This window comes from Ochlerotatus camptorhynchus, unplaced genomic scaffold (genome assembly GCF_037179485.1).
Source record: "Ochlerotatus camptorhynchus isolate MF236.1 unplaced genomic scaffold, CSIRO-AGI_Acam_v1.1 ptg000327l, whole genome shotgun sequence".
In the NCBI taxonomy this organism is placed as follows: Eukaryota; Metazoa; Arthropoda; class Insecta; order Diptera; family Culicidae; genus Ochlerotatus; species Ochlerotatus camptorhynchus.
The window spans coordinates 152,785-296,963 of NW_027040815.1; the positions used below are offsets into that span (position 1 = coordinate 152,785).

General features: G+C 39.6%; 4 protein-coding genes across 4 annotated transcripts; 2 read left to right on the top strand and 2 right to left on the bottom strand.

The window, feature by feature from the left end:
• Positions 1-2,622: 2,622 nt before the first annotated feature.
• On the top strand, positions 2,623-42,889 carry Acf (ATP-dependent chromatin assembly factor large subunit). The gene is made up of 5 exons (XM_065230052.1): positions 2,623-3,137; positions 3,549-3,866; positions 37,799-39,227; positions 39,627-42,241; positions 42,308-42,889. The coding sequence occupies exons 1-5, from the start codon at positions 3,025-3,027 to the stop codon at positions 42,510-42,512; spliced, it is 4,680 nt and encodes a 1,559-aa protein (XP_065086124.1). The 5' UTR covers positions 2,623-3,024; the 3' UTR covers positions 42,513-42,889.
• A 4,828-nt stretch (positions 42,890-47,717) lies between these two features.
• Positions 47,718-110,441, bottom strand: LOC135708102 (uncharacterized). Its single transcript, XM_065230044.1, has 6 exons — positions 110,332-110,441; positions 110,082-110,274; positions 109,680-109,830; positions 57,619-61,047; positions 57,336-57,452; positions 47,718-47,773 (listed from the first exon to the last, which is right to left on the bottom strand). Exons 1-6 carry the CDS (start codon positions 110,439-110,441, stop codon positions 47,718-47,720), a joined length of 4,056 nt encoding a protein of 1,351 aa, XP_065086116.1.
• Positions 110,442-118,057: 7,616 nt separating this feature from the next.
• roh (reduction of Rh1) lies at positions 118,058-118,583 on the bottom strand. Its single transcript, XM_065230062.1, has 3 exons — positions 118,504-118,583; positions 118,210-118,422; positions 118,058-118,128 (listed from the first exon to the last, which is right to left on the bottom strand). Exons 2-3 carry the CDS (start codon positions 118,370-118,372, stop codon positions 118,061-118,063), a joined length of 231 nt encoding a protein of 76 aa, XP_065086134.1. The 5' UTR covers positions 118,373-118,422; positions 118,504-118,583; the 3' UTR covers positions 118,058-118,060.
• Positions 118,584-132,670: 14,087 nt separating this feature from the next.
• Positions 132,671-134,095, top strand: LOC135708116 (WD repeat-containing protein 18). Its single transcript, XM_065230063.1, has one exon. The coding sequence runs from the start codon at positions 132,786-132,788 to the stop codon at positions 134,049-134,051; it is 1,266 nt and encodes a 421-aa protein (XP_065086135.1). The 5' UTR covers positions 132,671-132,785; the 3' UTR covers positions 134,052-134,095.
• Positions 134,096-144,179: the final 10,084 nt, after the last annotated feature.

The window sequence follows — 144,179 nt, forward strand, 5'->3', positions numbered from 1 at the left end:
TCAATGTTGTTCAAAACCCCTGCAATGTTCGTTTGGCTACATTATACTTTGCCTCCGCTTATCTATGGAATCTATAATATCTCAAGAGCAAATTTTCATTACGTCGAATGTAACAAAGGTAAACAAACTCGAGCTATCAGTGTCAATCGATGCTCCTGCTATTACACTATATACTGTCCGAATATGGGATCACATCCCATTTTTAAATTTATTTACCAGTCGAATTGCTTTTTGACGTAATCACCTTCCGATCAAAATAGTTTTCGATGTTACTTAACAGCACTGAGAAACCCGTGAAAAGTGTACTTTCGTCGTTTCGCTTTCTCATTATTAAAGTGAATAAATCGAACTGTTGCTAAGATGATTTCGGTGGTCCTAAAATGATGAATGGGCTGCACGTAAGGAGACGTAATTGAGTAATTGATAATTCTCCCGAATATCCTGGTAAATACACTTTGACTTAAGTAACAATAGGGGCCACCAAACGACGTATAATAACTTTTGACTCAAAAACCAGTATTTTTTTGCATGAAAGCTAGCGATTTGCATTTGTATGATTAAAACCCTGCTAAATATGTTAAACATTGCTATCACTATGAGATTATATGTGTTTACTTGGAAATAGGAATAACTTTTCGGTCATCAAAACAAAACTTTATTTTTCTCGGATTGGTGCGAATGTTACACACAAACAACAAAAATTGTATCAATAAAAATAATGCATTTTTTACTTAAAAGTGTCCCTAAATTCCTTGTTTCAACAATGAAAATATTCGAAATAAAAGTCAGTTTTTCAAATTGAAAGTTTTTCTTTCACTTTTGACCCGTGATTTTAAAAGTGCATAGTTTTAAAACAAAAATTTTACAACTGTCAAAAATACCCCTTCATCGATGTTTTTACTGGCTGCACTGAAATCTCTTGCCGCCTTTTCCGTTAGTCTGGCTGCTGTGAATATGACATCCAGCTCAGAAGTAGCAACTCTAGTGATTCTTCCCATTCAGCATCTTTTCTTCAATGGATATTCCAGCATGATTTGCTGGATCTACGAAGTGATCCAAGTGCAATTGACATTCCAAATGGTAAGTTCGATATTTTCAATGTTATAGTTTCGGATTTTTAGATTTTTTTTTTCTAGCAGACTACACAGCAAAAAAAAATGTAATATCGATCAACGTAATTCAAGCTGATGTATGAAATAATGATGTAATAGCAAAAAGTAGATACAATATTACATCAATGGATGTAATTTTGTTCGCAAAATCGATGTACATCGTACAATGTGATATTACACAACCGATGGATTGACCTGGTTGCATCAGTTTCGATGTAATATTCAACAACTTTTTTTGCTGTGTACGCAATTTGCCAGGACGACCTGTTGAAGTATCAAGCCATTTGGAAGCGCTACGGTACCTCTGCCTTCATTGTAAAAGTTGGCCTCCTAGCAGCAGGAGCAATTTTTATATCTTTCGTTGCATAACGTTAAATTAATGTTGTAAACCAGAATAAAAATAAATAAATAAGTAAATAATTTTTGAGAATTTTTGCTTGAAATCCAAACGATTGTTTTGAATATAAAATGAAAAATTAAGTAATTTTGTTAAAAATCTTCGTTATCAATTTCAAAATATTGTGTTCTTCTATTCAAAATAGCACTTATTGTTTTAATAATATCTCATGTTCAATCCAAAAGTTTGTTTTGAAATAACATGAATCTGTTTTTATTTCCAACACTGCCAAACTTTTGATTTGACAGTAGTACAATTAATTTTGATAGTTTCAACTTTTAAAAGCAGTGAGCAGGCAACTTTTGATTTGACGGTTGGCTGATTTTCGTATTGAAAGCTTACCGCTTTCTACCAAAAAGACCCTAATAAAAAATAACCATAAACGAACGATAACCCAAACCATTGAACTATTCCACAAATGGTTTGGATGATACCCAGAACACGTCGTTAAGCAAATTAACCATACAATTTTTATTAGGGGAACCAACGCAAACTTTTAATTCTACCAACGGATTTTTTAATTTTAGCAATGATTATTTTTTGTGTGTACTTACGACATAATGAAAATTTGCTCTGTAATTTAAATACGGCCCGTCTGACGTATACATGAAAGAAAGGGACGCAAAATCGTGTTGTAAGCAGAAAGACAAATGAACAACGTCGATCAGATTTATGTCAATGTTTTTCATTTGTCAACTTGTCACTCCCAACACAGTTTACCCATTTTTGGGTAGGTTCAGTTTTGACCGATCTGGGTGGATTCTACCCAAATTTGGGGAGTTTTGAAAAAGCGTGTACACTTTGATTCGCCATGCGTGAGTTACCACTATCTGATGTCAATAGCTGTCATTTCTATCTTGGCTTTTTTTCCAGTGCGTAGCGGTGCTTTATCGTAATATTGTCGTTCAAGTTGGACTCCGGAAAACCCACACGCGACATTCGATTTTACCCTCGTTCTGTACGTTAAACATAACGTCGGACATAGTGCGCTGAATAGCGCATCATTGTGCGAATTCAGCGCACTATGTCCGACGTTATGTTTAACATACAGAACGAGAGTAAATTCAATTGGCGCGTGTGGGATTTTCCGGTTTTCAACTGAAACGATAATACTGTTCTTACATCGTGTCAAAGACAACTTTTTGATTTAAGTGGAAAGCTATTTACTGGGGAATATACTTCTCCCATTGAAATGATGTTATTCCATTGATTTATTCGCATTTCGATTTTGAAATTTTCGTTTATAATTTTCCCGCCACCCGCTCAGTGATGTAGCGCGTAAACAAATTCAACCGAGCGTTCCGAATCGTGAGCGCAATTTTGACTTTGCTCCCTTCACACGTCGTTCATTGGTGCTGTATTTGTGTTGGTGACGGCACTCACCATTGGTTTGACAAGCAGTTGAGAGGGAAGAAAGAAAAAAAGCTAGTAAAGCAAGCCAGCCATTGAAGTCTCGAAGAGCACGGAACATCAAAGGAGCAGCAGAAAAGTGTCTGGGAAGTTGCAGGAGGAAAAATGCCTCTGTTACGGCAAAAGCTCTTCCAGAAGGTGTCTGGACAGGAAAAACTCCGTGATAGTGATGAAGTGTTTTACTGTGAAACTACAAATGAAATCTTCAGCAATTACGAGTAAGTCGAAAACATTATTGAACGTTGTAATAATCCCCAGCGTCCGAAAATGTAGAACGAATTATTGCAAGCTGATTTTTGTCGGTCCGAAGATGGGGCGGAGTACTAAATTCAACCTGCTACGGTTCGCTAAATTTAGGATTAAATCAGAATTTTCTGGGTTATTTCCTGAAAGAAAACTCCGGACAAAAGATTGCACCAGAAAACAATTAGGTTTTGCAGGAAATCTGTTGGAATTTCACCCGCACAAAGTATGTTGAGAATCAGCTGGCCTCCTTTTCATCATTACTTTTATGAAATTTTGCTTTGACTCATGCCATGGCTTCCTCCATTTCTTGTAGCATTATCCACTTTGTTCATCGTATCACAAGCGATTCATGTTCTTATGTTTCGCCTCTCTTTTTTAACTAGGGACTATTTTCATCATGTTGTGCTCATCTCATCGATTGTGTGGACCTGTGAGATCACGGGAAAACCGAATCTCACCTATGCGGAAGCGCTGGACTCGGAAAAACAGGCACGCAAGTTGCTCAGAACATTTCCACCTACTGTGAAAGGCCCATTCCTATTGGTAGCGTCGCATACTAAACGGTGCTCCTTTAACGAAATGCTCGATGATGTGTTCGGTTTCGTCAAAGACCATTACTTCAAGGGAGAAACGGTAGACGCAAAAGATCCAAATAAAACCGTTTACCGAGAGGCTACGATTCTTGAAGTGGTTCCACCGAGGTAAGTAGCGAACAATAAATATTATTGCATAATGATGTGTGATAAGTATTCATCTAGAAGGAAAAGAGAGATTTTGAGTTGAGTATTTCGTAAATATTTGTTTTATATTGGTGGTTATTTCTCAATTTCAAATATTCATTTTACAACAGATTGTGTATACTATATTTTTATAGGGCACTAAATTTAAAAAAATTTACAAAATGTTTGTAAAATTTTAAAAAATAAAAAAAAGTTTAGTGTAAATTTATCACAATTTTTGTTAGAGTAGCAAGTTCCAAAAATATAATTTCAAAACATTGCCCAACTGCCGTAAAAAATTATCAAAAATGAGCGGGTTGTCGAAACGGTTATAACTATAAATTTGTTTTATGTCAATGTACACCTAGGTACGTCAAGTCTGCTCAAACTAAACTAGTCTAACTTTTATGGGACTGTCCATTACTGCCCATAAAAGCATAACTGTCCCATATGAATAGGAAATCAAGCAAAGATTGGACAATTATGCGAGTATCGGCAGATTAGATTGCTGCAAAATTTTAAATTTTGGCTCCACAGTACTCAAACGTTTCCAAGTCGGGTCCTGATTAGCCTCCCAAAATGTGAACTTGTTTGTTTAGAAATTGACTGTGCAAAAACCATTTGAAATGTGGATTACCATGCTACCGGTGGACGCATAAATGTCCCATGTGATTTTGCGGCAATTTTGAGATTTTAATGCTCAACGCCATACGTTTGATACAGTGAACTCTCTAAAACTCGATATTGTAGGGACCATCAAGGAGTTATAGAATTGTCAGGAGTTGTAGGATTGTCAAATTCTCGAGACTTTTTCAAAAGGACCAATGTAACACTTTTGTCATATTGAGAAAAACTAAGTTGAAGTTCAACAGATTATTTTTTGAACTTGTTTTGAAACAATACGTTTAACAAAACTGCCGTAGCCAGTGAAAAAAAAACTGAACATTCAGCACATCTTTTACATTCATTAGATAGAAGAAAAAATTTCTTCGACAAAGTTGCTTGCAATTAACTTAGCTACAATTTTTTTAAACAACGCATGTTTTTATTTTGTAAAACAAAAAAGTTACTTTTAAAAATTCCCTAATTTGAGAACCACCCTGAAGTTTGCAAACACCAAAAGAAGGGAATTTTCAAGATCAAAAACTTCTTCGACGACACTAAATGTCCAAATATTGAAACAAATGTACTAGCACATTTTATTTAAATTTGTCATTAGAGTGGTCCTATGAAATCCATCTTTTGCCAATAACTTTTTTATTTGAAATTTATTTTGAAAGTCATCTTCTAGAGACTTTTAAAACTCTTTAAGAGGCAACTAACAGTCAGCCTCAGAAGGTGTCATCAATGATGATCATCAAAAAGTGGGAACGAGTTAATGAAAATAACCACCCACAACTTCTGAAGCTTTTTCCAGCCTAAACACACGAAATACATCAACAACAAGTATTTCGAAGTTTGCTCTGATTCATTATCTTAATGCATTCACCTTTTATTCAAGCAATATCTCATTTTGTTGGGTAGATATCTGCTTTTCAATAACATCGAATTTATTGTTTGGCCTAGCACTACGACACACAAAAAATCATCACAATAAAAAAAAAATCCCAGCCCCAAATTGAACACCGCTTATTTTACTCACTTCCAGAAGGGATACCGTATTTGCATTGTCTTCACTACATCTGCACATATATCTACTTTCACAATCTAATAAGTTAAACCCGATTTATAATGAAAATTAGTAGAAAAACTGTATTTTTATTCACGATTTACCGGTAAACAACGAAAGATCACAACAAGACTGACACATGCGCACATTATGAATGTATGCGTTAAGCCACGCATCCAATGTTTTATCCTAGCAGCAATCATTGGCCAATGTTGCCAAAACAGTTTCATGAAACTATTACATAAGATTCAGTAAAATAAATTCTATGATTGATAGAAGCATCTTTGTGCATAGCAACTCAATTATTTTCTATTCAGGAATATTTTATTTATTGAAAAGATAAAATCATCGCCCTTAGATGACACTTTTCTATCGAAATTTTGTTTTAATAAAATTACATATTTTCTCTTTTGGGTAAACCGGCAACCCGACTAACCAAAATAACATATGTTCGACCATATGATTATGCTGATGTTTACAAACAAACAACACAGTGTAGCTGTGCGTGACTTCCGTATAATATACCTAGTCAATATTTGAACGATGTCGCGGAAATCGAAAGCACAAATAGCTGCACATAAACGAGAAGCACTTAAGAAAATCATTAGAGCTGGTGATACAGCCGAAAATGATAGTGAAGACAAGGAGTTTCCCGTGCGTGTCTTACCCGAAGACAGAGAAAATTAATATCGCTCCAATCAGTCAGTTGATGAATGATAAATTTCAGTACGGCCTCAGTGGCCGCAAAATGTTTATTGACAAATGTCATAATTTTATTTGTTGCATTCCTGATGGTCATTTATCAACATATAATACACTTGCGTCCTTACTTCACTGATATCAACATTTAACAAAATATATTTTCAGGCGTTTCCGCTGACGGGAGAACTATTTTAATAATAAAAAAGCGATAAAGGGCTCTGTTCTTGACAGTTCGGTTAAGATGGGATGTAAGAGTAAGTGTCACATTGGATAAAAAAAAACTCTACTTCCAGGTGAGAGTTGAAGATAAAGTAATGGATTTCTTCGAAATTATGTTCCTTTAAAAAATAATAGAAAATGAGGTTGCAATTAAAAGTTAGTGCATTGGCAAACACAAATCATATATCAAGAGCAAATTCTCATTACGTCGAATGTAACAAAGGTAAACAAAGTCGAGCTATCAGTGTCAATCGATTCTCCTGCTATTACACTATATACTGTCCGAATATAGGATCAAATCCCATTTTTAAATTTATTTGCCAGCCAAATTGCTTTTTGACGTAATCACCTTCCGATCAAAATAGTTTTCGATGTTACTTAACAGCACTGAGAAACCCGTGAAAAGTGTACTTTCGTCGTTTCGCTTTCTCATTATTAAAGTGAATAAATCGAACTGTTGCTAAGATGATTTCGGTGGTCCTAAAATGATGAATGGGCTGCACGTAAGGAGACGTAATTGAGTAATTGATAATTCTCCCGAATATCCTGGTAAATACACTTTGACTTAAGTAACAATAGGGGCCACCAAACGACGTATGATAACTTTTGACTCAAAAACCAGTATTTTTTAGCACGAAAGCTAGCGATTTGCATTTGTATGATTAAAACCCTGCTAAATATGTTAAACATTGCTATCACTATGAGATTATATGTGTTTACTTGGAAATAGGAATAACTTTTCGGTCATCAAAACAAAACTTTATTTGTCTCGGATTGGTGCGAATGTTACTTACGACATAATGAAAATTTGCTCTTGATATGTAGATTGAATATCCGGATTCTATGACATTTTTTTCATTGGGGTCGTTTCACCATTTGATCGTCAGATCACAAGTCGTTTTTGGTACTTGGGTATTTTATTGTATTCTTACTATTAGGGTAAACGCTCCTATAGTAGCGGTACGTTAGAAGCGTTAGGTTCCTATAGTTGTGTATGGAGACTCAATACACAACTATAGGAACGCCTAACGCTTCTAACGTACCGCAACTATAGGAGCGTTTTCCCTACCATAAATAAATTGGCAGAATGGGGTGCATCATTCGAGTACTTTTGGGACAAACTCCTACCTGAGATTTTAAGAAAATGTAATAAATATACTAAGCAGCATGATTTCAATACTACCCATCTATCAAATCTCATAAAATACGTAAGATGTAGCTGTATTAGTTTTTCATGATTTGTGATATTCTCGATAACACCAATACCACCAAAATGGAAAACAAATACAAACAAGTGATTGATTGATTGACATTTGAGTCGACGAATGTTTTATAGCTGGATTTGCTGCCTGCATCTCTTCTAATAAAAAAGATATACCCAAATATAGTAAAAATTATGAATAAATTCAAATTAATTTTATTCGAGTTTAAAAAATAACATAGCTCCATTTTTTCATATTATTGAGAATAACATACGCCCTTTCAAATGCCGTAGAAAAACTTTTTTTGTTTGCCCCAACCAGAGATATTAACATTTGAAAAGTGCATATTTTTAGTATAAAAACGTCAATAACTCTTGATCGGCGAAAGATATTGACAAGCTTTGTGCATCAAAAATTTGCGCCTTCTTAAGATCTAAAAGTTATTTGAAGACACCTTTGCTGAGAAATTCGGAATAAGATAACTAGAGCAAAACAACTGTTTTTTTAAGAACCACCCTAACTCAATTCAAGAAAATAGCTCTAAATCGGCCAATTTAAGAGATACAAAAAAGTTATAGCCAACAAAGTTGCTTGAAATCTATAAGCTCAGCTATAACTTTGCCGAAGAGTGTATACCTTAATTTATTCAAACAAAAAAGTTAGATTTTTTATTTTAATGATAATAGGAACCACCCTAGAATTCATCGTCATAAAAATAAGGCCCTAACTATAAGAAACAACTTTGTAGAAGAGACTTTTAGTCTAAAGTTTCAATTTCAGACTCAAAACATATCATTCCACCTTTTTTAACTCTTTATTTGTTCAAAATAAATTACATTTCATTTTAACCTAGGTGCCCCAGTTACAACAGTAACTTACCTGCCTTAATTGTTATGATATATAGCTAAGTGTTTTTACATTGTTCCTGTCTTGGCAATTCAGTATTTTAAACAGGTTTACTCCTTTGAAGTGCTTTTTTCCTGGTAGTGCAACAACTAGACCATATTGGCTCAGCGTAAAGCATGGCCAGTCTAAAAACTTGTTTAAATATTAGAAGTTTATTCGTCAGGCAAAGTTTGGATTTCCTGTTTATAAGAGAATACAAACATTTTATATATTTGTTACATTTGGCTTGAATGCCCTCAATGTGATCTTTAAAAGTTAATTTTTGGTCAAGTATTAACCCAAGATATTTCACTTAGTTTGACCAGGAAATTGGAACTCCGTTCATAATGAATATGTGACTACTACTAGGTTTCAAAAAGGAAGCTCTAGGCTTATGTGGAAATATTATAAGTTGAGTTTTGGAAGCGTTGGGAGAAATCTTCCATTTTTGTAAATATGAAGAGAAAATACCTAAACTTTTCTGCAGTCTGCTGCAAATAACACGAAGACTTCTTCCTTTAGCGGAAATGCCAAAGATTTGTGGCAACCCTGAGGCAAATCAGGGAGATCCGAAGTGAAAATGTTATACAATATAGGCCCAAGAACACTACCCTGAGAAACTCCTGCTCTAACAGGTAGTCTATTAGCACAGACAAACAGACATAACACTCGCAAGTTGTTCATTGAACAAGCATTTAACGGTCAATTTATAAGTATCGTAGTTTGTAGTACCACCACCTGTAACACGCATAGTCAATTCCCTTGCGTTTGACGTTTAAACACTACCGCCATCTGTTCAGCGTACTGCCCACCACAGTATACTCAACAGATGGCGGTAATGTTTTAGCGACGATGTTTTACAGTAAGAAATATTCAATGAGTTATGTCTGTTTGTCTGTGCTATTAGGTTTGGAATTTTGATAATTTACCTGCAAAGTTCTGTCAGTTAAATAATTTCATAATATAAAGTGGAAAATTAAACTTTTTCAATTTAGCAATCAAACCTTCATGCAAAACACTGTCGAATGCTTTTTCTACGTCTAGAAGAGCAACTCCAGTTGAGTGGCCTTCAGATTTGTTTGAACGAATTAAATGGTAACTCTTAAGAGTTGATGAGTACTTGAATGCCCATGGCGAAATCCAAACTGCTGATCTGCAAAAATTGAGTTCGTATTGATGTGAAGCATCATTCTATTTAAAATTATCTTTTCAAAAAGTTTAAAGTTAAAAAAAAAGGAAACTTATTGGACGGTAGGATTTTTATCCGGCTTCAAAATTGGAACAACTTTTGCTTTTTTCCATTTATCAGGAAAGTATGCCAAATGGAAACATCGGTTAAATAATTTTACCAAGAAAGACAAGGTACTCTCTGGGAGTTTTTTTGATGAGGACATAGAAAATTCCATCATCACCTGGAGCTTTCCTATTTTGCAACTTTTTAGTTATAGACCTTACTTCGTCCAAATCAGTCCCCCAGGAATCATCAAAAATATTTTCCCGAGAGAAAATATTCAGATAATCCCGAGCAACCAGATTATCAATAGGATTAGTAAGACCCAAACTGAAATTATATGAACTCTCGAATTGCTTAGCAAGTTTCTGAGTTTTTTTTCCAAATTTGTGATCAAAATTTTACCACTTTCTTTAAGCGTTGGAATAGGCTTTTGAGGTTTTTTTCAAAAATTTTGTGAGTTTCCAAAAGGGTTGGGAACTGGGGTCTAATTTAGAAACATTATTTTCAAAAGTTTTGTTCCTCAGGGCAGAGAATCGCTTTTTAATTTGTTTTTGCAAATCCCGCCAGATAACTTTCATGGCAGGATCGCGTGTTCTTTGATATTGTCTCCTACGGACATTTTTAAGACGGATCAAGAGCTGAAGATCGTCGTCTATTATAATTGAATCGAATTTAACCTCGCATTTTGGTACTGAGGCAGCTCTTGCTTCAAGTATAGAAGTAGTCAGAGATTCAAGAGCATAATTAATTTCATCTTTGGTTTGCAAAGGAATGTTTGGATCGAAGTTATATTCCATAAATGTTCGATATTGCTCTCAATCAGCTCTATGGTAATTGAAAGTAGAGTTGTTGGGATTACAAATTATTTCTTGGGATATTTCAAAATTTCTTGCTGAAGAAAAGCATGTTGGACTGTTTGGATATTGAATAGTGTAATAACCTGCAGAACAATCATCAAACAAAATATTACCATTGGAATTACTTTGAGCATTATTCCATGAGCGGTGTTTTGCATTAAAATCACCAACAACGAAGAATTTAGACTTATGACGGGTAAGTTTCTGAAGGTCACCCTTGAGAAAATTCTTTTGCTGGCCTACGCATTGGAATGGCAAATAGGCAGCTATATACGTAAGTTGTCCAAATTTTGTTTCAACAGAAACTCCCAAAGTTTCAAAAACTTTGGTTTCAAATGAAGAATGAATTTTATGTTTGATTCGTCTATGAACAATGATGGCAACGTCACCACAGGGTCTATCAAGACGATCATTTCTATAAATGAAATAATTTGAGTCCTTCTTAACCTTATGGTCAGGTTTAAGGAACGTTTCAGTTATAACGGCAATATGCACGTTATGAACTCTCAAAAAGTTAAATAGCTCGTCTTCATTATCTTTAAGAGATCGAAGCATTTGAATTAAAAATATTTAATGCTTTAAAATCCATTACTGAATTTCCAAATCATGACAATATTATTTGCAAATTCTACTCCAGTTTGCATAGCGTCAAACATGGAGTTAGATTTAAGCATATCAGAAATCATGTCAATTAATGATTTCTGTAAAAAATCCATTTTAGGGGCAGTAATGCTTCCTAAGTCAAAATTGTCAACATTTCCGTTAGAATTACGTTGGTTAGTATTTTGATTTCTACAATAGCAGCATAGGTAGCTCCATTTACTCGCTGAACATTGTTAGCAGCGAGGGGAGTAGGTATAGATGAAAAATTTGAATCAGGGGTGATATTTGTACCTACGGGTACGAATGTAGAATTTGTTCCTCGCTGACTGTTGTTAACAGCAGAGGAATTTGTACCTGGTCGGAAACGAGATTGTAGGATCGCTTTGCGAGTCTTACATTCCCAAAAATTGGATTTGTGGTTTTCACCACAATTTGAACATATAAATTTCTTAGGATCTTCCTTCACAGGACAGTCGTCCTTTGCGTGAGAGGAATCACCACAATTCATGCATTTAGCTGGCATGTAGCAATTTTTAGTTCCGTGACCCCATCCCTGGCACTTACGGCACTGGGTGAGGTTTTGGAAATTTCCTCCAGTCTTCCTGAAGTGTTCCCACTTCACTCGGACATGGAGCATAAGGCTAGCTTTTTTCAAGGCCTTAAGGTTGTTTAGTTCACTAGACTTGAAGTGAACTAAATAAAAATCATTAGAAATCCCGTTGCGTGAATCGCCAGGACGGGATTTCATTTTCATTTTGATTACTAGGAGTGGCACAACTCCAAGTAATTTTGCCAGTTCATCTTTGATCTGATCCAGGGATTCTCCACTGGGCAGTCCTTTCATGACAACCTTGAACACACGTTCAGTTTTGGTGTCGTAAGTAAAAAATTTGTGCTGCTTCTCAGTAAGATACTTGAGAAGACATTTAAATTCGTCCAAGGTTTCAGCCAATACACGGCATTCACCCCGACGTCCAATTTGTAGTGAAAAAATAACTTTCACGAAGTTCAAAAGTTCCATGCTTCCTTTTTGGCATTAAGCCGGGAAAGTTTACTAGAATTTTTCTTGGATGATGGATCATTCTCATCATCCGTGAGTAAATCAAATCGATTACTCAAATTAATTTCATCAGAAGGGAGATCAAGAGTGTGCCCCTTTCTTTTGCGTTTAGACGCCATGGCGCAGTAAATTTTCATCCAAATCGACTTCCAAGCAGATTATTATAAGAATCTGAAGGATCGAAGAGGAATTTTCCAAATCGATATCCAAGAAGGATTACCTCGGGTAGGGTCCAAACAAGGATCGAAGAGGAATAAGAGTTGAACAAGGTAGAAATTTTACTACAATGAAAAGTGCTGTTTAAATTTGTTGTAGCTTTAGGTAGTAGTGACACTTCCTTCAGCAAAAAGTAAATAAATCCGCACGGCAAGAGAGCACGATGCGGACTCGAACACACGTGTATCATCTTCGGCTTTACTTCGTACAATTTGCTCGTTTCCTTCTACCGCCCCAAGTGAGTTGTGTCGCACGGGCTGCTTGTCATGAAAAAGAAGGAAGAAGATTTTATCATTATTATTTTCCACTACTGACATAGCGTTATTATTCGGTTCGTTGATCGCTTGCCATTTTGTCATTTGGAGATATTTTTGATTCCTTGGTCCCATCTCATTGCTCGATTCCGGACAATGAGAAGGTGGGCGATATGGAAGGTGATATTTACGAGCGTCAAATCGCCTACAATGAATTTTTCTTCATTTATCGTCAACAGTCGCTCCCCAGCTGGCAAAATAAATGGAGTGAAGGGAGTTTGGGACGATGGTTATACTCGATCATCCTTAAGGTGTCCTTGGTTCAAGGGGTTGGAGGTGGGTCGAGACTTCATACGTCTGATGTCTCGCCTCATGTCCAATCACTATTCGTTAAACGCTCACTAGTTCCGTGTTGGGCTGGAGGATAGCAGTCTCTGTGAATGTGGACAAGGTTACCAAGACGCCGATCACATTATTTGGTATTGAGCATCGTGGAGTCAGATCTATGCTGTACGATTCCCTTCGGGCTCGAGGTAGACAACCTAATGTTCCAGTTCGGGATATTTTGGTTAGACGCGATCTGGAGTTTATGAAACTCATGTATGTTTACTTTAAGAATATTAACCTTAGATTGTAAAGGTCGGCGCACAATAGATACGTTTTCGGGTTTTTTGACAGATAATGCATGGACTAACTGTCCAAAAACCTGAAAACGTATCTATTGTGCGCCGGCCTTAAGTTTGATAAACCTTGTGTTTAGTTTGTAGTATGTACGTGTGGGGTTTTTTTAATGTTTGTTTTCAAGATGAATAGAAATAAGATTAAAGTGTTTTTATGTTACTTCATACGCGAAGTTAGCGTTTTTTAGAGTTGGTTGGAAATGCTAACATGAAGCTTTAGTGTGATAATTTATTAGCTAGAGAATGATCTTTTAGAAGAGGGTAGGTGGATAGTTCCGTTAGTGTACGGCAGTATGACAGGCTGTGAAATGAGCAAAGGCCCATAAATGCGACAGTTTTTAAAGTCAAAAGCACATCTTTTGCCTAACCCGTACGATGTACGCGGAGACTTGAAGTATGTCTTCAAGCCTACAGGCAAAATATGTGTATCCTCCTTTTGCTCATTAACTGACTGCGGTTGTGGTATAGTTCTAGCGACGTTTCCTCAATACCTAAAGCCCCACGTTTTGCGAGAGCATTTCCAGTTGATGGTGTGTTATAATGCAATTCTTCTTTACCCAACTATTGTGTTGTTCTTCTCGTCATGACCAACTTGGTCATCTCAGAGAGAAAGCAGTAGGGTGGTTGTTGCGTGCTGTACCATACCAACTCTGAATAAGTTCATGTTTTAGGATTAATTTAATATTTGTATCCTAAACCGCATTTCAAACCTGGTTTACCATTTGGTTGTACACCGTTCTGCTTGAACCTGAAAAGATATAAAACAGCGCTGCTGTCATGCCTCTGCTCATTACCGCTTCGGACGGGGTAGCACTTGGTCCTGCACCAAAAAAAGAAAGTCGTTTTTGGTTTTACTGCTTGCTGCAGGATCAAGTGCCACGCCGTCCGATGCGCTAATGAGCAGAGGCACAACAGCAGCGCTGTTTTATATCTTTTCAGGTTCAAGCAGAACGATGTGCAAGATTATTTTTTTCATTATCGGTACATTCTCAAGGCTTTTATCGGTAGGCCGTCTTAACTTAAAACCTAGGAGGAGGGGGAGGGGGGTTGATGAAAACAAATCACGCGTAATTTCGAACTTTTGAACCGAGGTATACGATTTCCTAGGTGTCCGACATTCTATTACACGAGGTAAACAGAGAGAGATCCGTCCTACAGTCATCAGTTCAATGATATGATGGCCAGTTCACTTTTACATACTTTTGACTAGTTTGTCTCCTAGTCTTCTTCTAATGTTGTCAAAAACGGAGGAGCAAAACCACCCCACAGGGGTAGTAAAGTGTGCGAACCCAACGTTGATTATAATTATATTTACCTACTTTTGGGTACAACTAACTTACTTTTGATGTGATGTGATATGAATGGAACCCACCATCAGTGCAAGGATTACCAATGTCTGCAGATACTTTACCGGTTATAAATTTCTGCCTGATGGTTTGTTGCAGCAGGGTGAATCAGCTTCATTGAAGACCTTTAAAAGACAAAACGACCAGATGGCCATCTGTAATCACGTGACAACAACTAACTTACTTTTGGGTAGAAAGCTAGTGGAAAATTTCATACGAATTCCACACAAGTTACTGAAAACTACTTTGACCCGCTTTACCTATTTTTTTTAGATACCAGTATTTTACGATCGCTTATGGCCTCCACAATCTGGTTGAGTTTCTGGTAGGAAACATAAGATTTGATGTTTGGACTGTGTCGTTTGACGTGTAAACGATCAAGTTTGAACGTTTACACGTCAAACGACACAACCTGTTCGGATAGATTTTCGGGCAGACGTAAACACGTTTTGATAGCAGCATAAGCAGCTTCAAAGCTGTAATTGTATATTTGTTTTAGTTTTAATGGATTTTAAGTAAAGTTTTTCACTTACATTTTCGTGTTGTTCTTCCTGTTCAAACCCGAAACTCTATGTGAACGTGAATTATCGCTAGCAACCAATTGCCCTAGGTTTTATAAATTTTGATTAGGTTTTACAAATTTCGCATGTTAGGATAAGTTTAATTGAGTACTTACTCTTAGGTTTGTAATTTTAAGCAATTGGTATAAATCCAGCCGTACTAATAGTAGAACTAGTTATCTATAATAAATTTAGGGTTAGGATTTTCTTTGCGCGTAAATAGGCAATAAATGTATATAATTTTACCTAGGTTGATAATTTCATTAAATTTACTTGACACTAGCTCACCAAATCTAGATTAACAAGCTTTAGGTAGGATTTACTTATTATTATATTCAATTTTGTTGACTTTTAATCTATTCTCGAATTTACTCCACTTTCACGATCACATTGTTGTTTTTTGCTGAAGTGACGTTTGAGTGACACGTCACCGGCTATGCTCCGTTTGACGTTTGCTGGTTGCCAGATCTTGGGTGGTACGGAACTCACCTCGCTACCAATGAGCCTGCCCTGTGGTATCGTAACACAACCCAAACGTCAAATTTATGTTCCCTACCAAAAACTTATTTCTGACCGCTCAGGAATCAATCTTGACAAATACCTTCTCAAAAATCGGACGAGCAACAACAGAGGGATTTTCGAACACTATAATCTATTTTCAAAGTGTAAAGTCTAAGTGAAAATTCACCAAATAGAACACAGTCTTAAAATCTGTGATTCTCGGTAGGAAAAGTGAAAAATCGGTAGTTTTGAACCTTTCGTCTGTGAATCGGTAGGCATCCCAAAAATCGGTAGCTGAAGTGACGTTTGAGTGACACGTCACCGGCTATGCTCCGTTTGACGTTTGCTGGTTGCCAGATCTTGGGTGGTACGGAACTCACCTCGCTACCAATGAGCCTGCCCTGTGGTATCGTAACATCCCCCCGCCCGTGTAGTTCCGGACCGTCCAGATTTCTGAAGGTCCAGGAGGGCTAACTTCACTGCAGGTCGGGTCACCAGTCCATTTTTGGTTTGTACGACTGCTCGCCGAACTTGTCCATCCGCTGCTTTGGTCACGTCCATGATTCATCCTCTTAACCAACCGTTCCGCTTGCCTTCGTCGACGACCAGAACGAGATCCCCTGGTTCTAGAGGCTTGACTGGTTCGAACCACTTGGTGCGTCTCGTAATAGTGGGCAAGTACTCGCGTATCCATCGACACCAGAACTGGTCCACCAGGTACTGTGCAAGGCGCCAACTGTCCCTCAAGCTGCTCCCGACTGAGTTCACCGAAGTTGCTGGTTGAACGACTCCCTTGGTACCGAACAGCAAGAAATGATTCGGCGTTAGAGCCTCTTGTTCCGTAGACTCCAGCGGAATGTAGGTGAGCGGCCTGGAATTTACGGACGCCTCCGCTTCTATGGCTACCGTCTGTAGTACTTCGTCGCTAGGGTGATGAGGATGATCTGCAATTGCTGACATCGCTACCTTCATTGAGCGCACCATGCGCTCCCACGATCCGCCCATATGGGGCGCCGATGGTGGGTTGAACTCCCAGCTGGTCGTAGAATTTGTAAACGTTACCGCGCAGTCTTCGTGGATATCCTGGATCTCCTTGGTCAACATGTTGCTGGCCCCCAGGAAGTTTGTTCCGTTGTCACTGTGGAAAGACTCCGGGGAACCTCGACGAGCCACGAATCGTCTAACCGCCATGATGCAGGACTGAGTTGACAGACTATGCACCAAATCTACATGTATGGCGCGAACCGTGAGGCACGTGAATAGCGCCACCCACCTCTTCACCAAACTGCGTCCTTGCTTAACCTGTATCGGTCCGAAATAGTCCACTCCAGTGTGCGTGAAGGGACGAACTAGTCCCGTGACTCGCACCTCGAGTAGGGGCGCCATCATGGGTGGTTGTGGAACAGCCTTCCTAACACGACAGGTCACACATTGTTTCGATACCTGGCGTATCACATTTCGCAATCCTGGTATGTAGAACTGTTGACGCATCTCGTTGTGAACAGTCTCTCCGTTGCCGTGCAGGAATCGCCGATGATAGTCCTCCACCAGAAGATGGACCGCAGCGTGCTTCTTCGGTAACAGGATCGGGTACTTCATATCTGTCGAGACGGCTCGCGCCGCGGTGAGCCTACTATTCATCCGAATGACGCCGCTCTCATCTACGAACGGTGACAGCCGGTATAGCTGACTGGACTTCGGAATTGACACTGGATTGCTGGGATTCGTCTGGTTACGTCGCAAAATTGCGTACTCGTCAGGATACATTTCCGATTGAACCTGCCGCCAAAGCAAGTTTTCTGCATCACGCAGCTCCTTCTGCGTCAAGAGATCCGGTTTGGACCCCTTTTCTCCTCTCAATCTGCGCACTGCACGTAGAACGTAGGCTGTTGTCCTCAGGAGTCGATTCCAGTTCGAGAATCTGGATACGTCGATCAACGGTTGAGGCGTGGTTCCATGGAACAAGAATTCAGCTCGCAACTCGATGTCCGTTTCCTTCTCCTTCTGAGATGGTTCCTTTGACCACTGCTCCTTTGGCTTATACAGAAACTCCGGTGCACTATACTAAGGGTTCTTCGGATCGAAGCTGGGTCCGTCTTTCCATTTCGTGGCCGCGTCAGCAATGTTCAGTTTGGAAGGCACGTGGTGCCACTCATCCGCGCTAGTAGATGTAAGAATCTCTCCCACTCGAAAGGCCACAAATTGGTGATACCGTCGGCTATCGGATCGTAACCAACACAGGACAGTTGATGAATCCGACCAAAGGAAGCGCTTGTTAACCTGGATATCCAGCGAAGTCAACACTGAGTCGAGCAGTCTTGTTCCAATCATCGCCGCTTGTAGCTCCAGACGTGGCACGGAAAGGGGTTTCAGCGGAGCAACTTTTGTTTTAGCCGCCACCAGCGCGCATCGAGGAGAACCGTTGTCCACGAAGCGAAGATACAAAACTGCTGCGCAAGCCACTTCGCTCGCATCTACGAATAGATGTGCCTCGACGTTCTCGAGAGCGGAGCTGTTCACTCCTTTGAAGAAGCATCGCGGTACTGCCACCTCTTCCAAGCGCTGCATGTACTCACACCAACACCGCCACTTATCCTGCAATTCCTCCGGAATAGGTTCGTCCCAATCGGTACCGGATCTCCAGATCTGCTGCATTAAGATTTTTCCGTGCACGACGAAATGCGAAACCAGTCCCAGCGGATCAAATAACGACATGACAGTGCGCAGAACCTGCCGTTTGGTTGGGACCGTTGAGCCGCTGATCAACGTTTTGATCTCTTCCTTGAGACTGCTCATATCGAAGGTGAAGACGTCCTCTTTTGGCCTCCACACCAGACCCAGTATACGCTCCGAGTCTGTCGATTTCTCCAAGTTCATGGATACTTCCTGTGGTGTTCTGCATTCCCCGATGCTTGCCAGTACTTCGGCCGAATTGGAGCAGAAGTTTCGGATTTCAAACCCTGCTTGAGAGTGGATGTATTTCACCTCGTTGATCAACGCCACAGCTTCCTCTTCCGTGTCTACACTATCCAAGAAATCGTCAACGTAGTGGTTATGAATTATTGCATTCACCGCCCTGGGAAATGTCTCGGCAAATTCCTTTGCGTTCACGTTCTTCACGAACTGTGCCAGACTAGGCGAGCAGGTCGCACCGAAAGTGGCGACATCCATTATGTAGATCTGTGGATTCGATCCTGGTTCAAGGCAGAAAAGGAAACGCTGTGATTGTTTTTCTTCGTCCCGGATGCGAAGCTGGTGAAACATCTCCTTTATGTCACCGACAATAGCAATGTCCCTCTGCCTGAAACGCAACAGTACTGCTACCAGCGCCACCAAAAGATCCGGACCCTTCATCAACATATCGTTGAAAGACACTCCTCCAGCTCGAGCCTTGGCATCCCAGATCAGCCGTAACTTGGCCGGTTTCTTCGGGTAGGTAGATACCAGACCTTGCTGGGATCCGTAGACTGCAGCTCGTCTGCCGTGATACGATGTGCATACCCTTTCGCTTCATACTCTGCAATCTGCTCCCTCACCTTCGCTTCGAGGATTGGGTCCTTTCGCAATCGATTGTCCAGTGCGTTCAGCCGACGTAGCGCCATTGGGTAGCTATCAGGGAAGCAGATGTGATCGTACTTTCATAAAAGTCCCGTCTCGAAAGCGCCATTCACCCTTCGGGTCGTAGCTTCCATTATCTTCCGCGCTCGCTTATCTTCTTCAGCTTCCGGTTTTATGGTGACGCTGGACTCTTCTACTGTGAAGAACTCATGGGTATTTTAACCTGTTGACTGTAACAAACTACAAATAAATAAATAGAACTGTTTCATCAACAGATGTAGTTCTCGATTATCGGGATCACCATCAAGGTGCAGATTCAATTGTTCCAGCACGGAATCATTGCCGGAGTTCTTTCCGAAAATGCACCATCCGAGGCGCGTCTTCGTCGCCACAGGTTCGTTGTTTTTACCTTCTCGTACTCGCAACGAAGTTAGAAGTCGAACGTGTTCTAGTCCGATAATGATCCCCGGCGTAGCTTCCGTATAACTGTGAACTGGCAGACCCTTCAGGTGCGGGTAGGTCTGCTGCAACTCTTCATACTGCATTGTTTGACTTGGAAGTTGAAGCTCTTGCACTGTCCGAACGTTGCTGAGTTTGAACTTCTCTCTAACGCCAGAAATAACCACGGTTACACGTTGAGATCCTTTCTCCTCCCTCGAAATATTTCCGGTCCAACTCAAACAAAAGTTGTCGGTTGGCCCCGTGATACCCAGCGCCGATGCAATACTGGATTCAAGGAGGGTAGACGACGAACCATCATCCAGAAAGGCATAGGTGTTGATTTGCTGACCGTTACCATGGATAGTCACGGGTAAATATCGAAACAAAGAGTATGCAACCGAAGAGTGGAGATTTTGGTGCACAACGTTATTCGTAGACCGCGACGAGCTTCCTGCTTCCACTCTGTTTTGCGAGGGATTCCTAGTTGAATGCAGTAGCTTGTGATGATGAACTCTGCATCCATCGACGCCGCACTCCTTGTTGGAACGGCAGGGCCACTTCCGATGTGGTATGAGACAGCTTCTGCACAAATTCTTTTGTTTGATCGCCTTCCATCTCCCATCCAGATCGAGTCCCTTGAACTGTACGCAGTTCACGATTTCATGATTCGCACAGGCACAGTACGTGCAGGTCTTCTTCATCGACTCCACTGACGGCTTCTTGTCGTAGTCCACTACTTGTCCAGTTTTCGTTTCCTCGGAGTGTACGTACAGCTTCGGTTTTTCCTTCCCCGGTTTGATGGATCTCGCGTTCATGGTGAGACCGTCTATTGGAAGCGTAACGTCCGAAGCCATCACCACTAGTTCGGACATGAAAGCGCTGAAGGTCGCCAGGTTGACATAAGCGCATCTGCTCTTGTAATAGGACCACTGCATTTTGAGCTGAGATGGCAGTTTCTCTATTAGCTCATGAAGCAGTGTCGGATTCCACAGATGGTCATGAAGATTGGCGATAGACATATGGTCCACAACGTTTTGCACCGCGAGACCGAAAGTTATCTGTGACTGCAAGTTATCGGTCTTCGTAGAGGGAACTGAACGCAATTTTTGGAGGAGAGAATGTATCAGAATTTCCGGTCGACCATACAACCTCCGTAATATATCAATTACAGAGGACACCGACTGTGGCATCAGCAATCGGCTTTTAACTGCTTCCAATGCATTCCCCTTCAAACAGCGCTGCAATCACGCCAAGTTTTCGGAGTCAGTGTACACTGTACCCGCATGTTTCCGTAGAGTTATAAAACGAGCTATAGAACAGCGGCCAATCTTGAGGATCTCCTGAAAAGTTCGGCAACTCTCGTGGCATCACCTGTCTCGCTGCCAGTTGTCCACTAGATGGCCTACTTCTAGCTGGATAGACAGGATGCTGATGTTGTGAATGTTGCGGTTGAGATGGTGGTTGTTGGCTAAACCAGGGAATGCGGGAATCTCTTGAGCCCGCCGCTGATTGCGTCACCGGAATCTCGAACTGAAGTGGATCAACGATGTATGCAGGTGGCACCGTCCCATTAGAAGTTACTGGCCCCCCCCCCATTGTTGACAAACGTTCTTTCACGCTGCGATGGAACTGGGATGTGACTTACATTTCCCGATTGTATCCCACCGACATCCGTACTGGCCAGATTGTTATTGATCCACGTTGATTGACAACCGGAACTTAACACTGGTCGGGAGTGTACCAGTGGTACTGATGAGACGGGATTCTGGGATGACCCTTGACCCCCGGTGACTAATGACGTTCTTGGATTAGTACCAACGTTTTGAAAGGCGACGCTACTACTATAGTTTTGTGCCGGAATGCTTGTAGCGAACGGTTGACTCTGCCCTGATACTGCGGTCGGAAATGCGGAATTGTAGCTAACAATTGGCGTACACCCATAGTTTATGGAAGAGACTTGTGGTACGCTTGTAATTACTATGCTATCCTGCAATATTGGCCTACTACTTGAGGGAAATGTGACGGTATAATCACCACATCCCGATGCCCTACTCCCACTAATTGGTACTTTATTAACTCGTGGGTAATGACTACTGGACATAGGGTGAATTTCTATATTCGGAGGCGGAGCACTACTGTTGACTTTCCGCGGACCATCCATCGTAGCTGAAGTGTCGATCCCGACAGTAGAATTGCATCTCGTAAGCAAGGAGGAACTTACCAGAGGCCGTTGGGGAACGTCGAATGTGATTTCGGTGCGTGATACGAAGCTGCCGTCTGACCTCACTGGAATCGGAATTTGAGGTACCATCGTTGCCAATGAACGCTTCACACTTATGGAACCATCCACTGAATTTGGCGTGGAAGTTGACGCTGGATCCGAAGTTACTATGGCGGGAACGTTTGACGTGATCGGACTTGATGTGATGGGAGCTGGAATTGTAGATTGTTGAACTGCTTCTGTGGCTACGACCGTTGACTTCATGCTACTGGGGGGCACTACTGTCACTTGCTGTGCTGTGCTGTCTTCCTGTCTGCTAAGCCACGACCGAACCTTCTCTCGACTAGTTCGACTGCTCAGTCTTGATTTCCTACTGGCTCCTTCTTCCGCATCATCCGCTTCGGTCATGAGCAGATCGTACTTCTGCCCCAAAAACCGCTCCTCCTCTTCGGCTAGCTTGTTTCGCGCTACTACTTGAGCCGCCTGTTCCTCTAGGATTCTCCTCATCCGCAACGCTTTCTGCTCTTCAATCATCTGCAGGCTTAGCTATACTCAGGTCGAGCGTTTACTCATAGACGAGCGACTGACGGACGTCCTCGAATGGGAAACAACATCATCTTCCAGCGATCGGCATCGATCACACTTCCAAGTGCGATCCGGATCGGCGATGGAGTCCGTAACACCCGCGCAGTCGAAGTGCACCCACGTCTCACACATATCGCATCCAACGAGATGGTTTGCTGTGTCCAGCCGATCGCATTTGGCACAGTGTTTTGCATTACTGTCGCTCATTCTTCGGTTCGACTAGAACCTCCAGAAAATCTTTGAAGATTGTTCGGATAGATTTTCGGGCAGACGTAAACACGTTTTGATAGCAGCATAAGCAGCTTCAAAGCTGTAATCGTATATTTGTTTTAGTTTTAATGGATTTTAAGTAAAGTTTTTCACTTACATTTTCGTGTTGTTCTTCCTGTTCAAACCCGAAACTCTATGTGAACGTGAATTATCGCTAGCAACCAATTGCCCTAGGTTTTATAAATTTTGATTAGGTTTTACAAATTTCGCATGTTAGGATAAGTTTAATTGAGTACTTACTCTTAGGTTTGTAATTTTAAGCAATTGGTATAAATCCAGCCGTACTAATAGTAGAACTAGTTATCTATAATAAATTTAGGGTTAGGATTTTCTTTGCGCGTAAATAGGCAATAAATGTATATAATTTTACCTAGGTTGATAATTTCATTAAATTTACTTGACACTAGCTCACCAAATCTAGATTAACAAGCTTTAGGTAGGATTTACTTATTATTATATTCAATTTTGTTGACTTTTAATCTATTCTCGAATTTACTCCACTTCACGATCACATTGTTGTTTTTTGCTGAAGTGACGTTTGAGTGACACGTCACCGGCTATGCTCCGTTTGACGTTTGCTGGTTGCCAGATCTTGGGTGGTACGGAACTCACCTCGCTACCAATGAGCCTGCCCTGTGGTATCGTAACACAACCCAAACGTCAAATTTATGTTCCCTACCAAAAACTTATTTCTGACCGCTCAGGAATCAATCTTGACAAATACCTTCTCAAAAATCGGACGAGCAACAACAGAGGGATTTTCGAACACTATAATCTATTTTCAAAGTGTAAAGTCTAAGTGAAAATTCACCAAATAGAACACAGTCTTGAAATCTGTGATTCTCGGTAGGAAAAGTGAAAAATCGGTAGTTTTGAACCTTTCGTCTGTGAATCGGTAGGCATCCCAAAAATCGGTAGGGCTACCGATGAAACGGTAGGTCTGGCCACCCTGGTGCAACCGCACCTGACAGGATTTCCAGCCGTTTTTTTTTATGAATGGGACGGGGCAGAAAGTTTCTTTTGTGCAGAATGTGTAAAAAGGATGGACTTTGGATGTTGATCTAATTGCATATATAGAGGTACCAGATATGTTTTACAGTCAGTTGTTGGTAATTCATCGTTAAGCAATTTTTTTTTCAGGTTGACGGCATCACGTCTCAAATTTTTTAGCCTAAAGCATTTTCGTGACTTCTGTTGTATGGCTTCCCACCTAACCTACTCTCATTGAGGCACTTGTCCAAATTCACGGTTTGCAACCGTATATGTGGTCAACAATTTGTTCAAAGCCTGACCACCAGCAATGTGTACACCCAATGTTCTGGCATTTGCCCCAGCCATTTCCCAAGTAGTGATAATTTTCTCAGCTACTTTTAGGGTCAAGTTTTCTTCATTCAGCAGTCTCTGTTGTAATGAAACTTCCTTAATCCCTGCAATTATACGGTCCCTGATTGCCAACTCCTTAAAATCACCAAATGAACAAAATTCAGCTTGCAATTTAACCGACAACACAAAGTCTTCTAGAGACTCATCCGACAGTTGAACACGGTTATTAAATTTGAAACGCTGAATCAAATCTGATTCAGTTTTGTCTAATCTTGTCTTAAGCTTGACAATCATTTCCTTATAATCAACTTCAGCAATATTGGTGTTTGGGTACAGTAGTTTTAGCTCTTTATAAACTACTGGCCCTCTAAGAGTTATAAAATGGGGTTTTCGCAAATTATCTTGGATGTTATTAGCTTTAAAAAATCGAGTCTTTCAATCCATTCCGCAAAGGAAATTCCTCTACGGTAAGGCTCAATAGTCGTAGCCATGCCTATCGAAGCCATATTAAATTCCACAGGTATGCAGATAACAACAACAACAAAAAGCTGTAACCTCGCGTTCTTTAAATAGATAAAAAAAAAATGAGGACTCACCCGAACTTTCCAAATGTATCGCAGGTGGTGTCTGACCTTTGCCGACTTTGGTAATCCTCACCAGTTTCTTTGGTCCTCTATTTGCTTCTTTTTGGCGCACTCGACTGATCACGTCGTTTCCGCTACTCCTTCGACAAAGAGGAATCTCCCGTGGCACCCGCTTGTAGCGAGATCTACGCGAGCGGTTGAGTCAACTGAAATTCTGTCTTCCACTGGTACTGATCGCGTGCCACCACGATGACTAGAAGCAAACCAAGTGGACTGTAAGGGTCGCTTACCACTGGTACCCGGATGCCTAGTTTCTACGTAGGACTACGTCTTTAATTTCTATACTGGGGTACACTTTGTGAAAACCGAAAATGGAACATGAAACAAAATTATGGAAGATTTTGAACATTAATAACTAAGCTGCCCCTGGATCAATTTCAATAATTTTATCACCAATTGATAAGAAATATGTATACGCAATGCTACGCAAGAAACTATTGAAAAAGTGGTAATGTCAAGCATTATCCAAAGTACAAATAAAAAGTGATTTTTTTTACTGTTTTCATGAAATAAACGTTGTTCCCAAACGCAGTCGTCATAATCGAGTACCACTTGGTTGCACATCATTCTGCTTTAACCTAAAAAGATTTTTTTTTTTTTTTTTTACCTTTATTATAGAGATTTTTAGCCATAGGCTAGTTCATCTCTTAACCTAAAAAGATATCCATATTTGTATCATCTGGCGTATCCATATTTGTATCATCTGGCTTGAGAAGCCAATTAGTTCTAACTAGATGTGAAAATGAATGCAACTACTTAATGGTATAGTTAATCGATTATAATGTTAAAATTCTTGGAATTTATACTCCGGGAAGGAATCCCTTATTATTTATTAATGAATTAGAGCACATTATATCAAATCATAAAAAGTTATGCATTTGTGGTGATTTTAATATTAACCCATTAGACACTTGTAATCCAATCGTTGAAAACTATATTGAAAGTATCCAAAGCATTGGATTTATAATACTAAATAGCTTGGATCCACTTTATGCTACTAGGCGGTCGAACACTATTGCAACAACTATAGATCATTTTCTTACAAATATGTTTAATTACAAAATGGAACTAGTGGTAATGGATACAGAATGCCATTTATCAGATCATAAAACTACTGTGTTGTCGTTTAAACTGCGGCCGGCAAAGGTCGATAGAAATTTCCAAAGAACAGTAATTAGGTATGATAATATACAAAACTCAGTATTAGCAATGCTTTTGGATACATCGGAAAGCTTTAATGATTTAAGTATGAAACTAAAAAGTGTAATTGATGATAATAAACATACAGTTAGTTATAAAAGTAAAACTGATATTCGTAAGCCGTATATTTCTCCTCAACTTTTAATTGCCATTAATCATAAAAATGAATTGTTCAAAAAATATAAGAGCGCCCCAAATGGGTCAATACTGAAAATTAATGCGTTCAGAGATTATGTAACGGAAAGAAACAGATTAAGTAATCGAATAAAATTGGCTAAAGAAAAATAAAAATACTACTTGAACAAAATCAATGAAAATCAAGCTAATTACAAAAAAAAACATGGAATATTTTAAGAGAAATAATTTTTCAAAAACCATCCAACGAAAAAAGTAATCAGAAAATCTCATTAAAGGAAAATGGTGTAGTATTATCAAATGATAAAGATGTGGCAAATTGTTTGAATAATTATTTTGTAAATGTTGGTTTAACTAGTCTCCCTATTCTTGATTCTGTGAATAATTTCGAAAGATATATGTCTCACTATTCAGCACATTCATTTTCATTTTCACCTATTGATGATGGTGTGATAAAGGTTGTACTCAACTCTTTGAACTCGTCTGCTGCCGTTGGAATTGATAAAATATCTGTAAGGTTTTTAAAGAATTATAGAGATGTGATAGCTCCAAAATTGTCAGAATTAACTAACTATATTATTGAAACGTCCAGTTTTGATGATTGTTTAAAAGCAGCAAAAATTATACCCTTGTATACTGCCCATAATCGCAAGTCAGTCCCATCTGTAAAAAACTGGAAATGAGAAAACGGCGTTCAAAGATTTTTCAAGTTTTCTGATTTGACACCTATTTTGGAGGGATAAATTTAAAAATAAACGTACAATGTGATAGAATGCATCTATGTTTACCCAAAAATATTGGAAAAATATCGTAAAATTTTTATTTTATGGCCAAAATCTGAGTGGGACTGACTTGCGATTACATTTAACGTCAATGAGGAAAATAACCGCAAGTCAGTCACAATTCCATGCCGATGCTGCATTAGTTTAAGCACAGTATTGAACAGTAGAAAGATACTATGGTCCCATAGAACGTTATTGAATGTTTTTGGATTTGTTCCGCTGGTTCCAGAGCAATGGCCGGAACATATTCCGGTGAGTATGGGTCTTCATCAGACCAGAGCCAAACGTGCCAAACTCTCCATGCGATAAATCAATTCACATGAGAATTCAAAAATAAGATCAATAAGGGTCATGATGAGTGACCAGCACCATGTTGGCCACACCCGGACATGTTCCGGGGAAGTGGTAAATCCTTTTAAATTAAAATCCATCAAGCGATACATCAAATCACATGATAATTCAAAGCCATATCCATTGGCGGTCAAATTGAGTATCGTAAGAACTATATTGGCCACATAACGGCGCCGGTGGTGTAGTGGTAAGCGTGATTACCTCTCACCCCAGCAGGCCTGGGTTCAATCCTAGTCGGTGCCGCCGGGATGTTCTGAGGCATAACATCTCTGATCACGCCTTCCTTCGGATGGGAAGTAAAGCCGTTGGTCCCCGGTTCATGAGTTGATGGGTCGATAGGTAGGGTCCAGGTGTGGGAGCTGCCTTCCTGGCACGTCGGTAGCATTGGTGCTCAGCACGGAAAACAAGATCAACGGAAAAAACAAACCAAAGGAAAAAAAAAAAAATATTGGCCACATCCAGACATGTTCCAGATACCCTAGGGGAAGTGGACAAAAGCTATATTGAGACAAATCTCATGATGCGATGTGTTGTCTAACATTTCTGATAAATTTTTTTCTAATGGGACTGACTTGCGGTTACTTTTCGCTGTGGGACAATTTGACTTGGTTTTTTTCAGTTTTCTTGAACAAACCACATTTTTTCAATAGCACATCTCAAAAAACATAGAATGATAAACTGAATAATGATGCTAACTCAAAATTGATAAAAATGCAGATGGGACTGACTTGCGATTACCGGCAGTATAAGTCAGGAGATAAATTGTCAAAAAATAACTATAGACCTATTTCAATTCTACCAGCATTATCAAAAATTCCAGAAAAAATACTCAACCAACAATTGAAATCGTTCATGATCCAAAACCAATTAATAAGCAATAGACAATTTGGTTTCATGCCAAAATGTAGTACAGAATCAGCATCATTAGAGCTTGTAAACTACGTCTAGATGAAGGTGATTATGTGGCTTGTATCTTTATTGACCTGTCTAAGGCTTTCGATTGTATTCCACATAAAATTCTTCAGAAAAAGTTGAGTTTTTACGGTATTTCAGCTTCAGCAGTAATTTTAATAAAATCGTACTTGTCTAATCGTCAGCAGTCGTGCAATATTGGTGAAATATTAAGTGATTCAGCTGTCATACGTGCTGGTGTACCACAAGGATCAATTTTGGGACCTCTTTTGTTTAATATTTTTCTAAATGATATTTTTAACCTGCCACTCAAAGGTGAGCTTCAATGTTATGCAGATGATGCAGTCTGGAAATATAGAGCAAACAATATCCCTGCATTGCAAATCATGATACAAAAAGACTTGGAAATTATTCCCAAATGGTTTTCTGTAAATATGATGAAAATCAATACCGAAAAATCAAACTTTATTATTTTTTCAAGAGGGAACGTAACCCCTAGATTTAATTTGTCAATTGATGAAAGAGACAACAAGTTTTGGAAGTTGATTATTTGGGACTCAGAATCGATAATAATCTGAAATGGAAACTGCACATTCAAAAAATAAAAAAAATAAATTTTGCTCTGAAAAAAGCCAGAAAATGCCTAAACATTAAATGTTGTTGGAACCTCTATAATTCATTTATTGTTCCACATTTAAATTATATGAATTGTTTATGGGGTACAGCTGGCGTATTGCAATTAAATGGACTAAGAGTACTTCAAAATAAAGCAATTAAAGCTATTAAAAAACTTCCCACATTGTTTCCAACTATAAATTTATACTCTGAATCCCTGCTTTCGCTAAATGATTTGTGTAAATATAACGTACTTCTATTAATTTATAAAATAAAAAATGGTCACATAAGATGCAATATTCCTCTTATACAGGCACAGAGTATACACTCTTTTGAAACAAGAAATAGAGAAAATTATATAGTAGGAAGAGCTAGAACTGAATTAGCTGCTAGGAATGTATTTTTTTCTGGAATTGTGAAATTTAATGCGTTACCCTCTGAACTCAAATTAGAAACCAACATTATTACATATAAGAAAAAATGCGTGAATTTGTTTATAGAGAAAATGTTTGAATTCAACTTAGTTTTAAGAAAATATATGTAATATAATTAGTTTTAAGGTGCTTGCTCACCAGAAGATTTCTCCAGCTAATTGGCTGGCCACAGTTTGTATAAACTTTACAGCCAAAATTATAAATAAAGAAAAAAAAAAAGAGATAAAAAACAACGCTGCTGTCTAGCCTCAACTCATTTTCGCTTCGGACGCCGTGGTGAGCAGACAGCAGAAGCAGCAAAAGCAGTCGTCTGGCTCGCCGTGGCGGTGTCAAACGTGTCTCCGGTCTGATCTACGAGGTGTGCTGAAGGTGTTCTTGGAAAATGAGATCCGTGATGCTGCCACCTACACTGAACACGCCAAGCGTAAGCGGCCATGGATTTGTCGTCTACGCTTTGAAGCGACAGACGCACCCGGTACGGTTTCGGAGGTTAAATCATCGCCAACTTTGGCAACAAAACGGCCCTTCTCAGGGCCAACAAGCTTATTACAGTAAAGATTAGGAATAGAATTTATCTGCCTGTTTGTCCATATTCAGTACCACACGCCCCCAACGACCGCACAAAATGCTCTTGTAACCAAATTTGAAAGCAGGGGTGCAAATGATTTTGATCGATTCTCTTCATCAACTTTTAATCGCCACGGCCGGATATTTCCTACACACAGTTCGATGCAAGAAGCAACAATCTAGCATCTAATTCGACGAAGACGGCAGGAAACATTTTTGAAGCCGAGTTATTTACGAAAGAGAGAGTCGATGAGAATCGATCAATGTAGTTAGGACCTATTGAAAAGTGACGCGAGATTTGTTTTCAGTCGATCTTGTTTTCAGTGCTGAGCACCAATGCTACCGACGCCAGGGAGGCAGCGCCCACACCTGGATCCTACCTATCGATCCATCAATTCATGAACCGGGGACCAACGGATATCAACGGCGCTATCAGAGATGTTATGCCTCAGAACATGCTGACTGAGATTGAACCCAGGCCTGCTGGGGTGAGAGGTATCCACGCTTACCACTACACCACCGGCGCCGCTAACTTTCCAGGTGTTGACATTGGCAAACTACGCAAAATTAAAGGAGCCAGTGTCGCTACTTTAAGATAGCAAACTACTCATGATGGGAGGAGTCTTTGCAGCTTACCGGTGTCGTCATAATCGAGTACCACTTGCTTACACATCATTCTGCTTTAACCTGAAAAGATATAAAAGAGCGCTGCTGTCTAGCCTTAACCCGAGCAGAGAATGAAAACAAAATGAAAACTAAGTTTGATATTTTGATATAAGCGTTCGTGATAACATATTTTGCCTACCGTGTGGTCGAGTTAACAGTAATCATAACAAAAATGAGATCTAAATGGTATATGAAGGATATTAAAAAGATAACAAATTATGTTTTCTTGATAAAAAATCCATGTATGCGTTTTGCTATTAGTAGTTTCGTTAATAATAAACAAAATAAGTAAACAAAATATTAGAATAACTATGGTAGGAAAACAAAAAAAAAAATAAAAAAACTAAATTAGTTATTATTTTGATATCATGATATCAAATTTAGTAATCTGAATGTTTTGAAATCTTTTGGTTGATATCAAGATTCAAAATCAAATAATGTTGTCAATAAAGTGCGAATGGTGCCATATTCCCTCCCCTTGGCAAGTTTTTTAACCTGGACGTTGGTGGGCGGGCCTAATCTTATGCTTCATAGTGGAGCGTTGGAGACGGTTGGTTTAGGTCCGGCATCGTTGGCTCATGCCGTGACAGAATAGCGTCATGAGCATGCGATGAGGATTACTGAGCTTCCCCTCTCTGATGAACCATTGCATAAGAGAACCAAAGTTCTAGCCTGAAGTGATAGTATCACACTTGTTACTCCTTTGATTGAGAGCCGCGTCGTAGTACGCTTACGTATAGGCACTGACGTTGGGTGCGATACTGGCGGGTTTTTCCGCAAATCACACTTATTATTTTTTTTTACGCAGATAGATTTATTTGGGTTTGCAAGGGAATTATATTATTCAAATATTTCAGAAAGTGCCCAACAGTGCTCCTTCTACTTGCGTGACAAGCTTTCATTGTTGTTTTAATTGAGGTATTACTCAGGGAACAATGTTAAACATCATTTTTGTACATGGTATTGCAACTAATCTTATATGTGCTTCATTTTGATTTGGGATAAGTGTTTGAACTATGGCTCGGGATTTCCACTGTGGCGTGCTTCTATTGTGACATAACCATATGTATTTTTGTGGTGCGACATAGTGGAAACGTGTGAGCGTAGTTGAAGCATATACCCTATGCAATTTACAAATCAGCTAGGAAACTATCTTCAAAGTGAAGCATTTTAGTCACTTGAAGCTGTCACCTGGGACGAACTTATAAATATTAAATATAGGTCAAAGTCAAAAACAACTTGAAACACGTTAAATTTTAGATTACATTCACATGTGCAGGTACTTAATAAAGCATGGTAGGTAGATTAGAGATTTCAATTATTTATTAATTAGACTAGAGATATCATAATCATCAAACGAACTTAAATAAGAAAATTTAGACAGCCTAGTAGCATTAAGTAGGGGCCTCATAGCCTAGTCAGTAAAGGCACGGTATTATCAAGCCGGAGGCGGCGGGTTCGATTCCCGGTCCGGTCGACGGAATCTTTCGGGTTGGAAATTTTCTCGACTTCCCTGGGCATAGAGTATCATTGTGCTTGCCACACAATATACAAATTCATGCATTGGTATTGGCATCGAAAGTTCTCAATTAATAACTGTGGAAGTGCATTTAGAACACTAAGTTGAGAGCACGCAATAAGCTAATATGCGCTAAGCAATAAGCTTGAAATGCGAACAAGAAGAAGAAGAAGTAGCATTAAGTGGATTAACAGAAGAGTTAGGATGCGGAGGGTCCGCTTAGGGAGGCAACTAGCCTTTAAAGCAACTGGCAACTAGCCTTTTCATGTATTGTCTGTTTATTTTGATTATTGCTTTAAAATATCAATTTGGTATATATGTGAAAGGATGAATCAGTGGGAGATGGATTTTCGGTTTCTTTACATTTAGCATCACTATGTGTCATTTCTTCAAAACCCCCCAATAACCGGTCTCTTCAATCCCTTCCTTTTCCCATGGCGTTCAAGTGGTCCGCATAGACTATTCAGCCATTACCCGTCCTTTATCCTCGGCTTTGGATTGACTTGCGCTCCCGTTGCCCCACCAAACGCTGCAAAATGAAAATTAAAATTAAATAAAGTGCGAATGGTGCCATATTAAAGTACAGAACTGGAAATAATCATCCAGTAGTACACATTACAAGAAAGTATATAATGAATCGCTTTTGTCATTATACACAAATAACAAAAGTTCAAATATGACGAACGATTGAAGTTTATTGGATCCAATAGCATAGAAATAGACGATGTGAAGTTTTTAAGTTTAGAATTTCGTTTTCATGACAAATTCTAGTGGAATTATATTCAATATAGGAATAGGACACACGAATTGTGTAAAAAATTAGTCTACGATGACTCTTATAATATTATGAATCATAAATTCCTTCGCATCGAACATATTTTAACAGACAATGACGATATTTATTTTATTGGGAGAGAACTGATAATTAATAAAAATTTATGACAACATATTTAAGCTATTTAAGCAAAGAAACCGACTAAGTCTACGAAAGTTAAATTGCAATATTCGACAACAATGTATTAGTATAAGTATTACAGACGAACTGGACGCAATCAATTTTATATCGATTTGTAAATTCAATTCACAGGCAGATTAATGTCAATAAATGTTGTAAAACAACACTGTAAGAATCATAATTGTCTTTATGATGTTCATAAAGAAACCTGATTGACTCGTAAGAAGAAAAAATAAAAATAAATGTAGATTTCAGTGATAAGTGTGGATGCGTTTTTTTTTTTATATAAAATATCAAATTTTGTTCTAAATAATATTTTTAGAAATATCAAAGCAATATCAAAATATGAATTCAACCGAAATTTAAAAAATAGCATATCAAAATATGTTATCAACATGATTTAAAAAAGAAGAAGGGTCTGTGCCTAGGGGCACGAATGGAAGCTTGACGTAGGACCGCTAGTGGACGGAATAAATGTGTAGCGCATTTAGTTCTTTTAATTGATCAATTATCTATTATCTCAACTCTTTCCGTTTTTGAATTGTATGCGTACCAAATTTGTAGTAATCTTTCTCAAAGAGAAAGTTGATTAAGAGAATCAATCAAAATCACATGCACCCCTGCTTCCAAGTTTGGTTACAAGATTACAACTCTGGAGAGCATTTTGTGTGGTCGTTGGGGGCTTGTGGTTCTGAATATGGACAAACAAGCACAGATAAATTCTATTCCAGCTCTTTACTGATGTAAGCTTGTTGGCCCTGAAAAGGGCCGTTTTATTGAAGAGGACATCCATGGCCACTTGCGCTTGACGTGTTTAGTGTAGGTGACAGCATCACGGACTTCATTTTCCAGGAACACCTTCAGCACACCTCGTAGATCAGACCGGAGATACGTTTGACACCGCCTCGGCGAGCCAGACGACGGATGGTGGTTATCTTGAAGAACTTTGCGACGACGCTTGGCGCCTCCTTTACCAGACCTTTTCCTCTTTTGCCACGACCAGCCAATTGTTGCTTGTTAGGTGTGAAGGAGTGTACTAGCCACCACCTTCCTTCTGCTGCTTTTGTTGTTCGGCGTGGTCCGAAGCGAAAATGAGCTAATGTCATACCGCAGCGCTCTTTTATATCTTTTCAGGTTAAAGCAGAATGATGTGCAACCAAGTGGTATAAAAGCTACAAAGACTCCTCCCCAAGGTGGCTACATATAGATGTTCTAATGTGTCAAATTCGTGATTCAGCCATGTTGGATTTTTGTATGGGACAGCGACCGAGTTTGTTTACAATTTGCTCTAAAACCCTCCCCCCCGCGACCTCCTCGCCTATATAGTGACGAAGCTGTATCACCATTTATATACCCACCATGCTCCTCCCATTATGAGTAGTTTGCTATCAAGTAGTGACCGTAGCGACACTGGCTCTTTTCTTTTTGCGTACACGGCGAATGAGAACGACTCAAATTTGAGTTTAGTTCACTCATAATCGCCAAAAGTGCAAGAACTCAGCGATGAGTAAATTTCTCATGGTTTCCTGTAGAAAACCTAAAAAATCTGTGTGATTGTGTGATCGTTGGTTCTGAATATGGACAAACAGGTAGATGAATTCTATTCGTACTCTTTACTGTAATAAGCTTGGTGGCCCTGAAAAGAGCCGTTTTGTTGCCAAAGTTTGTGATGATTTAACCTCCGAAACCAAACAGAGTGCGTCTCTGTCACTTCAAAACGTAGATTACATCCATGGCCGCTTACGCTTGGCGTGTTTAGTGTAGGTGACAGCATCACGGATCTCATTTTTCAGGAACACCTTCAGCACACCTCGTAGATCAGACCGGAGATACGTCAGACACCGGCACGGCGAGCCAGACGACGGATGGTGGTTATCTCGAAGAATTTGCGTTTGGTTCTGAATATGGCGATGAGTCCGCAAAATTTTACGCAATTCCATCCTCCATATTCGCACGCGCCCGAGGATCGAAGGCGAATGCCACTTCGACTTGTTTCGTCTACTTACTACTCTCTGACGACTGTGCTGGGGAAGCAGCATATGCATGTAGGTAATTGGTGGATTTGTTTGTTAATTCGACGCTTTTGGACAATGCCGGACATTTACCATTTTTTCAATAGTTTCTTGTTGAAAATCAACATTCGGATTGTTATCGATGCGTAGCCATATTTCTGATCGATTGGTGATAAAATTATTGAAATTGGACCAGGGGCAGCTGAGTTATGAACGCTCAAAATCTTTCTTAATTTGTTACATGTTCCATTTTCGGTTTTCACAAAGTGTACCCCCATATAGAAATCAAAGACGTAGTCCTACGTCAAAACAAAATTAGATATCATTTTGATAGTATTTTGATATCCGACTTTGCTCGGGAACTCATACCAAAACAATCCCATAAAAGATATCCTGTAAAACGCAATCATCACATTATAACAACCAATTAACTAGAACAAAGATGAAGAGCCAAAGGCTAACCAATTGAAATGTTAAACCAAATGTTGAAACATAAAAAAAAAACCAGAAAATAAACGCAAATTTTACTAAAAAAAAAGCCTCAACTCATTTTCGCTTCGGACACCGTGGTGAGCAGGCAGCAGAAGCAGCAAAAGTAGTCGTCGGGCTCGCCGTGGCGGTATCAAACGTGTCCCCGGTCTGATCTACGAGAAAACACGAGGTGTGCTGAAGGTGTTCTTGGAAAATGTGATCCGTGATGCTGTCACCTATACTTAACACGCCAATCGTATGCTACCATCGATGTCGTCTACGCTTTGAAGCGACAGACAAACTCAGTACAGTTTCGGAGGTTAAATCACAGACAAACAGACATAACGCATTGAATATTTCTCACTGTAAAATATCGTCACTAAAACATTACCGCCATCTGTTGAGTACACTGTGGTGGGCACTACACTGAACAGATGGTGGTAGTGTGTAAACGTCAAACGCAAGGGAATTGACTATGCGCGCCTCAGGTGGTGGTACTACCAACTACGATACTTTTAAATTGTCCGTTAAATGCTTGTTCGATGAACAACTTGCGAGTGTTATGTCTGTTTGTCTGTGGTTAAATCATCACCAACTTTAGCAACAAAACGGCCCTTTTCTGGGCCAACAAGCTTATTACAGTAAAGAGTAGGAATAGAATTTATCTGCCTGTTGGTCCATATTCAGAACCACATGCCCCCAACGACCACACAAAATGCTCTCCAGAGTTGTAATCTTGTAACCAAACTTGGAAGCAGGGGTGCAAGTGATTTTGATCGGTTCTCTTCATCATCTTTCTCTTTGAAAAAAATACTACAAATTTTGTACGGCTACAAATCAAAAACGGAAAGAGTTAAGATAATAGATGATTTTCTTCACATTTGTTCCGTGCCCTAGCGGTCCTACGTCAAGCTCCCGTTCGTGCCCCTAGGCACAGACCCTTCTACTTTTTTAAGAGAAAAAAGCACACTCTTAGCATGTAATATGAAAACAAAATCCAATTGTCTTCAAGCCGCAATCGCTTTATCAGAAGAACAAATGGTTATTGTCTGTCACCACGAAAATGGTCTGGACGCAAAAATGGCGTCCTTGAAAAAAAAGTAAAATAGCTTCTCATGACACAAAGGTTACTCCACTGCAACTGCCAGCTTCACAACTGAATAGCCGATAAATCAATCCTATGCTATCGCAATCCTGACGGTGCGGTTCGTGAGGTGATGAGGTAAAACCTCGGATAAAACTACACCTAGCTCCGGTAGCCGAAATTCCGATACTTACACTCGCGTAGCTCTACACTGAAAAAAGTTTTCATATAGTTTCCATTGGGATCGCACATGATATTTTTCCTATAACAAAATTAATGATTTTTATCTGAAATTCACATAACATTCATATGATTACATGAATTCTATGTGATAAATCACATAAACTTCATTGCACACATAAGGTTCATGTGATTTCGTGGAGCAACTCCCAATTATGAGATCACATGAAAGTTATGTGAAATTCTAATGGATATTTTCCATCGGAAATGTGATTTATTTTTTGAATGTACCACACTTCTTAAAATTGCTTTCAAGGGATTTTTACCTAACTCAAATGCACTGCAATTCTTTTTCGTCGTCGCCACTTTTGTGTTCCTGAATCGAGTCAGGAATACTTACTGTTTTTTTTTTACTTTTCCCCTTGTTACCGTGATACAGGTTCTTGTTCCTGGAGAGAATAAAAAAAGGTAGTTAACGAGTTCAGCGTCAAAACGAAAGTGATCCGACGTCTCTGTATTTCGCTTCAGTACAGCTCCGACTGTTATATACATTTTTAATCGTTCGAAGCCACAGTATATTCAATTTGTACAGAACGATCCTCCTGATCCGTTACAGAGAGAAATGATTTTTAAATTCAAATGGATATATTTTTGGCTCATTGCCTAATATATTTTTGGTATTGATTCAAATATATTATTCGGTTAATTCAAAGAAAAATATTTTTGAATCAACAAACCGGTTGTAGAGTCTATAATCTGTTTGTTGATTCTAAAAACCATTTTGTTGATTCAAAAATATGTTTCGTTGAAATGGTGATACAATATGTTTGAATCAATAACAAAATACATTAGCCCCTGAAACAAAAATCCATTTTTCTGCGTGTATACAATAATTTAGTCAAGTGTGTTGAGCTGATCCTTAAGTGAAATTTCCTGCTGAATGAAAGCCTGCCGAAACTATTATTTACCGTAATCTAATTTGTATCATTATTTTGTTTCAGTAATAAAAACAGCCCCACGAAGGCAGACAAGTTCAAGTATCGCGTTCACTCTGATGATGGGCGTACGCCAAAGGAATGGACTTCAATTGCGGAAAATATGAGACGAGAACGCAGCTCAACAACTCGTGACAAATGTAAACTGTTCCTGAAGCAGCACGTAGAGCAAGTTGGTGGAGTGCTTAAGATTAAGGAAGCTTCCTTCAAAAAGTTTGTCTCTGATGAGAAAATGACCGATGACATGATATTCTTTGGGAATCCACCAGATTTTGGAAAATCAAAGCGTTTTCAAATCGCCGAGGAAAAGAAGCTTCGCATGGAGCAGGATAAGCAAAATTTACCTCCAAAAACTAAAAAGAAACCTGGTCCGAAGCCAGGTTTCAAGAAGGACGATGGAAAACAGCAGAGCATTTCTAAATACTTAAATAAATCCTCCGAAGAAGGCGGCAGCAGTAAGTTCAAGACAGTTGACGATCAGAAATCAGACAAGAACCTCAAAGAAGAAATGGAACGGATACGAAAAGAGAAAGCAGAGAAGGAGGCTTTGGAAAAGAAACGCTTGGAGGAGCAGAAAGCCATCCTTGCTGAGCAAGTGGCGATAGCCATGAAAAAGTTCAATCGCGTCCAGGAAGACCAGGAACTGTCCGATCAGAAGGTTATTCCGGAACCGAAACCAGTGAGCACTATAATCGATTCAAAGCACTTCAGTGAGTTTATGTACATCCTGGAGTTTATGACTTCGTTTGCGGAACTATTGTCGATTAAAGATAAATTCGCTAACGGTCTTTCTATGGATCTGCTGGAAAGGGCACTGCTATTGAAGGAGGTAAATGGTCCTTTGAGTGACATTTTCCAAGTGCTATTGAGCACAATTTTCTCACACCAAGTCGAAGAAGAAAACGAGGTATACGTTAGATACGATACGGCAGCTGACTTCGGAAACCGAAAAAATGGGTTCCCTTTCTTAAAGAAAGCCACTAAAGCTGCTATATGGTGTGAGACACATTATAGCACTAAATTGAATGAGCTACCGATGGATTCTACTACCGTATCGGAAATCTTAAGACTACATTTCCTTTCCTCCGGTGCTTTGATTGAAGAAAAAGGTGCTAAATGGCGATTCTCTATGCGTGGAGGTTACCACAGCTACGATGATCCAGGAGTTCAGCTAGTGCTCGACTATCCGCATATTTTGAGGGCGCTCAAGTCCTTTACGGTGTTTCAGCTTCCAATTGGCGACGTTTTGAAGATTTTAAAATGTCTCATCGACCAGTTGCTAACGTACGGAAGTGTACGGGAACTGATCGAGGAACGTCTAGAGAAGGCTAAAATTGCAAAGCAGCAGTACCTCACGGCAAACGCAGCGAGAAGAAAGCGTGAGGCACGAAACGCTTCCGAAAAGTGGGACATGAAGAATGAGTTGAAAAGGAAGGTACGTATACAACTAGACTTGTTGCAGTTTTTTACAAAAAATCCATATCCCACCGGTCAACCGAAATTGTTGTTTTCAGCAAAATCAGTTATGATTTAGGTATTCAAGGTATTTTTATGATTTTCATGTAATTTATAGCGGCGCCGGTGGTGTAGTGGTAAGCGTGATTACCTCTCACCCCAGCAGGCCTGGGTGCAATCCTAGTCGGGAAAGTACACAGTTTTGAAGGAAAATGGAACTACCCATATACAATGACTAAAATTTTACGCATTTATTAGTAATTTCTGGTTAAAAAATTGAGTTTCCGTAAGCCATGATATAGGAACACATTGCACTAACGTACCTCCACTATTGCTGCGTTTACCCTAATACAATAGTTATGTTCCTTATTCTTTCCAGATCGTAGCCCACGAAGGAACTATTGAAGAAAAGGCAGCCTTACGCAAGGAGTCAGAAGAAAAGATGGTCCAAGAGTTTGTGAAATTGGACGCTGATACAGAACGTGATGTCAAAGTTCTGCAAAAAGACATCGACAAGTGCAAGGAAGACTTCTTCGATTACCAGATCTACTTGGGCTCGGATCGTGCTCATAGAAGTTACTGGTTATTCGAGTCTCTTCCGGGTTTATTTGTCGAGTATGATCGAACATATTCCGGCAAATGTCAGGATAAACCAACACCACACATTCCTGGATTGGCTTCTTGCCCTGCAGATTTGAGAAAGAAGTTCATCACACAAACAATTATGAACAACAAACTGAGCGAAGACGATAAAGAAAATCAAGTCAAAAAAGAGGACTTAGTAATTGAAAAACTCATGTTGACTGGGAGTGCCAAAATTAAAGGGTTGATTGATCAAAACAAAGCGACCCCTAACGGAGCTCCCGACGAGAGTTCAACAGACACGAAGAAGGAACTTGTGAAAACGCCTACAAATGCTGAACTGTTGATGTGTACAGCCAATTCAAAATCCTGCCCGGTGCACAGTGATGTTCATTCAGGTGCAAGGTGGAGTTTTTATCATACGGAGGAAGAAATAAACGCATTGATAGAAAGCCTCAATCCCAGAGGTATACGCGAGAAGACACTTCGCGAAAATCTAGAAAACGAAAAAGAGCTCATTTTGACCCATGTCAAGGATTGCCCGGTTGAAAAAATTACTGCCAGTGTAGTGGATCGGGATGCAGTGCTTGCAGCCATTAATGCCAAGTATATTAAAAAGTACGATTCACCTGATTTCAACCATGAACCAGGAACGGATCCAAATGTAATTTTTGAAACCACTTTGCGTGAGAATCTGCTAGAACTTGAGGCTAAAATTTCTATTGGTTATTTGGGTAATATGAAGGTGAGGAATCGAGAGGAATGGCGCGATGCATTGGAGCAGTTCGATTATAAACAACTTTCCGAACCGCTCCGATGGGGTCGTAATAGAGTGATGGCCATAAAAGAGAAAAAAGAAGACACAGAAGATCAAGATGAAGGTATGGAAAATGACGAATCGGATGATGACAATGAAAAGCAGCTCTCACATGATAATGATCCAGGTTATGATTTGCCAGATACGATGATTATTGAATCTGAGGACTCTAGTGATGAGTCAAAGCTGTTAGAGGAATCGAACACTTTGAAAGAGAAAGTTCATTCGTTAGCAAAAGCTTTGCTTCAAATCGAGCAGTGCATTGATTCTAAATTCCTGAGTCATCCACTTGGAGTGAAGAAAAAAATAAAGGACAAGGCTGCGATAACAAAATCACTGATTATAGGTCAAAAGAATCTGGCACGTTGGGAAGAATCCCTTATGCGTGCATCGAACTACTCTCAAATCTTTTTGCATTACAACGTACTATACGACACAATACAGTGGTCTAGATCTGCTGAGCGCATCGCTTGCATGATTTGCCGCCGAAAAGGTGATCCGGAAATGACGCTATTATGCGATGAATGTAACCGTGCTTGTCATATGTACTGCCTCAAACCTAAGCTGAAACAAGTCCCAGAAGGAGACTGGTACTGCCCGAAATGCCGACCGGAAGACTATAAAAAGAAGAGACAAACCAGAAAACGCAAGGTCTTCGTAGAAGAGGAACGTGTCGAGGAAGAAGAATTCGAAGAACAGATAGATGAAACGGCCGATGATGAAAATGAAGAGGTGCTCAGCGAGTCGGAAGAGGAAGTCAATTGCAAAAGGTGTAAGATAGCAGGTGCAACCGTACTATGTTCCACGTGTAGTACGGCATACCATCCGGAGTGTACAAAGTCTCTCACAAGCACACAGAAAAAGCGTTGGAACTGTGACAAATGCTGTAAAAAGAAAACAGGTTCCAGCAGTTCTAAGAAGAAATCAAAAGATAATAAAAAAAAATCTAAGAAAATATCCGCCTGGCTTGCTTCAGCTCCGGTGAAGGCCGAAAGCATAGACGATTACGACGAATATGAAGAGGAACAAGAGTTCGAAGAGGAACCAGAATGCGAAGAAGCTGAAGAACGAACAAAGGTTAACACCTCGAAGAAACGAAATTCCAAACGCAAGACATCTCATGACGAGGATTCAAGTGATGATGAAACTTTAGCAGTTAAAGCGAAGCGTAGTCGTCGATCAACTTCGAAACGGTCCTTGACAAATGGATATCACGAAGAAAACGAAGACGAAGATGATGAAACACCCTCTCCACCCAGTAAATCACGACGTTCTGCTGCGAATGATGACCTGGATTCATCAAATTCCCGCAGAGGTAGACGCACCGGCGACGACCTGCCACTGAACAACGTAGTTTTATACACTTTGCTCGATGATATTCTAAAACATGCGGACTCATGGCCTTTCGACAGACCGGTTTCTGTAAAGGAAGTGCCAGATTATTACACCATTATAAAAAATCCGATGGATTTTGCCAAAATCAAATCAAAACTGAATATGGGCGAATACACGATCAATGAACAAATGATGAATGACGTACAACTGGTGTTCCGTAACTGCGATCTATACAATACCGACGAAACAGAAATCTATAGGTAAGTGTACCCATTAACTGGCATTATATTACGTTTTTATTCAAACTCAATTTCTTTTTGTTTTAGAACCGGCCAAACCTTGGAGCGATTTATACTGCAGCGTTCAAAGGAGTTATCACTTCCATTCAAACCGAGTGACATGCTGAAACACGATTCGGCCCTGAAAAATGGAACCTCGACTCCATCTACCCCCGTGTCCAACGGAGGGAATTCCCCAAAATCGTCACACAAAGATAGCAGTAGTGGGAAACGGAGGTCTGCGAAAAAGTAAGCGAATGCTTTTCTTAACTTTAACGTACATACCTACATAGCTTTTTGGAGCAAGCTAAGTATTGATAAGTTTTAAGAGTAGGACCGATTTTATCATCATTCTCTTGCAGCGATTACTCGTGATGACAAACAGATTATTTTAATATTAGCATGTAGCGTTTAGAAGAAAATCATTACAACATCTGTCTAAGTGTATAACAAAATAATATGACCAATAACTTTGGCTGCACTTATATAGCTTACAAGGTAATAGACGAGCAAATTCGATCACCCGACGAGCTAGACTTTGGTCACTGTAAATCACGATTATGTTTCCATGTGTCTAGAATTTCTTATTTTTCTATTTATAATAAAATGACGTACATTAGGATGCCACAATACCAACATCTGAAACGTAGAAAATTTGAGAAATCCAGTAAAGTCGCAGCTACAAATCGTACCATGGAGACGACGGTTCGATTCCCTCTATAAAATCTGAAACAATGAATTCGAGGGGTTTCTATCAACATTCATTATCGGTCAGTGCTTATTAAATTACCACGAATTACACGCAATTCTCAAATGTTCTCAAATTGCAACCAAAGTTAATGCATTTTCTTTAAAAAAACCCGAATTTATCCACCTATGGTGTGATCAGACCCTTCTTACTTATTCAAGTTTATTTATTTTATTGTCATCAGTGACCAAGCCCCCCACCCCCGTGTCATCCAGTGACGCTACGCCACTGCCTGGGGGTACCCGGAATATATCCGGATGTAGTCTATTTGGTGAGGCTACCAATCACCTTATCATCGTATTTTAATGTGATTTAATGGGTTTTAATTCAATTCATATTCAAGCAACTTCCCCGGGGTATCCGGAACATGTCCAAGTGTGTCCAATGTGTCTGGAACACTTAACACGACTTGCATTGATCTTATTTTTGAATTCTGTAGGTTTTGATACGTTTTCCGTTAAATCCAGCGTGAAGCCCATATTCACCGGATCTTATTCCGGCCATATCTCCGGAACCGGTTCACCGATTCTAAAACCGTTCAATAGCGTTCAATGGGACCCCAAGACCTATCATTTGGCGCCGAGTTTGTTCAAATCGGTTGAGCGGTTGCTGAGAAACGTGAGCGCATTCATTTCGTTACATACACACACACATACACACGTACACACACACACACACACAGACATGTTCCGATCTCGTCGAGCCGAGTCGAATGGTATATGTCGATAGTCGGTTTTTCAAGTGATATCTATACCCTTCTTTGTAAGAAGGGTAAAAACACAAAAAAGCCATGAAAAATATGGTGGTACTGAAAATGCTGCATGTACTTACCCTGTATGAGCGCAAAATTAAGACCTGTCTTGTAAACGGTCACCGTAGTCGACACATTTTCTGTGATAATCGACTGCCTTTGCTTCCGAAACTTGCAAAACAAGCTATCAAATTATTTGTTTATTTGTTTATTTGTTATGGTTGCATCAACAGACTAGAAATAGTCCCAATGATGTGTTGTAAAAAAGTACAGATTATACAGACGACATACATATACTACAGTTACTACAGTTACAAACGAAAATAACTTGGAAAGCATTGTCAAGTTATTAAAAATTTATAAGTCTTAAATTTTACACTTAGCTGTTGGGTATCAAGCGCCTTCGGTCAGCAAAAAAGGCAGAGAATCTTCGGCGAAGCATATTCCGTGTCAAGTGGAAATCGAACATCGACGCTACTCGGTTGAACACTAGCTGCAAGCCGTAAATAGCGCTCCCTATGCTATAATTAGTTCGAAGAAGTGGAAGTCTCAGCATAAGACTGTTGCGTAGTGATCGAGGTTGAACATTAATGTTCACTTGTTGCAGAATTGCTTCGCAGTCAATTCTTCCTTGCAGAGTATCGGCGACGGTTAAGGCTCTGAAAACATCTCTTCGGATACGTAAGGGCTCGATATTGATCAATTGGCAGCGATTCTCGTAGCTACAGTACCAAACTAAAGTGTCGTATGACAGGCTATATTAGTTGTATATTAGTTTTTCGCATAATAAGAGCTGCTGATGTTGTGCTTGTGTTAATTCTGAAAATAGCAAGCAACGATGTCCTAGTAATAAGATTTCTAATCAGAAATGGTTTAATTTACATCAAATTGAGGAATTAGAACGAAATCACACATGTCATATGATAGTTATTTGATAATTTTCTTTTTGCTCGAATGTTGTCCTACCGTTTGCGTTGTGTAAGAGAGACGACGGTAGAGCATAAGCGTATGAATACAAACAAACTGCCGCACACACGGAAACTGCCAAATACGCAAAAATGCCTATAAAGGGCTCAATTTTGACTATAAAGTCTGGATCAACTTTTCTATTGTTGTAGTCCCGTTGTAGCCGAATATGCATACTTCTGGATCATCGATAGAAAAGGGCCCATCAGCATTTCTAAACAAACCGTTCCAAAGCCCTTTACTCACAAAGCGAAGGCCACCCACGCAAACCAACACCATCATCGGATAGGGGAAACTTCTACCTACACGATGATGGTGTTGGTTTGTGTGGGCGTCCTTCGATTTGTGAGGAATGGGTTTTGAAACGGTTTGATTACAAATGCTGATGGGCCTTTTTCTATTGTTGATCCAGAAGTATGCATATTCGGCTAAAACGGGACTACACCTAAAATGTGTGTATTTTTACACCTATGGTCACATCAGTATTCTGTTACTCATAAATGCATAAATTTTATTCATTTTTGTACTAGCAATTACTCATTTATTACTTTGTGATACAAAAACATCCATCCAAATTTACTTTCATTTATTTAAGATAATCATAGGTCAAAAATGGTCTAATGTACAGATTGAAATGATGGATACATGATTGTTACTTCGGTCATTTGGACTGCCTAACATGATTGGTGCTCATTTTCTAAAGGCGGGGCCAATCTCTGAAATTTGTGAAAGGGAATCTAGTATCATGTAGAATAAAACGTCCAATGTTAAACACGGAACCAAATTTTGTTCATTTAAATCAAAAATATATATGTTCATTAGGCCGGAACAAATCACAAGTTTTTCTTTTGTCACTCGATGCTCGCACCAGTCGAGGGGGGGGATAAAAAATAAAACATTTAAAATTCGTTTTACATTATATCCAAACCGTATATTTAAAAGGCTAACATTTTTTCTTAGCCGCCGCTTTAGCCTTATACTTCTTTGAAGCCGTGATTTTTTACACTAATGCCACAAATGTTGACTTTATTATGTGTAACACTCGAGTTATCAACAAGACATTTCGCGCATAAGTTTTTGTATTCTTTCAAGGAAGAACATTCATTCCGTCTCGCACGCTGAGCCGGTCAAGTCGCATCGGTCTCGTTGTACAACACTAGTATTTGAGTTTTTGAGTTTTTCCACAGGGTTTTTTCTCGCCAAAGTTAGTTGGCATAGTGTTAAGACAACTAGTGCGCGAGTGAGGAAGCCGTTTATCATACGCCGAGCGCTTTGATTACGGTCCAGCTTTAACATCAACATCTGTAAAATCATCACCACTATCGGCCCATTGATAGCAACAACGAAAGCACGTTAAATTGCCTACCGAGGCGAAAGAGGCATACCAGCTGCAAGGTTATCGACCCAACAGCCGTTGGGGAATACAATAGCATCGCACCAGTCATCTGCCGCCTCAGTGCAATAGGTATACCGTGTCGCTTTGTTTTCACCAGTATCGCATCTCCCCGCATGGTCCAGTATTAGATTAGGTTGGGTCATAATTAGGGTGATCCATATCTATAATTTTTTTTTCTTGATTTTTTTTTCTCGTACTATTTTTAAGTAGAGTATAGTTAGGGTGATCCATTTTTTTTCAGTATAGGGTAGAGAACTACTTCGGCCTAATCGCCCATTTTGGGCCTATCGAGCAGAAAACTTCAAATAAATCCATGATTACAGAGTTACCAAATCAATTATGCGTTTGGTACTATACTTTAATTAATAAGCTTCCGAGCGAAGTCAATGAGAACGCGTGATTTGAAGGTTTGCACCCATTATTCCCAAAAACAAAAGAAGCGCTCCGACCGAATCATTTTTTATCTTCATCCGATAGGCCGAAGTGAATTCTTTGGCGTTTCAATTGCGTTTCAATGCGTTAGGCCGAGTTTAGAATCCGTAGGCCGAGTTTGGCGTCAAGAAGCAGTGTTAGACTTTTGACAATATCTCAACGATTGGATTCTCTTTACCAAATATAACGGTACATACGGAAAGGTAAATAAATTTGGAAGCCATCAGTAATAATAACATTCCGTTTGGTGCTAAACTGCGCTAGATTAAGAAAGATTAAGTGCGGGTTGTGCTTAATAGGCCGGAAATGGGGTATTTAACCCTATATATATTTTTTCTATTTTTTTTCTTGGTTTTTTTCTTTCTTTCGTATTACTCTTTAGTAGAATAAAACTATATCAATTTTTTTTTAGCATTTTTTTTTACTATTTTTGATATTATTTGAAATTACTGTAATTATTTGTACAGTATTTACCAAAAACACCATTGCGGCGATCTTTAACCGCAATGGATGAAAATGATAAAGGCGGGGGATGGTCGCTTTCCATCTCAGACGACGAAACTCTTAATTCCACCTCACACGAAAGTCTCGAGGAAGTTGTGGAAATGGAAACCCTTGACGTTCCAGTTGACTCGCTCTCCAGCAAAAATACTGGAGCATATCCCAAGAAAAGGTATCGCCCACAACCCTCTCCCCCACCATCTCCTCCTCGTCCACCTGCACCCCCCACACCATTGCCCCCGAAAACCTCTGCGCTCCCCCGCCTAAAGGCTTACCCAGAAGCCTCGAAAGGCCCATGGGTTGTTTTTTTCCGGCCCAAACAAAAACCTTTGAACATTCCGAGGATCTCTAAGGATCTAAGAACACATTTTTCGGCCGTTACCGATATTTTCAAGGTAACACCAATAAAACTGCGCGTTACCGTTGATGACCGGAAGCAGGCTAACCAAATTGTTGCGTGCGAGCTTTTTTCATTGGAATACCGAGTCTACATACCCAGTAGTGAGGTAGAAATTGAAGGAGTGGTCACCGAAGCGAGTTTGACTAGTGATGATTTCTTGGGTCCCGATTCCTTCGGAATCTTTAAAAACCGTGCCCTGCCGAAGGTGAAGATATTGGACTGCCTTCAAATGCAGTCAGTATCCGTAGTAGGCTCCAAAAAAACTTATTCCTTGTCAAACTCGTTTCGTGTGACCTTTTCGGGTTCAGCGTTGTTCGGGACTGTAACGGAAAAACGAGGTTCATTGGCGGGACTGTAATCTCTTTGACAAGATTGCACTGCAGCCACACACTGTGACTCTGTGACCAAACGGACATAAAGGCAATACGGTTCCACACACTGTGGCACTATACAATCGGAAACGGCGGAACACGACGGTCACCCACTGTGACACTTCGGATCTTGGGAACGGAACCAACTAAAACTCAGTGCTACTATCTACTACTTTATTCTCTTCCGTCTAAATGACAACTATCTCTTCTGCAGTAGAATGCTAAAAGTAAAACTTCGCTGCTGTTCGTCGTCGTTCTCTCTTCGTAGCTTTTTTACCCATCGCAGCAACCGAGGGGCGTTTGAATGACAGTTAGAACATACACCCCCCGTTGGAATGAAGATTTCAACATTTTTCTCTAGGCTCCGCATCTGGGACATTGTCCTCGATCGGTAAAATCGAGATCTTTGTAATGGGACGGCGATACGTAGATCCATCGGAGAACACATCAACTACCCGCACTAAATCGTCGTTTCCTGGGTACACTGCAGAAATTCGTCCCAACTTCCAGCTAAGAGGCAGTTGCGTTTTTTCGTGGAGCAACACAACCATTCCCACTCGGATATTCGACGCTGTCTTCAAGTACTTCTTACGAGGCTGCAAAGTGTTGAGATAATCACGACTCCAAGCTTTCCAGAAATGATCTCTCAATTATTGCAGGTGCTGCCAGCGATCCAAACGGTTCACGTTGAGGTCTTCCAGTGATGATTCGGCAGGGGCAATAAGTGGACGACCGATCAGATAATGAGCTGGAGTTATTACATTGCAATCAGCTGGGTCGTTTGAGATGGCGAACAAAGGACGTGAGTTTAATACTGCTTCAATTTCTGCCAAAACGGTCGCAAACTCCTCGAACGTCAATTTGGAATTTCCAATGATTCTCTTCAAAGGGTTTTTGCTGATTTTACCGCCGACTCCCAAAGTCCACCGAACTCAGGAGCGTCCGGCGGAATGAAGTGCCATTCTATCTCACGCGTTTGGCAGAACTGGTGGATTCCCTGGACCATTTTCTGATTCGTGAACTGTACAAAGAGTTCGTTCATTTCATGATGCGCTCCCTTAAAGTTTGTGGCGTTATCGGAATAAAGCCGCTGTACTAAACCTCGACGACTGACGAATCTTTTCAATGATGCCAGGAATGCATTTGTGCTCAGATCAGAAACCGCTTCTAAATGGATGGCCTTTGTAGCCATGCAAACATATACCGCCACGTAAGCTTTAACTAGTTTGGCACGGCACGTGCCCTGTTTAACCCACATAGGGCCCGCATAATCAACACCTGTAGCAGCGAACGGTGGCGATGGACGTACTCTTGATTGTGGCAAATTTCCCATGAGCTGCGTAGTGTCTTTCGGATTGGTACGGAAACACCTCACACAGCTGCGTGTTACCTGCCTGATGGTAGAACGTGAGTTGAGCAGCCAGTATCTTTGCCGGATGGCATTGATCAAACCGGTCTCTCCAACATGGAGGAGCTCCCTGTGCATGGTTCGGACAAACATTCTTACCACTGGATCCTTATCGGGCAGGATAATAGCACAAACGAAGTGACAGACGACTTACTGGCGAAGAAATCCATTTAAATAATGTGGTTCACTGTAATAGAATTTTCTTGGAAGCTTGTGCCATCATCCACCAGATGGGTTAGTTTTTTTGTTTTGATTTGAACAAAGCTGATTTTGTGTACAATGATTCTTTGACAGCGTGCAAAGAGTGCGTATCATTTTGTCATTTTTTTTATGCATTTCAGTTTTGAGTAGAGTGAAAGAGATAGAACCAAAATATTCTAGTACATTTGGTGAAAATGCTATTTCAATCCAATAGTAGTGTTGCCATGTGGTACAATCCAGTAGTAGTGGTGTTGCCATGTGGTACACTGAAAAATTGCAATAGCAGGTTAGTCACCAAAGTTTTCGAGCCGCTCCGTCTGTCACTTCGTTTGTGATAATAGGATGCTTAGATTCAAAGGGCAATGCTGACTTATCCCGACGTCCACCAACACGAAGTAAACCGTCCATGTATACTGGACGTAGGTTACCAATTCTCTTACATGATTCGCCTGACGAAGCTAGCTTGATCTCGTCGCTCAAATGAGTATGCTGAACAAATCTAAAGATTTCATCGCTTGGTTGGCGTAATTAGCAGACGGTTAAGTACGATTTCTTCACTCGTTGACACGGATCTTTCTTGCGACAGTTATCTAAAAACCTCCAAACATACGCCATGATTCGCTGAACCTTGCGGAAATCGCTGTAGAGATGCAAGAACTGGAACATAGAGGTGTCCACTTTGGCTAGTGCTGTCACAACGATCTTCATTTCGGGAAGTGGCTCAGGCGTAATGCTCTCTGCTATCTCCTTTTCATAGTTTGGATGTGTTAGAAATTCTGGGCCGTGTTTCCAAAGACGGTTCTGGCTAAGAGCTTCAGGTAACTGCCCCCTCGAGACGATGTCAGCTGGATTATTCTTCGAACTTACGTACTTCCATTGATAATCCGCCGTGATACTACAGATCTCCGCTACACGGTTTCGCACGAAAATCTGGAGCTGGTCTAACGGTTTTTTTCAACCACGCAAGAACGATGGTGCTGTCGGACCATAACACGACTTCACCGAATGCCATTTTCATCGCTGAAATCACCTTTTGCATCAGACGAGTCAAAAGTAATGCTGCACACAGTTCCTTCCTGGGAATCGATAGGTCATGGACCTTTGATTTGCTGTGCAGATCCATTCGGGAAAACACTTCGTACATAACAACAAGCACCTTAGGCAACTGCAGACGCATCTGCGAATCCGTGCAACTCGAAGGATACTGCGTTATCACTTGTTACTCTTCTCGGAACTTGGATAAGGGCTAGTTGCGGTAGTGCTTGCCGGAATTCGTTCCAGTTTTGCTGACACTCCTTTTCCACTGGATCATCCCATCCTAACTTCGATTTCCACAGTTGCTGTATTTGGAGTTTGGCAGTTACGATCACCGGAGAAAAAAGACCTAGGGGATCATAAAGCTTTGCCACTTCAGAGTAGATGGTTCTCTTGGTGGCACAATTGGCGTTGGATAACGATGAGGCAGGTGGGATTGCAATTTTGAAAGTATCAGCCTTCGGATCCCAAATGAGTCCCAAAAGCTTGATCAACTCGTTTGCTCCATATACTGGAATCGATTGCTGCTTCTCTTGGTCTTCCGGTGGGACGTGCTGGAGAAATTCCCTTGAGTTAGAGCACCACTTGGTCAATGGAAAGCCTCCTGCAGCCAGTGATGATTTCCACTGCTTATAGTATTCGACGGCTTTATCGATGGTATCTGCACCTGAAAGCACATCATCCACATAAAAGTCCTCCTTAATAATCCGAACTACTTCGGGAAGAATACTAGAATCGTCTTCGGCAAGTTGGATAAGGCATCGAGTAGCTTGGAACGGCGCTGAAGCTGTACCATACGTAACCGTATTGAGCTCCAGTACTCGTAATGGCAGCGATGAGTCTTCTCTCCAAAAAAATCCGCAGAAAACACGTGTCCTCCAACACCTGTCGGTACATTTTCGATACGTCGGCAGAAAATACGAACTTATACTTCCGAAAACGAATCGTTATGGTAAACGAATCACTTTGGACAACTGGCCCCATATGTAGAACATCATTTAATGACAATGCTGACGATGAAGGTTTTGCACTAGCGTCAAAAACGACACGGCATTTAGTACTGGAACTTTCAGGCCGCAGTACTGCGTGATGGGGCAAATAGAATTTTTGTTTATCCGGATGGTCGTCGGCTTCATTTATCTGGTGGCAATGTTTCAGTGACTCGTACTCACGAATGAATTCAACGTACTGCGCCTTGAGAGCATGATCTCGCAGAAAACGCTTTTCCAACAGCAAAAACCGCTTCAGCGCGATTTCTCGGCAATCGGTCAATTGACCCACGTTATCCTTGAATGGAAGCTTCACCACATACCTTTCGGTATGATCACGACGATGAGTCGACAGGAAATGTGCCTCACAGTATTGTTCTTCAGCTGAATGCTTGGCAACGTTGGGAACCTCTTCAATCTGCCAAAACTGGTACATCATTTTTTCAATATCGCTGACTGACACCGTATTGGAGTGTACTGCTGTCCTGGTTGGAGCATCTCTGTCGTTTATTACGCCAGCCACAACCCAGCCGAGGTGGCTATCACGTAGCTGCGGCAGATGAGGAGCGAGCTGAATTTGGCCAGGCTTTAGCAGATCAAAGAAATGTTGTCAGCATATCTACCTGGGACGGCTTGTGAAAATCTACATCGGCCGAAACAATTTCACTGGGCAGCTTCCAATCTCGCACATCAATCTTGAAAGCTGGCAAGGTTCCGGTTACCTTTGGAGTAATTAGGCACTCCATCCTAGCATGAAACGCATTATCTCGAGAGTGAAGTTGTACGTTGATCTTCTCGCGTGCAAGCGTTCGGATTGCACTAATTCCGGTGATTTGGACGTTTGCCGGTTGTTTCGGTAGGCCAAGCAAATTAGCCATCTTTTCTGAAATAAAATTGACTTGGGAGCCACTATCGAGTAATACTCGACACGGATGAAGCTAGTTCGCTGAGTCCGCCAAGTGTACTACCGCAGTGAGCAAATAAGCAGTCTTCGTTGGTTGGGAATAATTGCAAGAGCAAGATGTTGAAACCGTCGAATTTTCCACTGATACCGGTTCTTGGGCTGACGTTGAAGGTTCTTCGGCTTTTTGCGGGATCGACACGTTCGTTGTTGCATCCTGTTTCATGCTTCCTTCCTTGTCTCCATGTAGCAACGTGTGGTGGTGCTTCTGACACTTCTTACAGGTCTTCGACGATGGACACTCTTTCGACTGATGCCCTTTCCTGAGGCAGTTGAAACACACACCTGCTGTACGAATTTTTTCAAGTCTCTCCGCTACTGGAAGACTGCCTAGGACATCGCACTGGAAGTTTTTGTGCTGATTACCGCAAAATACACATCGATCGGCGTTGGCCATTTGTGGCTTGATGAGGGTCGTAGCGTTCGTGTAGCACTTCTGAACTTGAGGCTTGCTCGACGCAAAAGCAGGCTTGGTCGGTTGCGATGACAGTGGTTATATCGCTGTTTCGCAATTCTCCAATATCTGACATCTAGTCTTCAAAAACTGGACGGTCGGTTCGTATTTCGGCAACTCTCCTTTTTTCAATGTTGATTCCCAAACTTTACGGGTGGATTTGTCAAGGGCTTTGGAAATAAGGAAGACAACCATGTACTCGGATACACCCAAAAGTTCTTGCTTCAGAAAGCGAAGGTTTTCTACATGCCGCGTAGCTTCATCAACTAACGCACGAAGATCTTTAGAAGACTCTGACGTCATTCGTTTCAGGGAAAACAATCCTCGGATATGGGACTCGACGATCACTCTTTCGTTTTCATACCGATCGGTCAGAATTCGCCATGCTTGATTGTAATTTCCTTCGTTGATTGTTCTTGCATCCAACATTCCAGAAGCAGACCCAATCAGCGCCTTGTCCAAGTGATAAAGTTTCAAGGCGTCACTATCTCTAGACTTGGACATTAGGTCATTGAATATGGCTTTGAACTTTGGCCATGCAGCATAACTACCATCAAAGGTAGGAATTGGTGCTTTTAATGGCTGTTGTTGGATAATGATTTGCTTTTCGGTGGGAATAGTGGCAGCTGCACCTTTGGCTTCCAAAATAAGCTCCTCGACAACTTCGGAGACGAAATTGTACAGTTCTTCAAACATCGCGTATTCATCCTCCTGTTCATTGAGGTCTTCATCCGGAATTAACGATAACACCTGGCTATGGAACGTACTGAACTCCGTGTAAGCTGCTGTCAGATTCCGAGACATGACGTTGAGTTGCGCCAAACTCATTATTTTACGATCCGAAAATACTTTTTCCATCTTCACCACCTTTTGATAGATTTTGTTGCGCTGCCGGAAAACTGCTTTCAACTGCTTTATGGTTTCTGGATCCCCATTAAGCTCCCAGTAACTATATCCATGGAATGATTTGCTCGTCGATGTCAAAAACAGAGGCCTTGGCACTTGCACGGACCCCTTCGCTTTTGGAGTCTGATGATCCAGTTCGCTTGTGTCCTGATCCATTTTGTTTTTATCACTACGCGATAACGCGACTTACCGCGAAACTGATCGATAAACGAATATTTTTGTCAACAAGACAGATAGAAGAAACTGACAAAAGTTTTGTTTCACATACACGCGCCCGGGCGACACTCTTCGAAACGTTCGGAGCTTTCGACGAAGCTATATTCACGACGTAGTAGTTGTCGAACGGCATCAAACAGGTTACAAAGTTTGTGAAATGTTTCAGACACACATGGATACTTGTTGGCTGAGCAAGATTCAAGGTTCGCCGGAAATGCACTTTTTTACGTTGGGAAGGCGGAACCCACTTTTACACGTAGCACAAAGCTGGATAGGGCAGCTTTTGGGAAAGGTCCACTGCTATCCGGTTCGTAGGACCAAATTTTGTTCGGGACTGTAACGGAAAAACGAGGTTCATTGGCGGGACTGTAATCTCTTTGACAAGATTGCACTGCAGCCACACACTGTGACTCTGTGACCAAACGGACATAAAGGCAATACGGTTCCACACACTGTGGCACTATACAATCGGAAACGGCGGAACACGACGGTCACCCACTGTGACACTTCGGATCTTGGGAACGGAACCAACTAAAACTCAGTGCTACTATCTACTACTTTATTCTCTTCCGTCTAAATGACAACTATCTCTTCTGCAGTAGAATGCTAAAAGTAAAACTTCGCTGCTGTTCGTCGTCGTTCTCTCTTCGTAGCTTTTTTACCCATCGCAGCAACCGAGGGGCGTTTGAATGACAGTTAGAACAAGCGTTACCTCACTACGTCGCTATTGGCAAGGTTCGGCTGCCTGTACGTCTGTTTGTACCTCGGGTAATGAACTGCTCGAAATGTAAACAACTTGGTCACACATCTGACTACTGCTCGAATAAACCACGCTGCGATCAGTGTGACGAGCAACATCAAGAGGACCCTTGCGGTGCTCCACCAAAATGCGTGTACTGCAAGGAGAGCCTGCATACCCTGACTGACTGCCCGAGGTATAAACAGCAGGGAGACAAAATTAAGCGGTCTCTGCAAGCTCGCTCCAAGAGAACTATAGCAGAACTCTTGAAGAATACCGCTCCATCTTCTCAGACCACACCAAAAAGCATTAACACGTTCTCCATTTTGCCATTTGATGATCTAGACTCTGACTCAGAGGCCGGTGAGGGTAGTCCGTTTGTCTTTAAAGGCAATACGAGAAAACGAGCAAAAAAACACACCACCGAAAAGCCTCGTAAGGCCACTCGTAGGGACCACCCTTCCACCTTGGAAAAATAGAGGTGAAAGAGGTAACGGAAATGCACCCAAGCCCATTCCACCGGGTTTTCAACCTTGCAATTATGACAAGAACTTTCCGTCACTTGCAGGATCATCTAAAACCCCAGATGTCCCAGTTTTTCGACCAGAAAAGCAGCTGAATAATCAGCAAGAACATGCCCCCATGTTCACGTTTTCTGGTATTGTGGATAGCTTCTTCAGTATATTTAATATCTCTGACTCAACGAGGAGCATTATTAATTTAGTGCTGCTGTTGTACCTGGGGTCTGGTTCTTCCTCCTTGGGTGGAATTGGAGGATCCTTCCTATACGGTCAGAGAACCGTTTCCTTGGGATTTCTTCCGGCGTGGTGAATTTTTTAATTCCGGTTCCTTTTCACGACACAATTCACTTTTTATTAAGTACATTTATTAAACATCAAACAGTTTATTTAAAACACTACACTATACATCTAACATTTATTTTAAAACTTATTAGCTACATCACAAATTCGGTCCCGTGACCATCTATCGACCTGGCTATCTGAAGTCTTTTTTTCTTCTCTATCTAATTAATATTTTATTTACCCTTAGACTATTGACCTATATAAAGTGCATATTTTCTCCCTTTTTACATTCTCTTCGGCTCGGTGGCTGTAGTTGTGCTCTCTCGCTGGCATTTCTGGTGGTTGATAGATCTCGCATACAGTGGCAGCACAACATGTTCCACAATCCTTGCTGCATCGATCAAGGGGACAGCCGATGGTATTTTCCGTGCGTAGTACACTCCTAGACATACTCCCCACCCTGAAATTCCGGAATTTCTGAAAAGAAAGAAATGGACCTCTTCGAACACAGGATGGGTGGCTGCTGATCGTTTGACGTATTAAGAAATGTGGTTGTCGCGAAGTTGGTAACATACAAATCTTCTCTACGGGTCTCTTCAGCAATCCAGTGGCGGTTTTTAATGTGACGACTCTAACTACATCGTCTGCTCCTGGGTGAGTATCCTGTATGCGACCCATTCTCCAACGAAGCGGCGGTGTATTTTCCTCCTTTATCACCACGAGCCTTCCTACAGATATTGGAATGGCAGGTTTCCATCTTTTGACCCTTCCTTGTAATTGCGATAAATATTCGCTTTTCCAACGTTTCCAAAATAACTGGAGTTTTTGCTGAATGAGTTGCCAACTATGCAGGCTGTTCATTGGTACATCGGTATAATCTGGATCTGGATGCTGATGCAAAGGTCCGCCCACAAGGAAATGACCGGGTGTTAGAGGTTCTAGATCGGTTGGATCATCTGACATAGGTGTCAGAGGTCTAGAATTCAGACATGATTCCACCTGGGTTAAGAGCGTAGAAAGGTCTTCGAAAGAAACAACGGTCTCGCCTAGAACCTTCAGCAGATGAATCTTTGCGGATCGCACTGCCGCTTCGCAGAGCCCACCGAAATGTGGTGCACTAGGCGGATTGAAGTGCCAATTTATGCCTTCCTTTGCGCATTCGTCCACCATTTTCTTCTGATGATCCTTGCTGTTCAATAGCTCAAATAGTTGTTTGAGTTTGTTACGGGCCCCTACAAAGTTGGTTCCGTTATCGGAATATACATCCGTACAGCGCCCTCGCCTGACAATAAACCTCCTAAATGCCTGCAGGAATCGGTCCGTCGATAGGTCAGTCACTAACTCCAAATGAACTGCCTTGGTGCACATACAAACAAATAGTGCCACGTATGCCTTCACCGCTGTCCTCCGAGGGCCCGGCCGGAAATAGACGGGTCCGAAGTAATCGACTCCTGTCCTTGAGAATGGTCGAGCTACCGTCACACGAGCGGCTGGCAGTTCCCCCATAAACTGCTCAATTGCGTTAGGTTTAGTACGGAAGCATCGTAAGCAATCATGTACAACTTCACGTGCTACGTTTCGACCTCCCAACGGCCAGTACCGTAGCCTTAAGTTTGCTATAAGCAGCTGTGGTCCAGCGTGCATGAGTTTGTGGTGGTAATGTTGGAAGAACAATCTGGTCAGAGGATGCCTTGCTGGAAGTATGATTGGATGCTTGGTTTCATCAGATTCTTGGGAATGCTCTAGTCTTCCTCCAACTCGTATCACGTTGTCCCTTGACAATTGTGGATTGAACCAACGAAGTGATGAGCTCCTTGCTACCGGTTCCTTCTTGGTTAGCGCCTTCCATTCCTTCTCGAACTCCTCACGTTGTACACATCGTATGACAGCTATTTCCGCCTTACGACGTTCCTCTGCTGTTGGAAATTCGGGAAATGTCAAACTATTCCTTGGTTTCCTCAGTATTTCCATGAAACGTAATATATATACGACAGACCATATCGGCGAATGACGAGAACCTTCTAACATACGTGGTTCCAAATCCCTCTGGTTTCGATGTAGCAAAGTGCACAGTAGATTTACGGATCTCTTCTTCAACTTCATCGGAAACTATCTCTGCCGATTGGTTCGGCCAGCAGTCCTGCTTTTGTTTCAGCCAAGACGGGCCTTCCCACCATAACTGGTTATCTCCAATTTCCTCTGGTAACAATCCTCTTGAAATCAGATCCGCTGGATTCTCCACTCCTTGGACGTGATTCCACATGCAGTTTTCTGTTGCGTGTTGAATTTTGGCTACTCGATTGGCGACGAAAATAGTCCACGTTGAGGGAATCGCCTTCAACCATTGTAGCACACAGGTAGAATCTACCCAGAAGAATGTTTCTGTCTCGATCTTCAATGAACTCAGCAACTTCTCCTTCAGTTGTGCTGCTAGCAGAGCTCCACATAGCTCTAACCTAGGGATCGACTGCAATTTCAATGGAGCGACCTTAGATTTCGATGTGAGTAGTGCCACAAGGCAGTTTCCCAAGGCGTCAATGCTTCTCACGTACGCACACGCTCCATATGCTAATTTGGAAGCGTCGGAGAAGAAATGCAGTTGAACGGATGTTGCCTTCGGCAGTACAATGCAACGCTGAATCGCTATCTCGTTCAATAGCGGAATTTGTCGGTGAAACCTCAGCCATTCCTCACATTCCTTGGACGCCAACTGTTGATCCCAGCCCAGTTTCCTTCCTTCTTCATCCATCAAGCACCATAGACGCTGCATGAAGATTTTTGCTTTTACTATCACTGCTCCTATTAATCCCAGTGGATCGAATAGAGTTGCGATCATTGATAATAATTTTCGTTTCGACAACTGCTCATTAGGACCGACCTCTGGGATTTTGAATTCGAATTTGAAGACGTCACTTGTTGGTAGCCATAACAGTCCCAAAGTCTTCACAGCTGGATCTGGATCAAGCTGTATCCCTTCCTTCGACAACGCCAGATTGTCCTCCGGTATGCCTTCCAGCACAGCAGCTGAGTTAGAGGCCCATTTCCTCAGACGAAATCCTCCGCTCTCCATCATCTGATCGAGCTGAATTCGTAGCTGCTTCGCGGTATCCTCATCATCCTCACCCGTCAAAACGTCATCCATGTAGACGTCTTGCATGGCTGCCCTTGCTGCCATGGGGAACCGCGTTTTTTCATCCATCGCCAGCTGTTTGAGAGTTCGTGTTGCTAAATACGGTGCTGGCTTCGTACCGTATGTAACCGTGCAGAGTTCGTAGGTTTCGGCTCTTTCGTTGAAATCCTTGCGCCACAGTATGTATTGGAATACTATGTCGAACCAGTCTACCCAAATCTGACGGAACATCTTTTCCGCATCAGCTACCATCAGAATTTGCCTGATCCGAGATCGCAGAATTATAGAACGTAGATCGTCCTGGATTACTGGCCCTGCCAGCAACGCATCGTTGAGAGACACTCCTGAACTGGTCTTACAAGACGCATCAAATACTACTCTGACCTTGGTGGTGGTGCTGCTCTCCTTAACTACTGGATGATGTGGTAGATAACATCGGCTTGCATCTCCTTCTGCGGTCGCGTCCACCTTGCGCATGTGTCCTAACTCCAAGTATTCCTCCATGAATTTGTCGTACTGTTTTCGTAGCCTTGGTTCCCGAAGCAATCGTCGTTCTATCCCTTGAAGACGGCGGAATGCGATATCCCTTGATTCGCCCATCCTTGTTAGCACGGTTTCGTCCTTTGGGAGTGAGACTGTATACCGACCATCTGTACCACGTCGTACCGTACGACTATAGTGCTCCTCGCACCTTGCCTCTGTTGGTGAATAATTGTTCGGAGACTCGATTTCTTCGCAGGCCCAAAACCGAGTTAATATTTCCTCCAGACCCTCTGTAACTGCCATGTTACAGGAAAACCTTGGATTTGGATTATCAGTATTTACCAAACCAGATACCACCCAGCCAAATACTGATTCCGTTAGTGTGGGAAATCCATTTCCCAATTGGATTTCATTGCCTGTATTGAAGAAGGCGAAGAAGTACTGGATTCCGAGAATCATATCCACTGCCTTGGAATTGAAGAATGCTGGATCTGCCAATTCCACACCTTCTGGAAATTCCCAACCTGTCGCCTGCACGTCTGTTGTTGGAAGGTTCACTGTTACCCTCGGTAGGATGAGGAATTCCATATCACGAGAGAATCCGGAAACTCGTGACTTAACCTTCGCCGTGATCTTGTGCCTTACCCGCGTATTGGATTGTCCTATCCCCAGAACGGATATATCCGAACGCCTTCGTTGGATATTCAAACGCTGACACAATCCTTCGGTCATGAAATTGCACTCTGACCCTGAATCCAACAAGGTCCGTGCAGGAAAACTGATCCCTTGATCATTTTCCACCAAGACGACAGCTGTAGCAAGCAGTACAGATGAAGATTGACGGCGTGCCATATTGGATGACACTGCTCCCATAGCCGAAGAAGTAGTTGGTTTTGGATTTTGCTCCGCCGTAACTGCATTGCTATTATCTGCTTGGGTAGATTTTTGTGCCGCATTCCCTTTTGTTCCATCGCTCCTTTCAGATCGGAAACAGACCATTGTATGATGCTTCGCCTTGCAGTTTCGACAAACAAAGCGAGATGAACATTCGGAAGCCTGATGCCCACGTCTGAAACAGTTGCGACAAAGCGAGTGATTTCGAAGTAGCTTATCTCGAGCGGACACCGTTAAACGTTGGAAGGACGGACATTGGTATAGGAGGTGAACTTCTGAACAAGCCACACATCGACCACCAGATGCTTGTACTACGTTATGACTTGTTCGTGCGACGGGGAACTTCTTCTTGGAAAATGCTGCCGAATCTCCCTTAAGTTCGACAGGTTTGGATGGAAGCGAACTCAAAACCCGAATCCGTTTTTGGAGAAATTCCGTTAGATCCTTAACGGAATCTTGATCCTTGGAAGCTGAATACTCTTCCCATCCTCGGCGCGTCACAGGATCTAGTCGAGAACCAAGAATGTCCAATAACAGCAAATCCTTGTAGTCCTGCGGTTGAACAAGCTGATCCAGGTTCTGAATAATACGCTCGAATCCTTCCAACAAGGACTGAAGCTCGGACACTGACTCCTTAGCCAACGAAGGTAGCTTGAATAACGCTTGGACCTGGCGGCGCTTAAGTAACTTGCTGTCGTTGTAACGTTTTGTTAGTGTTTCCCAAGCCACTTGATAATTCGCCTTTGTAATGGACAGCGGATCTACCAAAGCCTTGGCTTCACCACTGAGGCATCCTTTCAGGTAGTGAAACTTCTCGACATCGGGTAAATCAGGTTTCCAGTGAATCAACGAGGTATACAAATCCCTGAAGCTCAACCACTCATCGATGTTGCCGTCAAAGGTTTGCAACTTGATTTGTGGGAGCCGAACGTGTTCTAACGTAGACTGCGTTACGTCCAAAACGCGAGATTGATTTAAGGCGGGGACCTCTTCTAATTCCTTTGCTTTCTCCAACAATGAAGATTTTACGTCAAAGTAGTGCTGAATGAACTCTGACCTCTCCTTAGCGCATTTACCATCTTCACCGGAATAATCTTCATGCGATTCTATGTCAACTATAGCCTCATTGACATCCTCCCATAATTCTTCTAACTTTTCCAACCTAACTGACACCTGAAAAGCTGAAGTTTGCTCATCCATTGACTCAGCGAACTTATAGATTTGCTTGAACATGTTTCCAACGGCCTGAGGGATTGCTCCTTCTTCGCTGTAGTCGTCCTCGGCATCGTGCAGCAGAATTTGTTGCAAGATTCAATGAAAAACGAAAGCAGTTGTAGTATTCCGTATTGACGTCTAGCCTCGGCTAGACATACACTGTAGAGCTAATTACCTTCACAACAGAAGACTGTGTCCCCTCTACAAGTATGTACAACCAACAATCAATACGAAACTAACGATTTCAAATTGGCTTACTACTTAACTAGCCTATTGGTCCCAAGCAAATCGATTAACGTACCCCATTCTAGTATAAATTCCAGTACTACACTATGTTTGTTTTGATTCGCTATGAAAGTTTGACAGATAAAATGAGGGGTTAGTGGATTTTCCTAAGTTTCGAGGGGTGAATCGATTAGCTTGGGACCGAAGATAGTACCAGAGCTGAGCCAAAAAGTTGAGCTCGTTTCTTCGGGACCTTCTGGTCAATTGCCAGTATCAAGGTTCGCGAGGGAGAAATAACCATGTAGTAAGCAACCAAATCCCATGCCTCGGCTGGGCATATACTGCTACATTAATTTTACCTGGGAGAAAAATTCACGATAGTGGTATTGCAATAAAACAGAGTGCCGGCTATTCACGGGATCACAACTGTTGTTCCTTAATGCGTAGAACGTGCTGAGAATGCTTCGGTGCGCCCCTCGAAGACACGTCCCACAAAATCAAATGTTCGATATCGCCCACGCATACACAACCATACATCAGTGTTCAAAGAGGAATAGAAAGTGCCAAATGTAGTTTCGGTAATGGTCCAGCATCGGCTGGTCATATACTAATTAGTGCGATAAGTGTTATTTTTTAACTGACCTGTGCAACTAATTCCGTCGCGTGATGACCAGAGGTGCAATGCGATGCATTCGCGAGTGTTGTTGGTGGTGTTGAATCTCGTGATGATGGTGAAAGTGATTGAAGATTGAAATGCAATCGTTTACCCAAACGATGACGTCACGCGCTTGCGGATGGTGATCGATTCAACAGCAATAGTAGTGGTAAGTGACGATACTGCTGTTCGTGATGAATTGATGCAGCAGTTTGTTTTGGTTTGCTCCAGTGATGATTCAGGTGCATTCATGGAAATGAAAACGATGTTGTGTGTAGAATGTCCGCAAATTAAGGCAACGGCTGGACATACAACTGTGCTTTTATTTACCTGGGCAAACCAGGGCGGCCTGCCCGTTGGTTGAATAGACGATTTGGTTGACGGATGATCCGTAGTGCAGATTGTTGGTGAACAGAATTGATTCCCTTGGCTTGCCGTTGATGTTGGTCGATAGTGCAATATGTGTAGTGCTCGTACGGAGAAGAGTAGTGTTAGCAAATAATTTAATCCAAGCTCCGGCTGGACATATTACTAATGTGTACCCACCTGTGGGACCAATCAGTGAATCCTTATCCAGCTTTCTCCTTTGTCCTCAAAGTGCAGAATGGTTGGCTGATAGTGTCTTTGTGATCCTTTCACGATGGCGATCGGTCACCAAGAATAGCGAGCGAGATGGCGAATTGTGTCGATGGCGCAATTTAGCGATCCTAATTGCTTTCCAATGGCGGATGTCCACTGTGATCGTATCAGGTATTGGCGAATTGGGATGATCTTTCCTTGGTGATCCGGTTCGAAGGACCAAATGTTGTACCTGGGGTCTGGTTCTTCCTCCTTGGGTGGAATTGGAGGATCCTTCCTATACGGTCAGAGAACCGTTTCCTTGGGATTTCTTCCGGCGTGGTGAATTTTTTAATTCCGGTTCCTTTTCACGACACAATTCACTTTTTATTAAGTACATTTATTAAACATCAAACAGTTTATTTAAAACACTACACTATACATCTAACATTTATTTTAAAACTTATTAGCTACATCACAAATTCGGTCCCGTGACCATCTATCGACCTGGCTATCTGAAGTCTTTTTTTCTTCTCTATCTAATTAATATTTTATTTACCCTTAGACTATTGACCTATATAAAGTGCATATTTTCTCCCTTTTTACATTCTCTTCGGCTCGGTGGCTGTAGTTGTGCTCTCTCGCTGGCATTTCTGGTGGTTGATAGATCTCGCATACAGTGGCAGCACAACATGTTCCACAATCCTTGCTGCATCGATCAAGGGGACAGCCGATGGTATTTTCCGTGCGTAGTACACTCCTAGACAGCTGCCAATGGTGAAAAATCTTTTGAAGCAACCAGGGCTCTACATTTTCGAAGCTCTAAAATGAACTCGTGTTTTTTTTCTCTCATACATACGTGTGACGCTTCATTTCTATAACGCCTACCCGCATAAGCGCGAACCATAAATTGACCTTACCTAAAATGGTTAAAATTGTTTATAATCCCTGCTAAACTTCAACTGAAATGGTTATGGAACTTTACACGAACGTTTAATGATAAAGTTTTAACCTTAAGTATTATAGTTTTTTGGAAGTGGACCTTACAAATAATGGGTTGTTAAGAACCATTACCATTCAAAATTCTTGTTTTCTCCATACATTTTCGGAAAAAAAAACTATACTAAAACCTTTTAACTTATGGTTTGAGAACATTAATGGTAATGGATATGGTAACCAGTAAGGTCCATGAATGGTTTTGTAACATCGATCAACTTTATGTGGAATATATCGCGAATTGGTTGCCTGTAAATTACTGATTACCAATTCACGATATATTTCACGTAAAGTTGAGCGATAATACAAAACCATTAATGGACCTTACTGACTACCATAACCATAACCATTAATGTTCTCAAACCATAAGTAAAAACGTTCTAATATAGTTCTCTTTCCGAAAATCTATTGAGAAAACAAGAATTTGGAATGGTAATGGTTCTTAACAACCCATTATTTGTAAAGTCCGCTTCCAAAAAACCATAATACATAAGGTTAAAACTTTATCACACAAACGTTCATGTAAAGTACCATAACCATTTCAGTTAAAGTTTAGCAGGGATTATAACCATTATCGGTAAGGTCATGTGATGGTTCGCGTTTATGCGGGTAGCTAGACTATCAGCAAGAAATGATAGTGAAAAAGAAGCACGCTTAGAAGTAAACGCTGGCTGTGGAATTTCCCGTCGTTGCTTTGCTCATCGCTTTCAATGTAACTAAAGTCGATTTTCTAGTTAAACGAACCTCATTATGGCTTTCAATCCCCTTTCACGAACACTCTATCACCGATCTTTCAATTTGTTTAAAATGCGTTATGTCCCGTTTTTGATCATTTTTTTTAGATAAATATATGGATGGAAGATAAATTAAAAATATTACGTGTAATCTTCACGTGTTTTCACGTGAGAAATGCTTTAAATGTGTTATTTCATTTTCCGTCATATACGTCATGAAACCTCTGTTGATGTGTTTCATGAAAGAAAAAACTATCAAAGTCGAGCGCTCTTTCGCGCATCCGTTACACCGAAGCTTGAAAGGAAGACCAATGGAGCGACGGGAGAAAGAGAGACAAGCGATTGAACATTTGTTTGTGCACGCCGACTGAGGTTCTAGAATGCTGCGAAGCTGTTCGACTTTAACAGAAAAAGAAAGCCAGCAGTCTCTTCGTCGCATCGATTTGGTTGATTGAAGCTGATATTGTGACGCCCTGGAAGCAACTAGCTTCTAGGTGATCCTTCCTTGCATCGATCATATCCTTTGATGGATAATTCTCCGAATGAGGTCGGGATATGATCTCTGTTCTTCAGTGGAACTGTAGAAGTCTTATGCCAAAACTTGACACATTTAAATTTTTAGTTAACAACTCACTTTCTGATGCATTTGCCCTTTGTGAAACATGGCTCTCTTCAGACAACGATCTTGCTTTCCACGATTTCAACATTATTCGCCTTGACCGCGCGGATTCGTATGGAGGGGTGCTTCTGGGGATCAACAAGCTCCATTTCTTCTACAGAATCGATCTGCCTTCGGTGACAGGCATTGAAGAAGTTGCATGTCAGGTTAACATTCGAGGTAAATGCCTCAGTATTGCCTCAGTATATCTTCCACCGAGAACTGCGATTTCTCGTCAAAGTTTCTCTGATATCTGAACGGCTATGTCGGAGCCACGGTTGATCTTGGGAGATTTTAACTCTCACGGTACAGGCTGGGGGGAACTGTACGACGACAACCGCTCAACCTTGATATACGACATGTGCGACTTCTTCAAAATGACAATTCTGAACACCAGGGAAACAACACGAGTAGCCAAACCTCCAGCAAAAATAAGCAGATTAGACCTCTCACTTTGTTCGAGTTCACTATCGTTGGATTGCTCGTGGAAAGTAATTCAAGATCCCTACGGTAGTGACCATTTTCCAATCAAAATTTCTATTACCAATGGTTCATCTTCTACTCGCTCGGTAGACATCGCGTACGATCTTACGAAAAACATTGACTGGCGAAAATTCGCGACCGCGGTTCTTGATGCCAGTCAATCGGCTGACGTACTTCATCCGCTGGACGAGTACTCCTTTCTCGCGCGTGTCATCATCGATTGTGCGCTGCGAGCACAGACGAAACGTGTTCCGGGTGTTTCCGTCCGCAAGCGACCTCCCACCCCGTGGTGGGATAAGGATTGCACCGACGCGAACAGCGAGAAGTCCGCCACGTTCAAACGCTTCCGCAAACACGGTAAGGTCGGGGATTTCGAGCGGTACACCGACCTCGAGAAAACCTTTAAGGACTTAATTAAAGCAAAAAAATGCGGATACTGGCATCGGTTCGTCGATGGTTTGTTGCGAGAGACTTCCATGAGAACACTCTGGAATGTCGGCAGGAGAATGCGAAACGCGTCATCACCTATTAATGAAGACAAGGAGTACTCGGACAGATGGATTTTCAGCTTCGCGCGGAAAGTTTGCCCGGATTCGGTACCGGTTCAAACCAACGTTCGTGATCGTCCGTCGGGTAATAACGAAATAGATTCCCCGTTTTCGATGGTGGAAATCTCACTTGCTCTCCTTTCATGTAACAACTCAGCTCCAGGAATGGATAGAATCAAGTTCAACTTGCTCAAAAATCTCCCAGACGTCACGAAGAGACGCTTGTTGAACTTATTCAATCAATTTCTGGAGCACAACATTGTTCCGGATGATTGGAGGCAAGTAAGAGTTATCGCCATTCGAAAACCCGGTAAACCCGCGTCGGATTATAACTCGTACCGTCCCATCGCGATGCTGTCCTGTATACGGAAATTGTTGGAGAAAATGATTCTTTTTCGTCTAGACAAATGGGTCGAGTCGAATGGTTTACTTTCAGATACGCGATTTGGATTTCGGAGAGGCAAATGAACGAGCGACTGTCTTGCGTTGCTTTCAACTGAAATTCAACTGGCCTATGCGCAAAAACAGCAAATGGGTTCAGTTTTCTTGGACATTAAGGGGGCTTTTGATTCTGTTTGTATCGATGTCCTTTCGGATAAACTCCAAGATAGTGGGCTTTCACCAATTATGAACAACTATTTGAGCAACTTGTTGTCTGAGAAATATATGAGCTTTTCTCATGGAAACTCGACAACTTCACGAATTAGTTACGTGGGTGTCGCTGACAGACCACATGTAGATCGTCCAGTCTGGAAAATCCTGTGTTTATTATGTCTAGACTTTTCGAATGACGTGGCAGACAGGGAAATAAAATCAGGCAACAGAAACATGTGAAATAAATCGGCCTTTGTTATTTTTCAAAATACACCATGAGCGGGTAGCTCGGATAGAGAATAAGCATAGACGAGATAATAAAACCCAGCCGTTGTTCCCGATGAGGACGCCGTAAGATAATCGTAGGTAGAAAATTTGTATTGTTTAGCTTTAAGAAAATCTAGGGGAATTTACGTATTCTCGGCAACCTAAGCAGCGACCTTCTTTCTATACCCTTTTTCTCTAAGGAACACACACATGCAGTATTGGTTTGTTTACAATCTTTTGCTGCCAGCTGCTCTAACAATTTTAGTCGAAAGAATTGTTAAAAACTGTTTTGAAACGCTTTTACAAAGCTCCAATCTTCTCTAGTGAGAGCGAGTATTGTCGGCAACCAGTTTTTCTTCGGCAACCGTTCCATTTGAAGTGCATGTAAATCTGCTGTTCTATTATCGGCAACTCGAAATCAGCTACAATTTGTAGTGCGTGTGTTTCATTTCAAGAAAACCTTGCTGGATTGCTTTTTCTCAGTGGTAAAAATATAGTCAAATTGAAGCTGAAGTGTTTTAATTTGGGTTGCCAAAAATAGTCTGGCATGCCGAAGCCGTCATTTCCCCTATATAAACCTATATTTTTTAAGAAATATATAAGTACATTAGAGAAGTTCACGGTGAGAGGTTGATTAAGGAACTAAAAGAACTCCTTTATTTTGTTTAATCAGTTTGGTGTCGACTGACACATTTTAATGGTGGCTCCAGAGAGGAGTTTGAAAAATAGTTCTTTGGTGTGAAGTGAAGTAGTCCTAGTTACGGACTTGAAAATAACCGTGAACTAAAGTGATAATCCTAGTTACGGATTTGTAACTACGTGATTTGTGAGCAAAAAGTCCTAGTTACGGACTTGGAAGTGAATTGTAACAAATAGTCCTAGTTAAGGACGAAAGCGATTTGAACTTTTGAGAGTGTGCACAGTCCTAGTTACGGACTAAAACACCTAGACAGAAGATTTTGGTGTATCAACAATCAAGGATCGAAAGCCCTAGGACGCGACGGACGGTCAAACTAGGCATTATCAACAAACAAGGATCGAAAGCCCTAGGACGCGACGGACGGTCGAACTAGGCATTATCAACAAACCAGGATCGAAACCCAAGGACGCAACGGACGGTGGAGTTAGGCGTTTAGCATAAAAATATATATATATTTTTCTACTTATAAGGTAAGGAAAATTGTATATTAATCATGGCATCAAAGATAAAATACGTTCAAAATAAAAATGGCCATTGTCAATTATGTGACAAGGCTAACATGGATACCATGGTCTGTTGCGATGAATGCGACAGATGGTTCTACATTCCTTGTGTGAGGCGGCTCGATCATACTCCAACTAAAACAGAGTTTTGGTCGTGCCCAAAATGCACACAATCGTTGAAACACATTCAGGAACTGGAAAAGGAGATTCAAGCCTTTAAGCGAACCTCTGAAAATACTCAAACTAAACAAAATTTGGAAATGATGAATTCTCATCAATCTTTTATGAAAGAGCTAGTTGACAGCCTCAAGTCGACAACATTCAGTCAGGATTCTGCTAGTGGATGCTCATCTGACAAATCGGATAAAATGTTAAAAATTATTGCAAGGCAATCTCTGATGGATTTGCCTTATTTTGATGGATCATTCAAAATGTGGTCGAAATTTGAAACTTCATTTTCTGAAACTACAAAAGAAGGAGGATTTTCTAATTTAGAAAATTTGACTCGTCTTCAGAAACATCTGAAAGGAGATGCTCTGAAAATTGTTGAACCACTGTTATTGGACAGCAAAAATGTTGACAAAATAATGGAAACGTTAAAGACAAACTTTGGAAACACACAAAAAATCTATAAACTTCTCAGGAAAGAAGTCGTAAATTTAAAGAATCCAAGAATCGATAATCCCAAAACGATGATAGAATTTGTTACTGCTATAGATAATCTAGTAACCAATATTCAACTAATGGAAACAGATGGATATTTATATGATCAAAGCTTCATAGACGAACTTTTAGACAAATTACCATTCAATCTACGACAAGATTGGGTAAAGAAGGAGCTGGAGCGTAAAGATAAAGCAACAGTATTAAATCCTTATCAACCACCAACATTAGAAGATCTGAAGAAGTGGTTGCAACCTCAACAAAGAATAGCACAAGAATTGTCATCAATTGTTGTGAAAGAAGAAAAACAGATTAAACATAAAGATCGCATCAATACGCACATGAATTTTGAACATAAAAAAAATACGTACCTTGTTTTGCATGCAATAAACAGCACAAAACAACAGAATGTCCTTTATTCTTGAAGTTGAATGTGGGCAAAAGAAGGGAAATAATTGCTAAGCAAAGGGCTTGTTTTGCTTGTTGTAATTTTTCAAATCATCAAGCAAAGAACTGTTTTAGTTCAAAAGGATGTAATGTAAATCGATGTAAGATAAAGCATCATCCATTGTTACATGAAAATGTACAAAAGTTTTCATTGGTTCCTGAAATTAAGGAATCAACAGGAAGTCAATCTTCAAAAATGCCTGAAGTCAAACAATTAAACTTCCACGAAAAGAAAAAAGGAAAAATATATTATCAGACTATACTTGTAACGTTGCAGAATGGTGATAAGCATATAAATGTTTTGGCATTCTTAGATCAAGGATCGTCAGTATCCTTAATTTTAGAAGACGTAAAACAAGAACTCGGTATACAGGGCGAAAATAAACCATTAAGGTTCAATTTACTTTGATGTTGTTTGGAAAATTTCAAAAGCAGTTTTTTCCGACGCATTATTTTAGATTGCAAAAAGCTCGCGTCATTTTGTGTAAAATATCAAAAGAAATCGAATAGTGCGAGCTTTTTGCAATCTGAAATAATGCGTCGGAAAAAACTGCTTTTGAAATTTTCCAAAAAGCATCAAAGTAAATTGAACCTTAACATTGTCTTGGACAAATGGTACAGAGCAAGAGGACACAGATAGCGAAGAAATATCTGTACGAATTAAAGGATTAGGAGGCAAAACATATCTTCCAAATAATGTACGGACGATTAAGAGGATGTCTCTACCTACACAATCTATCAATAAGAATGAATTGATCAGTCGATATTCATATCTTAATGATATTGAGTTCAGCGATTACAAGAATGAATCGCCAAAACTTCTTTAGGTTTGCCACATGCTTATTTAATACAAGCTTTAGATTCACGTGCAGGAAAATTCAATGAACCAATTGCTAATAAAACTAGAATTGGTTGGGTTATACATGGATCTGAAAAACTTAAGAATAAACAAGCGGAATTCGTTATGATAATCAAAAGTGACGATGGCAGTGAAGAAAGGTCGTTCAAAGAATTGATGTATAATTACTTTTATACCGAAGAATTTGGAGTCAAAGCTCCAGTTGCACCACTAATCTCAAAACAAGATAAAAGAGCAAAAGAAATTATGGAGAACACCCTTAAATATGAAAATGGGCAATATGAAATTGGACTGTTATGGAAGGAAGATGAAATTTCTTTTCCATACAGTTATCAAAATGCTCTCAGTAGACTGAAGGGTCAAGAGAAAAAGATGAGGGAAAATCCTGCTCTTAGAACATGGTATAATAATAAAATTATTGAATATGAAACAAAGGAATACATTCGTAAGCTATCCGACAAGGATATTTCTGAAATGTCTAAAAATGTTTATTTTATTCCACACTTTACAGTAATAAACCCAAATAAAATTCCACTTAAACCACGCTTAGTGTTCGATGCTGCTGCCAAAGTCAAAGGAGAATCTTTAAATTCTAAATTGCTATCAGGACCAGATGCAACAGCTTTATTGTTAGGAATTCTAATGCGTTTTCGAGAAGGAATATTTGCTATCAGTGGTGACATTAAAGAAATGTTCCACCAGATGAAAATTAGAAAAGCAGATCAACCATTTCAACTTTTTCTATTTAGATTTTCTGACGATGAGAATGTTATTATATATGTAATGCAAGTGATGACTTTTGGAGCTACGTGCTCTCCATCATGTGCACAATATGTTAAAAATCAAAACGCCTTAAAATTTGAGACCCAATATCCAACAGCAGTTACAGCAATAATAGATAATCATTACGTAGATGATTATCTCGATAGTTTTAATACCATTGAAGAAGCTGTTGAAACTATAACAAATGTTATAAAAATACACGAACATGGTCATTTTGATATTAGAAATGTTGTGTCAAATTCTAGTGAAATAAAAAAATCACTTCCAAACTCAAAACTAATGCACAGTAATGAAGTTGATTTAGGAAACAATGACCAAAATTTTGAAAAAGTTTTAGGAGTTTACTGGGATACCGAAAATGATACCTTGAAATATAGAGTGAAGAACGAAAATCTTTTTGAATGGCCAACAAAAAGACAGTTACTATCCGCTAGTATGAGCGTTTATGATCCGTTAGGATTAATATCAAATATAACAATAAGAAGTAGAATTTTGATGCAAGATCTATGGAAACATGGAATAGATTGGGATGACAAGATTCCAGAGCCCTTATACAATGATTGGGTGAAATGGGTTGAAAAATTAAAACAACTTAAAGATATTAGTTTTCACAGATGTTATTCGTATTTGTCAAAACCAATAAGACGTGAAATTCATAGTTTTGTGGATGCGTCAGACAGAGCATTTGCAGCAGTTGTCTACATGAGGACAATTACTGAAAATGAGATTGATGTAAACATAATAACAGCAAAGGCTAGAGTAGCTCCAACAAAACTTTTGTCAATTCCAAGACTCGAGCTACAGGCTGCAGTCTTAGGAACTAGACTAACTGATACTATTTTAAAAGAAATTCGTTTGAAAATAGATAAAGTCGTATATTGGACTGATTCAACAGTAGTTTTATCATGGACACAATCAGATCCAAGAACTTATAAGCAATTTGTTGGCCTCAGAATAAGCGAAATTCTAGATAGCACTACAATTTCACAATGGAGATGGGTAAACTCCAAATGCAACCCTGCAGATGAAGCAACAAAAGCAGTTGATAACCATTCTATTTGGCAGAATGGCCCCACATTCTTGAAACACGATGAAAATGTTTGGCCAATTAAACCAACCAGACTAGAAACGAAAGAAGATCTTAAATTTGTTAATCTTATGAAAGAAGAAATTTTTTTTAAATTTGAATTCATAAATATTGAATGGTGTTCAAACTGGAAACGTGCAAAGCGTGCAGTGGGAAGAGTATTAATTTATCTTGAAACTTTAAAGGCGAAAATTGGAAACTATTCGTATGAAAAATTCTTTCTAAATCAATTCTAGATAAAGCAGAACGAATTTTGATATCAAAAACTCAATGGGAAGCTTACCCAGAAGAAATGAAAAGATTACATTTGCAAGATACAGTTCATCGATCCAGTTCAATCAGAAAACTTACACCTTTTTTTGATGAAGATGGATTAATGAAGTCAAAATCAAGGATTGAGAACGCATTGATACTTCCTTATGGAACGAGATATCCTATTATCCTTCCAAAGAAACATCATGTAACAAATTTAATTTTGAAATTTTATCATAGAAAATTAGACGCTACAATCGTAGCAGTGAGACAAAAATATTGGGTCATAGACATTCGAGCTTCCATAAAACGAATTAAAAATGCATGCCAAAAATGCAAAAATGACTACGCTAAGCCGAATTGTCCACAAATGGCCGCTTTACCAGAATGTCGACTAAATCCCTTTGTGGAACCAATCACATATACAGGTGTCGACTATTTTGGACCAATCAATGTGTCAATTGGAAGAAGAGTGGAAAAAAGATGGGGAGCAATATTTACCTGCTTATCGACAAGGGCTGTACATATTGAGATTTCTAAAAATCTTACTACAGATGCATTTTTTGTCTGTTTAAAAAATATGATTCACAGAAGAGGAAAGATATCCCAACTTTTTAGCGACAACGGTACCAATTTTATTGGTGCAAATAATGAACTTTAAAGAATTTAATCTCGATTGGCAGATGATGGTATAGAATGGTTCTTCAATCCTCCATCCTCGCCCCATTTTGGCGGAGTTTGGGAAAGGATGGTAAAATAAATTAAGAGTATAATGCCATTTGTGCAATCAACTATTCCAGAAGATACACTGCGAGGATTGATGATAGAAATTCAGTTTATTATAAACAGTAGACCATTAACACATATTCCATTGGAATCTGAAGATGATGAGGTTTTGACACCTAATCATTTTTTATTAGGCTGTTCAGGAGATGCCGAGCCATCTTTAAATGATGTGTCTAAGGCAGAAGCTACACGAGAGCAGTGGAAACATGTTCAAAAGATTGCAACAATGTATTGGGAACGCTGGATAAATGAGTATTTACCAACGTTGGGAAAAAGATCGAAGTGGCATGAACCTACGAAACCCGTTGAACTGGGAGATGTTGTAATATTCCCAGATGAAGAAAGAAAAGGAAAGTGGATTAAAGGATTGGTTGTTCAAGTTAGACGTGCCAAAGATGGAATAATTCGATCCGTCGTTATCAAAACTCAAAAAGGAAACATAATTAAACCAGTTGTAAAACTATCAGTTTTAGACGTAAGGTCCCCTACGAAAGAAGACAAAGTAGTTAAAAGGTGTGACAAAGACATTTCCAATTCCTTCCTGAATGCTATAACTATTGTGCAAGAAAGTAATTCCAAGGATTTAAACGATCCATTACCCCAATCAAGCTTCGAAGATTATAAATATTGTAAACAAAAAACACGTGACCGTAGACAGCATAAGTCAAGAAACACTTTGAATTTAACAACTCTAGCAATAATGATGCTAATAATATTAATATGTCCAGTATTTGGGTTAATATCACCTGGTTTGATTGCGTACGATTGCACAAACCCAGAGGTGAAATTCCTTGTTAGATGTAGCTTCATGCTCACCACCAACCAATAATTTAACGACATCAGAAATTCCAATACAAGTATTACAAAAGAATTCAAGAGGGACAACTCAAGCATTTCAGTGCAAAGTTATATTAAAACGAAGCATAAGACACTGTGGTATGCACTCGCATACGTCCGACTATCAAAATAGTTATTCTCATTCAGTTAAAGAATTTACAGCCGAAGAGTGCAGATTGACTCATATGTTGAACACTCTACATATAACGAACGAACATAGGATTAGCGAACTGAAACGCAACACTACAACATTTGGAGAAATACTTGTCGTTGGTTACGTAAGAGGAAGTACTTGCCAAGGTGGAACTTACAGTACGCCGCAATATACTTGGGTTGACGCGTTGGTCTATTTCGAATATGAGATAGCGTTGTACGACTATACAAGTTCAATTGATTTTGAAAATGATCAAATAACCTTACGGAACGGAATAACTTGCATATATTCTCAAGGAAAATGTTTAGATGCAGAACAAGGTTATACAACATGGGACATAAGTTATGAAAAACTTTGCGAACAAAATGACTTTGAAATTATGTACGAAGGAGTCGTGAATAAAACTGTTGATGTTGGAAGAAAAATCAAATCTCAAGCTGTTTACAGTGCTATATCTGATACCCATTTATTTTCTATTAGAACTAAAGGGATTACAAAAATTTGTGGATACAATGGCTATAGTACTGATCACCCTAGAATCTTAATAATCGAAGAGTCAGAATTTAAATCACCTTTCAAACATCGCCCGAGCGGAAAAAAACTATGATTTATTTACATATATATTTTTTTTTTTAGCTCTTTATTTGTTCCAAATTCAAAATAAATTACATTTCATTTTCAACCTAGGTGCTCCAGTTAGTGCAGTAACGTACCAGCCTTAATTGTTATGATATATATCTAAGAGTTTTTTTACATTGTTCATGTCTTGGCAATTAAGTATTTTAAACAGGTTTTTTTTTATACCTGCATGTCAGTATAACAATTGATATCTTAAAACTAAAAACTAAAACTAAATCTTATCTAAGTATAAAGGGAATTAATCGTTGCAATTGAGGATTGTAACGATTTTTGCCTGAAATTATTCATTATTTTGTTGGACATTTGTTCTAAAGTCTCAACATTCGAAATTCTATGTACCTCGGTAGTACTGTACCAGGGAGGCAACTTCAAAATCATCTTCAGAATTTTGTTCTGAATCCTTTGAAGTGCTTTTTTCCTGGTAGTGCAACAACTAGACCATATTGGCACAGCGTAAAGCATGGCCGGTCTAAAAACTTGTTTAAATATTAGAAGTTTATTCGTCAGGCAAAGTATGGATTTCCTGTTTATAAGAGGATACAAACATTTAATATATTTGTTACATTTAGCTTGAATGCCCTCAATGTGATCTTTAAAAGTTAATTTTTGGTCAAGTATTAATCCAAGATATTTCACTTGGTTTGACCAGGAAATTGGAACTCCGTTCATAGTGACTATGTGACTACTACTAGGTTTCAAAAACGAAGCTCTAGGCTTGTGTGGAAATATTATAAGTTGAGTTTTGGAAGCGTTGGGAGAAATCTTCCATTTTTGTAAATAAGAAGAGAAAATATCTAAACTTTTCTGCAGTCTGCTGCAAATAACACGAAGACTTCTTCCTTTCGCGGAAATGCCTGTGTCATCAGCGAACAAAGATTTGTGGCAACCCTGAGGCAAATCAGGGAGGTCCGAAGTGAAAATGTTATACAATATAGGCCCAAGAATGCTACCCTGAGGAACTCCTGCTCTAACAGGTAGTCGATTAGATTTGGAATTTTGATAATTTACCTGCAGAGTTCTGTCAGTTAAATAATTTTGAACTAATTTTATAATATAAAGTGGAAAATTAAACTTTTTCAATTTAGCAATCAAACCTTCATGCCAAACACTGTCGAATGCTTTTTCTATGTCTAGAAGAGCAACTCCAGTTGAGTGGCCTTCCGATTTGTTTGAACGAATTAAGGGGGTATTCCCGATCTTTTTTTTCAAAAAATCAAATTTTTTTTTTTCACGTTTTTTTGTACTTTAGACTATATACTTTCATCCCCCCAAGCCGTTTTCCGATCAGCGAATTCGGTGTCCAGGCATAGCTGACTAATGGTAAGAATCCCCAAATGGTTTTAACTAAAGTCAAAACTTTAAACGCGTTTTTCTCGAAACCACATTTTTTTTATCGGGCGAAGATTTTTCTCAGAAACTATAAGAGATATTGACTTGAATCTTTGCGCATTTTGTTCCTTATTAAATTCTTTGGAGCTTCTCCCCCTTTCAGCCAAAAATATTAACATTTAACATTGTTTGAAGCACCTTAAAGCTGCAAAAAAGCGGGCTAAAAATCGCCTTTTTTTTTCATATGGCCGCCATTTTGTTAATTTTCAAGATTTTTTGCTGCCAACGGGAGAAGCTCCAGAGAATCTTATCAGATTATTAATTTCATCACGAAATCTGTTTCAGATGAAGCCGTTCCAGAGAAAAGTCTTCGCCCGTCCAGGCGTTTGCGGCGAACAGGGGTCTGTTTGCCGCCATTTTGTGACGTCAATAATGTCTTTTTTTATGTCGAAAAAAATTTATTTGTAAACTTTAATGTTCAATAAACAAGAATCCCAAAGAGTTAGGCGCATTACTATTCATTTTCCTTGAAAAAAAATTAATTGAAAAACAGGCCGAAAAAAGGCAAAAGATTGGGAATACCCCCTTAAATTGGTAACTCTTAAGAGTTGATGAGTAGTTGAATGCCCATGGCGAAATCCAAACTGCTCATCTGCAAAAATTGAGTTCGTATTGATGTGAAGCATCATTCTATTCAAAATTATCTTTTCAAAAAGTTTACTTATTGAAGAAAGCAAACTTATTGGGCGGTAGCTAGAAGCTTCAGCTGGATTTTTATCCGGCTTCAAAATTGGAACAACTTTTGCATTTTTCCATTTATCAGGAAAGTATGCCAAATGGAAACATCTGTTAAATAATTTTACCAAGAAAGACAAGGTACTCTCTGGGAGTTTTTTGATGAGGATATAGAAAATTCCATCATCACCTGGAGCTTTCATATTTTGAAACTTTTTAGTTATAGACCTTACTTCGTCCAAATCAGTCCCCCAGGAATCATCAAAAATATTTTCCCGAGAGAAAATATTCAGAAAATCCCGAGCAACCTGATTCTCAATAGGACTAGTAAGACCTAAACTGAAATTATGGGAACTCTCGAATTGCTTAGCAAGTTTCTGAGCTTTTTCCAAATTTGTGATCAAAATTTTACCACCTTCTTTAAGCGCTGGAATAGGCTTTTGAGGTTTTTTCAAAATTTTTGTGAGTTTCCAAAAGGGTTTGGAACTCGGGTCTAATTTAGAAATATTATTTTCAAAAGTTTTGTTCCTCAGGGCAGAGAATCGCTTTTTAATTTGTTTTTGCAAATCCCGCCAGATAACCTTCATGGCAGGATCGCGTGTTCTTTGATATTGTCTCCTACGGACATTTTTAAGACGGATCAAGAGCTGAAGATCGTCGTCTAAAGGGTGTCCACGATGAAATTGCCACACACAAAATTGATTCGCAAAATTCGAGTTTTCATCCGATTGCCATCAAATTTTCAGGGATTGAGAAATAACTATTAAACTTCATTTTACCATTTTACTCGTATGCATGTAAACCCATACTTTCTTCAGTTCCTCGACTGTCTTCACTACCTTAGGTCGTTTAAGAAGGTGCTGCTTCATAATCGCCCAGTACTTATCGATGGGGCGGAGCTCCGGAGTGTTGGGAGGGTTGAACATTTTCGGCACGAAATTGACCTTATTGTCCGCATACCACTTCAGCACGTCCTTGGAGTAGTGGCATGAGGCCAAATCCGGCCAGAAGATTGTTGGGACGTTGTGGGCCTTCAGGAGAGGAAGCAGCCGCTTCTGGAGGCACTCTTTTATGTACACCTGTCCGTTCATCGTGTCCTGGGTCACGAAAGGTGCACTCCGCTTCCCGCACGTGCAGATGGCTTGCCAAACCAGGAATTTCTTCGCAAATTTGGACATCTTCTGAGTGCGGACATGCTCCGGAACGCTGAACTTATCCTTGGCCGTGAAAAACAGGTTGCCGGGGATCTGTTTGAAGTCGGCCTTCACATATGTTTCGTCGTCCATGATGCAGCATTCAACTTTCGTCAGCATGTTGAGGTACAACTTCCTGACACGGGTTTTGGCGGACTTGTTCTGCTTCTCGTCGCGATTAGGGGCCTTTTGTACCTTGAACGTTCGAAGCCCAGCCTTAGTTTTGGCCTTCTGGACAAAACTTCGGCTTAGGTGCAGCTTCTTAGCCACATCCCTAACGGAGGCGTTCGGATTTCGGTTGAAGGCCCCAACTACGCGGTTGTGATTTTTGGTGTTGTACGGAATACTTTTTCCTTCACTTCTGGGCTTCCGATCGGTGGTCAACCGTTCCTCGAACCGCTTAATCACTCGCGACACCGTGGAATTCGCGATTCCCAACGTTTTAGCGATGGAACGATGCGACTCCATTTCCGCGAGTTTTGATCACAGGACTTTAAAACTTGCAGGATGTAAATAATGCACTATGAACTAAATCCACCCAAATTTTCATTAAATTCTACCCAACGGTTAAAATTTAGAGCAATTTCATAGTGTGGCAATTTCATCGTGGACACCCTTTATTATAATTGAATCGAATTTAACCTCGCATTTTGGTACTGAGGCAGCTCTTGCTGCAACTATAGAAGTAGTCAGAGATTCAAGAGCATAATTAATTTCATCTTTGGTTTGCAAAGGGATGTTTGGGTCGAAGTTATATTCCATAAATGTTCGATACTGCTCCCAATCAGCTCTATGGTAATTGAAAGTAGAGCTGTTGGGATTACAAATTATTTCTTGGGATATTTCAAAAGTTACTGGAAGGTGATCAGAACCGAAGTCAGCATGGGTAACCAATTGGCTACAAAATTGACATGAATCAGTTAAGACCAAATCAATAGTGGAGGGATTTCTTGCAGAAGAAAAGCATGTTGGGCTGTTTGGATATTGAATAGTGTAATAACCTGCAGAACAATCATCAAACAGAATATTACCATTGGAATTGCTTTGAGCATTATTCCATGAGCGGTGTTTTGCATTAAAATCACCAATAATGAAGAATTTAGACCTATGACGGGTAAGTTTCTGGAGGTCACCCTTGAGAAAATTCTTTTTCTTTTTCTTTATTTATTTAGGAGATTTTCAGCCGTAGGCCTACGCATTGGAATGGCAAATAGGCAGCTATAAACGTAAGTTGTCCAAATTTTGTTTCAACAGAAACTCCCAAAGTTTCAAAAACTTTGGTTTCAAATGAAGAAAGAATTTTATGTTTGATTCGTCTATGAATAATGATGGCAACGCCACCACAGGGTCCATCAAGACGATCATTTCTATAAATCAAGTAATTTGCGTCCTTCTTAACCTTATGGTCAGGTTTAAGGAACGTTTCAGTTATAACGGCAATATGCACGTTATGAACTCTCAAAAAGTTAAATAGCTCGTCTTCATTATCTTTAAGAGATCGAGCATTCCAATTTACAATATTTAATGCTTTAAAATCCATTACTGAATTTTAAAGTCATGACAATATTATTTGCAAATTTTACTCCAGTTTGAATAGCATCAAACATGGAGTTAGATTTAAGCATATCAGAAATCATGTCAATTAATGATTTCTGTAAAAATTCCATTTTAGGGGCAGTAATGCTTCCTAAGTCAAAATTGTCAAAATTTCCGTTAGAATTACTTTGGTTAGTATTTTGATTTCTACCCGCTGCAATAGCAGCATAGGTAGCTCCATTAACTCGCTGAACATTGTTAGCAGCGAGGGGAGTAGGTACAGATGAAAAATTTGAAGCAGGGGTGATATTTGTACCTACGGGTACGAATGTAGAATTTGTTCCTCGCTGACCGTTGTTAACAGCAGAGGAATTTGTACCTGGTCGGAAACGTGGAGCGTTTCTTACCTGTCGGTTAGAACGAGATTGTAGGATCGCTTTGCGAGCATTCCCAAAAATTGGATTTGTGGTTTTCACCGCAATTTGAACATTTAAATTTCTTAGGGTCTTCCTTCACAGGACAGTCGTCCTTTGCGTGAGAGGAATCACCACAATTCATGCATTTAGCTGGCATGTAGCAATTTTTAGTTCCGTGACCCCATCCCTGGCACTTACGGCACTGAGTGAGGTTTTGGAAATTTCCTCCAGTCTTCCTGAAGTGTTCCCACTTCACTCGGACATGGAGCATAAGGCTAGCTTTTTCTAAGGCCTTAAGGTTGTTTAGTTCACTAGACTTAAAGTGAACTAAATAAAAATCATTAGAAATCCCGTTGCGCGAATCGCCAGGACGGGATTTCATTTTCATTTTGATAACTTGGAGTGGCACAACTCCAAGTAATTTTGCCAGTTCATCTTTGATCTGATCCAGGGATTCACCACTGGGCAGTCCTTTCATGACAACCTTGAACACACGTTCAGTTTTGGTGTCGTAAGTAAAAAAATTGTGCTTCTTCTCAGTAAGATACTTGAGAAGACATTTAAATCCGTCCAAGGTTTCAGCCAATACACGGCATTCACACCGACGTCCAATTTGTAGTGAAAACTTAACTTTCACGAAATTCAAAAGTTCCATGCGAAGAGCATGGAAATCGGAAGTGGTTATCACAATAGGGGGAATCTTTTCCTTTTTGGCATTAAGCCGGGAAAGTTTACTAGAATTTTTCTTGGATGATGGATCATTCTCATCAACCGTGAGCAAATCAAATTGATTACTCAAATTAATTTCTTCAGAAGGGGGGTCAAGAGTTTGCCCCTTTCTTTTGCGTTTAGGCGCCATGGCGGCAGTAAATTTTTATCCAAATCGACTTCCAAGCAGATTACTATAAGAATCTGAAGGATCGAAGAGGAATTTTCCAAATCGATATGCAAGAAGGATTACCTCGGGTAGGGTCCAAGCAAGGATCGAAGAGGAATAAGAGTTGAACAAGGTAGAAATTTTACAGGTTGAGCACTGAAAAGTGCTGTTTAAATTTGTTGTAGCTTTAGGTAGTAGTAACACTTCCTTCAGCAAAAAGCAAATAGATCCGCACGGCAAGACTGTATTTACATATGCGGACTGTATTTACATATTTTAATTCTAAAATCACGCTTGTGGAAAGTTACATTGGGCAAAAGCTTGATGAAATATATAATACTATAATGACGGAGATGTGCAAAGTAGACAAAACGATTATGGAGACTAAGCTAATATTAGCGAGGCTCAATCCCACCGAGTTTGTATCAGGAATAATCAAACGCACTGGTTACACGGCTGTTGTAGCAGGAGAAGTATTACACATTCTTGAGTGTAAGCCTGTTTACGTAACACCTCGAAAATCCAATCGATGTTTTCAGGAAATACCCATAACATATAACAATACACCAATGTTCTTGGCACCAGTTACTCGTATACTGCAAATTAGAGGAACTGAAATAGAATGTACGCCAATTCTACCAGCAAAATATATGTTTGGGGGACGGTGGTTTACTACAGATGGACGATTAAGAGAAACGATTCCTCCGAATAAATTAGCTACTGATATTATAACAACATGGACATATACTCCCTTACCTAGTTTGATGCAAAGCGGAGTTTATGATGCCGACAGTATCGAAAAAATGCGTAGTATGATCTACGATCAAGGTGACAAAAGAGTTGAGTCAAAATTCCTGAAGTGGACCACTGATTTTTCACAAATCATTGGATTCCATTCAAAATACGTCTATATATTGCTCTTACCACGACAAACAATAACCCAAAATATTTCGGCAAAATTCTCATTTAAACAAAAGTTATAAACAATTAAGTTTTTTGGACCCTTTTTCGAAAAAAAATCTTATCTCTAGATCGGGCCAATGAATTTTTCTCCAGTTTTGATATAGTCACAAGAAGACATGTTTCTTCCAAAATCACTAAAATTTATTCATCAAAAATGTAATTTGTTTATAATAATTACAATTTTTATAAACAAATGCAATTTTTTTGGTGTTCCCCGCGCGATACAAGATTGCTTTTTTTTAGAATTGTTCCCTGACTTTTTCCCCATACAGAACCGTTTCAACATTTTTGTCACCAGTATTGGGAGCCGAGTTATAGCAATTTTTGTAACGCGCTGCACCAAGCGCACGGCGCCGCGTCGCGCCGCTCGCACGTTCACGCATCCGGAAAGACACGGGAAAGACGAAACGAGGAAACGAGTTCGGACCCGTAGCGCGTAGCGACTCGTCAGGGAACAATTCTAAAACAAAAGCAATCTTGTATCGCGCAGGGAACACCAAAAAATTGCATTTGTTTATAAAAAATTGTAATTATTATAAACAAATTACATTTTTGATGAATAAATTTTAGTGATTTTGGAAGAAACATGTCTTCTTGTGATTATATCAAAACTGGAGATAAATTCATTGGCCCGATCTAGAGATAAGATTTTTTTTCGAAAAAGGGTCCAAAAAACTTAATTGTTTATAACTTTTGTTTAAATGCGCATTTTGCCGAAATATTTTGGGTTATTGTTTGTCGTGGTAAGAGCAATATATAGACGTATTTTGAACGGAATCCAATGATTTGTGAAAAATCAGTGGTCCACTTCAGGAATTTTGACTCAGTTGCTTCTAATATGTTGCATAAAATACTTTCGGTTCAACAACCGAATGTCCAAGGGTTCCATTTTGATGCCCTAATTTCTGAAAAGATTATCGCAAATGCCTTGGAAAAATATTGGAAAGGATTTGTATCATGGACAACTAAGCTGGGAAATATTACTTCAACATTTATTGGAATTCATATGTTAGGAAGAATACTGAAATTCATCGTCGATACAATTATGCATGGGCGCATTTTGTATGATATATACGGATTAGGCTGGCAGTTGCTAGCATCGTTTTGGGATTCTCTAACTACCTTCCTTTCACATAGGAATGCAATGCAAGAACACAGAAATAGAACAGATATTTTAGAAAATCGACATAATATCCAAGGTAAAAAAGAAGAGGAGGAAAAAGAGCAAAATAATGAAAGACAACCAGTGCCTTTATATCCTCATTTGAGTAGAGAAGAAAGAGTTTGATTATGAAATAAATAACCTAACTGTTGTAAATCTACGTGGTGGATTTACGGGGGTTGGAATGTCGCTGACAGACCACATGTAGATCGTCCAGTCTGGAAAATCCTGTGTTTATTATGTCTAGACTTTTCGAATTACGTGGCAGACAGGGAAATAAAATCAGGCAGCAGAAACATGTGAAATAAATCGGCCTTTGTTATTTTTCAAAATACACCACCCTAGCAGCACACTTGTCACTTAACAGTTGTGGTTACTTGTATGCACCTTATTTCAGTCACAATCAAGTTTCAGCAACGTATTTTAATGGATGTGTGTTGCTTGGGCATGAGCGGGTAGCTCGGATAGAGAATAAGCATAGACGAGAAGATAATAAAACCCATCTGTTGTTCCGAAGAGGACGCCGTAAGATAATCGTAGGTAGAAAATTTGTATTGTTTAGCTTTAAGAAAATCTATATAAACCTATATTTTTTAAGAAATATATAAGTACATTAGAGAAGTTCACGGTGAGAGGTTGATTAAGGAACTAAAAGAACTCCTTTATTTTGTTTAACCAGTTTGGTGTCGACTGACACAGTAGGTCTCCCCCAGGGCTCATGTTTAAGCCCTCTTCTTTATAATTTTTATGTAAAAGACATTGATGGTTGTCTTGATGAAAATTGCTCGCTAAGACAGCTTGCAGATGACGGGGTTGTGTCCGTTATAGGGCCAAGTGCACCGGACCTGCAAGGACCATTGCAAGATACCTTAGACAATTTGTCTACTTGGGCTATGAAGCTGGGTATCGAATTCTCTCCGGAGAAAACTGAGTTGGTTGTTTTTTCTAGGAAGCATCATCCTGCACAGTTACAGCTTCAACTAAAGGGTAGAACAATCACTCAAAGTATATCTTTCAAGTATTTAGGTGTCTGGTTCGATTCCAAAAGCACGTGGGGAAAACATATTGCGTATGTGAAACAAAAATGCCAACAAAGAATCAATTTTCTTCGTACAATTACTGGAACTTGGTGGGGAGCACACCCGGAAGATCTGATCAGGTTGTATCGAACAACCATCTTGTCGGTTCTAGAGTACGGTAGCTTCTGCTTTCAATCCGCGGCGAAAACACATATCTTGAAGCTGCAACGAGTTCAATACCGTTGCCTCCGAATCGCGCTTGGCTGTATGCACTCGACGCATACAATGAGCCTCGAAGTACTCGCGGGTGTTCTCCCACTGACAGATCGTTTCGCGGAACTGTCCTTTCGGTTTCTTATCCGTTGTGAAGTAATGAACCCATTGGTAATAGAAAACTTTGAGAAGCTGCTCGACAGAAATCATCAAACAAGATTCATGAGTCTCTATTACGAGTACATGATGCTGGAGATTGGCCCTTCTTCATTCAATTCCTCTCGTGTTTGCCTCCAAGACTTTTATAGTTCCCCTGTAAATTTTGATCTGACCATGTTGCAAGAAATCCGTGGAATACCAGATCACCATCGCTCGATGGTTGTTCCCTTAATTTTTGCAAACAAGTACTACCATGTTAGTAACAATAAGAGTTTTTTCACAGATGGGTCAACTATAAACGCTTCCACTGGATTTGGAGTATTCAACGAATTTCATAGCGGCTCATATCAACTGCAAAAACCCTGTTCCGTATACGTTGCGGAACTAGCAGCCATATTTTACGCAGTAGAGCAAATTGCCTCACTACCATCTGATCACTATTTTATTTTTACTGATAGCCTTAGCTCGTTGGAGGCTATTTGATCAATGAGGCCGATGAAGCACTCCTCGTATTTCCTGAACGAAATCCGAGCTAAATTGAGTACTTAATCTAGCTGCTCCTATACTATCACCTTAGTTTGGGTCCCATCTCATTGCTCAATTCCGGGTAATGAGAAAGCGGACTCGCTAGCTAAGGTGGGCGCTATGGAAGGCGATATTTTTGATCGACAAATCGCCTTTGTGGAATTTTTTTCAATTACCCGTCAGCACGTCCTCACCAACTGGCAACAAAAATGGAATGAAAGTGATCTGGGAAGATGGTTACATTCTATTCTCCCACAGGTATCGAACAAGCCATGGTTCAAAGGATTGGACATGAGCCGTGACTTTATACATGTCATGTCAAGGCTCATGTCTAATCACTACTCGTTAGACTCGCATTTCTTCCGAATCGGGCTCGCAGGCAGCAATTTGTGCGCTTGTGGTAGTGGCTATCACGATATCGACCACGTGCTTTGGTCATGCACCCTACATTGTGTTGCTAGATCCGAGTTATCCGCATCCCTCAGGGCCCGAGGAAAACAACCTATGCGGCCCGTTAGAGACATCTTGGCGAGCCGAGATCTCGAATATTTTAATTTAATTTATGTGTTTTTAAAACGGATCGATCTGTGGATTTAGTAGTTAGTGTCATCTTGTGTTCTCTCAAGTTGCTAGGTCTCCATCGGTGTACCCCCATGTTTGTCTTTTTCTCCAGTATGTCGCTTAGTTCTAGATCAAGAGCACATTGCTCTAAAAAACCTTGTGTTCTCAATCCCTACCCTGCCACCCGTTTGTTACAATTTGTTACCCCTAACCTCGAGAAAGCCGCGAGTAATCGGCCCCCGCTTTACTACTGTTAGTTTTAAGTAATTTTGTACCCAAACGATGAATATCGGCTCCGCAAAGCTACGGCAAATGAGCCTGGAAAAATAAACGCATTAAAAAAAAATAAGGAAGAACATTGGTAATAATGTAGATGAATAGGATCCAAGCAATTGATTTTTGGGTATTGATAAATTCCGGATAAACCATCAAGCGGAATACCATAAACGTAACAGTTCTTATGAAAAAAAAAACCTTCTGTTTTCGATACTTCTTCCTTATCCAAATATAACTCAGTTTTCTCAACAATTGTTCGTGCTTCAAAAAATCTAACTAGTCGTATAAATTCAGGAAGGTCTATTCAACAAAATCCAAGCGTAATATTCAAAGAAAGGAGCAAAAATTCATCTTGGCTGAACATAAAAACCAAATTTTAACAAAAAATACGTAGTTTTGTCAATTTAAACCTGGATTTGGGTGTGCTTAAATAAATAATTATCACATATGAATTCAGCATGGTCAGTTCTATAAAATCTAAGTATAACTTTCAAAGGACTGTATCAAAATCCAACTTAGAAGAAAAGGAAAACAAAAAAAAACCTTTTTGAATTACAAACCCGGTTCAACCTTCACGTGTGGATTCAGCAAGGTCCATTAAAAAAAAATACAAGCCTATTTTTAAAAGATATGAGCCAAAATGCAATTTGGCAGAACCGAAAAACCAAATTTCTATGAAAATACGGATGAATTCAGCAATTCGGTAAAATCCATTCCTATTTTTCAAAGGAAGGAGCCGAAATTCAACTTGGCTGAACAAGAAACCCAAATTTCTATAAAAATACGTACTTTTGAGAATTCAAACCCAGTTATCTAAAAAATTGTGCATGCTTCAAAAAATTTACCATCACGTATGGATTCAGCAAAGTCCATTCTATAAAATTCAAGTCTATTTTCAAATATGGGAGCCGAAATTCAACTTGGCAGAACAGAAAATCAAAGTGTTTATGAAAATACGTACTTTTGTGAATTTAAACTCGGTATCCTCAAAAATTGAAGGAATGCAACCCTCACGTATGGATTCAGCAACTTCTATTAAAATACAAGCATATTTTTCCAAGATAGAAGCCAAAATTCAGTTCGGAAAACAGAAAAATTAATTTACTATAAAAATACCTTCTTTTGTGAATATTAACCAGGTTCGTCCTTCCGGTATTCAGCAAGTTCCATTCTATAAAATTCAAGCACAAATTTCAAAAGATTGAACTGAAATCCAACCTAGCTTTAAAAAAATCTACCATCACGTATGAACTCACAAAGATCTATTCCATAACATCCAAGGTTGTTTTTCAAAGGACGGAGCCAAAATCCAACGTGGCTGATCAAGAAACCCAAATTTCTATAAAAATGCGTACTTTTGTGGATGCAAACCCAGTTTTCTCAACAATTGAACTTGCTTAAAAAAAAAATCTACCATCAGGTATGAACACACGAAGGTCCATTCTTTAAAATCTCAGCCTAATTTTCAAAGGATGTGAATCTCACAAAAACGAGGAAGGGATCTAAGGGAGCGGAATCTACGTTAAAAGCTAGTTAAATCACTTCAGGAAAGCTCAGACTAACATTCAATATAATTCAATCACTTAACAGAACATTTTGGACTCCCTAAGGAAGGTTTTGAACCACTTCAGAAAAGGTTGGAGACCATTTGGAAAATTTAAGCTCAAAAAATTAAAGGGTTGTCTAGGCCACGACCGCAGTATGACGTAGAACCAGCTTATCTATCTATTTTGCACCAGATATGCATTTAGGTTAACATCCGACGTCCCTCCATTTTTACATATTTTGCACAAAAAAAAACATCCGAAATCCCTCCTTTTTTAATTTTTTTTTTTAATTTATGTATTTAATCTTCGATATATAAAAAACATCGTACAGACAAAAATAACTTATCTACTAATTCTAAGCTTAAACACAGTTTTAGTCATACCAAAATCAAACATATTGGAAACCTCGTTGAAACGATTACAGCAGACATCCAGAGGGTTGTTCATTCCATAGTCAGTACGGTGATTCGATCGGCGGAAGAACTCCGGTTGCCGCGTCACCCGAAACGGTGTGTTAAAGCGGAGTTTCTCAAGTATGTCTGCACAGTCGATATGGTCTGTCAGGACATCAAAGATGAGCATGCGTTGAAGGAATACTCGTCTGCTTGATAGTGTTGGTAGATCAATCAACATGCAACGGCTTTCATATGATGGCAGGTTCGTTCTATCTCTCCAGTGAAGGCCTCGAAGAGCATATCGAACAAAGTTCTTTTGAATTCGTTCAATCCGATTGATGTGAACTGCATGGTACGGGGCCCAGACTTGCACCCCATATTCTAAAACACTGCGTACAAGTGAGCAATACAGCGTCTTAAGACTGTACACATCTTCAAAGAATTTCGTGTTACGCTTCAAAAATCCCAGCAGAGAATACGCTTTGGCTGTTACTGAAGCGATGTGTTCGACAAACCTTAGTTTGCTGTCAACGAGAATCCCCAAATCCTTAACGGTGCTCGTACGTTTCAAGCAACAAGTTTCCATTCTGTACTCGAAAGCAATCGGTGTACGTGAACGACTGAATGTAATCACGCAACATTTCTTGATATTGGCTTCCATTCCATTCAAACTGCACCATTCCAGAAGTCCGTCGATATCCGTTTGAAGCGCACAGCAGTCTACCAGCGACGTGATTACTCGGTAAAACTTGAGGTCGTCAGCATACAAGAATTTTGGAGATTTTATCTTCATGCAGAGGTCGTTAATGAACAAAACAAACAGCAAAGGTCCCAAGATACTGCCTTGAGGCACTCCGGAATGAACCTGGAATGGAACAGAGTAGGACTCACCGACTTTCACCGAAGAACTGCGCCCTGTGAGATAAGACAGAATCCATTGTGTCAGCCACTCAGGAAGTCCTATCCTTTTGAACTTTTCAACTGCAAGGATGTGTGGCACCTTATCAAAAGCTTTGGCAAAGTCCACGTATACAGCGTCGACTTGCTGTCGTTTTTCCATCCTATTCACAAGAGTCGATACATAGCTTAGCAGGTTCGTTGTGGTCGAGCGCTTTTTCATGAAACCGTGTTGTTCAGTAGAGATAATACATTTGGTAGACTGGTACAGCACATCATGCACCAAGCTTTCGAAGATCTTCGGCAGACAGCTGAGAATGGAGATCCCACGATAATTCTCTACATCGTTGAGCGAACCAGATTTATGAATTGGTGTGATTGAAGCAGATTTCCAAATCGTAGGAAAGCACTTCTCGTTAAGTGAACGGTTGAACAAAATGCTTGCAGGTAACGCTAGAGAATTCGCACAATGTTTAACGACAAATGGAGGCAATTGGTCAGGCCCAGCGCCTTTTGAACCGTCGATTGATTGCAACTTGAGCAGTACATCGTTTGGTGAAAAATTCATCCGTGGCACGTTTACATCATACTGCGGAATACTGTCCAGGTACGTTACAGACAAAGGTGGTGAGTTATTACTTGACACACTTTGAAAGTAACACGAGAACATATTCGCTGATTCCTGCTGCGTAGTGGTAGTCATTCCTTGGTAGCGCATGTTCTGAGGAATCCCTTTCGTCGATTTTCGGTCGTTAACGTAATTCCAGAATGATTTCGGGTCCGCTTTCACGTTGTCCTCGATGCGATGAATGTAGTCGCGAAAACATCTTGCGTTTAAAGAGTTGTATTGAGCCTCTGTATCACGCATTTCAGTTTTTCGTGACTCACTTCTGCGTTTAAAGTATCGTTTCCTAGATTTACGAAGACGATTCCGAAGGTGCCGAAGGTCCGCGTTCCACCATGGCTGGTTTTTGTGAAGTTTCCGTCTGCGTTTTCTCATCGGTACACTAGTTCGGATGATTCCAAAAAGCTCACCGTAAAAACGAACAGCTGCTTCGTCCACTGAATCTGTTCTTAATAATTGTTCCCAGTCAACTTGTTGAATTTTCCCATTCAACACAGTGAAGTCAAAGCGATGAAAATCAAAGCATTCAGACTCCTCTTCGACAAAATTGTTCTCAACAACCAGTTTTAAAACGATCGGTTTGTGATGTCTGTCCACTTGCAACAGCGGTAAGGGTGGTTCAAACATATCTGCACAAGCTGAACTGTTGGTAAAAACCAAGTCGAGTAGCCTATCGTTGTCATTAACGAAATGGTTCTGCTGCTGCAGTCCTGTAGGCAACATAGATTCAACCAATGCTAATTCAGACTCCGTGGACGCATTTATCGGCAAGAAGCAGTTCATGTCCTCGTCATATTGCCAGCATAAGCCTGGCAGATTGTAATCACCCAACACAATCATCTTATCACATGCTCTAGCAAGCGATGTCAGTTGCTGAACACAAGTGGAGTGTGTTTCGTAAAGCGCAGGGTCAGAATTAGGAGGCAGGTATACTGTACAGAGAAAAATCTTTTCGTCCTTCAACTCAAGGCAAACAGCTGTTTGTTCCAGTATAGCGTCTTCCGAGAAAGTAACAGATGTGCTCATCAGCCCGGTTTTGACACCTATCAATACACCACCACCTCGACGAAATTGGCTAGTGGCAGAATTACGATCACAACGATAGAGTTTGTAGCAGTCTGTAAGCTCCGAGTCGAGAATATCATTACATATTCTGCACAATGCATACTTTCTAAGCCCCGCAACTGACAGGATTTCCCGCCATTTTTTTATGAATGGGGCGGGGCAGAAAGTTTCTTTTGTGCAGAATATGTAAAAAAGGATGGACTTTGGATGTTGATCTAATTGCATTTATAGAGGCACTAGATATGTTTTACAGTCAGTTGTGTGTAATTCACCAACATTATATCATCGAATATGCCTTGAATTATTATTTTGCTGAAATTTGAAAGTTTTGGTGCGGGAATTAACGGAAAAACTTTTGTTTATATTAATAATTGTGGTTTTGCTTAAAATTTATTTCGGGGAAAAAGTGATCGTCAAAGACCATGTCCGGGTTGTTGTTGATAAGGGGGGAGATGTTAGGGGGGAGGCTACATACATAATTTCCCATTTGGTGGTCACGCCGTGATCCACCTTCTTATGCGTTGACTTGTGCTGCTTGCTGCAGGACCAAGTGCCACGCCGTTCGAATCGGTAATGAGCAGAGGCACGACAGCAACGCTGTTTTATATCTTTTTAGGTTCAAGCAGAATGATGCGCAACCAATTGGTATTCGTTTATGATGACTGCCCGAAAAAAAAATAACAACAAAAATACAATAAAAAACAATGTAACAATAAGACGAAAATTATTGTCTTAACATTGATTTATATTGTTACGTCTACAATAAATCTACGTTGATTATGTTGTACAAAACAGCAAATTTCATGGTAAATGAAAAATTTACAATAAAAAAGGGGGGTTGTTAAGTATCTTAACAATGAAATTTTCGTGATTTCCCCATATAATTTTTTTTCAATAACATTATATATTATTGTTATTTTACTGTTGGTTGGCGAATTTATTGATTAAAAAAACAGTGTACTTTAGAGTGTATGTGTTGGCTTGACAGATCTACTTTATCGACTTTAAAAATAAATCGAAAAAATAAAACATCGCCCCGGGAAGGGAAGGGGGTGGTATGTCTGTTACGGGTGAGTCCTTTTTTACTGGCTATGGATTGAGAAATCCAACATAAACTCCTCCGCGCCTGGTGGCAGGAATAAGCACTAATCGACAGTGATAAGTCTGTGACAGCCCTTGACAATTTCATTGATTGTTTGCAAAATTGATTAATTTCAATGTAATTTCATGTAAATTTCTTGTTAGAATGGATTAATCTTGTACAAAATGCATAAAACTATTTTGTAATGCATTGTTCCTAAATAAAAAACTACTTCAAGACTTATAAATTTCAGAAAATATGTTAAGGTTTGAAATCATCTGCCGATTAAACAGAAGACGAAGTCAGCCGACTAAATCCATCGACGAAAATCTATTAAATAGGCTGATTGCTCGGTGTATCACCAGACGAAAAACGATTAAATCTGCAGATTAATACACCAACTGAAATTAATTACAAGTGGCAATAGATTTAGTCGGTAGACGAATCGGGTGATTTGGATGATGTTTGTTTATTTTGAAGATATTTTCGAAACAAAGCACTTTAAAATTCAGCATTTCATACCATTATTAAGAGCACTACTTTTTTGCTCGTATCATGTTTTGACTTCCACAGAAACTCGCTAGAATAAATAAAAAATAATAGTTTTCGGTCGCAATTTCAAAAATGTATTCCATTTGACACATTATTTCAGAGTTATCACCGCTGCGATTGCAGCGCCCCAGTGGCCGATTCAAACTTGGATTTGTCAATTGAGATTCGATCCGGAACTTGTGAGAAATGGAGGTCAACTCCCCTGCACTCGATCTCTCTAGGTCACGTCTCCTTGGTGGTTGAGCGTCGTTGATAAGTTAATGCATTCAACTGGAGAGAATCGCCCATGAAATATGCTTCCTGAGAGTTATTTCCTGACATCTTCAAGTGGTGGATTTTTTTTATTATTATTGTATGATTATTGACTGCACAGAAAAGGTCTGCATTAAGCGGGATTCAGATGAGGCAGCAGAGTTGAGTTCAACTCAAACCGATCTGGTCGTAGGCGTTCAATTGACTTGGCAACGAATAGAGCCAAACGAACTGTCAAAGCAAGAGCCATACGAGCAGCGCCTATCTTGATTACATTGGCAGTGTTGCTGACCCTCTCATAGTCACAAAACACACCAATATTTAATGTAACAACAATTTTTATTGTAATAGAGTTGTTCATTATTGTTCGTGATCGAATCATGGTAACAATAAAATAAATGAAAAATACAATAAAAATCATTGTAACAACATTTTATTATGTACATTCATTGTACAGCTAGGTAGCAGTTTTGCCGTTTTCGGAAGGGTACAACATTATAACAATCATTTTTATTGTCGACAATAAATATTAATGTTAGAGCATTGTTTCCACTGAAAATTTCACTGTAATTTTTTTTTTCGGGAACATCTAAAGAAAAATGCAACCTTTCAATGGACAGACAAATGCCAATTTTCATTTGATCTTTTGAGACAACAACTAATGTCACCAAGACTACTTCAATACCCAGACTTTACCCGAAAATTCGTAGTAACGACAGATGCTTCTGATATTGGATGCGGAGTAGTCTTGTCGCAAGGTACGGAGGCAGGTGATCAACCTGTGGCTTTTGCGAGTAAAACCTTTACTCCAGCAGAGCGAAACAAACCGGTAATACTAAAAGAACTAACAGCCATACATTGGGCCATAAATTACGCTTTACAATACTAACAGATCACAGACCACTTGTCTATCTGTTCAACACGCAGAAAAATTTATTGTTGAAACAAAAATATTTTAGGTAAATTTAAACGTAAACTCAGTTTGTTCTGGCCACAAAAATAAAAAAGGTTTATTTCAAACGTATTCCATGTTTGAAGTCATGTGATATTAATGTTTAAAATAAAAATAATGTTACGTTTATTTTAAAAATATTCGTGTTGAAAATAAACGTGAATATTTTTGTTTGGTTTAAAAACTATGCGAACAAAAATAAATATTTTTATTTTGAACATGCTTCAAATGTTTGAAAGAAACATACTTAATTTTAAATTATATTAGCATTATGTAGGATAAAGCAAAAAAAAAATGGATTGCAATGAGACGAAAAAAACGATCTGCAGACAGGGCATCTAAACTCCTGCTCTTTTTCGGGTGCGATTAAGGGTGGCCTGTGGTTGTTGGGGTCCTGGTCCGACATGCGGGGACCCGTCGGGATGAGTGTCCGGAGATTCCAGGTCAGTAAAACCAGTGAAACTTTGTGATATTAGCGTCACTTTGTCGTTTGTAACGCTGGTCCTCATACCGGCCTCTTTCTACGTTCGGTGTTGGAGGATCCGGAATAGATTCAAAATCCATTTCGGATTTTCGTTTTTCTTGTGAAGTTGTGAAGGAGGATGATACAGGGATCGGCATCAGAAACGACAGAGTGACGTCGATACTGTGGGGTTCCTCCGGTTTTATCGAGCTTGAACTTTGTTCAGACACTTACCTAGGTGGGTTTCCGGATCCATGATTTTGGTTTTGTTGCGGGCCATTTTCATAGTTGATTGGCAAAGCCGGGGCAATTTTTTTTCCGAATGTAAACAAGAAGGAAAAAAGACAGGGCACGCTAAAAATCGTTTACCCAAATCATATATTGTTGAAATAAACATGCTTTTGACTTTAATTCAAACATATATATATTTGTTGCAAACATGTTTTTAATTTATTTTGAATTATTCGTATGTTTATAGAATGAACATTTATATTTTTGATTTAAATGAACAAAATTCGGTTCCGTGAATATCAAAAACCCAACTTCAAAACTAACTAGAATGCGTATCGATCTTGAAGGATTCGACTACGACGTTGTATATATTAAAGGTAAGGAAAATGTAGCAGCTGACGCTTTATCGCGTATTGTTACTACATCAGAAAAATTAAAGCAACCAAATATATTATTAGTAAATACCAGGGCAATGACCCGTAGAAACGCGCAAATAAGAAATAAAAAAGAAGAAAATATTCATGATAAAAAAGAGATTGATCACCTCTCAGTATATGAAACTGAAAGTCCTACGGAAACGAAAAAAATGATAAAACTGTCGACAGTCGTAGTGAACAATACTTTGAAATTTATGATACTAAAGAAAAACACACTTGTCGCATTCGTGCATCAAGATGTAAGAAATGGAAGTCAAGCCTTAGAGTTTGCTCTTCCAGAAATCGAAAAATATGCAAAAAGAAATAATACAAAGAAAATAGCGCTTTCTGCAGCAGATTTTATATTCCAATTGGTACCAATGAACTATTTTAAAATGATTGCAAATAAAGTATTAAACTATTTGCAAATAATTATTTATAATGAACCAACATTCATTAATAACATGAAAGACATACAAACCATTTTACATAACCATCATAATACACCAACAGGAGGACATGTAGGACAACACCGCTTGTATCTACGTCTCCGAGAAATATACAAATGGCATGATATGAAAGGATCGATCTATTGCTCAATTCGTTAAGGCCTGCGAGTTGTGCAGAAGAAACAAGATTATCAAACACACTAGACAACCAATGACAATCACAACAACACCTTCAAGAGCATTTGAGCCGACGCCGGTGGTGTAGTGGTAAGCGTGACTGCTTTCTAACACCCCAATGGGTCTGGGTTCAATCCCAGCCGAGGTCGGTGGGATTTTTCTGAGGCATAAAAATCTCTGGTCACGTCTTCCTTCGGAAGGGAAGTAAAGCCGTTGATCCCGGCCCATGTGTGTTGTGAATGGGTGCGATATCCTACGCAGGTGTGGAAGCTGCCTTCCTACACATTCGGTTGCCGTCAATGGATGGCAATCGATGTCCGTCGGTGATTGGCACTAGATTGCGGAACAGAGACCGACGTTAAATAAAGGAAAAAAAAAAGAGCATTTGCAGTTATTTCCATAGATACGGTGGGACCACTACCTAGAACCATTAATAACAATCGTTACTGTATTACTATTCAATGCGATTTAACAAAATACATAGTTATTATCCCAATACAGAATAAAGAAGCTAATACAATTGCGAAAGCTTTAGTAGAACGCTTTATCTTAATTTACGGTAATTTTCTAGAAATGCGATCTGATCAAGGAACCGAATACAAAAATTAGATTCTTGAACAAATTTGCAATCTACTTCAAATCAAGCAAATATTTTCAACTCCTTATCACCCTGAATCAATTGGATCATTGGAGAGAAATCACAGGTGTCTTAACGAATACGTACGATCATTCACCAACGAACACCAATCAGATTGGGATGATTGGATAAAATACTATGAATTTTCTTACAACACAACCCCACACCCCGATCATAATTATACACCGTTTGAATTAATTTTTGGAAGAAAAGCCAATCTTCCACAAGAAAAGAATGCATCAAAAACAACAAAGAACCAATATATAATTTTGGAATCTACAAGAATGAATTACAATACAAACTAAAATTAGCCACGAAATCGCAACACAAAAACTATTAGAACATAAATCTCAAAGAAAAAACAGCAGCAGTACGTATGCTGGTGTAGTGGTGGAAGGTGCGTCGCTAGTCATTAGCGACCAGGAAACGGACACGGGTTTGGAGATGTTGGATGAAAATAATGAAATGGACGTGACAACCTCGACGGCCGACGAGAGTAGCGGAAAGCATGCAACGGGAAACGACGTTCAGAAGCAGCAGCAGCGATCACGATTCGGGTTCAATGAAATTGAGGAACAAATTCGGGAAAGAAAGAAGTTGCGTGCACGGGAGATGATCGCTTTGTCGCCGCTTCGATCGCCACCCAGAAAAATCCTATAATAAAATGCATTTTTATATATTTTTTTTTTGTATTTTGATTACCAAAATTGGTATTCCATGTTACTCGGTTCCGCTAAGTTATTTTTATAACATTTGAGCCTGCCAAATTGTAACCAGTGGTGTGTCTATCTGTCTAAGATTGTTGAGATTGTCGCGAATTTAGTGTTTCGATTTAAATGTTATGAATGCCAGGAAAGGATTCAAATATTAGTGCCAACACCGCCCACCACCCACTGGACAGCACGCAACCACTCCACGAAGTTCCTCTACTCACAGCCAGATGCCGCTGACAGCAGGATTGGGAGGCCATCGGGAGGTGGTGTAAAAGGGGCCATGATGGGGCGAAATTGGGCTGAAGGAAAATGGATCAACGATCGAGAGCGCAAGGAAATCACTCGCCATCGTTACTAGCGAATTTGCCTGGCAAAAGTCAAAAGTGGTAGTCGAAAACCAAGCTAGACAAACCCAAATCGAATGTGATATACATCAAAGTGAAAGATTGTTATTCGAGTTAAAGTTATTAGTCTGCACGAGTCTTGAGGCGCGAAACCCGATCAGTAGGGGAGGAGAAGCCAACCTACTGAAATATCCAGGACCCCGTAGTTTACCGTCAACATTTATCTACGGTGCGAACCAGCCGCGTTTACTAGTCCGTGGATCGGCCTTGAGCGCCGTGGACACGTTATACCGTTCGCGAACGGCTCGGCAAACGGTACCGTGGGAGCACCCGTAGGAGAAAAGGAGAGTGAAGGGTTAAGAGGTGAATCGACTGGGCAACCCACACAGCAAAAAAAAATGTAATATCGATCAACGTAATTCAAGCTGATGTATGAAATTATGATGTAATAGCAAAAAGCAGATACAATATTACATCAATGGATGTAATTTTGTTCGCAAAATCGATGTACATCGTGCAACGTTATATTACACAACCGATGGATTGACCTGGTTGCAGCAGTTTGGATGTAATATTCAACAACTTTTTTTTTCTGTGCACAGTCGAAACCGAGGGACGAAGAACAGAAGCAAAGGAAAGGAGAAAGTGAAGGTGAAGGTGTAGCGGAACGGAGGAGAAGGGGGCCCCCATCGACAACGGAAGACGAAGGAAGAACTACTGAAGGCTAAGGTAGGAGATAACCGATAAGAAAGTGGGAAAGTTAGGGAAATAAACGAGACCTGTGTGTGAGAGTTCATCGGGGTGTGTTAAGAGTATTTGAGTGTTTCCTTGGCCGCGATAGTCACACGTGTATGCCGACCCTGAGGCAGTGTAGAGGGGGGTCTCATTAATACTGGGCAGGGAGTACCCCAAACTGTTACAAAATAAACGAAATGAAAAAAGAAGAAGGGTCTGTGCCTAGGGGCACGAACGGAAGCTTGACGTAGGACCGCTAGTGGACGAAATAAATGTGTAGAGCATTTAGTTCTTTTAATTGATCAATTATCTATTATCTCAACTCTTTCCGTTTTTGAATTGTATGCGTACCAAATTTGTAGTAATCTTTTTCAAAGAGAAAGTTGATTAAGAGAATCAATCAAAATCACATGCACCCCTGCTTCCAAGTTTGGTTACAAGATTACAACTCTGGAGAGCATTTTGTGTGGTCGTTGGGGGCTTGTGGTTCTGAATATGGACAAACAAGGACAGATAAATTCTATTCCAACTATTTACTGATGTAAGCTTGTTGGCCCTGAAAAGGGCCGTTTTATTGAAGAGGACATCCATGGCCACTTACGCTTGGCGTGTTTAGTGTAGGTGACAGCATCACGGACCTCATTTTCCAGGAACACCTTCAGCACACCTCGTACACGCAGAAAAAAATATTTTAAACGTAATAATATTTGACGTAAATGCAATAAGTATTTCATTTTGTTTTGGCTGCAAAAAGAAATCATTATTGTTTCAACAATCCAGCATTATTGTCCCTTAAAACCCATGGATTGTTAAATCAAAAAGAAAATCTTTTCGAATTTACAAGAGCTTTCATGGTTTTGACGTAAGCTGTCAAATTTGGCAGCTGGGTCAACAAGAAAAATATGTTTGTTTTTAAAAGAGATTTCTTGTTGATTCAATCAAATTTATTTTATGAAGGCTGACAATTCACGCAGTAGAAATAACAATATGTTTATTGATTCAAAAATAATGTCGATTTTTTTTTGTGACAACAAACAGAATTGCAATTGAATTTTTGAGGCATAAAATCACTGATCACGCCTTCCTTCGGAAGGGAAGTAAAGCCGTTGGTCACCGGTTCATGAGTTGATGGGTCGATATGTAGGGTCCAGGTGTGGGAGGTGCATTCCTGGCGTCGGGAGCATTGGTACTCAGTACGGAAAACAAGATCGACGAAAAAAAAAATCAAGGAAAAAAAAACTTAAAAATTGATTATATTTAACAACTGCAGCTTGAACTGCAGCTTACTTGCTTACCTCAAGTCTTAAGATTTTCGGAAATCTCGTACTTATTTCCCGAAATTCACAATTAAAAAAATTGAGAAAATTTTTGTTATTGTTTACATTTTTGTCCAGGTGAAAACGAGGGAATGGGTGGTAGTTATTTTTGTATTCATGGCCCGGGGAATGGACACAGCAAATAAATGCTAAACTAAAATTAACTATTGTTGGCTTAATAATAGAATATTGTTATTTTTACAATAGTTGCAATTGAAAAGTGGCTTATTAAAACAAAAAGAATCTTATGTTGAGTTTATTTGAATAAGTTTTATAGAAACAATAAAATGCAATATAATTTCAACCGGAATTGTTTGTTTAAATACAACTAAAGTTTTGTTTGGTTCAATGCAAACAATTTTCTGTCCGTGTAGATCAGACCGGAGATACGTTGGACACCACCACGGCGAGCCAAACGACCGATGGCGGTTACCTCGAAGAACTTTGCGATGACGCCAGACCTTTTCCTCTTTTGCCACGACCAGCCAATTGTTGCTTGTTAGGTGTGAAGGAGTGTACTAGCCACCACCTTCCTTCTGCTGCTATTGCTGTTCGGCGTGGTCCGAAGCGAAAATGAGCTAATGTCATACCGCAGCGCTCTTTTATATCTTTTCAGGTTAAAGCAGAATGATGTGCAACCAAGTGTTATAAAAGCTACAAAGACTCCTCCCCAAGGTGACTACATAGAGGTGTTCTAATGTGTCAAATTCGTGATTCAGCCATGTTGGATTTTTGTATGGGACAGCGACCGAGTTTGTTTACAATTTGCTCTAAAACCGCATTCCCAACCCCCTCCCCCCCCCCCCCGCGACCTCCTCGCCTATCCAGCTTTCCATGCTCGGTAATGGCGGCCTGTTTGTATGAATAAATGTATCCTTCACTGTGATTTTTGACACTATCTGGAGGTTCGGATTTTGACTCCTCTCTTTCCCTCTCCCAGGAACAGAAGAAAATGGAACAACATACGCCCTCCAGTTAGTGTCAAAAAGCACAGTGAAGGATACATTTATTCATACAAACAGGCTGCCATTACCGAGCATGGAAAGCTGGATATAGTGACGAAGCTGTATCACCATTTATATACCCACCATGCTCCTCCCATTATGAGTAGTTTGCTATCAAGTAGCGACACTGGCTCTTTTCTTTTTGCGTACACGGCGAATGAGAACGACTCAAATTTGAGTTTAGTTCACTCATAATCGCCAAAAGTCCAAGAACTCAGCGATGAGTAAATTTCTCATGGTTTCCTGTGGAAAACCTAAAAAATCTGCCAGAAAATGAGGAAATTGACGAAAATTTTATTCAGTCTCGGAGTACTACCAATAGGCTGAATGAATCCATTCTTTGCTTTTCTCAAATTCGGGAATTTTCCCCTGGAAAAACCAGGGAAAACATGAGGCAAATTTACTCATCGCTGAGTTCCTGCACTTTATTTCTTATTTCTGAGATAACTAAACTCAAATTTGGGTCGTTCTCATTCGCCGTGATATCACCTTGAAAGATATCGGTGCCGGTGGCGCGTCACTTTTCAATAGGTCCTATATACATTGATCGAATCTCTTCATCACTATATTTCGTAAATAACTCGGCTTCACAAATGTTTCCTGTCGTCTTCGTCGAATTAGATGCTAGATTGTTGCTTCTTCCATCGAAAATATCCGACCGTGGCGATTCAAAGTTGATCAAGGTTGATCAAAATAATTTGTACCCCTGCTTCCAGTTTGATTACATGAGCATGTTGTGTGATCGTTGGTTCTGAATATGGACAAACAGGCAGATGAATTCTATTCCTACTCTTTACTGTAATAAGCTTGGTGGCCCTGAAAAGAGCCGTTTTGTTGCCAAAGTTTGTGATGATTTAACCACCGACAAACCGACATGACACTTAATTCTGTCTTATGCCCGAAAATCGTAAACGGTCGATTTAAAGGTGCAGTGATCCGAACTGTCAAAACCATAGGATTTAATGATCTAGATAATAATAGTTTGTCCAGAATAGATCAGACACGAACCAATTCATAACTTTTGCATGCGGGTTAATGCTGAATATTTCCCGCGAACATGGAACCAGATGTCAGTAGTGTGCTTTGGTCAGAAATTTTAGTGTTTTTGCTATGGTCATTCATGTCGGTTTGTCGGTGATTTAACCTCCGAAACCAAACAGAGTGCGTCTCTGTCACTTCAAAACGTAGATGACATCCATGGCCGCTTACGCTTGGCGTGTTTAGTGTAGGTGACAGCATCACGGATCTCATTTTTCAGGAACACCTTCAGCACACCTCGTAAATCAGACCGGAGATACGTCAGACACCGGCACGGCGAGCCAGACAACGGATGGTGGTTATCTCGAAGAATTTGCGTTTGGTTCTGAATATGGCGATGAGTGCGCAACATTTTACGCAATTCCATCCTCCATATTCGCATGCGCCCGAGGATCGAAGGCGAATGCCACTTCGACTTGTTTCGTCTACTTACTACTCTCTGACGACTGTGCTGGGGAAGCAGCATATGCATGTAGGTAATTGGTGGATTTGTTAGTTAATTCGATGCTTTTGGACAATGCTGGACATTTACCATTTTTTCAATAGTTTCTTGTTGAAAATCAACATTCGGATTGTTATCGATGCGTAGCCATATTTCTGATCGATTGGTGATAAAATTATTGAAATTAAACCAGAGGCAGCTGAGTTATTAACGCTCAAAATCTTTCTTAATTTGTTACATGTTCCATTTTCGGTTTTCACAAAGTGTACCCCCATATAGAAATCAAAGACGTAGTCCTACGTCAAAAACCAACTTTGAATCGTAGACCAGGTCCATTAACAATACACTCGTTCCGAGAAGGGGGTCATGGTTCAACTCATGATTGATGTATAGTCATCTTCTTCTCCTTCAGGTTCGCTCACCACCCGGAATGAAGGCTCGGTGCGGTTAGTAATATCACAAACGAAGTGACAGACGGAGCGGCTCGAAAACTTTGGTGACTAACCTGCTATTGCAATTTTTCAGTGTACCACATGGCAACACCACTACTACTGGATTGTACCACATGGCAACACTACACTAATAAAAATTCAATGATTATTTTTATGTGTCCCACACATGAATTTTTGCAATGTGATAAACAAATGATATATATGTGTTGAACACATAGTTCTTATGTGTAGACATAAAATTCATGTGTAACCACACATAATATTCATTTGACTCATAAATTTCATGTGTATTTCTGAGTGGATTCTGTTTATGTGTGGACACATGATAACCATGTGGAATTTTACACAGAAATTCGTCAATAAAAATGTGTGGAATTTTATGAGTGTACTATTGGATTGAACTAGCATTTTCACCAAATGTACTAGAATATTTTGGTTCTATCTCTTTCACTCTACTCAAAACTGAAATGCATAAAAAAATGACAAAATGATACGCACTCTTTGCACCACAAAAAAAGTGACAGACGACTTTCTCCGAAGAAATTAATTAAAATAATGTGGTTCTCTGTAATAGAATTTTAGTCCACCTTCCGCCCCTCACCGCCAGGTTCGCTAGTATTTTTGCTTTGAATTAATTCAAGTTGGTTTTGTGTGCAATGATCTGGCAAGCCTCGTTCTCGCTCGCGTTAACGTGGTGCTGTTTTCTCACTCATCGAAGGAAATTTTGATTAGAGTGAGAAAGTAAGGAACAATCAGTGCGGGAACCGTGTGCGTTACTGTAGGTGCGGCAGAAGGAATGTTGACAACTCTTTCGTTCTCACGGTGTTCTTACGCATGATCCAACGTTACGTCACACTAGATTATGCATAAGAACGTCGTGATAATGAAAGTGCTAACTTGTTTCCTTCTGCCTCACCACAGCACTTGCGATTCTCCGTCGGTTTCAGGTGCATTCTTTGTGTCATAGAGATTGCTGACGTTTATCTTACGCACACTACGTCACGTATACGTATACGCAAAATGTTTTCATCGGGATCATACTTTAGCAATCTCCACCAGTCCAAACACTAGAAGTTTTGGAAGGTTCTCCCTCAGTACCTGAAAGCAGCGTGATACCAGCTGACATTCGCTTAATGTGGGTAGTGAAATCCGGAACATTTTCTCACTTTTGAGCATCAACGTCAACCCGGTTTCGAATCGCATTCCCACTTGAGGTGGCACCGTTGGCAGTAATCCACTGCGCCGTGGGAAAGACCTGACTAGTGCTGGAAAATTCACCGTCTAAGGAACGTCACCATTAAAATTAAATCAACCTAATTTTCTTCGCTGCAACGTACTCCAGATCAGACTCGCTGGTGGACCGTTTTCGTGGGACGGTTTTCGACCCGAAAAGCTACAATTTGAACAGTTTTTCAAAAGATTTCTGGCAGGCGTCTTGGGACGCACGATCTCCTGTCCCACCGAGGCATCCGTTAGCGTGTCCGTGTCGGAATGGATGAACTCTTTGATCGACTGCATTTCTACCATCGATTTTCGGCACTGCTTTTTTGGTTAAATTCACACGATAGTTGAAATCGAACACGGTCGACGATCCGGCGGAGGATGCTTCGTCTTCATTGTCCGAAGAAGTCAACGATTTGATACGACCGGTTTGGCTCGAAGCAATTTTTCGACGGAAGTTCCTTGTGGCAGTGGAATCAAAGATGAAACAGTCGGAAGAAAAACATTCTATTTTAGTGTCCTCTTTCACGGTCCCTTTCATCCAATGAATATCCCCCGTGTGAAAGGTAATTTTGTGGTTTTGCTTCCCCCTCGGTAGAGATGAATTTTAGGCTCTTTTTTATCAAAACAATCACACCAAAATCAGAGATGTCCCATTTTTTAATTTATTCGATTAACATCAAATCGATTACTTTTTGTTCGCTGTGCTGTCATTTTTCCACAAATGAGAGTGCAGCATATGTTTGAAACGATGGGTGATGATCCTCTGGTGAGGTTAATGCTTATTTTTTTTTTTTTTTTTGTTAATTACTTTATTTGTACAGGCTCAATCGAATAAACTTTACAGAGCCAAGTTATCATTTTCTTTATACATTATGAATGTCTTAAATCTAAAATTAAAGGATTGGAACCGATTACTCGCGGTCTTCTCGAGGTTATTGGATGATAATTGTTTGGATCGGGAGAGGGAAAAGGAGATTTGGAATATGATTCTAAAATTTCACTATTTCTAAAACATATACTTAATCCTATCGACGTTATATCAACTCTGTAATTATACAATTATTACAGAAACAAATCTACAAAAAAAAATACACACACATACAAAACACAAACTAAACACAAGGTTAATCAAACTTACAATCTATGGTTAATATTCTTCAAGAAAACATATATGAGTTGCATAAACTCCAGATCGCGTCTAGCCAAAATATCCCGAACTGGAACATTAGGTTGTCTACCTCGAGCCCGAAGGGAATCGTACAACTCGGATCTGACTCCACGGTGCTCAGCACATGACCAAATAATGTGATCTGCGTCCTGGTAACCTTGTCCACATTCACAGAGATTACTGTCCCCCAGCTCAACACGGAACAAGTGAGCGTTTAACGAGTAGTGATTGGACATGAGGCGAGACATCATACGAATGAAGTCTCGACCCACATCCAACCCCTTGAACCAAGGACACTTCGACACCTTAGGGATGATTGAATATAACCATCGTCCCAAACTCCCTTCACTCCATTTATTTTGCCAGCTGGCGAGTGACTGTTGACGATAAATGAAGAAAAATTCGTCGTAGGCGATTTGTCGATCGTAAATATCGCCTTCCATAGCGCCCACCTTTGCAAGCGAGTCCGCCTTCTCATTGCCCGGAATCGAGCAATGAGATGGGACCCATGCAAAGGTGATGACAAAAGATCTTAAAGATAAAGCACTTAGAAGCTCTCGTATTTTCATGAGAAAATACGAGGAGTGCTTTACCGGCCTCATGGAGCGAATAGCCTCGACAGAACTGAGACTATCCGTAAAAATAAAATAATGATCTGGTGCAAGTGAGGCGATCGTTTCTAGCGTATAATGTATTGCCGCCAGTTCAGCAACATATACGGAACAAGGAGCATGAAGCATTCGAGAGGCACTATGAAATTCGTTATAAATACCAAAACCAGCGGACGCCTCTATTAGTGATCCATCTGTGAAGAACGATCTTGCGGAATCAACTTGGCCAAACTTTGCAGCGAAAATTGACGGAGCAATCATGGAACGATGATGCTCTGGGATTCCGCGAATCTCTTGCGTCATCGATAAATCAAAATGAACAGAATTGTCGAAGTCGGAGAAGCAAACACGATAGGGATTATGCTGCGAAGGGCTGACATCCTGAGTTATGTACACGTAGTACAATGACATAAAACGAGTTTGCGGGTTTAGCTCAAGAAGCTTCTCAAAGTTTGCAATCACCAGTGGGTTCATAATTTCACAACGGGTGAGGAGCCTGAGGGATAATTCCGAAAACCGATCAGAGAGTGGCAACATGCCCGCTAACACTTCGAGACTCATCGTATGAGTCGAGTGCATGCATCCTAATGCAATACGAAGACAGCGATACTGGATCCGTTCCAGTTTGATGATGTGCGTTTTAGCCGCCGACTGGAAGCAAAAACTACCGTACTCTAAAACCGATAAAATCGTTGTCCGGTACAACGTTAGAAGATCTTGCGGATGGGCTCCCCACCACGTTCCGGTAATTGTTCGGAGAAAATTGATCCTTTGTTGGCATTTCCGCTTCAGATACTCAATGTGGGATCTCCAGGTGCATTTTGAATCGAACCAGACCCCAAGATATTTGAAAGACATGGAATGAGTGATCGGCTTACCCAAAAGTTGAAGCTTCGGTTGTGCTGGGCTATGCTTCCTAGAAAAAAACGACCAACTCAGTTTTCTCCGTGGAGAATTCGATACCTAGCTGGATAGCCCAAGTAGACAAATTGTCTAAGGTATCCTGTAAGGGTCCTTGCAGGTCGGCCTCTCTGGGTCCTGTCATAGACACTACTCCGTCATCTGCAAGTTGTCTCAACGTGCAGTTGTCCCTTAGACAATTGTCAATTTCTCTGACGTAGAAATTATACAGAAGGGGGCTTAAACATGAGCCCTGGGGGAGACCCATGTAGCTAAATCGTGAAGCTGTAGAGTTTCCATGAGAAAAGCTCATATGTTTCTCTGACAGCAAATTGTACAAAAAGTTATTAATTAATGGAGAAAGGCCACAAGCGTGGAGTTTGTCTGAAAGGACTTCAACCGATACTGAATCAAAAGCCCCCTTAATATCCAAGAAGACAGAAGCCATTTGCTCTTTTTTAGCAAAAGCCAACTGGATTTCTGTGGAAAGCAACGCGAGACAGTCGTTCGTTCCCTTGCCCCTACGGAAACCAAATTGAGTATCTGAGAGTAGGTGGTTCAACTCAACCCATTTGTCCAGGCGAAAAAGGATCATTTTCTCCAACAACTTTCGAATACACGATAACATCGCAATGGGACGATACGAGTTGTGATCTGACGCGGGTTTTCCAGGCTTTTTAATGGCTATAACTCTCACCCGCCTCCAATCATCCGGAACAATATTTAGCTCCAGAAACTGACCAAACAAGTTCAACATGCGCCTCTTAGCGACGTCTGGGAGGTTCTTCAACAAGTTGAACTTGATTCTATCAGCCCCCGGAACCGAATTGCCACACGAAAGGAGCGCGAGTGAGAGCTCCAGCATTGAAAAAGGCTGGCTGATCTCGTCTACCGAATTCGTCGTTTCGCGAGGAATCATCTGTGCCGGCACAGAATCAGGACATACTTTTCGCGCGAACTTGAGAATCCAACTATCCGAGTACTCCTCGCTCTCGTTGTTTGAAGACCGGTTACGCATCCTTCGCGCCGTGTTCCAAAGCGCATTCATCGACGTTTCGCGCGATAAACCGTCCACGAATTGCCGCCAGTATCCGCGTTTCTTGGCTTTGATGAGGCTCTTGAGTTCGCGTTCAAGAGCCGAGTACGCTTCGAAATGTACGGGTGTTCCACGTTTCCGGAAAAGCTTAAACGCGTCGGACTTTTTACGATAAACCTCAGTGCATTGCTGGTCCCACCAAGGGGAAGGAGGTTTCCTACGGAAAGACGTTCCTGGAACCGGCCGAGTTTGAGCTTGAAGCGCGCTGTCCAAGATCAGATTGGAGAGGAAGTTATATTCCTCCAACGGTGGAAGCCCTTCTACCGACGTTAGGGCATCTTCTATCACATTTTTGAACTTTGTCCAATCGATATTACGGGTAAGATCGTACGCGACGTTAACGGGTTCCGACGGATTGAACCCACTGGCAACTGAAACTTTGATCGGCAAGTGATCACTACCGTGGGGATCTTGGATCACATTCCACGTGCAATCCAACGATAATGAGTTAGAGCAAAGTGTGAGGTCTAATCTGCTTCCATTCGAGGATGGGCCAGCCAAACGTGTTACTTCTCCATTGTTAAGAATTGTCATATTAAAGCTGTCGCAGAGGTCATATATCAAAGTAGAACGGTTGTCATCATACAGTTCCCCCCAGCCTGTACCGTGGGAATTCAAATCTCCCATAATCAACCGTGGAGCAGGAAGTACCGAACAGATATCTGAAAGTTGTTTTCGATTAACAACGGCTCTAGGAGGAATATAAACAGAAGCAATACAAAGGCTCTTACCTTTAATAATAGCCTGACATGCGACAACTTCAATACCTGGAAATTGTGGAAGATTCACTCTATAGAAAGAATGGCACTTTTTGATCCCCAAAAGTACCCCTCTTCCACGCGAATCCTCACGATCCAGTCGAATAATGTTAAAATCATAAAAAGGAAGATCGATATCTGAAGAGAGCCAAGTTTCACAAAGAGTAAATGCATCACAATCATTATTGTGAACTAAAAACTTAAAAGAGTCTAATTTAGGAATAAGACTTCGACAATTCCACTGTAGAATAGTGATCAAATCCCCGACCTCGTTTGGAAAATTATCCATCGAAGGAAATGATTGCTGCAATGAGGGGCCACTTCAATGTCAATTGCTTCAAGAGGGTCTTCACAGAAGGAAGCATTGCCAGAACAATGCTTTTGAGAGGATCAGAAATATTGAGGTACTTGAGAATATCGTCCACAATTTTATCAAATGAGAACAACCCGGATGAAGAAGGGGCTTCTGTTCTTAAAAATGGGCCATCAGGGGTTTTTGATGACCCCGGGAGAGATGGAAAATTCTGGTTATAGTCAGTTCTGCGGAAACCAGGAGGAGTTGAAACTTCCTTTTTTCCATCACTCCTTGATTTGGGCAAGCTGATTTGGGGTTCCTTATCTGCAACTTTCCGCGAACGGATGCGTTTTCGTTTCCGTGCAGAACCTTCCGGAAAACTGAAAGAAACTCCCTCCTCAGCCAAGTCAGAGTCAGACTCGTCATCAGACAAAACAGCAAAGGGATTTTTGTCGTTGGTTGATGGTGTGGCTGTTTTTAGCATGGCTGCAAAAGACTGCCTGGAACGCTCCTTAAGAGAGCGTTCTAGTTTCTCCCCGCGTTGTTTGTACGCCGGGCACGACGAGAGACCATGAGGAGTTCCCTTACAGTACACGCATTTTGGTGCAGTGACTGTGCAGGCGCCATCCTCGTGCTTCTCCCCGCATTTGGAACAGCGTGCCTTGCTGCCACAGTGAGAGGCCGTGTGTCCCAACTGTTTGCAGTTTTGGCAGTTCATGACCCGAGGAACAAACAAACGCACAGGTAGCCGAAGTTTTCCCAACTCGATGTAGTGAGGAAGGGCTGAACCAGAAAAGGTCACCCGAAACGAGTCTGTGGGGGTAAAGCTCTTTTTACCCTCGCTGAAAGATACTGAGTTCAGTTTCTGGACTTCCAGTATCTCAACCGTGGGAAGCAAGGGGTTCTTGAAACGGCCAACCGCTTGCTTCGCCAAGATCTCGGGGGTCAGACTCGCTTCGGTGACCACACCTTCGATCTCCACATTACGAGCTGGGATGTACACTCTATACTCGAGTGTAAAGAGCTGGGAGGCAGCAATCTCGTTAGCTTGTTTCAGGTTAGAGACGACAACGCGAAGTTTATTGTACCTCACCTTCGAGATTTCGGTCACGGCCGAGAACCGCTTCGTCAGATCATTAGTAATTTGCATTACATTCAAAGGTTTCTTTTTGGGCTGAAAGTAAACAACCCATGGGCCAGTCGAGTCTTCTGGGTAGGCTCGCGATCGGGGGCTTATCTGTCCCTGTCCATTACCAGACTGAGATGACGAAGCAGGGATGGCATCATCTGATTTCTTGGATGACAGACGTTTTCGACCCTTCTTGCTATCGCGTGGCAAAGTGGTGTCATCTTCCGACAAAACGTCCATTTCGTCTTCCGACAAAATGTCCATTTTGCCGTACTAGTGGGAGCGAAAAACGCTCTACCACTGCAACGATAATCAAAATTACTCGGACACAATACACGAAGAAAAAAAATACTAACACAGAAACACAAACTTAAAATTTAACAGATGGGAGAAAGAAAGAAACAAGAAACAAAAACTTATCTGATAATCCTATACTACTATCACCGAGCGTTTACACAGCAGCAGCGGAGCGATGCGCAGCTTGGATGATCTTCGATCCGCGTATGCGGGCGGTCTTCGTTGGTGTGTGCTTGTATGAAGCTCGGCACTCAGCTGAACACACGATGATGGATGAGCGGCTTGAATGTGGAGGCAGATGCTGACACTCGTTGACGATGATCCGTGTGCACAGGTATGCGTGACCACGCACCGATGATGCGCAAAATGATTGGCGAATTGCCAATCGCAAAACCAATTATCGATGATGCCGAAAACACACTTTCTTCTCAGAAAAAAACTCACTTTTTGATAAATTTATCGGGAATTATGCCAGGAATCACTAAGCGAGAAAAACTGATTATTTACGTCAGATAATAGCGAGAAAACTTCCAAATTAACGGAGCGCGAAACAAGCCGACCGTACTTCTTGCTAGGACGCAGTGGTGTCAGGTTAATGCTTATGTCAGCATGATATAACCGATTACAAATATCTTAATTTTCGGTTCGTTAATCGATTAATCGATTATTCGAATGAAAATCGGCCATCACTATATGAATGTGAAACGTCATTTCAAATTTAAGGTCGTACATAAATAATGAAAGGGACCGGGGCTAATCACAAATTACGTCCCCATGGTAACTGAAATAAACACGAGTGCGGACCGGTTGGTGGAATCTTCTTGATCAGTTCCTCCAGACTGATTTCTTCGCCATTCGAAGAAACGAACGAGGAAGAACTAGACGAAGACGTGGACAGCCGTTGCTTCGACGTTGGTTTCTTTCGTTTAGAAACCAGATTGGAATCACTGTCGTCACTGTCTTTTGTGGTTCGTCTGTTCTGAGATTTGCGTTTGGTCGTCGATGCAACTGACTCTTCAGAATCTGAATCATCCGATTTAATATGACGTCTGCCACGAGATCAGCCCCTAGAACTCCCCTCTCTGCTACTGGCTTCCACACGTCAAGCTGCTTCCGCTCTTCGAGAAGCCTCGGCTAGCTGCAAACAATCGGAAGACAAAAGGTGCAAACATAGTTCTTCGAGGGAACCTCCATGCACTGATCGTAGCGACAAGTCGAACCGCACGTTGCACACAGGATCATATCCCAACGCTTGCAATCGTAATCTCGCCGATACCGACAGCGACACGCTTCAGCGTCACACTCCGAAGGACGTTCCAACTGATCGTTGAATGCATTCGGTTCAGGCTCCCACGAGGCATCCCTGGAACAAATAAAATAAAATATTCAGTATTCAAATACCCACCTCTGCTTCACTTACTTTTCCGGAATATAAATGCCACGCTGCTGCATCTGCTGACTAAAGTCGTCCTTGTTGTTGCACAAAGGGCACTTGAAAAAGTACCTCGCCGATTGGGCAAACTGTGCCATGCAGCTCCGATGGAACCAGACATTCTGACAGCACGAATCGATTCCAGCTTCCTGTACGGTCCCATCTCATCGTAGCAAACCCCACAGGCTTCGGTCCCGGATTATTTCACCTTACCCACCAGCGCTACGTGCTTATCGCACCACGACTGGAACGTATCCACGTAATGCGACAGGCACTCATTCTGCATCCCACAAAGCGTCTGAAATGAACGGAAGCACTTCTTCGTGCAACACAAAACGTTCGCATACCGTTCCTTGGGGCCCATGCATTAATTATGTCACGCTAAATCGAAGAGAAATTTACCCCCCACCCCTATCGTGACGTTTTTTCTATACCTAATGCATTGCTTGTCACAAAATCTTAGACCCCCCCCCCCCTAGAGCGTTTTTTTTTTTTTTTTTTTTTTTTTTTATACAGGGGGGAATCTGCTCCCAGACACCTGAGAAGATAACTCAGGGTGTGGGGATGGGAGAAGTAGCTCTCCCGACCCACTAAACCTTACCCTGTGCTCTAGACCCTTGCCCTCCCCGGAACCGCCCGAAGGCATTACGTCATGGGAGGGGGCCGGTTGCGCTATGGCGCATCACTAAGTGTTGTGTCAGACATGACACTCGCTACTGCACAGTGAGCAGCTGTGCAGGGCCTTCCTCTTGTTGCTCGCTGTTCGTTGTTCGCCTGAGTTCTAGAGCAGACGTGATAGCCAGCCAACTGTCCAGGGCCCATACAGGACAGATGTGACCGCTTACCAGCTGCGTGTGCTAAGCACTCTAAGAACCCGGCGTCACTCCTGCCTTTGCACAACGAGGGTTTGTGCAGGGCTTCTCAACCTCCTCTTGTTGTTCGCTGTTCGTTGTTCGCCTCGGTTCCAAGCAGACGTGATAGCCAGCCAACTGTCCAACAGGGTAGCTTAGGACAGATGTGACCGCTTACCAGCTGCTTGTGCTAAGCACTAAGAACCCGGCGTCACTCCTGCCTTTGCACAACGAGGGTTTGTGCAGGGCTTCTCTGCGGTAGTTCGTTTAGCCGCAATATCTCTCCCTTGGGTTCGATAATTAACGTTTCCAGGGCACACCACGAGGAGGCGAACTACTTCATGCCCCACCACCCCCTAGAGCGTGACATAATATATGCATCAACCCTTGCAGATGTAACACTTTTGTCCTCGCATACGAGCTTCCTCATTTCTGATGTCCTCCTCCATGAATCCGAAGATTCCCTCCTCGTCTTCAGGTAACAAGGTACACGTAGCAGGTATAATGACTAGTTTTGCCACGTATAGAAGACCAGTCCAGAATAGTGCATCGTACCGCAATCATGCTCAAACGCTTGACATACAGCATCTCTAGCCGTAATAAATTAAAAAAAAATCGGTTTCATCCGATCCTCCTTCATTCTCACCTCCAGCACGTCGATCGCCTTTTTGATTCGATGGATCTCGGCATGATTTTGGAGTAAATTTTCCTCCTTTAGATCGCCCTCGTCGAGAGCTTCCGGTTCCGCTACGGAGTAACGAATGCATACCGAGGATGGCCGCAAAAAAATTATAATAAAATAACGAAATCACAATGAATTTTACGGTTGAATTTTGGGCACATTAAAAATTTATTATTAATATTGGAAAGGAGAAATAATAAATTTCGTTTTTAACGATACAATTATCAATGTTTTGGTTGGTGGTAGCCTTATACATTTTATGAATAATCACATTATCCATTTTATGAATAATCAGCAATGGAAATTTGCCAAAAGGTATAAGGGGATTTTTATCAGTGCTGGCATCGGTAGCATTGGTGCTCAGTACGGAAAACCAGATCAACGAAAAACAAATCAAAGGAAAAAAAAGAAATGAGATTAACAGAACTTTATCTGTACAAGTTCAGAAAAAGTTTCATATTTTTGAATTTCCTGCAGAGTTTTAAACTTTTTTCGAACAGTCCGCAATTCAAAAACAAGAGACAAAAGCGTGACATCAAATCCTATGTCCCGATCGATTCGTACAGAAGTTTCAATGCGCCGCCTGTTCGGAAAGGATTCCCCGTGACATGAGCGAGCGTCACTACGCGAAGCATGCTGGCCATACCTATCGGGTTGATATCGATCTGTACGACGAAACTACTGCCACGGCGATTGTAATCCGCTCCATGAAAGTGCAGCGGCAAGTGACGATCTACTGCGACAAATGCAACGTGCCTAAGAAATCGGCTTTCAGATTAGTATTCCACCGGTTGGTTTGGCAAACACGACCAGTACTCGCACTGTCTGGTTCTGCAGAATAATAAGAAGAAGCTGGAGCAGACAAAACTGATATCCGGCAGCTTGGGTGGATCCTTCCAGTTCCGCTACGGAGGAGTGAATGTATACCAGCATACCGAGTATGGCCGGGTTCTGTTTGGCGTCCAACAACGATGTCTATGTCTTCTCGGTCGCGAATGACTGTGACTTAGGCTTCTAGCACGGACTGAAGAAATCTGTAGCAACAATTGCAACAAGCGCGAGTCATTGACAGCTCAACATCGTTTACTTGTGTTAACCCGATGTGTTCATCCCTAATCATTTTGGCCTATGGTCTTTCATTATACAAAAGAAGCGATATAATGACATGCTGTTTGACAACAGGCTCTCCCTTTCAATTTTCGGTAGAGAAAAAGGGATAACAGGCGGTACCCCCATAGAGGTAACTCTAAGACCACTGGGTCCCGAAGAAAATCATTATTATTTTTGGCTCACTCAGTACCAGAACAACGGTCCCAAGCAGTCCCAAGCTATTTCACTCACCCCTGCATGTTCTGCATGAATCCACACACCCCTGATGTTATCTGTCAAACTTTCATAGCGAATCAAAACAAACATAGTGTAGTAATAGAATTTCAACTAGAATAGGGTACGTTAATCGTTTGCTTGGGACCAATAGGCTACTAAAGTGGTGAGCCAATTTAAAATCGTTAGTTTCGTATTGATTGTTGGTACCCCCATAGAGGTAACTCTAAGACAAGTAGGTCCCGAAGAAACGTGCTCAACTTTTTGGCTTACCTCTGGTACTATCTTCGGTCCCAAGCTTGTCGAATCACCCCTCGAAACATAGGAAAAACCAATAACCCCTCATTTTATCTGTCAAACTTTCATAGCGAATCAAAACAAACATTGCGTAGTACTAGAATTTCGACTAGAATAGGGTACGTTAATCGTTTGCTTGGGACCAATAGGCTACTAAAGTGGTGAGCCAATTTAAAATCGTTAGTTTCGTATTGATTGTTGGTACCCCCTAGTTTAATCTAGTACATATGAGTAGATAGTGTTGCCGTGAGGTACACTCGAAAATTGTAAATGTAAGTGCGTCAAATCAAATTTCGAGCCGCTCCGTCTGTCACTTCGTTTGTGCTTTGCACACTGTCAAAGAATCATTGTACACAAAATCAACTTTGTTCAAATCAAAACAAAAAAACTAACCCATCTGGTGGATGATGGCACAAGCTTCCAAGAAAATTCTATTACAGTGAACCACATTATTTAAATGGATTTCTTCGCCAGTAAGTCGTCTGTCACTTCGTTTGTGATTAAACTGTCCAATATTGGACCCTGCCAACACACGGCGCCTGCACGGTAATGTGGGCCGCCAGAAAGGTTCATCGGTTGCGAAGTGAAGTGCTTCTCAAACTGAAGCGATACAAATTTTCTCAATTTTTCAACGTTATCCTACACGAAACGAAAATCAATTATTTTATTCATGTGTTTCACTTATACATTTTTGCCAAACCACCAAGGGCAAATTTTGATTATGTCGAAAGTAACATTCGCACCGATCCGAGAAAAATAAAGTTTTGTTTTGATGACCGAAAAGTTATTCCTATTTCCAATTACACGCATATAATCTCATAGTGATAGCAATGTTTAGCATATTAAGCAGGTTTTTAATCATACAAAGCATATCGCTAGCTTTCATGCTATAAAATACAGGGTTTTAAGTTAAAAGGTATTATACGTCGTTTGGTGGCCCCTAATGTTACTTAAGTCAACGTGTATTTACCAGGATATTCGGGAGAATTATCAATCACGTCTCCTTACGTGCAGCCCATCCATCATTTTAGGACCACCGAAGTCATCTTAGCAACAAACAGTTCGATTTTTTTTTTTCAGTTCGTTTATTTGGCAGGCTCAAATGTTATAAAAATAACTTAGCGTTGCCGAGTAACATAGAATACCAATTTTGGTACTCAAAATACAATAAAAAATATATATATATATATACAAACATATTTTATCATATGATTTTTCTTGGTGGCGATCGAAGCGGTGACAAAGCGGTCTTCTCCCGTGCACGCAACTTCTTTCTTTCCCGAATTTGTTCCTCATTTTCATTGAACCCGAATCGTGATCGCTGCTGCTGCTTCTGAACATCGTTTCCCGTTGCATGCTCTCCGCTACTCTCGTCGGTCGTCGGGGTCGTCACGTCCATTTCGTTTTCTTCATTCAACATCTCCAACCCCGTGTCCGTTTCCTGATCGCTAATGACAAACGACGCACCTTCCACCACTACACCAGCATACGTACTGCTGCTGTTTTGTTTTCTTTCACTTTGCTTTCCTTTTTCCTTCAGTTGCTTCTCCGGTTCCTTCCGAGCCTTCCGCTTGGGACAGGAAAGCTTCCGGTGTCCGTCCGCTTTGCACAGAAAACATTTATCTTTGTTGCCATCATAAAAAATATTTCCTTTGCGATTGAAGAAATGTAATGACGTGGGGATTTCCTTCTTCACATCCATATATATACCGCGTATCCCTGTATATACCTCAAAACACAGATCAGTTGGAAATTTCTCCCGGATGATGCGTTTAATTTTCCCATATTTCCCCAGCACTTTATCCAGCTCGTTGTCGGGTACCTCTGGTGGCAAGTCATACACACGCACATATTGAATGAATTCACCAGCATGCGACATGCGTACCTTTGCCGTCGTTCCATTCGCATAGTGGAAGATTAAATCCTCCGAATTGAATGTCAGAGCATGGAGCATCGCTTCCTCTGATTTGAACTTCATGAAGACTCCCCTTTCCTCACCAATGCGATAAACAGCTTCCATTTCAGCCGGATCCGCGTCGAGTGCTTTGGCGAAATTTACTATCTCTCCGATGTTTGGTTTAGCATCACAATGGCTTAAGCTAAACTTGATGGTATTTTTTACTTCACACATCTTGCACCGTAGCAATAAAAGGCACCGAACTGCTAGCAACGAACAAAGAGCAACTATATAATAGCAAGTCTCGAAAACAGGCTATCGCGTGGTTCACAACGAAATAAAAAATCGACTGACAGTTCGATTTATTGACTTTAATAATGAGAAAGCGAAACGGCGAACGTACACTTTTCACAGGTTTATCTGCGCTGTTACTTAAGACAAACGGCATCTCCATAGAAATCGAGTGACTTAAGTAACATCGAAAAATATTTTGATCGGAAGGTGATTACGTCAAAAAGCAATTTGACTGGTAAATAAATTTAAAAATGGGATGAGATCCTATATTCGGACAGTATATAGTGTAATAGCAGGAGCTTTTTTTTTTTTTTTTTTTTCTTTATTATAGAGATTTTTAGCCTGAGGCTAGTTCATCTCTTAATAGCAGGAGCTTCGATTGACACTGATAGCTCAACTTTGCTTACCTTTGTTACTTTCGACGTAATGAAAATTTGCTCTTCCTATAAGAATGCATAAAAGGCATGTGTGACTGCTTATACGTCATTTCATTTGACACATGCTCTTCATTAACATTTGAAAGGCGCCTGCTTATTATACTTCTACATGTTATGAATAATCAGAAATATAAATTTGCCAAAAGGTATAAGGAGATTTCTATCCATGTAACGTAAACTTAATATTATGACCCATATGCCCGTCCACGCCCGAAACCCATTCACCACAAAAAATCAAATAAAAATGTTTCTGTATGGCAAGCACTTTCAGGCATTAACGAGAATATGGGTGTATATCTTCACTGTAATAACTACGCGCAATCATCGAAAGTACTTGCATTTTACTCAGGCACTTTTGACTGCAATCTGCAATCACTCTCTCATACTCGAAATGTGCCACGACCAAATTGGCACAACGACGCCCTATACGCTATCTGACCAAAGCGCAGGGATTCCCCGCCGCTAATACGTGAGCAAATCAAGCGCACACTTATTTTGCCAGTAACGGTTTTTAAAAATATTAGTCGTTTTTGGAATTCGAGGGTCACTTTTTTCCCACCATTCATTGGCACCCTAACTTTTATCTTAGAGAAATAATTATAATAGAGAGCTCACTTAATCATTTCCCGAATAAAATAATTTCAACACTGTCATGAGCGCAATCTATTGATAAACGGGTGAAGCTTTTTGTTCCTGCCTTGTGCATTTTGTGTTCGTACCGTGCGCATGCATATTAATTACCGGCGCATTTTCTTTGACAATGAAAACCGAGATGACAACTTGATCAGCTGGAAGTTAAACTCGATTGAGTTTAGAATAGGTCCGATCTTCATTTGTCGATCAAATAATCGATTTACTTTATTCGCTTTCTACCGCAATCTGAGCGACGGATTTGCTATACTTATACATGCAATCAACAGTTCAAGGTTTGAGTTTTTTGATTGCGTGAGTCAATATTGCAAATCCATCGCGGTTGCGGTAGAAACCGAATAAATTTATTCGATTCTTTGATGGAAAAATGGAGATAGGACCTATTCTAAAATCAATCTAGGTCCATACAAAAGGTCTATACCACAATAATAAAAACAACCTCAATTTTTGATGCTTTCCTCATTTTTGAATAATTCTAGGTAAACATTTCAAAGGGTGCTATCTGCATTGATCGATTCTCTTCATTGACTTCCTCTTTTGTTAATAACTCAGCTGCAAAACTTTTCCTTGTTGTATTTGAAGTCGATGAAGAGAATCGACAGATAGGACCATTTAAAATGTTCATCGAGAATTATGTGGTAATTATTGATACAAAAAGATCTTTGCTTCTACGGAAAAAAGTGCGTTGGAATGCATTTTTTGCATTTCTAAAATTAATATTATCAAATTATATCCCGGTACTGTCATTCCTTCGGTGTTGAACAAGCTTCGAACGGATTTTGGAATTCTTCGTCACTGTGCCCGTTTCAGACACGCTTCGTGCTTTATTTTGCTGCATGCCTATCCGGTAGTCCAATGTACACTCGATATTTGATTTTCGTCGAATGTATAATTTTCACAAGTTTACTCCTGCCTTTCAATCTTGAAGCGTGTATCAATAAATAATTACTTGTTTGGTAAGTAGACAGCTGGTAGTTCATCGTACATGTAAAATGCGCACGCTTGCTGTGAATTAGTTCACCCGTTGGCTGTGATAATTGAAAGAGGCGCTGTTTCAGTGATGCGAGGTTTCCTTCGAAATGAGCTCTCTATTATAATTATTTCTCTAAGCTTTTATCTAATATGCCTTGGCGAAGACCCAAAAAAAAACAAATTTTTTATCAGCATTTATTGTAGCTCTTCAAAAGATGATGACGGAGTTAACATCTTGCATGTAGTATTACAGTTCTTTTGCTTAAGATAATGATCAGCATTTTTCTGTAATGTTCAGCAAATCACTATGTTCCTAATGATGTTCAGCATGTTCCTTGCGCTTCGACTCAGCCCATTTGGCAACATTACCAGGCGAGTTGGCTGGAAAAGAGGTTTCAAGGTTAGACTAGTTATTCAAAGACCACTATTTTATGGATAAATCCAAAGGATCTCTTATCTTACCCAATTTGCTGATTTTATAGAACAGAGGGATCGACACTCCGAAAGCGATGAAATAATAGCGCCAGATCCATTGATTCTTGAAGTAGTGCTGGAATGGGAACTGTGCGATCTGAGCCGAGAAAGTGTACGGGAACTTCATGGGGCGTGCCACCGGGTCAGACATTTTGATGGATGTTTGCGTCCTAGCGTTTGCTCAACTGTACACAATTAAACCTGCGAATTTTTTATTTATAATTTGAATTCCGGAATAAATCTCATGATTATGTAATTTTCCTCTCTACCGACGAAACTTACTCTTCCAAGCACTCGAACAAGAATCACAGCGTTTCACCAGAAAAAATGGAAAACTGAAAAGACAGTGTCTGACAGTGACAGTTGTTTGTTGGTACTGTTAAATCCTTACACGCTCGTTTATTTTTACTCTAAAGTGAGTAACTTCTACTCAGTTTGGTATTTTTATTCAAAATGTCAAAAACTGAGTAACATTTACTCTGTTTATCTTAAATCAATTATTACTCACTTTAGAGGAACCATCCAAAAAATTACTCATCGTGCATTTGTCAAAGAGTTACAAAATGTTCGTAGTCCCCGTTTTTTCTTCAATCATGAAATTCCTATCGATATAATAATTTAAAATTGGGTTCTTTAAGGGTATTGAGGTAAATGCATTTTCGTAATCAGCTTTAAAAACGGAACCCAAATCCCAAATTTCATCAATTTTGGTACACTGGAACTATTTTAAATAAGTACGATTGCATTTGCAACAATCACCTTATTAGCGCCCCTCGGTGTCACTTTGTATGGTAGTGAGCTGTCAGTTTATTAGGTTGGTGTCAAACAGTGAAGTTATTATTTTGCTTTAAATCTTGATTTAAAAATCGTGATGAAAGTGTGTGGGTTCGAAAAAAATATCGCTGTGCTAAGAAAACGAAGCTCTTTCAGATGATGTATAAAAAACGAAACATTTTTCAAAATTAAAGAACCCAATTGTAGAATCAACATCGACGAGCATTGCAGCATCTTCAGAAACCAACTATTTCGAAACCAAACAGGAACCATTGCAGAACAAAGAGGATGTGTGGATTTTGCAGCAGAAGGAAATTTTGGACCTGGCGAAAGAGGAACATTACCCGCATAAACACGAACCATTAATTGACCTTACCTAAAATGGTTAAAAATTGTTTATAATCCCTGCTAAACTTTAACTGAAATGGTTATGGAACTTTACATGAACGTTTAATGATAAAGTTTCAACCTTATGTATTATGGTTTTTTGGAACTGGACCTTACAAATAATGGGTTTTTAAGAACCATTACCATTCCAAATTCTTGTTTTCTCCATACTTTTTCAGAAAGAGAACTATATAAGAACGTTTTTACTTATGATTTGAGAACATTAATGGTAATGGTTATGGTAGTCAGTAAGGTCCATTAAAGGTTTTGTATTATCGCTCAACTTTACGTGGAATATATCGTGAATTGGTAATCAGTAAATTACAGGCAACCAATTCGCGATATATTCCACATAAAGTTGATCGATGTTACAAAACCATTCGTGGACCTTACTGACTACCATAACCATTACGATTAAAGTTATCAAACCATAAGTTAAAAGGTTCTATTATTTGTAAGGTCCAGTTCCAAAAAACCATAATACATAAGGTTGAAACTTTATTATTAAACGTTCATGTAAAGTTCCATAACCATTTCAGTTAAAGTTTAGCAGGGATTATAAACAATTTTTAACCATTTTAGGTAAGGTCAATTTATGGTTCGCGTTTATGCGGGTAGGCAAGATGCCAATCAACTTTTGTGTAGGATCGGGAGACGTTCGAATTATCTCAATGTCTGGAGCAATTCAATCGCCAGCATTACTTTGCACTTCATACTCGACTTTATATCAACAAGCCAGAAGGTAGATTTCTTTAAACTGATTTTGTGACCGATGATATGTAGAAAGTTCGAATCAACTTTCAGAGGACTGATGTACCAATGTTCTCCATATGAGAAGTCTTCAAAATTAATGGTATCTTTGCAATGTAACGAGATGTAACCTTAATGTTATTATTTTATCTTTTAATAAATGTGTTGTTTACTTTTCTCACATTCTCTAAATGTCAATTCAAATTACTCATTTTAAATACCGATATATTTTACAAGAACTGAGTAACATTCACTCAGTTTTGCTAATTTCCCGAAAACCGGAACTGAGTAGAAGTTACTCTGAATTTGACAAATGCATCCATTACTCAAAAGTGAGTAACTTGGGTTTACTCTCTTTAGAGTAGTTCCACTTTTACCGAAAGTGAGTGGATTTCTACTCACTTTAGAGTAAAAATGAATGAGCGTGTACCCACCATGGTTCCAATTCGCCTTGACACCAGTCCCGAAGTGACGTTTCTTCACACACATTTTGACAGTTCCTTATGGGGTTTTGCGTTGGAGTGAGAGAATAAGAAAAAGTTCACCATGTTTCACACATAGACTGACAGATACATATGAGATTTCTCCATAGGAGTAAAGAGTTACAGAGCTCTCGTCAACGCCAATCGAGCAAAGCTGTGCTTGTTTGACGATTCACGGAAAAACGAGTCTATGCATTAATGAATATTTTTCAACCACTTTTGGGAGCTTGTTCGAGCTGTCATAGATTGGTTTAAATGTATAGCAAAAAAGTGTATACAATCCCTAATAAAAATTGTATGGTTAATTTGCTTAACGACGTGTTCTGGGTATCATCCAAACCATTTGTGGAATAGTTCAATGATTTTGGTTATCGTTCGTTTATGGTTATTTTTTATTAGGGATTTAGACATTTCCAGAGAAAACCATTTTTCAACACAAGTGTTTAAATTTTATTCACTATTGGCTGAAAAAAAACTTGACAAAAATCATTTTTAGAAAACGCGGCAGCCATCATTGATCAACTTTTCGCAGGTAGATATATTGTTTATAGTATATTAGATACAATTTAATAGTAATTTATCATTCTCTTTTCATTTCCAGAGTTCGGTGAGAACTACCAGAAGAAGCCATCAACGTCGCCAGCAGTGGGAATCAGGAATTGCTACTTCCTTCGCAATCGAGTGGCGGACCGAAAATGAAGTTTTTTTTCCGTTTCCGACTTTGGAGAGATGGAAACAACTTTCAATGGAAAAGCAATCACTAAAATGACCTTTCCCAGCATGATTTCCGGTTCATTACAGTCTTTCCCAAGCAATAAGTACTACTGTAAATATTCTTCTTGCCATGGTATTGACACCACAATGCTTCGCTTATAGACTGAATCAGACTAAATCGTCCTCCTTCCAGCAGGCTGAAACGGCTTTACAACATCATCGGCATAGCAAGGTATCATCGCGGATGGACCACTGGCGGAGCACCGACCGATACAATCAACAAGACTTCGTCTACACCCACCGCGGGTTTGGCTGACTGCGGGATCATCTGTGATACAGAGCATGATCTATTTCATCGATATACTGCAGAACGTCATGGCGCAAATAGTTCCGGCCAATGGAAATCATGTGTGAGTATTGCCGTATGCCCACGATCATCAGATTTTAATAATAATTGTGCACCTGATGAACTGTGTTTATTCATCAAGAAATACACATAACTTTTTATTGGTTTTTTATTTTATTGCTATCATAATAAATTATTTTGAAAATATGAGAAATCAACCATATAAAATCCTTCCGGTGTATAAAATTTAACCACTTTTGAGAAAAACGTCTTTATTCAGTAATGATTAAAATTTAATCACTTTCGAGAAGAACGCGTTTATCCATCCGATGAGTAAACAGCGTTTATTCATTTTATGAATATGTGCGGGTTTTCTCGAAACTGTTTAAAATTTAAACATTAATGCGTACTTTTTTCTTAGCGTGTATATAACGTACACGCTAAGAAAAAAGTACGCATTAATGTTTAAATTTTAAACAGTTTCGAGAAAACCCGCACACATTCATAAAATGAATAAACGCTGTTTACTCATCGGGTGAATAAACGCATTTTTCTCGAAAGTGATTAAATTTTAATCATTAATGAATAAGGACGTTTTTCTCAAAAGTGGTTAAATTGTATACACCGGAACGATTTTAAATGGTTGGGTTCGTGTATTTTCAACATATTATATAAACAATTACATTCAAATAAAAATCAATAAGAAGTAATATTTCAGTTGTTCACCACCATTTTCTTTTCCAATGGGTTTTAAATTAATAAAAATGAATACAGTTGAAGCATGAACATGACTTCATCAATAAACTTTATTTGTCTTATTCTTATAACTAACATATGTTTTTTTTTATTAAATAGATCTTAACCTAACAATAATATCTTACAAGCTAAGTCAACCGCATCATGCGACACATCAAATTACATGAGAATTCAATTTATGGTTCAATGGAACTCAAATTTAGTTCCAAGAACCACTTTACCCTCATCCGGACACATTTCGGGTATCCCGGGGGAAGAGGCCAACATTTGATTAGGGTCAAACCCATCATGCGACACATCAAATTACATGAGAATTCAACGACTGGTTCAATGGAACTCAAATTTAGTTTCTAGAACCGCTTTGGCTAGATCGGACACATTCCGGGTGTCCCGGGGGAAGAAGCCAACATCTGATTAGGGTCAAACAAATCATGCGACACATCAAAATACATGAGAATTCAATTTCTGGTTCAAAGGAACTCAAATCTAGTTCCAAGAACCACTTTGGCCACATCCGGACACATTCCGGGTGTCCCGGAGGAAGAGGTAAACATCTGATTAGGGTCAAACAAATCATGCGACACATCAAAATACATGAGAATTCAATTTCTGGTTCAAAGGAACTCAAATCTAGTTCCAAGAACCACTTTGGCCACATCCGGACATATTCCGGGTGTCCCGGGGGATGAGGCCAACATCTGATTAGGGTCAAACAAATCATGTGACACATCAAAATACATGAGAATTCAATTTCTGGTTCAATGGAACTCATATCTATTTCCAAGAACCACTTTGGCCACATCCGGACACATTCCGGGTGTCCCGGAGGAAGAGGTAAACATCTGATTAGGGTCAAACCCATCATGCGACACATCAAATTACATGAGAATTCAACGACTGGTTCAATGGAACTCAAATTTAGTTTCTAGAACCACTTTGGCCACATCTGGACATATTCCGGGTGTCCCGGGGGAAGAGGCCAACATCTGATTAGGGCCAAACCTCGGGCCAAACCTCGGGCCAAACCCATCATGCGACACATCAAATTACATGAGAATTCAACGACTGGTTTAATGGAACTCAAATCTAGTTCCTAGAACCACTTTGGCCACATCCGGACACATTCCGGGTGTCCCGGGGGAAGAGGCCAACATCTGATTTTGGTCAAACCCATCATGCTACTCATCAAAATACATCAGAATTCAATTTCTGGTTCAATGGAACCCAAACCACTACAAGAACCACTTTGGCCACATCCGGACATATTCCGGGTGTCCCGGGGGAACCCGAATAAAAATTTACGTTTGCCTAACGTTTGATGTCAACATCAGCATCGAAATAAAATATATTCCTGGCATCAAACATTAGAAAACATTGCTATTTAGATGTAACGTGAAATAAAATTTTGCTATTCAAATGCTGTTCTGACGTCGAGAATTTCAATCGAATTTTTATTTTTTAGATGATTTTAGACGTACAAAACGTTAAAATTTAAGGTTCTTCGGGTGTTTTCAAATGTAGATGCTTCCTGATGTTGTCAAATGTACAAGACATTAAAACAAAATGATTTTCGGGTGTTTTCAATTGTACTAAAAACTTATTGTTTTCGGATGTTTTCAAATGTGCAAAACATTAAAATCTAACTTTTTCAAATGCTTTCAACCATACAACACATTAGAATTACAAACATGATTTTGTAAACAGTACACACCATTGTTGTTAGATAACGTTATAGAAATGCATACATAATAGTCATAGCTAAAGCTCCCGTTCCCCACCAGTCAGTTAACTGACCTTAGCTAACCTAATATCATTGTAGCAACTCTCTATGCGGCATTGGAACCATGCCATCAGCGCGCTAAGAGTTATTAGACTACTGAAATAGGCGCCAATTCGTGGATGACGAGGCACTAGGTGACGTTACAGCGAGCTTGACGATTGTTGTATCATTTTTTAACGAACTACCCAGACAATGATGCGTAGTGTTTACATGATCAAGTTTCCAACTCTACTACAATCTACAATCTACAATCTACAATCAACTGGAAATCGATATCCGACGCCATTTTTAAATCAAATATGGGATATATTGTCATATACCGTTGATACCATTGACATCGATATGGGTATTTTTGGAATCGGGGTGACGTGTAGATATAGGAAATCGATATCCGACGCTATTTTGAAATCCAAGGTGGAGGATTCCTGTTGCAGAAATAGTGTCAAATATCCATAAATATGGGTATTTTTAGAATCGGAGTAATGATTAAAGGCCGCTAATCAATATCCGATAAGATTCTGAAATTAAAGATGGCGGCTTCTGGTTTAAGAAAAATTGGGAATACTGTCAATTATCTATAAAATAGGTATTTTTGGGATCGGGTGACGTCTAGAGATTGGAAATAGGCATACGACGCCATTTTGAATTCCGAGATCCAAGAAGAGATTGGGAATTACTATCAAATATCAATCAATATGGGATTTTTTTGAAGGTTTTTGGAGGTTGTCGTCTAGAGAAAATCGATATCCGATGCCATTTGGAAATCAAATGTGGCGGCTTCCAGTTTCATAAAAAGTGAAAAATAATTTCAAAAGTTCATAAATATGGGTATTTTTGGAATTTGGGTCACGAATAGAGGCCAAAAATCAATTTTAACATAACTTTAACCTAACATTTACTTCCCAACAAACAATTGCCTATTGAAGAAACGACTTCTTGACTATTTTATATCACTTCATGCTTAATAATACTTGTACTAATTTAAATATTAACTTCTGTTCAGGCTTTGTTCACACAAATCTGGAGAATTTATTGAACTACAACATCGAAGTATTTGGTGTTGAATAAGGTATGTCGAGAAGCTTTTCTTCGACTTACAAAAATTGTAACAGAGCTTATTCGATCAAATTTTTGATTATTCAGCGTTAATTAGACATCATTACTTCCTTAAACAGCGATGATATAAAGGTGTATATAGACGCTTGATTATTATGTGAAATAATGTTTCATTAGACACTATTCTACATTTATTAAACGATTATTAAATTACGGGATAATTTAACTTAAACTTAACTTAAACTTAAGTTAAACTTAACTTAACTTCAACTAAATTTTAACTTAACTTTAAATAAACTTTAACATAACCTTTACTTAACTTTGACATAATTTTAACATAACTTTAACCTAACTTTAACTTAACTTTAACTTAACTTTAAATTTTAACTTAAATTAAACATAACTTTAACATTAACATAACTTTAACTTAAACCGAACATTAACTTAACATATCTTTAACTTAACTTTAACTTAACGTAATTTTAACTTAAATTTAACATAACTTTATCCTAAAATTAACTGAACTTTAACTTAACTTAAGCATTAACTTTAACTTTAACATAACTTTAACTTTAACTTAACTTAAATTTAACTTAACTTTAACTTAACTTTAACTTAACTTTAACTCAATTTTTAACTTAACTTTAACTTAACTTTAACTCAATTTTAGCTTAACTTTAACTTAACTTTAACTTAAATTTAACTTAACTTTAACTTAACTTTAACTTAACTTAACTCAACTTTAACTCAACTTTAACTTAACTTTAACTTAACTTTTACTTAACTTTAACTTAACGTTAACTTGATTTTAACTTAACTTTAACTTAACTTTAACTTAACTTTAACTTAACTTTAACTTAACTTAACTCAACTTTAACTTAACTTTAACTTAACTTTAACTTAACTTTAACTTAACTTTAACTTAACTTTAACTTAACTTTAACTTGAACTTAACTTTAACTTGAACTTAACTTTAACTTAACTTTAACTTCACTTTAACTTAATTTAAACTTAACTTTAACTTAACTTTAACTCAATTTTAACTTAACTTTAACTTAAATTTAACTTAACTTTAACTTAACTTTAACTTAACTTTAACTTAACTTAACTCAACTTTAACTCAACTTTAACTTAACTTTAACTTAACTTTAACTTAACTTTAACTTAACGTTAACTTGATTTTAACTTAACTTTAACTTAACTTTAACTTAACTTTAACTTAACTTTAACTTAACCTTAACTTAACTTTAACTTAACTTGAACTTAACTTTGTCTTAACTTTAACATATCTTTAACTTAACTTTAACATAACTTTAACTTAACTTTAACTTAACTTTAACTTAACTTTAACTAAACTTTAACTAAACTTTAACTTAACTTTAACTTAACTTCAACTTAACTTTAACTTAACCTTAACTTAACTATAACTTAACTTTAACTTATCTTTAACTTAACTTTAACTTAACTTTAACTTAACTTTAACTAAACTTTAACTAAACTTTAACTAAACTTTAACTAAACTTTAACTAAACTTTAACTAAACTTTAACTTAACTTTAACTTAACCTTAACTTAACTTTAACTTAACTTTAACTTATCTTTAACTTAACTTTAACTTAACTTTAACTTAACTTTAACTTAACTTTAACTAAACATTAACTTAACTTTAACTTAACTTAACTTTAACTTTAACTTAACTTTAACTTAACCTTAACTTAACTTTAACTTAACTTTAACTTAACTTTAACTTATTTTTAACTTAACTTTAACTTAACTTTAACTTAACTTTAACTAAACATTAACTTAACTTTAACTTAACTTTAACTTAACCGTTACTTAAATTTAACTTAACTTTAACTTATCTTTAACTTAACTTTAACTTAACTTTAACTTAACTTTAACTTAACTTTAACTTAACTTTAACTTAACTTTAACTTAACTTTAACTAAACATTAACTTAACTTAACTTTATCTTAACTTTAACATAACTTTAACTTAACTTTAACATAACTTTAACTTTAACTTAACTTTAACTTAACTTTAACTCAACTTTAACTTAACTTTAACTAAACATTAACTTAACTTTAACTTAACTTTAACTTAACTTTAACTTAACTTTAACTAAACTTTAACTAAACTTTAACTTAACTTTAACTTAACTTCAACTTAACTTTAACTTAACCTTAACTTAACTATAACTTAACTTTAACTTATCTTTAACTTAACTTTAACTTAACTTTAACTTAACTTTAACTAAACTTTAACTAAACTTTAACTAAACTTTAACTAAACTTTAACTTAACTTTAACTTAACCTTAACTTAACTTTAACTTAACTTTAACTTATCTTTAACTTAACTTTAACTTAACTTTAACTTAACTTTAACTTAACTTTAACTAAACATTAACTTAACTTTAACTTAACTTAACTTTAACTTAACTTTAACTTTACTTTAACTTAACCTTAACTTAACTTTAACTTAACTTTAACTTAACTTTAACTTATTTTTAACTTAACTTTAACTTAACTTTAACTAAACTTTAACTAAACTTTAACTAAACTTTAACTTAACTTTAACTAAACTTTAACTAAACTTTAACATAACTTTAACTTAACTTTAACATAACTTTAACTTTAACTTAACTTGAACTTAACTTTGTCTTAACTTTAACATATCTTTAACTTAACTTTAACATAACTTTAACTTAACTTTAACTTAACTTTAACTTAACATTAACATAACTTTAACTTAACTTGAACTTAACTTGAACTTAACTTTAACTTAACTTTAACTTAACTTTAACTTAAGTTTAACTTAACTTTATCTTAACTTTAACTTAACTTTAACTTAAGTTTAACTTAACTTTAACTTAACTTTAACTTAACTTTAACTTAACTTTAACTTAACTTTAACTTAACTTTACTTGATCATAATTTTAGCAAAACTTCAACTTAAATTGAAACAAATTCGCTATAAATTTAATTTATTTTTAGCATAAGTTTAACTTTAACATAACTTTGAATTTAAATTAATTATAACTTAACATAACCATAACTTTAACGTTACTTGAACTTTAACATAAATTTAATTTAAATTTAACTTTAACATAACTTATACATCAATTTGAATAAACTTCACCTTAACATAATTTTAACTTACCATTAACTTATCGTTAACTTAAATTTTACTTAACTTTAACTTAACGTTAACTTAACTTCAACATAATTTTAACTTACCTTTAACTTAACTTTATCTTAAACGTAAATTAACTTAACTTTATCTTAACATAAACATAACTGTAACTTACCTTTAACTTAACTTAAACATAACCTTAACTTAACTCTAGCTTAATTTTAACATAACATTAACTAAATTTTAGCTTTTGTTTTAACAAATGTTTATCTTACCATTAACATAACTTTAACTTTAACATAACATGAACTTTACTTTAACATAATTGTAGCATAAAATTAACATAACTCTAACTTAATTAGCCGAACTTTAACTTAACTTCAACATAATTTTAACTTAAATTTAGTTGTTACTTACTTAATTTAACTGAACATTGAAATACCTTTAACTTTTACTTAATTTTAATAAAAATTTAACTTAACTTTACCTTAAACATAAACATCGGGATCCAGCATCGGCATGCGTTGCATCGGTAAGCTAAGCAGTCGGCTAAAAAAAGTATTTTAAAAAATCATCAAAATTTTTCATCTGTCAATTTGTAATTAATTTCAATTTGTAATTAATTTCCAAAATTGATCCGCTGGAGGAATCCGGCTGAGTTATGCATCCTAACTGATGCAACGCATCAATAAGGATGCTCAACTCAGCCGGATTCCTCCAGCGGATCAATTTTGGAAAACAATAAATTACATCAAAATTGATCCGCCGGACGAATCCGGATGAATTAAACATCCTTATTGATGCGTTGCATCAGTAAGAATGTTTAACTCAGCCGGATTCATCCAGCGAATCAATTTTTAATAATAATTACACTTAATATCAAACAGTTCAGTACTTACCATCAACTTTGCCATCGGAGGCCAATTTCACGACGCGAATAAACGCGTCTATACACGCACGATATGAAAAAACGACTGACCACGTAATCAGTCGCCGCGAAAAAAATCACAAAAAATTGCTAAGTTCCATCCGCCATTTGGTCGCCCGGCGGATGAAATTACTCTAGCGGGGCGAGTCGCCCTTCGTCCGCATCCCGGACAAAGGGCGAACGATCAGTCTTCAAGTCGCTCAATGTCAAATGACGTCACTTTCTCGCCGGCAATTCGTGCACGCTAAGAAAAAAGTATGCATTAATGTTTAAATTTTAAACAGTTTCGAGAAAACCCGCACATATTCATAAAATGAATAAACGCTGTTTACTCATCGGATGAATAAACGCGTTTTTCTCGAAAGTGATTAAATTTTAATCATTAATGAGTAAAGGCGATTTTCTCAAAAGTGGTTAAATTTTATACACCGGAACGATTTTAAATGGTTGGTTTCGTGTATTTTCAACATATTATACAAACAATTACATTCAAATAAAAATCAACAAAAAGTAATATTTATTTCTTGTACAATAAAAACAATAAGAAGGTACATCTGGGCAGAGCAAGATCACACCATTTAACTCAAGTTTTCAAGACACTACAATGTCGGCCATTTTGTCATCGCTCGACATCCCGTCCGTCCAGGTGGAACTCGGATGTTTCTTTTCACGATTCCTTCGTCGACCTTCCCGTGTCGTGCTCGGCAATCATTCCGTTGCGTTGCCCGACGAACTCGATCCGAATCGTCGTGGTGCCGCTGGCAGCCCTGTAATGGAGATCAAAAGTTACAAAATAATGAGAGTAGATTCGGATCGTCGTGCTGCCGATTGAAGCCCTCTGTAATGGGGATCAAAAGTTACAAAATAATGTACCTTGCTACACAGAAAAAAAAGTTGTTGAATATTACATCCAAACAGCTGCACAGAGGTAATTCCGCTGGTGGTGTAATATAACGTTGTACAATGTATACCGATTTTGCGAACAAAATTACATCCATTGATGTAATGTTGTATCTGATTTTTGCTATTACATCATTATTTCATACATCAGCTTGAATTACGTTGATCGATAGTAATTTTTTTTTGCTGTGTAGATATACTTACTATTAGCACCGGCCATATCTTTGGCCTGATCCCACACGGCGACAGGATATTGCAGTAGGCATGTCCAACCGTACCGGACAACGCTTGTAGCAGCTGAATCTGCAGCTCACTAGCTGATGGCCAATGATGGCCGCTGCTTTTCGGAAAATAATTGTTCCCAAGTTTTTTTTCAGCCACCAGTGAATAAAATTTAAACACTTTTGTTGAAAAATGGTTTTCTCTGAAAATGTCTAAATTCTATACACTTTTTTGCTATAAATTTCAACCACTCTATGACAGCTCGAACAAGCTCCCAAAAGTGGTTAAAAAAGTAGTCATCAATGCATAAACTCGTTTTTCCGTGTGTGGGAAATTTCAACGTCCCGGATTTCAACCATTCTATGACAGCTCGAACAAGCTCCCAAAAGCAAGGGGGGGGAGGTGGCTGTCAAATACGAACAATCTTCGCCTACCTCGCATAACTGGTTCCAAACGTAAACAAGCCATAAGAAACATAAAGCGTTTGTTTACGTTTGGAACCAGTTTCATACAAGATGATCAGTAGGCTGATTTGACAGCACGTCCCCCCCCAGCCCAAAAGTGGATAAAAAATAGTCATTAATGCATAAACTCGTTTTCCGTGTACACACGCTAACTTGAAAGTACTCATTAATGAGTAAAAAAAGACCCATTTTGAAAAAAAGTGGCTTAACTCATTAATGATTAAACAATTTTACCCATTAATGAGTATCTGTTACCCATTAATGATTAACAATTACTCATAAATGGGTAACAGATACTCATTAATGGGTAAAAAATTTACTCATTTAACTTTTCTTCAAAATGGGTCTTTTTCAACCATTAATGGGTACTTTCAAGTTAGCGTGCACGCTATAGAGCTTTTTGACGTTTAATCGGCGCACACTATACTGCACCTTTTAAATCGAACGAGTGCGATCAAGAGCACGCTAAGAAAAAAGTATGCATTAATGTTTAAATTTTAAACAGTTTCGAGAAAACCCGCACATATTCATAAAATGAATAAACGCTGTTTACTCATCGGATGAATAAACGCGTTTTTCTCGAAAGTGATTAAATTTTAATCATTAATGAGTAAAGGCGATTTTCTCAAAAGTGGTTAAATTTTATACACCGGAACGATTTTAAATGGTTGGTTTCGTGTATTTTCAACATATTATACAAACAATTACATTCAAATAAAAATCAACAAAAAGTAATATTTATTTCTTGTACAATAAAAACAATAAGAAGGTACATCTGGGCAGAGCAAGATCACACCATTTAACTCAAGTTTTCAAGACACTACAATGTCGGCCATTTTGTCATCGCTCGACATCCCGTCCGTCCAGGTGGAACTCGGATGTTTCTTTTCACGATTCCTTCGTCGACCTTCCCGTGTCGTGCTCGGCAATCATTCCGTTGCGTTGCCCGACGAACTCGATCCGAATCGTCGTGGTGCCGCTGGCAGCCCTGTAATGGAGATCAAAAGTTACAAAATAATGAGAGTAGATTCGGATCGTCGTGCTGCCGATTGAAGCCCTCTGTAATGGGGATCAAAAGTTACAAAATAATGTACCTTGCTACACAGAAAAAAAAGTTGTTGAATATTACATCCAAACAGCTGCACAGAGGTAATTCCGCTGGTGGTGTAATATGACGTTGTACAATGTATACCGATTTTGCGAACAAAATTACATCCATTGATGTAATGTTGTATCTGATTTTTGCTATTACATCATTATTTCATACATCAGCTTGAATTACGTTGATCGATAGTAATTTTTTTTTGCTGTGTAGATATACTTACTATTAGCACCGGCCATATCTTTGGCCTGATCCCACACGGCGACAGGATATTGCAGTAGGCATGTCCAACCGTACCGGACAACGCTTGTAGCAGCTGAATCTGCAGCTCACTAGCTGATGGCCAATGATGGCCGCTGCTTTTCGGAAAATAATTGTTCCCAAGTTTTTTTTCAGCCACCAGTGAATAAAATTTAAACACTTTTGTTGAAAAATGGTTTTCTCTGAAAATGTCTAAATTCTATACACTTTTTTGCTATAAATTTCAACCACTCTATGACAGCTCGAACAAGCTCCCAAAAGTGGTTAAAAAAGTAGTCATCAATGCATAAACTCGTTTTTCCGTGAGGGAAGCAGATTAGTGGGAAAACAAACCGTTCATTCATCCATGTGTGCTAGATAGAAAAAGACGTTTAACGTCAAAAAGGTCTATCGGTTTGTTTTGAAAATGCTCTTGCTCGCAACGTGCTTCATTATTTCTGTAACTTCGATAGATCAATACAGGAAAATTTTCGTTAAATTGCTTGGTATTCGATTATTTCTGGACAAAAAATGTCAGATTGCGTGGAAGTAGCAGTAACGAGTGATTCCAGTGACCAGCTGTGGAGCTGCTGCGTGTGGGACGTACGAACGGGAACGCATCTGATTTCGTACAAGGGTGGCGGCGCACCCGGAGCTCACACTTTGGCCACGATAGCTAACCAGTTCATTTTGACGGGTAACATGGTAAAACCGATGCTGCACATTTGGCCCATTAACCGTCACGAAGCCATTGCTACTAGATTCATCCTTCCGGGTCGTCCTACAGCAGTCGCAGTGTCGCCGGATGGTACATATTGCGTCGTAGCAGTGCAAGAAACTATCAATGTCTATCAGCTCGCCACTGGTGCTATGCTGGCTACGATTTCCCGACACTACCAAGCAGTCAATGTTCTTCGATTCACGGATGATGGGACTCATTTCATAAGCGCTGGCCAAGATGGAATGGTACTTGTCTGGAGCTTGTCTTATGTCATACGAGTTTATCAGAAACAATCGCTAAATGCTTTGTATTCGTTTTCGGACCACGCTCTTCCAGTTACAGATGTATTTGTTGGAAAAGGTGGAATGAAAGCATTGTTTTGCTCGGTTTCTGCCGATCGGTCGTGTAAAGTATACGACCTATCGTCTGGCACTATGCTACTGAACTTGGTCTTCCAAGATCCATTATCTTCTGTTACAATGGATACGCTGGAATCCGGCGTGTTCTTAGGAACAAGCGAAGGTCCCATATATTGCTTCAACCTGCTATCACCGCCTCGTATCAAGGAATATCATGTAGATCGGAAACAGCAGCAAAAAAATGTTTTCCTTGGACATAAGAAAGCCGTAACGTGTCTTTCCGTTTCCATAGACGGAGAAACTCTTCTATCAGGAGGAGCTGACGAAAACGTTTTCTTGTGGCACACCAAAAGTCGTCAGCAGCTGCGAGTCATTCCACATAAGGGCACCGTCACCAATGCACAGTTCCTGCTTACGCCAAAAGCAATGTTCGATCAGGAAATTAAACTTAATCCGCTGTTTCAGCCATTCCAGAAGATGGTATATCCCAGCGACAAGATTGACGACCTTGTAGTGGAAATTGAAGTAAAGGAAAATGTACGGGATACCGTATCAACCAATGACCGAGAAGGTGCAACGAGCAGCGTCCCAAATGGGAATATACCCAACAATCAAGATGAAATCATTAAATTGAGAAAGGAAATACAGCATCTAAAATCAATCAACAAGGAAATGTTTGAGTTCACGGTTAAAAACGCACTGCATCAGGACAGTTAAAAAATAACATATGTGTATTTTACGGTTCTTAAATAAAGAGGTCATAAACGATTTTCAGATTCAATGCATGCGTTTTGATTTCCCAAAATGAAAACTTTCCCTATTTTTGCGCTCTCCAACGTTGCCAGATGGTTTTCAAGCTTATCGGTATCAAAGGTTTAAAAAAATCGGTATTGCGGATTTCACACCTGATTAGACTTCTGTGCTAAAAATAAGTATACAGTAATATTTTCAATCAAATCAAATCATATTGACCGCCCACGGTTGCTGCTCTGTTATTACCAGATCAGCTGCAATTACACAGAGAACCAACAGATGATGTTTGGGACTAACATTCATCCTCAATGTGTAAGAACTGGAGATCTAATATTTAGCAATACCAGCGCCGGCCGTGTCCGAATGCAGGTCAACTAGGGAATGGGAAGGAATGTGTTGACGTGGTACTCGCTGTGAAGAAAACCGAGAAATCCTCTGCGCTTTCACGAGAAATCACTGGGATGTTGGATGTGGGGAAAGGTTGCACGCACACGCAGGGATCGTTTTTTGGTAGAGCGATTATAATACACAAACACACACACACACACACGCGCGCGCACTCATCCAATTTCTATTTTTAGATCAGGACCCACACTGTGGTAAGTGATGCGATCGGTGTTAAAGAAGAATTTGTTTTCATTAAAATCTAGTGGGTATAGAATAAGGCAAAGTGAAAAATTGCAAGGAAGGGGACGGGCCTGGGATTGAACTCCCGACCTTCTGCTAAGTAAGCAGAAACGGTAACCACTGAGCGAGCCACTGAGCTACCGAGCCTCGTCTATACAGTAATATTTTCGCACTGGTCATAAACTGGTCACATAAATATGGAGCTTCTTAATGCTTTCTAGAGCTTTAATTCTACAGGGTAGCTTGCTAGTAATGTTCAAAAGCTGTTACTGCTTTCAAATAATTCGATTTTTAAATTTTCTGGCCTGTGCGAATATATTTCTGTGCAATTATTTTTTTGCACAGGAGTCTAATTTGGTGTAAAATGCGCAATATTTATCGGTATTTAATATTTTAATAAATTTTTAATTTTTATCAACTTTGAAGGCGAAAATTTAAACTTTTGGACGAATAACGGCTTTTCCAAGAAAATCATAGCTTCTGAATCAATCCGAAGAAACATGCAGATAAAGAAGAAAGAAGCGCTTCTAGAGGAAGTTTGAAGAAAGATCTAAGAAAAGTCAGAAAAAACATCCAACGATCTTCGTAGAACAATATTGAGAGGTGTGAAGCTTAAAAAAACTTCAGGAAAATCAGATGACGCTTCTAGAGGAAGCCAGATTTTTTTTGGAAATGTGAAGAAAATTGCAAAAGTAGCCATTTCCAGGAGAAGCTAGAAGAAGCTTGGTAAACCTTTCAATAGAAGTAAGAACAAAACCTCCGCAGGAAGCTCATAGAGAAACTTCCAGGTGAAGACGAAATTAACTTCTAGGAGAATCCGATAGATACTGCGGGCAAACATTTACAGGAACTTCCTGTAGGAGACAGGAGAAACTTGTGAAGGTGGATTGGAAGAAACTTCTGAAGAAAGTTAGAAGATTCTTCCTGGGAAGCCAGAGGGTTTTCGGGACAGTCGAAAGAAGCTTCACATGAAATTAATGAGTCAAATGAATAGTATGTGCGGTCACATATGGGTTTTATGTGTACACATATTAAGCACAAACGAAGTGACAGACGACTTACTGGCGAAGAAATCCATTTAAATAATGTGGTTCACTGTAATAGAATTTTCTTGGAAGCTTGTGCCATCATCCACCAGATGGGTTAGTTTTTTTGTTTTGATTTGAACAAAGCTGATTTTGTGTACAATGATTCTTTGACAGTGTGCAAAGAGTGCGTATCATTTTGTCATTTTTTTATGCATTTCAGTTTTGAGTAGAGTGAAAGAGATAGAACCAAAATATTCTAGTACATTTGGTGAAAATGCTAGTTCAATCCAATAGTACACAGAAAAACAAAACTACCCACCGCTTGGGTTTTTTAAACTCAAATTTGAGTTATTTGACCTCAGCCCGTTTCATTTTCTCTCGCTATTGTTGTCAAAAATAGAACGAAAGATTCGACTCAACCGTCTAGTTCCGTACGAGAAGCCAAAATTGAGTAATATGCGATATACCCAAATTTGAGTTAATTGAACTTAATTTTGGGTAGAAAAAATTGAAAATAACTTAGCGATGGGTAACTTTTTTTGCCGTGCTTAAATGCAAACTACTTTGAGCCGGTTTACCCAAATTTGGCTTATTGGCGTCTTGCAGTGAAACTTTTCCAAGCTTTCGCCACCAACATTTCGAAGTGAGAACTACTAGAAGGAGGATAGTTTCCAAATTCTCCAAGTAAAACAGACGATTTTTGGGGCAAATCGGTCTATAATGAAAAACTAATAATTTCCCGTGGAAACTTTTGCTTGAATCGTGTAAGAAAACGTGTTTGAAAGCTAACTGTTACCACAGACAAACAGACATAACACTCGCAAGTTGTTCATCGAACAAGCATTTAACGGTCAATTTAAAAGTATCGTAGTTGGTAGTACCACACATAACACTCGCAAGTTGTTCATCGAACAAGCATTTAACGGTCAATTTAAAAGTATCGTAGTTGGTAGTACCACCACCTGTGGCGCGCATAGTCATTTCCCTTGAGTTTGACGTTTACACACTACCGCCATCTGTTCAGCGTACTACCCACCACAGTGTACTCAACAGATGGCGGTAATGTTTTAGCGACGATGTTTTACAGTGAGAAACATTCAATGTGTTATGTCTGTTTGTCTGTGCTGTTACTATTTCGGTGTGGATCGGAGATGTTTTCATGGCAAATTATGCATAACAAGTTTGCACCCACAAGGAGAGGCTACCTCCTGCGCAGCTGCATTTTTCGGAAAATGGTGAATATGTGCAATTTCCACTAAGATGAAAGTGAAAATTAACTTAGGAAAGGTTGTATCATGCTGGTGGTAATGGAGAATTGGTTGTATAGGACGCAAATATTCAATAAATGTTTATTTTGGCTTTTTTAAGGTAAACATATTGATACTCACAATTTTCGTCGGAAACGTAACGGAACTTGATGTACTCAACACGCACCATACTATAAAATGGTGCTAGATGGTTTTCAAAGTGATAACAAGATGACAAATCATCTTTATTTTGAGTAATTGAGCAATTTACTTCTGTTTACATCATATGTACGATGCAGCATTGGTGCAGCTGTAAAATGAAATGAATATATCTTATGAAAGTTCATCTGGAAAAGTCAAAGATGCACATCAGTCTGATCGTGAAAACATTTTCTTCTTCAATTCGATTGTTATATTGGAAGGATTTTACGCAGGCTTGATGAAAATTAAGAATTAATGCTAATTTTCACGAATTTTATATGCAGCCTGTCAACATTATCATCATCATGCAGTGGCGACATCTGCGTCGAGCTTTTACGGCCATCTTCCAATTGTACGGAACATGGGAGATGAGTGAAAAGAACTTAATTTTGGGTTGTTTTGAATTTCTGTGTAGTGTTGCCATGTGGTACAATCTAGAGTCGGTGTATAATGAGTCACGCCAAGAGTGAAGCCAAGTCTACCTATTGAACTGTCAAACCGGCTACCTATCGTGCAAAGTAAATAAACATTACGATGCTATGAAAGATCCACGAAAGGTATTGCAATATAATATAAAATATAATCGAAAAAATGAGCATAAACACGCAGTGAGCGTTAAATTGTCATGGGATACGCTCGGTAATGATTAGTAATGAGAATTTCTACTATTTTTTGTTCAGATTATTTGTCAAAATCACTGATATAATGATTTACTACAGCCGCAATATTTTTTCTCTCGCTAGAAGTCATTTGAAGTTGTTGTAGAAGTCCTCTGTTGCCAAGTGAAAAGAATTGGAATGTTTCGAAAACCGTGATGCAAGTTCAACTGTTTTTCTCTTGGCGTGACTCATTATACACCGACTCTAATGAGAGTGAGTGGTGCCGCAGGCGAATGGAATAAAGCCCTACAGTAAAAGTATGGACGACTGTCACCACAAAACTGAAAAAAGCTGTTCCAATCGAGCAAAGCGGTGCATTTTGACGGTTCATACTTTTACTGTAGGGCTTTAGAATGGAACGGTATGGGAAAGTGAGCGACCAAAAGCAAAGTTGGATTTACACACTTAGATTTTTCTACCGAGATCGGCTGTGCAAATCTCGGCAAAATAAGTTTCACTGAGATCTCAGCAAAAGTGACATTTGATTGCTGAGTCTCGGATAATGCTTAGCTGAATCTCAGCAAACAAATGAAATGTTTGCTGATATCTCAGTAAAACTTTTTTTGCCGAGATTTGCACAGCCGATCTCGGTAGAAAAATCTAAGTGTGTAGGACGACCATTCTACAACACTGTTATTGTCACCGCAGCAGCTGAATCGGCAACCCTGCCGAGTGTAGAAGCCCTGCGGGAATGAGCATGCACTAGCCGCTAGGAAGTGTAGAGCTGTCAAAAGCGAAGAAAGAAACGCGTCGATTGAGTCCTCGTATTATTTTATTATTAAAAATTTGTAATAGTTTGATTATTTTAACTTTGTACATCTCAATCATTCACATCATATGTAAGTAACAATAATTAGCTTTTTGACAAGTAATTATTACATATTAATAACTTTAGTGAGACACAGAATTCCCAACTACATAACCTCATTCTCTGGAGGCCTGCAAAGTGGATAAGGCCCACTGTTTTGTAAGATTTGCATTTCAATAACATTTTGCAATATTGTTAAATAAACTTTGTTACAATTTCAGCTTTGAAGCGTAATAAAAGCTCTCAAACATCAGTGGATGCATTTTCTTTGGCCTCCGGCGACAATCTTCAAAGAAAACAACAATGCCAAAACAGATTCGAACGACTTTCCCGTTGGAGGAAAGCAACTGTGTGGCCTGTGACAGACCGGATGATGCGGACAATTTTGTCCAGTGCGACGCTTGCGATTCCTGGTGGCATTTCTCTTGTGCCAAGGTCACGGATTCCATCAGCGATCGATCGTGGACCTGCATCAAATGTGCAAGTGATGGCAGCATGTCCTTTAAAAGTGGAGTATCCGGGCGGAGCGGCTCCCAATTGGCCGAAAGTATGGCTCGATTGAAGGATCGGCAAGAACTGGAAAAACGGCAATTGGAGTTAGATCTGCAGAAAAGATTCCTGGATGAACAACAAAAGTTGTTGGATGCGACGGTGGAACAAACGGAAAGTTTGAAGAGTCGTGTCAGTCGGCAAAATAGCCTCAAAAGAGTGGACGAATGGGTACGGTGTAACCTGGAACAGGAAGAAGGCGCGGTCGGCGGAATGAAGCCACTAGCAGCCTCTCAGATCCAGCAGCTGCAGCCAGTACTGGAGATTTCCCGTGATGAAAACGAAGGTTTAAAACGCCAACGTCAACAAAGTCAACGTGAGCATTGCCAGCAGAAACAGAAACAAGTCGAGAAGCTGCTTCAGGAGCTGCATAGTCAATTGGTGGAGTGTAAGCAGCAACTAGCTGGATTGCAATTACAGACTCGAAGTGAATGTGCTGTCGCGGAAAATGGACAACCGTTGCGATCGCTTGGTGCGTTTCCGAAAACCCAACCAATCTATACTGAACAAGATTGGCGTATCGTTTCCGAACCTAAAGTGCATCCGACCGGTAATGAGGCAGGCAAGCAGAAGCGCGAGGAAGGAGTGAATTTCGATCTCGTTTTCGATACCAACGAACAGCAGCGATATGAACGCACGCGCTTCGATTCTTGTGCCAGCAAGCAGCAGCGGGATGATCGCACACACCCCAGTTTCAGTTTTTCCCCTGCAAACCAGCAGCAGCGCAGAGATCGCGCGCGCTTTGATTTCGGTGCCAATGGGCAGCAGCGTCAACCGCACGTAGTCCAGGATGAGCTGAACCCACATGGACCCTTTGTCCAGTCCAATACGCAACACTATCGAACACCCTTGATCCAAGGTCCAACCCATCAGCAGCTTGCAGCGCGGCAGTCGTTGGCTCGTGACCTTCCGACTTTCTCTGGCGATCCGTCGGAGTGGCCGATATTTATTTCAAACTACACCTACACCACTGCGGCATGTGGTTACACGGATGGGGAAAATATGGTTCGGTTGCAACGCTGCTTAAAAGGACAGGCACTTGAAATGGTGCGTAACAGACTGGTGCTGCCGGCAGCTGTCCCGAATGTCATCGAGACGCTCCGTATGCGGTATGGTCGACCGGAGGTGCTAATAAACGCACTTCTTCAAAAGGTGCGATCGATTCCGATTCCGAAATCTGACAAACTGGAGGGACTCATCGAGTACGGGATGGCAGTACAAGCACTGTGCGAGCATATTGAGGCAGCCAACGAACACGCACATCTCTCTAATCCGACCCTTCTTCAGGAGTTAGTGAACAAGTTGCCGGCTGACCAGAAGCTGATGTGGGCTAGATATAAGCGTGATATTCCAGCTGTGTCCGTCAATCTGAGAACATTTGGAAATTATATGGCGGGAATCGTTCGGGACGCATCCAGTGTGGTGTTGTTCGAGCCGGAGAGTGCAAAAACGCCCAGCCGGGAGAAAGCGAAACCGAAAGGTTTTGTGAATTCCCATACTCCGGAAACGTCAGAGGAAACTCCTGTACCCAAGCAGTTCAAGCACAAACGAAGTGACAGACGGAGCGGCTCGAAATTTGATTTTACGCACTTACATTTGAAATTTTCGAGTGTACCTCACGGTAGAGTCGGTGTATAATGAGTCACGCCAAGAGAAAAACAGTTGAACTTGCATCACGGTTTTCGAAACATTCCAATTCTTTTCACTTGGCAACAGAGGACTTCTACAACAACTTCAAATGACTTCTAGCGAGAGAAAAAATATTGCGGCTGTAGTAAATCATTATATCAGTGATTTTGACAAATAATCTGAACAAAAAATAGTAGAAATTCTCATTACTAATCATTACCGAGCGTATCCCATGACAATTTAACGCTCACTGCGTGTTTATGCTCATTTTTTCGATTATATTTTATATTATATTGCAATACCTTTCGTGGATCTTTCATAGCATCGTAATGTTTATTTACTTTGCACGATAGGTAGCCGGTTTGACAGTTCAATAGGTAGACTTGGCTTCACTCTTGGCGTGACTCATTATACACCGACTCTACCTCACGGCAACACTATCTACTCATACGTACTAGCTTAAAGAAAAATGAATCGAAAATACGCGAATGAAAAAAATACACAAAAATTCATCATAACTCGTCATTACTCAAAAAAATGCAAAAAAATACAAAATTCGGAAAAAATACACAAATATTCGACGAATAATAAAAATACACGATAATTCGTCATTTGCACGAAAAATTCGAAATATGTACAATCAAAATGCTGAATTCGGACAAAATGCGTAAATTTATTATTTTATATTTTAATCCGAGCTCGAATCACAAAACAATGCATTAATGAGTAGGATTTCACCCATTTTTAAGAAAAGTGCCTTAAATCGTTTATTAAATTAAAAAAAAAATGAGTAGTTGTGACCCACAAATAAGTAACGTACGCCTTCGTTACAGACTTGGTAACAGATGCTTATTTATGCGTAATGAGCGAGGTAAGGGGCTGTTCATGAACTACGGGGGGAGGGGTTAGTTGGCAATTATCCACGGCCCATACACATTTTTAAAGTTTTGTATGGACAATTGTCAACGTAGGTGGGTGGGGTGGCTCAAGAATCCCAAAAATCTGTCTACGCAACTAATGTCAAGCCTCTAATGAGTTTATGAGTTAAGCCTTTTTTCTTTAAATTGGGTGAAATTCTACTCATCAGTGGGTATTTCAAAGTTAGCGTGTGCTGTGCCTTTGTCAAACAAAACGTCAACATTGTGAGTTTGATCCGTTTGATTATCGGTTCGAGTGGTAAACATAAACACTGAATTGACAGAATACACTTATAACTGATTTTCAATACATTAATGCATAAAAATACACTTTTATTTTTCTAATACACAGAAAATTACATATATTCAAAAAGTGCAAAATAATACATAAATACGCAAAATACACGTTTATTCGATAAAAAATACTTCAATACGTTCATCAATACGTTGGCCTGAATCGAAAATACACAAGTGAATCGCCCCTCGGCTTAAAGTAGTTGATGCTATTGATTGTACCGCCTGTTATCTCTTTTTCTCTAACGAAAATTGAAAGTGAGAGCCTGTTGTCAGACAGCATGACATTATGTTGCTTTCGTTGTTATCTGGGCCAACATTATCAGGGGTGAATACTTCGGGTTAACATTTGCTTATAAGTAAACGATGTTGAGCAGTCAATGAGTCGCGCTTGTTGGCGGCAATTGTTGCTACAGATTTCATCAGTCCGTGCTTCTAACCAAAACCACAGTCATCCGCGACCGAGAAGACATCGACGATTATTTCAAAAGAAAAATAGTTAGCTTGCTATTAATGTTTGAAATTACAATTTCTTTTGTTTTGTTAGGTTTTTCTTCTACTAATTATTTATTTTATTCGACACACTGTTCTTTCCGTCGCGTAGCTCTATTTTAATGCTACTGTAATGTAATCCATCAGGGCTATCGAGCAGCAAAATGTGTTCCAACATGTCGCTCCAGTTGATGATACAGAAGTCATCCAGAGGACGGCGCGTGGTAGCGTGACACTTTAGCAACTCCGTATAATCGCATTTGGAAACGCCTTTTCCGGATCCCGTAAAATAGGCCTATCCAAGCGACAATTCTTGGCATCGATGCGAATTATGTATTTTAGGTAAATCACACAGCTTCTTCTTCATCGCTTCCCTTCTGGCATAAAGGGAGGATCTCATGGATCAGCATTGGGTCATAAGCAGGTCTTTGTGGGGAATGGTATTTGATGCCTTATGGGGAAATTTATTCGATCGCTTCGAAAGTTATTCATGGCACCTGGGAAACCTTGAGTCAATGAAGCGCTTGGTACGGTACTTTATTTAAAAAGATATTGAAACAAGTAAATAAGTATGTTTGATATGAATGTTTATACCCGCTATTCTCAAAACCAAAAGCGCTCTGGTGGAATCAATTTTTTTCTTTATTCGATAGGCCAAAGTGCAGCGCCATTGAATATCAATGCGTTCAGAAGCAGTGTTAGATTTAAAAAATATCTCAACAATTTGCTAATCTTTTGCAAATCTACCGCTACGAATGAAAAGTCAAACAAATTTAAAAGTGATCTTCGATACAAACATTCTATTATTTGTTAAAACACGTTCGTAAAAGAGAGGTTAAGAGAGGGTTGCGCTTAGTATACGGAAATGTGATATTTAACACTTGCATAAATAATCTTTTATTATTTTCTGGGAAATCCATTCCAAAAAATGTGAAAATATGATCATCTACATAGAAATGTCCAGACTTCCCGCATATGTCGAACATTTTCAAAATGGCTGAAAGTTATATGTTTAAATCTCCGAGCCCCACACCTAAATCATACTTTTCACTATTTGTGTAATATCTTCGGTAAATTTTATTGTATTTTTTATGTTGTTATCTTGTTGGAAAGGGTATATTAATAGATATTAATGTTACGTTTTGATAGTTTGATTGAGCATTGGCAAATCAAAGTTGGCTCTCGTAAAGAATAGAAGAACTATGAAAGTGATGATGGTTTCAAAATTTTCCACGGGGAAGTATACGAGTGCAGTCTTAAAATGCTTTTATTTTGTGAATGGAGCATTTTATTTAAATCTGGTTAGTGCTACGTTAGTAGAAAACTTCAGGACTACTCAATAGACATATAATACAGAAAACATAATTTCTTTTCAGATTTTTAGGTGTAAACATAGACTTCCGCTTTTCTACCACTGTAGCAGTAACCAGATTTAAATAAAATGCTCCATTTTCAAAATAAAAGCATTTTAAGATTGCACTCGTATACTTCCCCGTGGAAAATTTTGAAACCATCATCACTTTCATAGTTCTTCTATTCTCCACGAGTGCCAACTTTGATTTGCCAATAGCTGAATGGTTTTTCAGTTTTTGTCGAGTCGGTAGACATGTCGTTTCAGCAAGTTGAAGTTGATCGGTTTCT

Bases quoted from the DNA above. Each gene is read 5' to 3' on its own strand.
- roh (XM_065230062.1), bottom strand. From the start codon at position 118,372: ATGTCTGACCCGGTGGCACGCCCCATGAAGTTCCCGTACACTTTCTCG. The intron at 118,129-118,209 runs GTAAGATAAGAG...CCTCTTTTCCAG, and splicing joins CTATAAAATCAGCAAATTGG to CCAACTCGCCTGGTAATGTT.
- LOC135708102 (XM_065230044.1), bottom strand. From the start codon at position 110,441: ATGGCACAGTTTGCCCAATCGGCGAGGTACTTTTTCAAGTGCCCTTTG. The intron at 109,831-110,081 runs GTTTGCACCTTT...TCTAAACGAAAG, and splicing joins AGGTTCCCTCGAAGAACTAT to AAACCAACGTCGAAGCAACG. The intron at 61,048-109,679 runs GTAATTTGTGAT...TGTTGGAGAAAG, and splicing joins ATTTCAGTTACCATGGGGAC to CAAAGGAATTAGAAGAGGTC.
- Acf (XM_065230052.1), top strand. From the start codon at position 3,025: ATGCCTCTGTTACGGCAAAAGCTCTTCCAGAAGGTGTCTGGACAGGAA. The intron at 3,138-3,548 runs GTAAGTCGAAAA...TTTTTTAACTAG, and splicing joins GAAATCTTCAGCAATTACGA to GGACTATTTTCATCATGTTG. The intron at 3,867-37,798 runs GTAAGTAGCGAA...ATTTTGTTTCAG, and splicing joins CTTGAAGTGGTTCCACCGAG to TAATAAAAACAGCCCCACGA.
- LOC135708116 (XM_065230063.1), top strand. From the start codon at position 132,786: ATGTCAGATTGCGTGGAAGTAGCAGTAACGAGTGATTCCAGTGACCAG.